At 42.3% G+C, this 123,757-nt stretch overlaps 6 protein-coding genes across 11 annotated transcripts; 4 read left to right on the top strand and 2 right to left on the bottom strand.

Annotated features, from left to right (window-relative positions):
- Positions 1 to 19,970: 19,970 nt before the first annotated feature.
- Positions 19,971 to 40,583, bottom strand: LOC133111458 (endophilin-A3-like). 2 transcript variants are annotated; one of them, XM_061221833.1, is made up of 10 exons: positions 40,393 to 40,583; positions 27,565 to 27,633; positions 27,326 to 27,398; positions 26,873 to 27,016; positions 26,639 to 26,772; positions 25,483 to 25,641; positions 24,589 to 24,692; positions 24,260 to 24,381; positions 23,763 to 23,798; positions 19,971 to 21,929 (listed from the first exon to the last, which is right to left on the bottom strand). In XM_061221833.1, the coding sequence occupies exons 1-10, from the start codon at positions 40,435 to 40,437 to the stop codon at positions 21,724 to 21,726; spliced, it is 1,092 nt and encodes a 363-aa protein (XP_061077817.1). In that variant the 5' UTR covers positions 40,438 to 40,583; the 3' UTR covers positions 19,971 to 21,723. The 2 variants fall into 2 exon arrangements, with proteins under 2 accessions (XP_061077817.1, XP_061077818.1); XM_061221834.1 differs by lacking the exon at positions 23,763 to 23,798.
- Positions 40,584 to 69,607: 29,024 nt separating this feature from the next.
- Positions 69,608 to 83,331, top strand: LOC133111074 (zinc finger protein basonuclin-1-like). The gene is made up of 5 exons (XM_061221233.1): positions 69,608 to 69,728; positions 76,064 to 76,169; positions 76,301 to 76,536; positions 77,702 to 79,479; positions 80,041 to 83,331. The coding sequence occupies exons 1-5, from the start codon at positions 69,720 to 69,722 to the stop codon at positions 80,726 to 80,728; spliced, it is 2,817 nt and encodes a 938-aa protein (XP_061077217.1). The 5' UTR covers positions 69,608 to 69,719; the 3' UTR covers positions 80,729 to 83,331.
- A 3,407-nt stretch (positions 83,332 to 86,738) lies between these two features.
- Positions 86,739 to 93,395, top strand: LOC133111642 (hepatoma-derived growth factor-related protein 3-like). 3 transcript variants are annotated; one of them, XM_061222156.1, is made up of 6 exons: positions 86,739 to 87,145; positions 88,834 to 88,910; positions 89,685 to 89,823; positions 90,453 to 90,608; positions 91,541 to 91,690; positions 92,141 to 93,395. In XM_061222156.1, exons 1-6 carry the CDS (start codon positions 87,062 to 87,064, stop codon positions 92,165 to 92,167), a joined length of 633 nt encoding a protein of 210 aa, XP_061078140.1. In that variant the 5' UTR covers positions 86,739 to 87,061; the 3' UTR covers positions 92,168 to 93,395. The 3 variants fall into 3 exon arrangements, with proteins under 3 accessions (XP_061078140.1, XP_061078142.1, XP_061078141.1); XM_061222158.1 differs by having other exon boundaries at positions 91,541 to 91,678; XM_061222157.1 differs by having other exon boundaries at positions 91,544 to 91,690.
- Positions 93,396 to 94,906: 1,511 nt separating this feature from the next.
- On the top strand, positions 94,907 to 99,732 carry LOC133111375 (BTB/POZ domain-containing protein 1-like). Of its 2 annotated transcripts, none has more exons than XM_061221672.1 (8): positions 94,907 to 95,482; positions 95,835 to 95,991; positions 97,062 to 97,167; positions 97,380 to 97,577; positions 97,952 to 98,081; positions 98,217 to 98,304; positions 98,426 to 98,572; positions 98,843 to 99,732. In XM_061221672.1, the coding sequence occupies exons 1-8, from the start codon at positions 95,079 to 95,081 to the stop codon at positions 98,999 to 99,001; spliced, it is 1,389 nt and encodes a 462-aa protein (XP_061077656.1). In that variant the 5' UTR covers positions 94,907 to 95,078; the 3' UTR covers positions 99,002 to 99,732. The 2 variants fall into 2 exon arrangements, with proteins under 2 accessions (XP_061077656.1, XP_061077655.1); XM_061221671.1 differs by having other exon boundaries at positions 97,889 to 98,081; positions 98,843 to 99,731.
- A 16-nt stretch (positions 99,733 to 99,748) lies between these two features.
- On the bottom strand, positions 99,749 to 115,647 carry glsl (glutaminase like). Of its 2 annotated transcripts, none has more exons than XM_061221669.1 (21): positions 115,507 to 115,647; positions 114,476 to 114,576; positions 113,014 to 113,081; positions 111,890 to 111,983; positions 110,015 to 110,147; positions 109,695 to 109,761; positions 109,120 to 109,232; positions 108,705 to 108,834; positions 108,109 to 108,176; positions 106,367 to 106,530; positions 105,913 to 105,971; positions 105,776 to 105,820; positions 105,475 to 105,533; positions 105,326 to 105,392; positions 105,093 to 105,143; positions 104,697 to 104,873; positions 104,382 to 104,513; positions 104,160 to 104,252; positions 103,720 to 103,781; positions 102,953 to 103,093; positions 99,749 to 100,324 (listed from the first exon to the last, which is right to left on the bottom strand). In XM_061221669.1, exons 1-21 carry the CDS (start codon positions 115,554 to 115,556, stop codon positions 100,237 to 100,239), a joined length of 1,962 nt encoding a protein of 653 aa, XP_061077653.1. In that variant the 5' UTR covers positions 115,557 to 115,647; the 3' UTR covers positions 99,749 to 100,236. The 2 variants fall into 2 exon arrangements, with proteins under 2 accessions (XP_061077653.1, XP_061077652.1); XM_061221668.1 differs by having other exon boundaries at positions 108,109 to 108,179.
- Positions 115,648 to 116,536: 889 nt separating this feature from the next.
- On the top strand, positions 116,537 to 120,645 carry c15h15orf40 (chromosome 15 C15orf40 homolog). The gene is made up of 4 exons (XM_061222140.1): positions 116,537 to 116,845; positions 117,084 to 117,204; positions 117,394 to 117,521; positions 117,949 to 120,645. Exons 1-4 carry the CDS (start codon positions 116,825 to 116,827, stop codon positions 118,039 to 118,041), a joined length of 363 nt encoding a protein of 120 aa, XP_061078124.1. The 5' UTR covers positions 116,537 to 116,824; the 3' UTR covers positions 118,042 to 120,645.
- The last annotated feature ends 3,112 nt before the right edge of the window (positions 120,646 to 123,757 follow it).

The following is a 123,757-nucleotide window of genomic DNA, read 5'->3' on the forward strand; positions in this document are numbered from 1 at the left end:
ACCACGTCAAAGCCTGATAAAACTTCTGATTCAAGAATTCAAATGATACAATTACACTGAGAGTACGGGGCATATTACAGCACATTCTAAAATATGCACAGGTGTGACATTACCATGTGTCATGTTATACATATATACAAAGCTCAGATACTGTTCAAAAACATACAGTACACATACTATTTTAAGACATTCAGCTTCTGTAGCCCATGTGCCCCAGTGTACTGGATGGAGTCGTGTGTGATGTAAACCTAGCAGAACAAGATGTTCACTGAACAAAGTGATGATAAAAAAACAGTGAAAGGCACAGAGTGTCCCACGGAGCTGGGAGTGTAACAGTTTCAGCAGCATCCCACTTGCCAAACTAAAAAGCACAGAACGTGACTGGTCATGGCTGGCATGCCCTGTGCCAGGCGGGCAGATGGGCTGAGACTGCACGTTCAGACTCCCCGATCCAAACGGGTCCAGATTTAAGGCCTTCTGTTCATCTGGCATATCACAGCTTTGATTCTCTCCACCCTCCACCGAAACAATACACATACATGCCCTCTGCCTCTCAATCATCTACACTTTTCACCCCAGAAAACAATACACATACATGCCCTCTGCCTCTCAACTACCTACACTGCTCACCCACCCCTATAAGCAGCCACCCTCATTCAAAATGTCTTCCCATTACTTTACTGCAGCCTTCATGTTGTCCATTTATACAGTCTGACACGTCTACCAAAGCAACAGAGGTGATATAACCACAGCACAGTATCAGGGCTTCTCCCAGGGACTAAACCTGCTGCCTGCTGCACCATTTCAATGTTAAGAATAACTTATCCATGCAGACAACAGCAGCCAAAGGGCATAGAGAGCCATGATGGTTCCATGTCCTCAGCCTCCCCCCTCCCCCTGCCCCTGCCCACCCAGTCCCAGGTAAGATGTTGTATGCACAACTTCAGATCATGCCATGGATAAGCTGCCCACCAGTCTGCCGTCTTTTTAAATGTCAGAGACTCAGAAGATGAGTGCAAGCATTGCTCAGCATGTTATTTTAAAGAAAAGGTAAAATGCTTCAGCTAAACACTCTGCAATGGGTTTACATAGTAGAAATGGCAAACTAATTTTACAAAATCCTTGTCCTTTGCACTTTAGTATGCTACAGTATTGTGAACATCAATTACAACACTGACAGGCTTGGTGCAATTAATGAGCTTCAACAACAGCAAGACTCTCAGATTTACATTATGCAACAGAGATCCACACGCAGCTAACAATTAGCTAAGGCATGCAGACAAATATGGGTCTGAATAAACAGGGGTGGCATTAATCAAAATGACACACCTGCACTCATTCAGACATCTTCACATAATTCAGGCCAGCACTGAAACATTCCAGGCTTTCACACACACTGAAGAAATTACCGGAAAGGGCAGACTGTGTCTGACATGGCGAGCAGTGTCTGACAGGGAACAGACCACCACCCAGAGCATTCCAGACGCACACAGGCAGGGGTCAGGGGGGGTCAGGAGTCTGACACTCTACACGGGTCAGTCAAAAACATGAGGCTTTAAAACTATTATCACTGCCAGTGTCAAAAGACCTCTGCTGTCTGGCGACATCGCTTCAGACCGCAGTGACCCCTCCACCAGCACAACTGCCAGCTGTTGCCGGCAGTTTAATGTAAAAAGTAAACATGGTACTCGGTACTTCCAGTCACCGGTACATTGACATTCATTGAAGAAGTCGAGTGCCATCTTTGGGTCGCATCAAAAGTAGTTCAAAAGTCTGCCAAAACTGGAGCAGATGCTGTCCACAGACATAAGCATCTGTGATCCATTTAGAACCAGACAGGCCTAAGACAGGTGGGAAATTGGGCTATCTTATTACAATGCTTCATAGACAATTCTAGATAATACCAGGCTTTTCTGCAAAGAGATTCCATTGTCTATGAAGAGGTGATGTCGCATGGCTAATGGGAAGAAGTCAGGGAGCCTCCATTATGTAGCTCTCCTGAATACATACCCAAGAAATATGAAAAACTACAATATACATTTCCTTTTCACACTTCTGTAAAGAATTGCATCAGCCTATTGTTATGTGAACTTTACCGCCTGGTTTAGTCAACAAGGAGCTCTGTATTTTTGGACCCATGACAAAATAAGGCAGCCAGTCAGGCAGAAGTTAATCACCAGCCGGAAGTCAATCAGAACCTTATAGCGAGTCTGCATTTAAACCTGGAATCCTGATCTTTGAGCCAGTCTGAGTTTGAGCCTGGATCCCACTTGTTTCTGTGCAGGCAGTTTTTACTGTGAATACTGAATAGATCAGTGGACCAGTCTGGCTGCATTATTAATGCACTTCAGAGGAACTCAGGTCCTTTCACCTCCCAGCAAACAAAAATGAATCTAAATGAATAAAAAATAAAGTGTTGTTTATGTAGGAGTATTTTAACACAGCCCAATTACTAATATTTGGCATCTGAGGTAGTCAGATTAAGGAGCATTACGTTTTTCTGCATAAAGAGGGGAGCTTCAGACAGGCGGTTAGAAGCACTATGCTGGGCCCTGTAAAATGCACATTCATTCCACTCTCACATCACCTGTATTAAAACTTCACCAGGCCTTGAATATTACTTCTCCTTCCTCAACATCAGTTTTCTTTTTCTCCCAAATGTGCCAAATGACAAAATGGCATAATCATCGAATGCTTATAAGCAAAAAGAACAGTGCTTTGCAGAAAACACTTATATAAGGTGGTGATACTGTTGAGCTTCTTTCATCATCATACATACACTGAGCACATCGTTCTTGGACAAGAAAGGGTACTGGGTCCCTAGCTCCCACGATCCTGACTAACCAACTATAAAAAATAAGTTACTTATCATTTACTGGTGATTATGTAATACTAATAATTTGACTGATCTTAGTCAGATAGATATTGGTAAAACATGGACTATAAGGTGGTAAGGGAAGTAATGACTGGGCTGGGTCTCCAGATATTTTACTGAGCAATCTTGTCAGTAGGTGAGAGAAAACAAAAAATCTCTTGAGAATGTAATCTCTTTATGTTCATAAACAAATCCGAACACATGTACATGTTTACATGCACACATGTGAAGTACACGTCCAAACAGAAATATAAATACACCTGCACCCACACTTGCACACAAACATGCTCACCCGGTTTAAGGACAGATAACTTCAGACTCCCCTCAAATACCCCAACCTCTGCTGTGTGTGCAGCCAGGAAATATTCACTTTGCCTCAGGATAAGACAGGCATTGTTTGGATCGGAGAAATCCCACAATTCCGTGAAATAGGATTACAACAAAAATTTTAACACCACTACACAGTACCAACGGTAGCATCCTGCTGTTCAACATATGAGAAACCGGCATGGCCAGTGGACATTTACACTCATGTACCCGTATCCAACATCTAGGGTGTGTCCTAATTCACTCCAACAAGAGACAACCTCTGGACAACCCGTAGGACCAAGACCCCTTTCTACTTCAAAAAATTGTGGGGGTAGATTAAACTGTATGGGATGACCAAGCAAAAGGTTTATAAATCCCAATTTCAAGGTCCCATTCTACACCCCCTGAGAGAATTTGGGACAGTTATGAACATGATGGATAAGGTAGTAGGCTAATTTAAGATATTGTGGGCTCGGAAAGAGACCCTGGCGTCTGAGAAAAATGTAATTATACAAATAGTTCTCAAGATCTTTGCTGGAGATAATATGCTGATAAAATTACTAGACCAAATACTGAGATGTCCAAGTTAATAGTATGAGGTCACGTATCTGAAATATCACGCAGGATGAAAGGACGAAACTACCAGGGCGTGCAGCACTGTGGTTAGCTATGCTCATCCTCGGTTTACACAACCAATAACATTACAACCGCCCGCCATCTTTAAATAAGACACACAATCACCATCCCAATAAAACAGATCCCACTTCATATAAAAAAAAATCAGCTTTGTTCCAAGCAGACCAGACAGCCATTCCCACCCATCATGTAAAATAAATCAAGCCATTGTACAGATGCCGCTTTGCCTTTTTATTAGGAGTTCCACAAGGACATCTGCCCTCTCTTTATAGAAGAGACTGAGGGGCAGGATTAATGTGATGAAATATTGCTCTGAAGGTGAAACTGAAGTTTTATTTGACAGAAGAAAGATCAATGAACGCAATAGGGCAGTGCCAATGGTTACAAGTTACAGCATGCCAGCTGGAAAACCAGCGGCACGCAGGAATTTCTACTATCCCTCTTTGGAAATAAAATGTTTTTTTCAAGATATTACAAAGGAGACAATACAACAATCTTACTGTAGGACAAACAGGATTATGAGGATGATTGAGAATTTAAAAAAATAACAAATATGGGGTTGCCGTCTTATTCTTTGAATGCACTTTCAACAAAATTCAATCAGCATCTTTACATAACATTAATTCCCCCCAGGTTTTTCCCCAAAGCAAACACATTTTGGAAAGCTAATTAAAAAATAAATAAATAAATAAAAACACCAACACTTGAATTTAACAGCAAGTGAAACATAAGGACAATTTTTGATTCAATCCCGGCCTTTGAATGACAAGGAGCGAAGAATACTCACACTTTCCCCAAAGCACAGATACAGCTGGCCATGACACTAGTTACATAAGGAACATTTTTTTCTGTTGGCGAATTTGGCAGCTGCTACTCCTCACAGTTACAGATCTGGATTGTTTTACAACGCTGGCACTATGAACGGCTGTAACAGCCCTGAACAAGTTACCATGCCTGCAGACGGCTCAGAAGAGTGTTTGCTTGTACCATTGTTTTGTTGTTTATTCACAACTTCAGTTAGAGAAGTGGCATTATGACACTTTATGAAAGCAGTAAGTGTAGAGAAGAGGAAAAACTATAATGAATAATGTAAGTCACAGCAAACATAAAAAATAAAATAAATGTTCACTTGTATCATCATGGAAAGGATTTAAGGGAAGGAGTGAATCTCTAATAACAATTAACGACAGTTATGAGTAGGTAAAAAAAAGTCACTTGTAGCCTTTACAGAGAGATAGGTTTATTGATTTATGCCGTTCAGCATGTGTAGCGTGAAATGTTTCCTGCACATTTAAGGCCCTTGAGGTAAGAGTTCAACAGGATGCATTATTGTAACAGGAGACTGAAACACAGGAAACCACAGGATGAATGCACTTAAAAGAACATTCCTTTTATCTACCTTTTTATGGATGCATCGCATGGCTATAAAACGCATTATATGAACACCACGATGTCATGTAGTGTCAAGTCAGTGACTGCAGTACCTGGAGGAGCCAGCAGAGGCCCTCAGTGCAGTGATGCCCCCACACTTTGGAATGAATCCTGTTTTTTCGTCTCTACCATTCAATTGCTCTAAAATTCAACATACACATTGGTGGTTAAGGTACATGACTGGGACCCGCATGGTCAGTGGTTCAATCCCCGGTGTAGCCACAATAACATACACAGCACAGCCGTTGGGCCCTTGAGCAAGGCCCTTAACCCTGCATTGCTCTAGGGGAGGATTGTTGATTAGACTGATTAGACTGCTTAAACAGTTGATTAGACTGCTTAGTCTAATCAACTGTCCATTGCTCTGGATAAGAGCGTCTGCCAAATTCCAGTATGTAATGTAACATTGGAACTTTTCAAGTGATTATTTCCACCAAGGCAATCCTGACTATGCCAGTATGGACTGTAGCCAGTATTCTGAAGGCTTTACTAATTGGAATAAAAAGATTTTTCAATCTGGCTGCATCTTCCCCACTAAATTTGAAATGAATGTACCAGAATGTTGTACTGCATAGACTTCTCCCTACACGACAATATTGTCACTGAGCACATATGGCCCCAATTGGGTTTTGTAACAGGTTTACATCACTGTCTGTTTTTAGTAGGTTCTGACACAGCGTGGTTTTCTGGCTGGGGGACATTCAACTTTCCTTTTGCTGGGATATATTCTTGATGGAATACAGAACATAGAGCACATTTTCAGCATGTTCTGATCTGGCCAGATCAAAAAACTTGTCCGTGAAAACAAATTCACAGTGCAAGGCCCCAGGGCTGTCTTTCCACCTCATTACACCCCTTCTGTCCCTCTTTCTCATGCTCTCCACAACCTCCACTTTATCTCTGCTGGTTCAGCAACCTGCCATTTATAAAACATTTGCCAGGACACGCTTAGATCCCACCAACACACAAAGCTTTGATGCTTATAGTGAAGCAGCCACAAAGGTGATGTTTGACACTGGGGTTGGCTAAAGTGTGTATTTACAGGTCTGAGGGATTCAGTTACGTGATGCACCCTATATGATGGATGTTTCCCTGGGGGGGTAATGCGGTCAGTCTGGGCCAGCTGTGTAGAGTCAAAAAACAGCAGCAACTATCATAGAAAATGCGGTTAGTGTGTCACTGTGAGCCTCACTGGAATGGTATGACCAGCTGTGCTCTTTGAACAGTGGTTCAGTTATACAGTGAGGCCTTTTGAGCCTTAGAGGCCAGTATCCATTGCATTACCACATATAGGTAAACAGACAGTAGTGGCCCCTACCCAAACTCTACCTCACTGACCCTGTAAGCCCATAAAACTAGACCACAACGAGACTGACCCCAGTTCAGCTACACAGAAACTGGCCTCAGTTCAGCTGGAACGGACCCTTAGGAACTAGAAGACATACAGACCTCAGCTAGGCTGAAACCATATAAATTGGCGAAGTGAACTCTTAACAATAGAGATTGAACTGGGTCAGTGAACGGCACAGAGTTGAAGAATGAGAGAAAAATGGAGACAGAGGGAAAGTATGAGGGAAAGTATAGAGAGACAAGGGTGAAGGTGAAGGAGGAAGAAACAGAGAGAGTGAGAGTGAGAGAGGCAGATAGAGACAGAACAGGGGTTGATTGAATAGCACGGACCTGCAGCTGCTGCAGTACAGGAGGAGTGGATAATTTCATCATGTCATCAGGCATGAAGGGGTTAAAACAGTGTGTCATCCAGAGGTCAGAGAGGAGGTGGCTCTCAGTCATGTTTGTTTATATATATTTGAATCATAGACACGCAGACACACACACACACACACACACACACACACACACACACGTGCACACACTTGCACACGCAGAGACACAGACACACACAGCCACTATGCAGTATACGAAGCTATGGAAAAGGGATCACATGAAGAGAGACCAAATCCATCCACCCGGTTCTCCCTCTTCCCCACATCCATCTCACAGAAGAACAGCGCATTGTCAAGGACTGTATTACTGGGAAGTGGTGGTTTCAAATGTAGGTCACATGAGAGGGAGTGATGGGTACAGGAGGAAAATAAGCCCATGGTGTTCCTCTCAGGTCCATAAATTGCGGGGGGATTTAAAGAGGCCTGTGTGCATGAGCTGCTGGCTTCCTTTGGCTGCATGTGTAATGGCAGTAGAGCTGCACACTGGAGTAAAGTGTGTCAAGGGTGGCTGGGTACAGATGAGTCATGCCCACATTCCCTGGCTCTGAAAGAACACGACGGCTTCCATGGCTTTGGACAAACAGAACACTTAAAACAGAAAATGCATGCTGTGTTTCAGAGGAGAAAAAAAGCAATCATTTGGTCCCCAGCATTTGCCAGAGACGGACCGCCGCAACAAAGAGCAAAATACAAAATGTTTTCATAAACAGCAGTGTAGTATAATAGTTAAAGAACAGGGCTTGTAGCCTATATGCTTGCAGGTTCAAATCCAAAGTGGGACAATGCTTTGTTTCCTTCAGCAAGGTACATAACCTGCATTGCATTAGTGTATATCCATCTATATAAATGGATACTACTGTATGTAAACAATGCAAAAAGCTGTGTAACTCATTCTGGATAATTATCTGTAATTTACAGTAAAACTCCCTGCATTCAATGAGTACTGTTCACAGTACAGCTTAACATTCTAATTCAACAGCACATTTTAGTCTCTGGTTCTCATTGTGGAAAATGTGATGTTGCCCAACTTAACTTAACCCAGGAAACAAACTATTGGCAAAAACGAGTGCATAGACATGTCCAGTCTTTCAGTAAATATGTCTCAATAACACAGCACGACAGGACTAATTTCTTGCTGTCTGGCATATCTGAAGCAAAACCAGCTGAGCCTGCTGATAATATAAACTCTGTTCCAGAACCTGTGGAAGATTATATGAATTAAGCTTGCATGATTCAACAGAAGCAAACCGAACACCATTATGTGATGCGTCCTACACCTGCACACAAACCTGCATCCTCTCACACACATATATGCACATACACACTCACGCACACACAAACCTGCACACTCTGTCTCTCTCATTAGTGTGCACACACACAACACCTACAGCAGAGAGGGATTCAGAGACCCTACAGGCCATAGTTTTCTCTTTTCCAGTTAGAAATGGAGGATAGAAGTTAAATTGCAGTGCCGAGCCTGGCTAGTCTGCAGTCCTCACACACATCACATTTCTCCAGCGTGTTTCATATTTAATAGAATAAATGAGAACTCTGGATCTCTTTTCCAGCTGAATACCCAATGACAACCTGCCTGCTCCATGCACCACAATGAAGCTGTCCCAGCTAGCACCTCCAAACTGTAATTACGGAAATATTCTCTCCTTGCCACAATACAGACTTCAGGCTAATTGGACCATTTGTGACTAGTTATACTGTATGCATTCATATGCATATGTTCACAGCCATGCATACCACATTGTGCAACACATTTCACTGTCATACAGAATATTTTCATATTCATAACAGAACAAGTTACAATTTCAGAGGAGGGCTAGATGCTGTTCCTAATTATGAAAGTGCTGTCTGAAGAATCTTTGCAAGTGTTTATAGTCAATTCTGCTGGAGGATTATTAATATGGATTGCATTACTACAGTGCATGATAGTTACAATTCCTTGTATGATGGGAACAATGCCCCACTTGCAATGAATGGCTTTGGAAATGAGAACTGAGGCTTTTGTACACTGTAATGTAGCAGTAAATAAACAAGCGTATGGTTATTGTTAGTGATATGAATGATGATGGTATGACACAGGCCCTGTCAGGCACCCTTCATCATGTGTAGAACAGAGAGGCCGGGACATGTCCTTCTCAGCCCCGTGTGAAGAGTTCATTATCGTCTGAGTCTATCACGGCCATCAACACTGTGCCGACATTGGGTGGATCTGCATTCACTTCCCCATTTCATGGATCAGTTGCTCCCACCTGCCGAGTGTCATACAGGCAAACCCATGTTCCCTCTGTGCTGACCATGTCACGTCGGCTCCTAATTTGTGGGGGTTTGGGATGGGTTTGACAGGGACACAGGCGTGATCCATGAGCCCTCATCGTCTCTCATTGTGAGTGACTCAACTCAGGCCGGTAGTTACCCAGTGCTGTCATGTGACTTCTGGCTCCCAGAGCTGGAGTGATTTCACCACTGACTGGTAGAAAGAATACAGGAAGATACAGCGTTTCCCACACACCCCGTAGGTACAGTACATCTCCAGACTGTCCTGCTGTGGAGATGCTGACAGCCCAAAGTGAATTATACAGCAGAGCACTCAGGCACTCCCCTAAAGGAACATCCTTATTCACTTCTCTCACCTACACTTCATTGTTTCTAATAAGCATCAGAAACAGGTCAATACAATGGTGAATAATTAATAATGATCTCATGAAATGAGTATGACTCACTATCAGCTGCAACGTTCAACGAAGAGTTTCATCACGTTACTTCCATGATAACAGATCGGGAACTGTTACACAAACAGTCTGGATCACTGCTTTTAACAGTTTGTATCCTGAAGGTGTTTGCAAATCAAATTGACTTTCTCCACAAAAAGGATGATAATCAGTGGCAACTTAAACACTGACACATAATAACTTTTATAAGTGGCAGCTTAATACAGATGTTTTGATACTTCTAAATTATCTATCACCTGATTTTATATACACACAGTGAGCACTTTATTAGGTATTTATAATAAACATTCCATGTTCACATTGTGCTTATTGTGCTATATTGCGAACAAACATAATAGGCGGTAACAATATTATCAAATTAAAGACTAGGGTGAATAAATAGGCTCCTAATTTGTGAAAGTGTGGACACATGGCCACTTGGTGAACAATGAATAATTGAAAGACAAAGTAAATTATTTACAGCTTGTTAAAACTGGGTGTGCAACCACGTTTGGAACAAAAACCAGCACTGAGGTTGGGATCCATTGGGTTAGGGGTCTGTGTTTCATCTCTCTCTAGTCTGCTGGTCCATCAGGCACCCGTGGTCTGCATGTAAAAGCCTCACATAAAAGGTCCTCCTCCAATTCTACTCTGTGCAAGCTCAACCATAGTCTGCAATGTGAAAAGAAGCAGGCTAGTGTCACCATGTGTTTTGGAGGAGAACTGCACATCTATACTCTCAGAGTTCATGCATGTACACAGCGGTGGAGGCAGGTAGTTGGGCATGTACACAGCGGTGGAGGCAGGTAGTTGGGCATGTACACAGTGGTGGATGCAGGTAGTTGGGCATGTACACAGTGGTGGTGGCAGGTAGTTGGGCATGTACACAGCGGTGGATGCAGGTAGTTGGGCATGTACACAGTGGTGGTGGCAGGTAGTTGGGCATGTACACGGCGGTGGATGCAGGTAGTTGGGCATGTACACAGTGGTGGTGGCAGGTAGTTGGGCATGTACATGGGGGTGGCAGATAGTTGGCCATTCAAAATTAGGGTGGGAATTGATGTTCAGCCCGACATTGGGTGCCAGTTTTTTTAATTAAAATAACAGACTCATCAGTACAGAGGTCTACTTTACAGAATGGACTATTTTTATATGAACATGCACACACAGCAGCTTTTAGTAAGAGGGGTTATAATGAAGATAGAATGATATATAGAGTATGATTAAACATATGCAAGCAGCTCATAAACCACAGATGCATGTGTGAATTTATGACAAAGATAGCATAAATTTACTCTGAAAGTGTTTCAGTTTACAGCGGTAAAGCAAATGCAAATAGTGATTACCAGCTGTGCATCGGAGGAAGCGTATTTCATTGTGACTCTCATACCAGCAGCCATCTTCTGTATTAGGAGAAGTCACTTTAATCTGAGTGTTGGTTTAATCCAGTTAATACCCTGTTAATATCATTTCCCATATTCAGTTCAAATTAATACATGCGTATCTGCACACAAACCTGTCCATCTCTCTCTGAAATGTGTGCTCATTTTCTGTAAAGTCCCTGAAAGGCTTGTGCCACCTGTTAAAGGTCTATGAACGCTTGTCTAGGTCTTAGGCTGCTTGTTCACCTCGACAAATCAAGTCAGTGGAACAACCAGGCACATGTTGGGGTTCTTCAAGTGGTTCTTCCCATAAGAGCACCAATCACGACTGGGCCAATACCGACCGCATTTCAGCTGGCATGCTCTGGTCCAGCTCATCACCCCACCTACTGCTGCCCCATAATCAATCCCGAAGATCGTAGGTGAGTGGGATCAGCAGTGGGATCGGCAACTGGCTGCATAGGCCATTCTGGCTCCAGTCACAATCAGGGTTCGCAAACTATCACAAACATTAAAACGTTTTTGGTACAAAAGTGTATTTTTGGTACACGTTTGACAGTGATGTTACTTAATATTTCAGTCAGGTGGTCATGCTCGTTTGGAGTTCTCACATTGTCACACTGGCTCAGAGCTGCATTAGCAGGTCGTCTGCAGGCCTCGCCACTGAGAGTGTGTGAAAGGACAGAACAGAACTTCCTGAGCAATGAAAAAGCAATCAGTGAAAATAAAAACTGGGCAGCACTGAACAAAGACAATTAGAGCATTATTCAGGTTCTCCTCCCTCACTTAATCTTACTCGCACAACTTTTTTGAAAAAGTCCTTGGCCAATATTCACTTAACATATTGAAAAAAAGGATATTAATCATAAGTCTCCATAAGGTCTGCTGGCAGGACTGGATCTGAGGGGTGGGGGGGTGGGGGGGGGGGGGGGCTCGTGGTCTCAGCCTGTCGAAGCTAACACAATTTCTCCAGCATGCAGCAGCTGTGTGAGTCGGGAGCTACTGGTGAGCGACTGTCCCCTCAACAGCCTGCAGCAATGAGCTGGAGATGATATCAACACATCACAGCATTCCAAACAAACCTGAAGGTATCAACAACACTGGCCTCAGTGATCCTAATGCCCTTCTCTGATGCATGGGAGAGTACATCTCCTACAGATGCAATGATAAAATTAGCTTCTTAATCAGCTTTAACAAACTCAGCACTATTAAGAACCCCAACATAAGTGCTCCAAATCAATAACACTGCCCCAGCATTCATATCCCAAAAAGGTTGGTGGAGATTTATGAAAGGTGAATAATCATGAGCTCACTTATTGATCGCTGCCTGTGTATAGTTTACAGGGTGGTGTTATAACAGGCATTTCCACTTACTGTATATTGCACACATAAATACCAGATTGGCACACAAGGGGCTTCCCAGCTGAGGTTGGGGAAAACCATAATTATATGCTGCTTCCAAAGAATCCTCAGCATTGTTGACAAATCTCTTTTTCTTTTTCAAAAATTGCACAAAATTGTTCACCAGGGGGCGCTATGCCCATATTCTCCACCAATGTTGATGCAGGGCTGGGGGTGACCACTGCGTCATGTGGTGAACGGACAGAAACATAAAATTGGTAGTTAATTGGCTAATTGGCTTTTATTTTTCCAGGAACCAAACAAACAAAACCCTAAGTCGAAAGTCAAACTCAAAACAATAGCTCAAGAAGACAGTCTATTCATCAAAAGAAATCCCAGGGCTCCATCTGCCAGCAGTTTCTCAAGCAAAGGCCTCGCTCTAAGGCCTTATAGGCAGCCCACTGATTAGGCCAATGGGAGGCAGCTCAGCCAATTGGCCTAAGCGTCAGCTGCCTGGGTGTAGGCCCAACGCTGTCCACCACCATCCCAACTACCACTGCAGAATCCCTCCCCCTATTTCGACGCAGACTCAAAACCCAACTTTTCAAACTCTACCTTAGTCCTCCCTCCTGATTTCCCCCGCCCCTCCTTTCTGATATCCCTATCCTTGTCTAACCCCCCACCCCCCCCCCCAAAAAAAAAACTTATGATGCCTATATGTTTAGAACAGCATTCCATGTGTAGTTTCCTAGTTCTGAATGTGATGCTTTGACTTTTGGTAGAACCTATGCACTTGTAAGTCGCTTTGGATTAAAAGCGTCTGCCAAATGACAAAAATGTAAATGTAAAAACTCCCTTCCTGGCACCACAAAGTGTAACAAATGGAATTACATGACACTATCAGCTCTAACCTATACCCAAAAGAAAAGCCACAATGTTCTCAAACTGAATCTCACACCCCCTTATGATGCGAGAACAGGCCTGAGCTTTAGCAGAAAGCCCTGCAGAAAGCCACATTAATAATCAAGTGACAAACACAGTCTTAGCATTGAGCACTGCCAGCCAGATGGAGGCAGAACCTCTCATGAGAGGTTCAGCATGGCTTTGTGCAGGAGGTGCTTTTTTTCTTCGTTTAGAGCAGTGGAAAAGAGCCAGTAACAACAAGAGAAGAGAGCTAATGTAGTGATCAGTCACTTCAGAAATCCCAGAGGTCAGAGGTCAAAGCTGAACTTAGTCCTCCCCAGAGGGGCTGACCTCAGAGAAGACATGGAGGGCTACCCTGTGCCTGACCTTACAGTATGGTCCCACTGTTCTTTTCTTTTTTTTTTTCATTAACAAAAACATTAGCATTAGCAACATAAGTGGAAGAACACTAATACAATGAACTAGCCAGAATGGATAATACAATGAATACAATCAAATCAAATGCAAAGAAATAATGGCAATAAAGGAGAGCACCTTACATTGATATAGCAGGATATGATGGTCTCACTATTCTGATTTACACATGGTCTTGACCATACATTCAGTAGAGGGTGAGAGTTGAGGTACTGATTAACACTGAAGGTGTGCAGTCTGTTTTTCTCTCATTCCCTCTCACAGACATATCAGAGCTGTAAAGCACAGGTGAACACTTAAACCCATTTAGAACATGCAGCACAGAGCACTGTTGCTGCTACACCGACATTCAACTTCATTACAGCACTGACAGGTGCACTCACACCAGCCAAGACCTTCAGTGTGACCCCGCACCCTTCCTGAAAAACATCTCACTCCCCATTAAAGACAGGGCAAGCCCCCAGCTTACTCTGTTTTCGCCAACAACAGCCTCATTCAGTCTTACGCGTAGTAAAACTTGAATTCCTAATTTCAGAGGCCACAATAATGGTTTCCTGGAAAAACATTACCACCTGGGTGATGATGACAGCCAACGCAGCTACTGTACCATGTGATCACATGATGTGCTTGTGTCAGTCACATGACCATGCTTCTGGTTGGTTGTCATATCAACATCTAAGATAATAGCAATGTTTTTTTCCCCATCAAGAAATTATGAAAGAACTGACATTTTGAGGTTCACTAACTATTCTACGCTATGTGAAAGCATCATTAGACGATGCTTTCAACTACACACATAATATAACAACTGAACAACAGGCCGCATGGCAAAGATTGCCATCATGTTAAAACATATTCGATAATTACCATGGTTTATCGGCCAGCACTAATAGACTGTTATTTTTCTTGTTTTGGGTCTTTATGACAGTTATGAAAATAGTAGGGTGTGTTTTTATTGCCTTTAGCTCTAAGATGAGGCAATGTCCTCAAAAACACTTCTTGCAAAAACACATGTGTGGAACAGTAACTCGAACATGTGCACTCAGCCCAAGTTGATCTATAAGCCTTAAATCTTTGTAACCAAATGTGAGACAAATGCATGGCCATTGTGTAGTTTTGCCAAACAGGCACTCTCCAGCTCATAACATGCATCTTTAATTTCCTTTAGTCATTTTGTGATTCTATGGTTAGACATTTTTCCCAGCACAGCCATTAAACATCACAGAAATATCACATAGAACACATTCATAACACAGATATATGCTGTATCATTGGTTTCACTCATCTGTGGTTCTCATAGAAATGTGTAGCAAAGACAAGGAAAAATATATTTCAGATTCCAAACCATTTAACCAATTTGCAGCCAAGCAGCCAGGTGTGGTGAGTTACTGTATAAACATCCATTATAATGCGATATATATTTTTATTGCACTCACTTGTCTCATCCCATGTGTTTTAGTGAGGGGCAGTATCCTTCAGTCCAGCTTACAGGTCCAGCTTCTGTTTCTCTGTCACTGAAGGGAAACAGAGTGCTGGAATGGAGCCGTCATTATTGGATTTCTGTAGGCAATGGAGGGAATGTGACAAGTTAAAATTTCAATACATCAAAAAGCCATTTTTAAGAAGAGGGGATTTGGTTACAATTTAACTTATTATATTTCATCCAATTCTGTAGATGATGGTTCAAATGCTAAGTTAGAATTGCTATCATATCAAAAATCCATTCACTCATTCAACATGGTTTTTAAAGTTCTTTTTCATTATTATTAATTTGCTTTTCAATGACATTATTAAGAATTCATTACATTTTCTTCAGTGATGAAATCTAAGATGCCAGCATTATTACTAAATATTTAAGCAAATACATTTGTAAGATTTCAACCTCAAGTGTTTTACAAACCTGCACACAATCTCAAATCACAGTGCACTACACTAAGGTGTCACTAGTCACAACTTAGTCCTACTTAGCAATTAATCAATTACTTTAGAATATCAAATAATTAACTGATCATTGGTAACATGTTACATATTGAACAACCTGGTCGTAGCCTAGGAAGGCTCCAGTTCTTGTTTTCAACAGACACTTTATTTACTGATCAGGAAATGTTGGGCCTGTATTTAACAAAATGTAAAAGATTTATATGAGCAATACCACCAACGTATACCATTGATTTTTCTCAATAGAATACTATGAACACAAATGTTCAGTCTTCAAATATAATATACACTGTAGTATAGGGAATATAAAAAAAGGAGAAATGGTTAAGGCATAAGGCATCCCTGCATTCACTGCACAATCTTACTGAATTTGGCATGAACACATGAAAGAATATCCCATGGAAAATGGTCATGATAAGCCACAGAATGCCTTTGCCTTTAGGTCAGGGATGCAAAACTCCGGGTCTTTAGGGTTGATCTGCGGGCTGTTTTTTGTTCCAACCAATTACCTTAATTTATTTTTCTGACAGCTCTGGGAATGATGTTGGTTCACTCCTGTACTTGAGCACAGTAAAATCCTGAGGACACATTTGCAGTCTGCAGCTGTAGCTGGTGCATATACAAATGTCTGATCGAGACATTATTTAGCTAACTAAATAATTAAGAGCAGAAGATAGCACAATATCCTGGAGCGGATCGGCCCTTGCTGTGCACCCTTGCTTTAGGCGTCCATCCTACCCCACCAGTAGGCAATTCTAGACCTGGAGGGTCGGTATTCAGGTTTTTCGTTTCCACGAATTACCCTGGCCAAATGAGCAGTATACATAAATTGGCTGTATACACTGACACTGGCTCGTAAATCAGATCACAGTAAAATGTTTCATACAGGGACACAGGAACAATCCTAGTCTGTCATTCATGCGCTTATCAACACACGTAGCTAAAAAGTGTATGTCTGGTGTAAGTCTGAATGAGAGCAACTAATAATGAAAACATGACAAATGCACATATGCCATAAGAAAAACATTGAAGGCAAAAACATAAAACGAAAGAAATAGTTTCTGAAATGTATGTTAATCCACCCCAGACACAGTATAAACCCGCTTGAGTGATGTGGGAAGCAGCCATGAACAGCACAGCAGATTGCGTTCATTTCCAGCACTGGGCCCATATGCACAGACTGCCCCACAGCGGTCCTCCTGGATCCTCAGACACCATAGACACAGAGCAGGGGGAGGCTCAAGGTTCACCGAGTTTATTCAACATTCGGCGTCTGCATTCGTTTAATACCCACCTACAGGACATAAATCTAAAAAGCCGGATCGATCAGGACAGGCCGGACACGCGGACAGGGGCTGCCTGCGCTGGAAACTTCAGAAATCCGCGGCGGGCAGGTTCAGGAGCAGGCAGGCTGGAGGTGTGGGATCCCAGCGCAGGCGTCGAGTAAGGAGAGTCAGGTGAGGTGAGCTGCTTGCATCACAGACGGGATTTTATTGGCGAGCGGCAGAATCAGTCACGCTCGTGCGCTGAATACCAATGCGGTCTGTGAAAGCCCCACATTCCTACAGTACGTTCATCTCCTGCTAACAGCCAGACCTGAACTCACCCTGGCCATACATACAGCTAAGGCTTCCTGCTATCTCCAATCAGCCAGACACTTTATAATCGCGGTGCATTCAGATCCACCAGACAGACGGGTCACGTGTTCACTCTGCATACTGATGAAGGCTTTACAGGTGAATGGCACCCAAAATATAGAGTTTGGTCAGCATGTTCAGGGGAAAAAAACAACACAAAAAGGACTGAACAATGTCGGTTGGCAAGGTCAATGAGTGTAAACCGCAGACTCTCCCATCTGCAGAACTCCTGGGAAGGCAAGTTGGAGTTATCATGGTATGTGAAAGAGCATGGCTTGAATCACAGCACATCCAGTTTGTTGGACCCATCTCACATCAATGTAAACCTGGTCAGGCTCCTATTACCTTCAGTTACAGGTGAGGGAAGTGAGGCTCTGTGAAACGCACTACTGCAGGCTTGTGTCCTCCACACCGACATGGTCCCCATGCGGTTACAGCAGCAGCCTGGATACTATATGTCTGTTTCAGTGAAACACATTCTCCTGCCTATCTGTGCTCTGTATGTGCGGTAGTGTGAACGCTCTCCATCTGAATTATCCTGAATCGCACACGAGCAGGTGTATAACACCCAGCGAGTGTGTGTGTTTCTATGTGTGTGTGTATGTGAGTGTGAGTGTGTGTGTGTGTGTGGTCCTACAGGTACTGTACTTTAAATGAGCGGTCAAGCTCTAATCCACTGCGCCTCTCTTAAATCCCCTCACTTAGACTGATCTTTAATAAACTCCCATCAGGCTCAGAGTGAAGTTATCTATGCAAGAACATGACCTACCAATTACCTAATGTCACTTTCTTTTCCAAGAAGCTGTAAGAAAGTTATAATAGACTCAGCTACTTTCAAAAACACCTCAGATATTTAATCATCTACCCCATAGGCCCCTCCCCCCCATCCCCCACCCTCCCAAATACCTCCAGCCTCCCCTGAGGCACACGGCGCAGAGAAACCCAGTAGATATGGGCTATTCTAAAGGGTTTATACATCCAGTCCAGTGATCAACATGACAAAGCCATGCTAAAAACTAGGTCCCCCTGCCCTCCCTCCTTCACTCCCACGTCCCTAAAGCTACACCCCCCGCCCCCCCCCCCCCCCCCCTCCCCCCTCCTGCCCCACTCGCAGTCTTTGCTGAGGCAGCAGCGAGACGCTGTCTTGGGGCTGAGTAAATGAAATACTGTTCCAGGCCTCGTGCAGACCTGATTTGAACTCGGCTGAAAATGAAATATAATCTTGATGCAAATTTACTTGGTTTAGGACTTCACATCATTACAGGCTACTATTATCAATCTGCGTGAAAACGACAGACGGCTTTGATTTATGAGTCCATAACAGAGTCCATCAAATTTTTATGACGTTTTCCGCACGAGCGGTCAGCCAGACAGCTCTGTTGACGTAGCAGCCAAAGTGTCTGAAAACTCTTTGTGAATTCTGACATATCCAATTATTGAGTTGAGCACAGCCACTGATCTGAGAACAGGAGTATCACAGACTACAGGTAGTGGGGGCAAACCAGGTGTGTGCATTCTTATGAGGTTCTATTTTCCCATAACGATCCTGGATTTAAAGGCATTTACAAAGAAAACTCCATTACAAAACGGATTCTATGAACACAGCAGTGAGGGATTTCATGTTCAATGAAACTCTGAAACTACAGATCAATAATGATAAGATGGAGCATAATAAAGCTTCACTGACGATCTATAATATTTTTTTATTGAACATTTTTACCATCTACACCATTTCATATAATAGGACAATTTCATTCACCGTTTCCCAATTCAGAATGAAATGGCCCTATACACTCAATAAGCACTACATGAGCTATTTATTAGACTTATTTTTTAGACTTATTAAATCTTCTGCTACATACACTATCCACTTTTTAAGTTTGAAGTGTTGTCTGTTCAGAGATGCTGTTCTGCATACTATTGTTGTACTGCGTGGTTATTTGCGTTGCTGTCATATGCAGAACTGCAGCAGGACGTTTTCAGTTTTTTGCACCATTCTCTGCAAAGATTGTTGTGCGTGAAAATCCCAGGAGATCAGCGGTTTCTGAGATATTCAAACCACCCTGTCTGGCAAAAAGAATAATTCAATGGTCAAAGTCACAAGATCACATTTCTTCCCCATTCTGAAATTTGGTCTGAACAACAGCTGAACCTCTTCACCACATCTGCATGCTTTATGCATTTAGTTGCTGCCACATGATTGGCTGATTAAATATTTGCATTAACAAGCTGGTGTACAGGTCTACTGAATACATTGCTCACTGAGTGTACGTGGCAGAGGAATCAAAGCTAGGAGCATGGTGCCATCTGGTGGACACATTATTAACAGCAAGCTTCCAAGGGTTTGGCAAGGAGCCCCTTGGCTCTTGTTCATTTAATGTTGTTTACTGTCCATTAGAGTATTTGTTACATAATTCAATTGGCATGTATATTAGATTAACCAATAACTGATAATTTGTCCATCAGGTCTTCACTTCTTGTACTAGCTGTCTCTCGGGATAATATTTTCCCTGCATCAACCTCAGATCTTTGAACTGGTGTTTGCACTGATCAGTTGCAAACACCTGGTGCATGGTGACAGATTTTGGAGTGTGAAAGACATGGTTAACACCACACATGAAAGAGAGAGAGTATGCTCAGCATTGTCCTGTCATTTATTTACTCAATATAGGTATTCATATACTCAGTTACAACATCTATAAAACAGTTTTATATATTGTACTTTTTCCAATCAGATCTGTAGGAGGGAACATAAACACATTATAACAGCAGACTGAGCAGTACTGGAGTACAAAGACAAAAATATGTTTGGTGTGTCTCAGTGATCACAGATATACACGTGTAAAGTTTGGATTCCTGCTGATTCTTCCTCTGTTCTCCTACCAACATACAGCAACAAGTTCTGCTGTAGCTTCTGTGGTTTCATCAGCAATCAGCAGGGAGTCTGGCTCTTGGCTAACTGCTCTTTGAGAACACAAGTCACCAAGGTAATATTTCAGAAATACTACACATCACATAAAATTATACATTGGAACTGGCACCCCACCTGTATTGAGCACATTCATTGACATTTCTATTTATATTCTATTGAGTCTTCCAATTGTTATTAAATTGTCTTATCGGATAAAAAGGTCTGTGCTTTCTCAATAATACCGTTAGAAACATTACACCCTGATATAATATCCTGATCATTTTCACTCACAGAATGAAGTCTAAAATAAGTAAAGCCATCATAAAATTGTACTTTCTTTAAAGATTTAGATCTATACAATAGCTCCATTCATTAAAATACTATTGACCTTTTTCACCTTGTTTATCTTTGCTGATGAGCTGTTTTTGCTTGGTCAAGCAATAGCAGGAGTCCGTGTACAGATGTAACTTATGCAAGTGCCCATTCTCCCTTCCTCACACAAAACAACACAGTTTAAAGATAGAGACAGCAAAATCCTAACACAATAAAATGTAACTTACATATTGGTAAAGCATAAATAATCGAGGCGTTTACATCAAGGCAACTGTATATAACGTTAAGAGCTGCAGTTCCCATCAGTGGTCTTTCCTGGTGCTTTCAAAAGACAGTACAGTACATTCATTCAGTTCAGTCAGAAAGAGGAGGTATTGTTTATCCATTAAACACAATGGAGCGCAAAGACATCACAGCAAGGCAGAATGTCTTCACTAAGCACAGGAGGCAGCAAGCTACACTTCATTAGAGTCAGCCCACTATACTGGGATACTGATACACTGCAGGCTATTCTTACCCAATGCAGTACATCTACCAGGTACAGCCCATTCCACACTGATACATTTAGTAAGCGGCTGACTGCTGACGGCTTTTCCCCCTAAAGCACAGGAAAGCAAAGCGTGACTTTTTGGGAAGGACGTGCGATCCACCGGAGTGAATTCTAAAGCTTTAGTGAAATAATATGGCACCAGAAAGCACTTGAAAGAGGAATGTGATAAGGTCGGTAACAGCGAGGCTGTAAAAAGTCACAATGTTTTTTGCAGCAATGTAAACAGAGGTGACTCACTCAGAACAGATTCACACAGTGAACACATTGAGAGGAGAGGCACAGAAGATTCAGAATCACACTCAGTACTTCCACAGGTGAAAATAATTTTAAGTTTAAGTTTCTGAAACCCTTAATACCACAGCGGGCAAGTCTTCAGCCTTTCCGCTTCGACGATACCATCCCTTCCCCATTTTAATGCAAGGACACATTTTCCGACAATGAGATCTCAAACGATTACACTTAAGGTGTCCAAGAAGTACCTGTCGAGTTGCAGGTAGTACGCAAATGTCTTGATGTCTTGCTGTAGGGTGTGCGGGCTTGTGTGTGTGCACGTGTGTATGTGTACACGTGTGTGTGTCTCACTCTCCACAGTGGCTCACTGGGGCAGAGGTACGATCACTTCCACGTAGCTGATGGGGAAGAAGCCGGACTCCCCGTTGATCATGCCCTCGTACCAGTTGTCATCCATCTTGTTGGTGAGGATGATTATATCCCCCTCCTTGAAGCCCAGCTCCCCCTCGTTCTCGGCCTCGAAAGTGTAGAGTGATCGGCAGCAGGGCTGGTCCATCTGCACCTCCGGACCTGCAGAGAAACAGCAGAGGGGTCAAAGATGCAGGCCACAACTTAGACACAGCTGTACCCCTCCAGGGGTAAAGAAGAGCTTCCCCACCAGATTACATTTCAATTAAGAATGAAAATAATGCGTAATAAAATGGATTGCATGCTGGAAATCAGGGAGCTGCTGACAGTCATTACACAATACATGCTCACGTTCATTGATTATAGGCCTTTATCTAGGCCTGAGACTGGTCAACAACCAACACTTGGGCAATGCACAGCTCCAGAAACATTAGAACAGGTGCCGTATGGATTGTGAAGTTTGTGAAAATGAATTCCTACAGTAGGAATAGTATACAGTACAGTAAAGCTCTCAGATGGCCTGAATATTCTCTGTGGCGGGTTGTGTGTTGCATAACACATTGCCAAAAGGCATGAAATAAATCAGGACACACTACAGGACATTAGAACGCATGATGGAGAACTGCATGTTCTACTGATTCTGAAATACACCAGCAGCATTTATTTGGACAAATCACCTTCACATTGAAATACATTTTTCAAAAACTCGCTGTGCATTAAACGGAAACAGAAACAAATTAGCACTACATTACACAATTCAGACCATTTTAATCAACTCGCACACAAGCAGGTCCTTTTCCTCTGAGGTAAATCTGTCTTTTTGAAGTCTTGCTAAATCCAATGTTATATTAGCAATCCGCCAATGGGCAAATGCATGAGGTTTTAAAAGGAATGGAAAATTACAGGGATTGGTTTATCAGATGATCCACACCTATTAATTAAATAAGCCACTAAGTTGAACATTGCGCCTTACTTTGCCCTCAAACTATTAAAAATACAATTAGCAAGAATTTGCTTAAAATGCTTCACCTCATAACACTACTTTTCTAGTGATTATGTCAAAAATGGCCAAATGACGATTTAATACATACTAATACTATACAATACTAATAATTCAAAAATCCAAAATCGTTTGACATAGATATATGAAACTTGGTATTTGCTAGTTATGTCAAGACTGGAACCCAAAGGTTCTAGCCCAATCCAACCACATGGTGGTGCTGCAGAGATCCAAATATGAAACAATATTTTCAAATTCACAACAAATCAGTTCCCTTGCAGAGACTTCAAACTTACTACATTGACAAAATCCCTCATGAGGAACATAGATAACATCTTGAATTGGCCACCATTTTGTATTATATTTACTTATCAATTACTTTCCTCAGTTCTTCATTCAGCACTTTTTTGAGTCTTATGAAACTTGGTATTTTACTAGAGGGTGGCAAGCAACAATACAGTCAAACTAGGTGCCAAATGGCCTCTTCATATCATTATAAAAGTCACTTGAAAGTGCACTTATTAAACAGTCATTAAACACTGATGAGTCATGTATTAAACTCCAGCACTGTTTGATGAAGAAATATTCAAAAATGGCATCAGACCTGGAATGGTCCGCAAATCGGAGTTGGAACATATGCATGTAAAATCGGTGTCCACCATCATAATCACACAGTTTGTAAACTCTTGCTGATGCTTCTTGGACCTTGGAAACGGCAGAAAATTCTATAGCAGTCAGAATGGCACAAAAATGGCTTACCGTGAAATGTAAATATGTAATACATTGTCTGAGAATGAATTACCCTTCTCAGGTGGAAGGCATATTTTGCAAATCAGTGAAGGAAAGCCATGGATAAAACCCCGCCCTCATTCAGTCACACTACGTAGTGTCAGCATTAAGCAGAAACCTAATTCTACAATTGATTAATTGATTTAATAGAATCCGAAGTGCCAGTCCAAGCTGTGAAATGGATGTGTTAATGCTGAGGTACCCACCTTTCCCATTTACAGAGCTGTGGATGATCAGGGCATCTGTAATGAGTGATGGACACATTAACATCACACCAAGTAAACACAAAACAAGAAACACAAAAAGAGGAGGGTGATCCATGGTAATCTTATGTGTGGCCTGAGGGGACCTGTAGATTTGAGAGACGGTGTGTGACTGTAGCTGTAGATTTGAGAGACGGTGTGTGTGGCTGTACCTGTAGATTTGAGAGACGGTGTGTGACTGTAGCTGTAGATTTCAGAGACGGTGTGTGACTGTAGCTGTAGATTTCAGAGACGGTGTGTGACTGTAGTTGTAGATTTGAAAGACTGTGAGTGACTGTACCTGTAGATTTCAGAGATGGCGTGTGACTGTAGCTGTAGATTTCAGAGACGGTGTGTGACTGTAGTTGTAGATTTGAAAGACTGTGAGTGACTGTACCTGTAGATTTCAGAGATGGCGTGTGACTGTAGCTGTAGATTTGAAAGATGGTGTGTGACTGTACCTGTAGATTTGAGAGATGGTGTGTGTGTCCCATTGTGTTGCGAGGTATCGATGGCCTCCAAGCTGCTCATTATAGACTTGGGTCTGAACTCTCTCTTTGGCCTGGTGCTCGCTGCGGTTATCCTGCAAGGAGCAGAGGTACAACACAACAAGGACATGAGAACTGTGCATCAGCAATCTACTTACTGTGTTCACATGTTCGGTGTGTATGCATGGATGTTCATGCAGTGTGTACATATGTTGATGTGCAGTGTTTGCTTGTGTGTGTTTATCTGCATGCAGATTCATGTACACATCTATGTATTAGTGTAGTGAGTGCTTTGCGGGTACCGGTTATGCAATTTGCTGTTCAGATCTTCCAGTACTTCCAGGGACTGCCGGTGGAACACCAGAGCGGCGTCTATCAATGCACCCAACTGGCTCACCTGTTCCACCTGCACGACCAATCAAACCAGAGCCAGCGATGTTACAACTGCACAACTGCAACCTGGTATCAGGAGGCCAGCTGAAGCACCTTAAGCTGTCTTTAAGGGATAAATCTCTCTATGTACCCTATATACTGGACATAGGGATATTACACTTTAAATATATAGGTATTTTAAATGATACATAGTTATAATGTATGCTTAAATTCTACAAATCATGTACAATTCTACCTTTGATAAGACACAGACTTCAAGATATTCAAGATAAAGATATAAAGGATAAATAGGGATGTAATTTCTTCATGGATTATCTGATATGGATGTAGATACCCCCAAATTAAAGGTGACAGTCTGCACTTTAACCTCATTTTTCATTGTTTCATTTCAAATCCAATGCGCTGGAGTACAGAGCCAAAAGAACAGAAATTGAACCACTGTCCAAATACTTATGGAGTGCACTGTATGAATGTACACAGCATCTTCATCTTGAAAGACATGTTTCTTCAATTTTATCCAGGATTATTTATAATTTACTTTGTACCTAACTGAAATATTTACAAAAGTATCACAGCTCCAGTATCTTGCACAGGTATAATGGCAGTGCTCCACCTAGGAATCAGGTCCGTAGCCAACCCCACATTAATAATAATACTAATACCAATAAATACTAATACTAATAATGATTCCTTCCATTTATATAGCGTTTTTTCTCAGACTGAAAGTGCTTTACAGTGATGAGGGAAACTCTACTCAACCAGTACTAATGCGTACAGAAGGTCCCACGACTCACTCTACTCACATCGCTCTCTAAGAAGTTGAACATGCTTCTCTCGGCCAGCTCCTTGCTTTCCTCAAACTTCTCCACAGCCTGTCGGATCTCCTCCTCTGGAACCCGGCCCTGCCGCCTCTTCTTGTAGTCGCAGTCCAGCCTGCGGCCCTCCAGCTTCTTCAGGTGGTGCTGAGGAGCCACAGACACACAGATACAGGCCGATCGACCCCGGGTGCCATCATCTTTCCTCACTATTCTCCTATTACAGGACCAATTTCCTACCAAGAATTGGTAGCTTGTCTGCTTGTCTCTCCTCTAAGTATCATCATTTACTGTCCAGGGAAAGCAAGTTCTATCGACAGTCCCTTAGTGATATTGCATTAAATCAGTCTCTAGTTGGGGGGTTTTAACCAAGTCTGTCTTTGTTGCTTATATAACTGAAGTGGATGAACTCGAATGAACTACTTGCATTGTATTTTCTCCCAAGCGGCTGTGGGTAAGAGTGCCTGCTAAATGAATGCAATATATTGCCCACAAAAATACATATCACTCCTCTGTAGCTCCATTCAGCATTCACTGCCCAGAAAGCCATTGATCTGCGGGGCACAGAAATGATCGATGCGATGAAAAGAGAAGTGTGACAGCGCTCTGCGTCGCTGAGGTCAGGTAAACGGCTGACGCTGGTGTTAACTGCGCTTTTCCCCCTCTGGTTCCACTGAAAGGCCTCGTATATCAGAGCCGGTCAGGCCTGCAGGTCCTCAGGCTCTGTGTTTAATGAACTGGGGAGCGGAGAGCAGCCTGCAGGCAAACAGCTCAAGTGTGCTTACAGCAATAGAATAAAGCTCCGGCGGTAATCGTCTAATTGAATTTGTATTCATATTCAACCCACAGTGCGCAAGCTAATTCTGAGAGACAGACATTATGTAAATTACACAATGAGAAAATTCCACTGCCAGAACATTCAATACACTCACTCTAATGCGATTTTGCTCTGATTTTGGGGCGTCTACCAGGCGCTGTGCTCTGATTTTGGGTGTCTCTACCAGGCTTTGTGCTTTGATTTTGAGGTGTCTCTAACAGGCTCTGTGCTCTGTTTTTGGGGTGTCTCTACCAGGCTTTGTGCTCTGATTTTGGGGTGTCTCTACCAGGCTCTATATTCTGATTTTGGGGTGTATATTTGTCTCACCCCGATCTCCTTCAGGTCCTTCTCCTGCAGGGTCTGCAGAGGGTCGATGAAATTGTGTTTCACACTGATGTCCAGCGAGTCTTTCACATCTGCCATCTGCTTCATGGCCTCGCCGATGTCGGCCAGAGCGCCCCCTGCAGGAGCACAGATTACACGCCCTGCTGGGCCTGCCCAAACCGTCCAACACACGGGCAGCCCTGCCAAGAGCAGCCTTCCACCCCACTCCCAGCTCACCGAACGCAGAGTCGTCCCCCAGCTCACGGCCGTAGCGCAGCATGCAGTCTCCCAGGAGTCCCTCGGGCTGGGGGTAGCCCGTGGTCTTCACCTGCCCTCGGAGCTTACACACCGTACTGAGCATGCCCAGTCTGGCCCTGGACGCTGCCAGCCAATCACAGACAGAGCACAGAGCCATTAACGGCAGGAGAAAAATGGAGAGAGAAATCAGGCCAGTGTCAAACAGCAGGTTGCAGCCAAAATGAGCTTACTTACTGCACGGATCGACAAGGCATGAATTAAATATGATCTTAATGCTCTGCGGCAATTAAAGGCCATATAGTGTATTACAAAGACAGCTTTAAAAAAAACACTCAAAAAGTAACTAATGACAGAAATTATAGTGTTATTAAAAGTGTAAAAGCAAAAAGATCAATGTGTGTATAGCATAAAAGCGTAAGATTGATGACCTACCTGGGTTTGGCTGAAGGTACTCCGTTGTTTTGGACAACAGTTCAATAACAGATTTGTTGGTGACGTCTATTTTCTAGAAAAAAAGGTCAAGTTAATATGTGCATACAAACACAATTATCATCAACACTGGCACAAAACAGAGGAACAGATATCTACCAAGAGGGTCAATGGAAAGAGAGGTTTCTCAGTACCTGGCCTCATCCCATTCCTAAACCCCTAAAAACCCCCACCCTCCTTACCCTCTCCATCTCCTGGAAGTCCTCATCAAGCTTCGTCCCCTCAGCACCACTGATCTTCTCACTCAATAGCTGTACAGACAGACGGACAGGCACAGGCAGACAGACGGAGAGAGGGTCAGGATTGGGACAAATTCGAAGCAGTGAAACTCTGAGGGAAACGTGAAGGCCTGCTCTCCAGTTCGACAGAGACTCATTAGCGGTCTGCCACCCTGTCCGTGCATTACTGCGATTTCACGCCACAGGCAGCCGGCTAGGCCCTCCATCAGCACTCCGTCAGCACTTAAACAGCTCTGTGGGCCACTCCTGAATTTTCAATGCAGCACATTAGTGTGGAAACCACCCCCACCCTCTCACACAGTGACCATTTTCATTTTCGTCTTAAAAGGCACCAAGGAAAAGTATGACAGATGTAATAAACCGAGGCGGAGATTGGTTCAAAATGCAGTTGTGAAGGGCTCTTTTCTGAACCCATTCAGATTTACAATCACACTGCCATTTGTCTGCACCACTCTGGTATCGTACTGATATATAGGCTTCCCCTCTCAGCTTTATACAACACACTGGTGTAGAGTGGGGCCCAAAAGTTTGGCCACCCCTGGTTTAAATGTCTGTGACAATGAATATGTATGGGAGTTAAACATTAAACGAGCTAAACATAAGACATTTCTGCAATTTTCATTTTTTACTGTTTATAAATTATTAAAAAAGGAAAAAAATGCAAAAGTTTGGAAACCCTTTTGGATTATTCTTTATTACTTTTTAAAAAGATGATTACTAAGGCCCAGACCCAGGTTATTTACTTGTTAGGGCTTCAGACTTTTTATTCTGAAGTAACTACATGCCTTCTAAAGTATCCAAATACAGTGGCTGTTCTGCCTGGGTTCCTCTAAACAGCTGTCCAAGGATGTCAGAATGAAGATGGTTAATTTCCACCAAGAACGAGAAGGCTACAAAAACTCTCACAATGTGTCAAACTGCCTATTTACTGTCAGAAACATTGTTAGAAAATGGAAGATAAATGGAACAGTTGAAGTCAAGGCAAGGTCTGGAAAACCAAGAAAGATTTCAGACAGAATGGCCTGAGACCTGGTGAGAAATGCTCAGAAGAACCCACACATCACTGCGAAACAGCTGCAAAAAAGAGTAGCAAACACAGATCTAGCTGTTCACAGGACAACAACACAACATACTTTAAACAACAAAGACTTACATGGCAGAGTTGCCAGGAAGAACAACCTCAACTCAAAATGAAGCGTCTTTTGTTACACAAGTCTGAAGCCTTTTGGAACAACGTGCTTTGGACTGACAAAAGCGAAATGTAACTTTTTGGCCACCAAAAAAGAAGGTATGTTTGGAGAAAAAATGGTGAAGCTTTGAAATCCATTATGCTTTGGGGTTGTATGGCAGCTGGAGGCAAATACTGTGCGAGTGAAAGGGTGCCCAAATTTTTGCACACTACTCTACAGCAATAGCAGAATGCTACATGCACCACATCATACTCACAACAGTATCACATGGCTACATACAATACATTGCTGCACTAAGATTCACCACACTGCTATACACACCACACCAGTATAATCTGAATACAATGCAATCGCTGTTAAATGATGTGATGTTTTCAATGTGTTGCCTTACTAAAACAAGAGCAGCCAAGGAGTCTGATTCAGAGTAATGTGACCAAACTGCCAATTCTAACAGGGCCTGACACTGGACCAAATGAGCATTAATGCTCTGGCTCTCCCCCATCCAATGCAATCCAGCAACATTCATTGCTTGAACGCGTGATTTTATGTTTTCCAGAACGATCCAATTAGATTAGCATTCCAATGAATTGTGAAATGTACTGACATTAGTTTATTAGCATACAAGCATACAGTTTCCTTTAAACAAACAGATATTTCTATCCATACAGAGTCTGAAAACCCTCTCTCTGCAATCTCTCTGTAGTTACCCAACCCAGTTGCCACCTTATCCGTTTCCAAACACTCAATAAAGACACATGGCTACACACACACACATACAGATACATTGAGTGCAGTTTGCAGGTAACACCATGTAGTGTAAGGAGGTTAAATATTTCACATAGAACAGGAGACCATTCTTTTGCAGGGGTAAGAAGATTAAGAATATGAATGCGTCATAGTAAAAATAAATAAGGAAATAAGGCTTCCGGCAGTGCCAGCTGGGTCAATCACAAATGGGTCAGTGTGATACAGCTGTGCTTTCACTGGAAATAAAGATGTGGGCCAGAGACACAAGGGTCACAGAGAAAACCATCTGAAGGAAATGTTTCTAGAACTAAAACCACCTGGACGCTATGCAGCTCTAGAAGAAAAGCCAACTGGAGGCACTGTGGCTAAGAGAAAACCAATGTGGAGAACATGTGTGTCTTAGAGATACACAGAGAAACTAAGATGAAGGCGTGTGGCTAGATAAGTAACACTTGAGTTCAAGTTTAACTAGAAACCACCTGGAGGATACATGGTAAATGGAGAACGTGGTGAACGGGCTGACGTGGTTGCCAGAGCAGTTAACCAACTTCACTTCCATTCTTCAGAAACCTGGCCCTTTTCAGCTCATATAACTGCCTTGGCCACTGTGCCACAAAGAAGGGGTGTGGGTTGCCAGGGGACGGCCAATGACGGTTGACTGCAGTACAACATTCACTTGGCTCCTAATGGCATTTCGATTGGTTTACTGAATCTTTATTCCAACTCTAAACGGCATTTATGGGGAAATCCCCCTGTGGACCGAACTCTCACTTTTGTTTTTTTCTGTGGAGAAAGAGCAAAACTATTTCAGTGTAATGGAGCTCTAGAGCAGCTAATAAAAACAACAAACGATACATCTCACTTAAGAGCGAATGAGGCTGTGGGTCTGTCCACACGTGATGCAGCCCAACACAGCCCCTTCATCGCCATAGTGACAGGAGCTTCCTGGAAAGACGGCCTTGGGTTTGCCCTTAGAATGGCACAGCAGCATTTTACATAACAGTCCCATTAATTCACATCAGTCAAAGGAACACGGAGACCGAGCAGGCAGGACTGTGTGGCCTATGATACGCTCTTCAGTTACCTTCATTAAGACAAAGAGAGGCTCCGTGTTCCGGCTGACTCAGGCAGGAAACATGATCATCACCAGGACAGGCTGGGCCCTAGCGCTCGCTAGTTTCAGTCTGGGCTCCACTGGTAGCTAAACAACACTGGGGAGGAGGGCTGCCTAGCTCTCCACCAGGCACCTAAAGGACACCAGTCATTGTTAGTTTCATCTCTCCTCTGATCAACATATGTTCTTCTGCACTGAGCTGTGTGGACTGTGGTGTATAAAGCAGACACCAGCTTGCAATTGAGGGCATTAGAAGAAATCTTAAGCTGCAGAACTCTGTGCATCACCTGTCCCCCTAAAACAAGCCCGTATACACGGTCTTAAGAGCTGGGATTAAAGCCGGCTCTGCTTATTTCCTGGTTCCTGCAGGAGGAGTGCGCATTCATCAGAGACGTGCCCCACAATGCAACCAGGCAATCAACCTCCCCCAGCCCACTAAGCCAAACCTACAGCAACCTCACTACAAACACAGAGCTTAATGAGAAACTCAAAAACCCACTGCTGGGGCTCAGCAACTCAGGGCTTCAGAATCCAATCTGTCTCGCACCAGCCAATCAGGAGCAAACAGAATCAGCCAGGTCATGGAGGCAGCCTGCCGTCCCTGTCTACAAATGTAAAGCTGACAGAACATGCTCACCCGAACAAAATAGTCACCCCAACGTTTTTGTTTATTTTGTTTATTGGATATTAATGAGTTAAATAATTAGTACAAGTACACAGCGCGCCAGGAAAACCCTTTTTCGAAACAAACAAACAAAAAAAAAGCTGTCAGGCAACCGTTGTGCGTTGCTAAGTAACCTGCTCAGAATCCATAGTGTCTGAAATCTTTTCACCACTGAATCCCTATCCATGTAGATTTCCCTATGTAGTGTATAGGGAGGGAGTACATACATAGCCTGGAAGTCTGTAGTGCTTCACCAGCAGGACGTCTCAGGACACTATATCTACACTACTGTCAGCCTCCTGCACTATTAATGGCAGGACCAAGGCTCACACCTTTGATAAAGGCTGTCCTCATTTTACAATAGCAGGGGGGTGAAAGGGGGTCAGGTTTGACCAGAATATATCACTGTGGCATTCAGTCCGGTGAAGAATCAGATGCCATGTCTCAGCCACACTTACTGGAGAGAGCACGCTCTTCTCCACAGCTATGGAGCTGAGACCCAGAGCACATGCAGAGAGAGAGAGTCTCTTTTGAAGTTTGTTTACCTGTCGGTGTACAGACGACCGAGAAGGAAATGCCACTGAAAAGCAGAGCTGGGCAGCTGAGGGCAGTGAGCTGAAAAGCTGTCGCAGTGTTTTGCTTTCTGTCATTGTTGCTTTAATGTGTTGTGTTAGTTTGTTATTTTGGCCTGGAACCCATGAAGGGGAAGGGTGAAGACTATTTGTTGTTTGTTTTTGTGTGGGTGCTCGCTCGCTCTCTCCCTCCCTCCCTCCGGGTGGCGGACTACGGCACAAACCATGAGCTGCTCCCCCCCCTCCCTGGGGTGTCGCGTGGCGTGTGACAATTACGTAATCGATGTCACAGCAATGTGAGAAGCATGCATCTCATATTTCACCCACCTGATGCCTAGCGATATTACGGAACATTACAGCCACAAACAATCACGCAGCATCTCACGCTGACGTTTAACTGGGGGACCAGGGAACAGTGTCATGCCTGTTGTCCTGTCTTCACGGGCCACTCTTTCACCATGCACAAGTTACTGTTTCCTCCAAACTCCCCAGTGCAAAATCAACAGAATGGTGTGCCAGAAGGGATGTGTAGCCATTTTAGCCAAAGTAATATGTGAGCTTTGCTGAATTTTACACGAGTACACTCCTCTTTAATGTCCACCCACATGTCTGGGGACACAGTTAGCAAAGTCTGGCAGTGTTGCTCATATTCCTCTGGTGGATGAACGCTTACATTCTGTCTGGACAGTGTCTCCGAAATGAATATAATGTACTCTGAATGTCCGGGCTCACTCACAAAATCAACAGAACAAACACTGTTAATGACAGAACAAAGTCTGCAGTGTAACTACAGCACTGACATAATTAGCTGGGATTTATGAAACCACACCGATATGAATTTTACTGCATTTCATTTCACACTCTGGTATAGCACGGCCAGTGCCCAGTGCAGCTGGCAGCCCTGCAAGCTGGCCTGTGATTGGCCCTATCGTTACCACTGGAGGGAGGGCTGCCTTAGAGGGACTCCTCCAGCTGATCAGGTGTATGCAGGCTGCTGGTGCATGGAGCACATTTCTCAATAACAACAGAATACATCCTCTTTGTGTAGCAACTTTAAAGCACAGAGCACACGGTGATTTCCAGGAGAAAAAGGTTAGAAATTGCATTGCAAGGGATACAATAAAACATAGAAAAACAGCAAGTAAAATTGGAATATAAAAAATAGCAACATCAAAAACACAAATAAGTAAATCAAGGACAGTAAAATTTAAACATAATATAAAATAAACAGTAAAAGGAAATTAGAAAACGGCAGCATTGAAGCCCAGCGATAATAAAGGGGGAGCATTTTAAAAGATTGATATAAAATAGCCATCAGTCATTATGGAAGGCAATTTTATAAAAATAGGTTTTTAGGCAAGATGTAAAAACAGGGACAGTTTCAGTAGACCTGGTAATGTATGGAAGGCTGTTCCAGAGCCTGGGCCCATTAGAGCAAAGGCTCCATCACCTCTGGATGTTAGCCTAACTCAGGGACCGCCAACAGCCCAAGGCTGGCATGCCTGAGAGGCTTCTGAAGACAGAGTGGGTTAAAAGTTCAGATATAATCAGGTCCCAAGCCACGTCAAACCTTGCATGTAATTCATAAAACTTTTTAAAGTATTCTAAAGACAACATGCAACCAGTGCAGATAAGCCAACATTTGGGTGATGTGGGAACACATGTATTCTTGGTCAATAGTCTGGCTGCAGAATTTTGCGCAATTCAATTTTTACTAAATCTGAAGCTCAGCTACAGCACGTAACCAGCAGGTAACCAAAGTATTATAATAATCGAGAAAATAAACACATATGGTTCTGTATTGCTAAGAAAAGAATACACTGATTTCTTTCTTTTTATTATATATTCCTATGCTGATAAAAGCAGGACTGAACCTTGACTGTTTTTTGTATGCTGCTCAGTTTAAATTGCAGTACAAAATTCTTATGTACAAATAAAGAATAACTTGGAAACTAACTATTTTTAGCACAATCAAGGCCAGCTCTTTTAAACACAAGCTGAACAAGCCAAGAGGCCATCTTAAAATAGTCTGGAACAGATCCAGAAGAGAGAGCTATTGAGAAGAGTGCAAATTGGTGCCAATAGCCACCATAACCTTTCTCAGAGGTTTTGTGGGAATGATGGCAAAGGACTGGAGGACATGGTCACATAAGCATGCAGGGAAATAAAATAAAATTACTAAACAAATTAGGACAAGGGTATGGAAGGTCCACTGCAGGAGGAGTGGTGTTAGCTATGGTAAATCTTATTGCCAAAGGATAGAAACATTTCACAATAAACCGCAAATGAGGTAGCAGCAGTAAGGGAACCAGGGTTTACAAGCCAATCTACGGTTTTAAATAAAGAGTTGTGCGGGTTAGCAGAGCAACTGGATAATTTATGCACTTTTATGGTTACAAATATCAACAGTAATCCAAGGAGGTGCTTTGACAGTAGACAAACTGAAAGTAGCAAGAAGGGAAATTGTTCAGCCATATGTCCATTAAGAACACAAAAATGCCCAGTTCAGTGACCGTGCAGCTCAGTTAAACAGAGGCTGCTCCCACGTTCTACAGCAGAAGCTAGTGCAAATCGATGTTGCGCTTCCTTCACCACAACCCCACACTGTCCGCCCTCTCTTTCACACAAGACTAAGAGATGACACCTGAGAGCCATGTCTGTACTCCCTGAACAGAGGCTGGATGGTCTGACTTTACACGGCAAGAGCAGAGAAAGGCACTGGGATTAGATTTCTGAAGATCAGCATGCAGTGTTAAAAATATTCATTCGCAGGAAAGGCCGTAACTCCCAAATGTCAAAGCCTTTCAGAAAACGACACACTCTCACGACATCAGTACAGCAGTGCACTACAACTGAAACAGACCCAACTGCCTTACAAAGGCTTAGAGCCTGTTTCTGATAACTGATGAATGCAATTTCTTGAAATATTTATACTGCAGAGAAACGAGAACATATGTAGCCTCGAAACAAAAGTGAGAAGACAAAGACTGTTATTCACCGGAGCTCACGGTGTTGTGGGTGTAGCCCCTCCTGTATGTAGGGCCGCATCCATACAGCATCTCAGGAGCGCAGCAGCACCATGGACAGCACTGGCAACTCTGACATCACAGCTGCAGGATCTGACCTCACTCACAGGACTGCAGCAGCACCATGGAGTGCACAGGCTAATCTGACATCACAGCTGCCGGATATGACCTCACTGACAGGACTGCAGCAGCACCATGGACACCACAGGCTGATCTGGGGCCCCTGCAGCAGCGACAGTTTACAGCTCCCATGCTGGCCAGGGCCATCAACTCCCTCTAAAACCACACTTCCCCAAATTCTGCAACCTGCAAAAACTACACAGCACACTACATCATAACTGCTGGAGGCAGTTAATAAAGCACCATAAAAATTGCCTCAATATCCCTGAATCGCCTCTTTTGACCCACATCCATTCTCTAACCTTTAATTTTGGATTCCGGGCTAGACTTCATTTTAAGGGTGTAATTTATATAAAAGGCAGATGTGACACTTTTCCAAGATAATTGGCAAAAAGAATCAGCACTTTAAAGCACTTTTACTTTCATTATTTTATTTTACCAGACTACATTAGGCCTACATTACATTTTATTTAGCAGACGCTTTTGTCCAAAGCTGTGCACATGAAGGCCATACAACAAACAAACGAACAGGTCAGATAAGGTAAAATTCATATATGATTGGTTACAAGGCTATGGACATATGTCCAGTACACAAGATAGAAAGGCCAAGTCTGTAACTACCATACTAAGACAACCACAACTTGAGGAACTACAGTACCGAGACAAATACTGATTCAAAAGTCCTAGATTAAGGTATAAAATACAAGGTATAAAATACAAGGGGCTAAGAGACAGGTAATAAACAACACAGGGACAGTAGATTAGGGGACTCCCACAAAGGAGTTAAGTACAGTGTAAAGAGATGTATCTTCAGACTGCGGTGGAAAATGGCAGCGACTGAGCCGTTCTTATGGGGAGGTCGTTCCACCACTGGGGAGCTAGCCATTCACGCGTCTGGCAGGATGAGCAAGTCGGTCTGTGGTAGCAGAGCGGAGTGGTCGAGCTGGTGTGTAGGGCTGAATTATGTCCTGTAGGGTGGGGCCGTCTTGTTGACTGCAGCAAGCACTTTCAGAACTCTGAGAGTCAGGACTTTGAATCTGAGCCCAGCAGCGACTGGGAGTCAGTGGAGTGACTGTAGCAGGAGCGGGACGTGTGAGAACTTCAGAAGGCTGAAGACGAGTCGGGCCGCAGTGTTCTGGGCTGTAGTGGCTGGGTGGAGTACGTTGGCAGACTTGCAAGTATTGAGTTGCAGTAATGTACTCAGGAGATTACCATAGCCTGGACGAGTAGCTGTGTGAAGCATGAGGTCAGGTAAGGTCAAATCTTCCTGATGTTATATATATGGAACCTGCAGGACTGTGATGTTGCTGCAACTTGCTCTTTGGAGTCCAGCTCGTCGTCCAGGACCACCCGCAGATTAGAGGATTAAAGATACTAAATTAGAGGATTTCCAACATTCCAGATTACTGCTCTGATTCTACTACTGCAGTGCCTCTCCTTAAGGCCCATATCCCATGGAGCCAGTGGCTTGTCCCTTGTGCGGTGACTAAGTTCTCCATCAGGAGGCACTTGTTAATGTTGTGAAGAGTGCCCTTTTGCTGCAAGGGATTCTTCCCTTTAAAGAGTATTCTTAGTTCTGCTTGGATTTGGGATAACTGCACCAAGTAATACCTGTTTTTACTTCAGTCTACGTTCCAGATTTGGGAGAGTTCCAGGTTTTATCCAGCCAACTCCATAATCCTGCTTCATGATACAGGCCCCTGCCCTGCCCAGCAGATATTTAAATTTTTGACAAGAGAAGACAAGCGACCCCATGGTGTAAATGGGGGAGGACAGAAAGGAATTTAGATTGTACCTTTTTCAGTCTGGCGGAGAATACACATTCCCCAATAACTCCTCATGTCACTGTGCTTTCACACAAAGGATATTTTAGTAAGTCACAAGGTATCGCAGCTCAGAACGAGCTGTGCCATCTCACCCAAGTAATACTGGCTGTTTACTTGCTTCAGCGTCAAGCATTTGGTCATTTTATTGTTCAGGCTACACATACCCTCACAGCATTTGAGGCACGGTCTGTCTGTCAGGCAACCTCTTCAGAGAGAAGGCCTCAGCACAGGTCCATGCCTGTCCTCCAAGGACACTGCCACAGGTCAATGTGAGGTCATCATGAGCTTGTTCACCACGCTGACCTGTTTCCACCCTCCTCATTAGCTACCCCATTGCGATGGTGCAGACGCAGTGGTGTAGAACAGCCCGTGAGATTCACGGGGATCCAAGAAACGTGATGTGTGCGTCAGACTGGGGACAGGAGAGAGAGCAGATAAAAGCACCTGGCTCATTTCATCAACCAAATGCCTTCATTCTCCATCACTTCCATAACAAACTGGCTGAGTGGAACATGGGACAATGCAGAAAATAATAATAAAATGTGTGCATTTTTGTGCTACAAAACACAATATATACCTCCTGTAACTCATAACTGTCTGCTTGTGCCTGTATGTGTACACAGGAATTTAATCTACACAAACTCTTCACCTCGCCCTTGACCCCCTTAGGCCAAATGAAAACAGATGGAAGACTCCCTCCCTGGCCTGTCCCCAGAACACAGAGCCAAAAGCCCTGCACGGACTCCCTGATGGGAACACACTGCAGGAAGTTTCCAATTGCACTCTATAATTGATCTGCTTAGAAGACGCCCTTATGAGCGGAGGCTAGCACGGCTCACGTTTTTACATGCGATTCACACATCTTATTCAGCACTGAAACCACTCGCGCTTAAATGTCCCGGTCAAGGGCAGAAAATGTAGAGCCACACTTGGAATTCAAACCTGCAACCTTCCCATTACCTGTGAAGTGTCCGCAGGTTATGACCTGGCAGAGAGTCAATGCCTCATGCATGGTTAATACTGTGACACTGCATCTGGGAGAATGTTCCCAGAATCCCTTGTAAGTTAGCCGAACATCTTTCTCTCTCTCTCAGCTGAGCCGTTCCCGTCCATTTTGATTGGCTGAAACAGGATCCCTGCAGGAAAATAGCAAGGCAGGGCCTGCTCACTCTGTGCAGACACACAATCTGCACTGTCCAGGTCTAAGGGCAGCTCTAATTAAGCCAAGTGGACTGCAGCCATTTGTACTGAATTACACAAGCAGCCTTCCGAGTATTTATTAGCTCCCAATGGCATGTGGGGAGTGTGTTTATCCTGGAGGAAGAAATTCCTGGCTCATTTCACATCGTTTCCCCCAATGCATAACAGACAACGATCAAAACAACAACGTCCAAGCATTGCATCTGGACTAAATTCTCAGAGTTGCAGATGTAGTTTCATGAGTCAACAACAGCGTTTCCTCCATCACGAGTAAAGCCCTGTGATTTCTGAGCACTGAGACCCAAACAAATACGACACAGGTTTTGAGAAGTGCCTTTATCTCATAGCTATCGTCTATTTACACAACTGGATATTTACAGATGCAAATCAGGTTGAGTACATTACTCATATTTGAGTGGTGTACTTAGCTAGCATTGCACCAGGAATTCAAACCAATAATCTCCTGGAAGTTATGACCTTTTAGCTAGTACTCTGGACTGACACACTTGATGAGAGTGATGATTAATGGGTTTAATTATACCTCATAGCAGAAATCAGAACACAGCACCGCAGAACTGAGGAAGGGGATTCATACAGGACTGAGAGTTAAAATGCTCACCATTAGACCGTAATGGCACTTATGTATAGATATCGTTACTTGTATAGGTATTGTTGTTTTTATTGGCTGTTGTTGTATTCTAGCTGCCAACAGTGGTATGCTAGTTTGAAAGCTGATTGTACTCTTCAAGGGTTCTGAATTTCTGTATGTTTACACTAGGACTCGGAACTGTACTGTCCTCTCAGGTCTACTTTTGCACTTGTTCTTGTGATTGATTTGCACTTTGTTGTACGTCACTCTGGATAAGAGCGTCTGCTAAATGCCATGTAATGTAATGTAATGTAATGTGCAAAAAATCTGATCATTTAATGTACATATCCAAGTCAGAACTCTCTTCTCAATGCAGCGATGTGCCCCATGGTCAGAAACAACACTCTGACAGATCTGTTGACTGACTGAGATTGACAGTAAATATTTGACCATAGCATCAACCAGAGATTGAGACATTTCATCAGTAGGGACCGGTACTACCAGCCTCACTGTCGCTATGCAGTGGTGACTCCTATGGTTTGAGCAAATTCTATGCTTTTAGTGTCCGGTGTTTTCTAAGTTTCTCTCCATGCGTTGTGACCACAATACCCTTCCTGGAGTTCTTGGAACTACAATGACGCAATCACTTATAGTTGCACGTTCCCCAAAGAACATCAGCTTTGTTTTTACCATCTCGTGCAACAGTTTAATGCCCCGTCTTGAAAACTTTAGAACATAACGATCTGCTGTCACGACAGCAGAAGTAGAATCCAGAAAACAAACATGGTACTGGCATAAAAATAAAACGTCTGACAAATAAAAACGGGCATTTAAATAGGCAGTCGTCGGCGAACACGAACCTTACTCCAGCCTGTAAAGCATTGGACAGAAAGAATAGCCTACATTACAGTGTTCCACGGCATTTGTTTTCCCAAGGCCTTACGATACTAGCTCGCTAGTCAGATGTTCGACGGACCAGCAGATGTTATTGCTGGATTTAACCGTTTGTTTCCCCTTAGATAAAATAAAACTAGGATGGACATGAAAACCTACTAACAACAGGTTGTGCAACCATATCGTTCTGCTTCTGTTTTTCCAGCTCATCTCAACGAAAAAATGTTTGTATTGATCGCGCAAAACAGATTATGACAATGACGCTCATCATTATATATCCACACGCAGCTATTGTAGCGTAATATGGCTAGCTTATGCATCTGGTTCTGATAATAAAAAGTTATTTGGCCAGCTAGCTGCACATGTATGCATTTCTTTGACATGGTACTAAGCGATCATTTATGCATTTGCATAGTTAGATATTTAGCAACTATTTCGTGCCACGAGCTTACTCAATTTGTTGCAGTTTCACTGACAATGACTTATTGAATATGAAATGCACGAAAAAAACGTGCATTTCATATTCAACTAGCATATTACGTTACCTAGCAAACTTGCTTCACCAGCTTTAGTTCGTTAATAAACACGTTCTATATAGGTACTGACGTAGCTGAATAACTATTTGCTATCTATCAAACTATTTCTAACCATTGCAGGTTATAACATATTTACAAAACAGCATGCAAAATACCTGGAACAACAGCTGTGATGTCGCTTATGTTTTCATGTATTGTTATCTCCCCATACATCAGTAAATAAACCCAATACAAAATATTAACTTTAACACCAACTGTTGTGGAAAAGGGGTCCATTGTGGCGTATTGCTTACCTGGCTGGCTTTGTGAAATTGCTTCTTTAGTCCGGCTACCGACATCCTTCATACGTGATATCACACTACAAATGTAGAATTATTGGCAGCAGAGAGTATAGCTAGATGGCATAAAAGAAAATTTGAAGCTTGAATAAATTCCGCTATTCACAAACCGCTCTTTCCAACCTGGTTACTCCCGTCGACACTGCCATCACAGGCTCGTGTAAAAGAGTGCATTCCAAGATACAGAGCTACGTCATTATTTTGCCTACCCGATTGGTCGAAATGTTTATGCATATTTATGAGAACTCATGAGAGACCACAACGACTGGAATCCATAGAGGAGGAATCACACATACTACAAGCTGTTGCTGAACATGAAATTAAAGGTCAATAAACACTATCAATGAAAAATTCTTAAATTACATGTTAGTGAATATCTATGTATCTGACCAAACGAAATAAATAATTGGCCGTAATAGGATAGTTGCTCATAAGTCCACTTCACCTTTAGTGTAAGTATAAAATTATCAAGGATTCTACACTGGTGCAACATAAACAAAGACACATTGATAGATATTTAGGCTATCTGAGGCTACAGAGAGGAGCAGTAACAGCACATAAAGCTCCCAGATATGCTTTTACAGCTTGTGTGTTTGCCAGGACCTGATGAAGTGCCCACTAATGAGCTTCATGACAGCTTTCAGAAACTATTATTTTCTACGCAACCATTCAAATAAATGAGCTAATTGAACATTCTTTGACATCTCAGATTAACTTTTTAATGCTCACTCTACTCCCTTCAATATCACATTCCTTATAAATGTCAAAGATCATTTCAAGGAATGGCTTTTTTCCTCGAATAGTGAGTCATGCCTTTTGCTTGACTGGAAAATAATGTGTTTTACATAATAGACATATTATGATTTGTGCCAGTTAAAGCAAAAAATTTTCTCACCCTTTCAGATGTGAGTGGAATTGTACTTTGTGTCAGCTACATGTGATGTTACACCACCTGTTAATCATTGAAAATGTGTTGCCAAGCACCCGAGGTTGGTTTCCTCCATACACTGTAGCTGTGTAACTGCTACTGTCCTGAAGGTTCGCACCAAACAGTTATTCCAAACAGCTCTATGCACCAATGCATAGGGCTCTCTCCTATAGCGGTCAACATTTCCATCAAGGATACAAGTATAGTCCTCAGCTGCAGCTAATTAATTCATAAAACATGAAAACTAACGAAAGACTGGGAATTGTGTCAAAATTAGATAAATGGAAAAGAACAGATATCCGTATGGAATTTTGAGCGGTGATGAACAAGTTGTCTGTGTCTTTTGCTCTATGCCTGTATAGTACTGTAAATGCTTTGACTTTGTTTTGGAGACATTTAGTGTCCCCAAGTTGCAATTAAGATTTGTTGATCTCCAAATGTGGCCCTTGAATTGCCCTTGCCTCCTAAACTATCTGCCTCACTTTGCCTGAAGGCCGTATGCACTTCCATCCAGCACCAGCTAAGTTTTCCACTTTCCTAGTGGATTCAAACTTCTTCAAATTGTTGATATAATAGTGGAAAGTGGTATGTATGTTCTGGAATTTATTTGTGTGAAACCACCATGTGAAGGCCAGTAACACTTTGGTTTATTTCTTCTGAGTGTTCTTTGCCATTCCCCGTGGTGATGGAGGACACATTAATTTTACATTTGGGTTATCTATTTTTTATTCCCCAATGAAACAGGAAGCCATGCAAGGTCACAGTACTGTTCACTACGTTTGAGATTATATATTTTATAAGTACCATGTTAATGCAGATTTATTTTTGTTGGAAATATCTTTCTTGAAATAAAATGCATTACATGTGAAACAAAATCTGTTCCCTGAGCAATTGTATTGATTTAAAATGACATGATTAATCATTTTTGCTCATACCTCATTACTTGTATTGTTTATTTCTTACAAACCTGTCTGCTCACTTGTCTCAAGAGTGTGAATAATTTTGGAAGGTACTGTATATACAGTGTAACAACTTAAATAATTACACAAATAATTGTGAAATTGTGCACAAAAATAGAAAGAGTTAAAATAATTTGCAGAAGTCATACCCAGGATGCTTTTCTTAAAAAAGCGTTTTATAAAGTTTCAAAATATCCATTTCAGACAGATTTGTTCTGCTCTTCATTTCAGACTTTTTGCAGACCAATGGTATAAAACAGACAACTTGTTTGATGTTTGTTTGTTGACTGATGAAAGACTTATTTATTTTAACATTATTGACTGGGTGAAAGTTACAGAGAGACTTGTATTCTCCAATAAAATCTGTTATATGGTAGTGTGAAATGCTGAGTAAATATATGACAAAAATATAAGCCTTTGTTCAGGAAAGACAAATGATTTCTGAGCTCTCTCAAAAACTGACTCATAAGTCATAAATACATATAAATAATACTACTTCAATCATAACACAGTAGATACTACTGTGTTATGATTAAAATAGGGCCTTTTTTTATGGAAACAGAACTGAAATTCTGTAGATTAAAACTTTAACCTGCGGAAGCTCCTTCACAATAATTACATTCAAATTTGTATAAAGAGAATGACTACAAAGTTAAAATTCTGTGATTTACACATTCATGAATATGATAAGGCATTGTGAACAGCTGCATAGATACAGCGTCTGTAACATAATATATAAAAAGTAGCATTGCATAAACAGTACAAAATGAACACTATCACACATTAGTGTCAGTGTTGAGCCCAAGAAAAAAAGTTCAAAACACTGCACGACAAACCTTAGCCAGCAGATGGCAGTAAAACCTATAAAATTGGCAATCAGACATTCCCTTTAACACACGTATTACAAGTAAAAAAAGGACCTACCACAAAGGTACTTGTGCAGGTCACAGCCTGGTGCTCAGGATGGGTGTTGTTTTTATGGCCTGAACCACTAGAGGGCAGATGTTGACTAGTGCTGCATGAACGCTGGATGACCCTTAAGATGTGGAAACATGGCACAGTCCAATCATATTATGCCAAACAGGAATATGAAGTGAAAATTCCAGAGGTTAGCTGTAAATGGTTTACAATCAACAATCAATAAGTCTACAGCCTGGTCCATCTGTCCTTTTTCAGCAGTATAACAGGTCATAGCTCCATGGGATGTTATAGGGATGTAATCGTTTATTTTTAGTATTAAACATAGAATAATTGGCGCAACCTGTATTTTGTGGACCAAAATAAAAAAAGTGTTTCATCTCAAGACTCGTTAAAGGGAAAGGAAACCCCTAACCCACATTTAAGTAAAGGACATTTCTCCAACCACGCAGAAAGGCCTACAGGTCCATGCAGTGGTTATGATACAGGTTAGTGAGTGTTTGCACTTACCTATTTTGTACATGGGGAAAACCACTACTAGTACTAGTAGATACACTTCTGCCCAATATCTCCAGAGATCTACATTACCCACATTTCTACAGTATTGCTAGGCAATCGAGTGAGTGATAGTGTTTATTGTTTTTCTACAGCCAATTCCAGACTTCAGTGCTTCAGTCATGCCTTATCAGCACCTGAAGCCACAATTTCTGCCCTCATAATCCCATTGGTCCTCCATAGGCCTTGGTTTAACTATATCGTTTAAGGCCTGAGTTCCCATAGGTCAAAATGCAGATGTTGGTAAGCATTTCCAATGACATTAGACTCTCTGAGACCCGACAGTGGCTTTAGGTTTTAGGCCCAAGCTCAAGCTTTTGGCTACCACTGGCTGTCCTGACTGTGGAGCAGCAATCATCTCATAACATGGAGTAGACGCTCAGTCATTAATCATGCCCGCATATCCCTTGGCAACAGCTGAGCTAAGAAACCCTCAAAGAGATGTGCAGGGTCTGATATAAGCTCCAGCCTAAAGTTGTCAGCCCCACAGCTGCACCAGCGCCACATCCACAGCCTGGAAACTTAACGCCTCACTGGTCACATGGCAGGTGTCCGCTCCCCCTACTCAGAGGTGCTGCTGTTCTAAACTCAACATGACGCTGACAATCTTCCACACTCGCAGAAAGAGCGGTTTGGCAATTTGGGTTGGCTGGTTGTGTGATAGCACATCTGGGAAATCCCTCATGGCTGCTCGTGGGCAACTAGCGGGAACTGTATGCTGTCTGGCTGGGACAGGGTAGATGGAATCAGGTTTGGGGCTGGTTAGCAAAGAGCTATTGTGTCCTGACATTCATGGCTGTCAGCATGATGTGAAACATGGCCCTCAGACCTCCAGGACTGACCGTACCGTATATCAGGACATGGATCAAGGGCAGAAAACTTTTAAAAAGCTTGTAGTTTCAGTTTCCTCTGAAACTACAGCAGGGGGGAAAGCCTGCTCTGTTACCATTAATATAGTTTAGAGAAAGCAGCAGTAACCTAACTCCTTGACCAAGTTTCTGTTCAAAGGCACATGGCCTTGAAAAGGACTCCCCGTGTAATAAATAATTAAAGGTTTAACTGAGAACATCTCTCACCTGAATGTCTTCAGTGACTCTCCTGGATATTTTAATAATGGCAGTCAAGTTAAAGTCCTCACTTGAATTCAGAATCATGGTTTGCCTTTCATTTTTTTCTTTTTTTCAGTCCCTATCAATGCAGCTGACAATTCAAAAACATGAATGGCATCACACTTCTTTGTGTCCTTGTCAATCAGCAGAACAGTGTGTCTTTTCCCAGTGGCACAGTGGGAGGTTGTAGGAGGGTTACAGTATAGAGTGATTATGGAGAGGGTGTGGGTTGGTTACGTGGAGGATACAGTGAGCTTGAGGGGATGTTGTGGGGAGGTTGTGGGAGGGTTATAGAGTGATAATGGGGAGGGTGTGGGTTGGTTAAGTGGAGGATGCAGTGAGGTTGAGGGGACGTTGTGGGGAGGTTGTGGGAGGGTTATAGAGTGATAATGGGGCAGGTGTGGGTTGGTTATGAGGGTGATGTAGTAAGGTTGAGGGGATATTATGGGAGGGCATTGTGGAAAAGTTGTGGAGAGGATCTTGTGGGGAGTTGTGAAGAGGTTGTGGAGAGGTTGTAAGATAGTTGTGGAGGGGTTGTGGAGAGGCTAGGAAGGAGCTATGGGGAGACATATTAATGACATATCATCCTTAACAATTATTCTTCACATTTTTTACATCACAAATACCCCAGTGATGCATTATTTAGCACACAGATCAGTTACAATTTCCATACAGACCCTCTGTCATAAAGCTCTGGGATTCATCAGAGCCTCAGAAGAGACTACACCTTCGAACCCTGGGCCATAAATAAACCATGACCGTGCACCGCGGTGGTGGTACGGCAGGACGGGGGCAGGGCCCGGGTCAGTCGCCAAAGCGAGCGGTCATGTGACCGGCACGCAGGTGCTCGCCCCGTAGCGCAGCGCATCACACGTCACCGGGCTGATTGGCACTAATTGGCGGATTGCGCTAAGAAGCCCGGCTTCACTGTGAGGCGGGGGAGGGGGAGGGGGGAAGGAGGAGGTGGGGGAGGAGGTGGCGGCAGAGAAAGCATCTCCCTGGAGCAGCCTGTCAGGGTTTTATCTGCTGGGGCTGGCTCTAACTCTCTCTGACCTTGAGGCTCCTGCCGTCATCCCGGGATCAAACAGAAGGCAGAAACACACGGAGAGCTCAGCGCACTCCCTCTCCGCGGTCGCCTCGTCCCTCCTTCCCTCCACTCCTCTGTTCCCCTTCTCTCCCTTCTTCTGACGGCTCCATCTGACAGGGCCTCGTTCCTGCGGGGCCCCTGAGAGGAGGAGAGGAACCGGTGACTGCAGAACCTCGCCACTCCAGCCTAATGACTGATGGACAATCAGGGGTTCATTTCTGCTCTTCAACGCGGATGAAATTTTCCTGCATTTTTGCTTGATCTGAAATCTCTGCCGTGGCTTTGCTGTACATGCTTTCATAATCTATCTGTTATGGATACACCTCAGATATACTAATGGACTTTAATAACTGTGTATGGAGGGCATTTACAAAGCAGCAAATGTACAGTATACTGTTGGTAAGGGTACGTACTTGCAATGCACGTTCAGTATCATCATCTGTCTCAGATCAACTCACGAGCTCCCCATTAAAGCACATTCTACCCGTGTGTGGGCAAGTTGTGTTTATGGGCCAGGCCAGCCTTCCCTATGGCATGAGAAAAACATAAATGCCCCACTATTATGACACTCAGGGCGTAGTGCTGGAGGGGGCATTTTTGAGATGGGACATTAAACCAACAGTTAAAGATGTAACAATCCCACAAAGAGCAGGGGACTTCCCAGTGTCCTGGGCTATTTTTCCAATATTCCTCTCTACCTGGTCATCTAATCATCCCTCAGATTAACTGACTCAGTACAACTCCCCCACTCCTCTCCACCTGATGTGCTGATGTGTGATGGTGCTTCTGACACTACAGAGCCATCATACATCACACATGTCATTCAGGTTGATGAAAGGTAAATATGCCCCTGGCCTGACTGGAAATTAGATAAGCCCTCAAAATGAGAGGGACCTGTGGCTCTGGGGATGTGTTCAGGAATGTGAGTTCAGCCATGCTTAAAACACAAGGGTGCAGAGAGGTTGGTCTTCAGTTGACAGTATGCTCAACACTTCAAAAAAAACAACACCCGAAATAACAGCGTCATAAATGCATCTTGACCATGCATGGAAACCCTCCAATCAGAAGCTAAAGTCAATAATTGAGGTTAAAAGTTGGAGTGAACACGTGAGTCCACTTCCAGGGACAAGGTAAGGGGGCAGTATACGGCAGTCAGGTTGGATTACTGTGATGGCATCTCACAGAGCAGGGGCAGGTCTACAGACCATGCAATATGGCTCATCCTTTCAAATTCTCATTTACATCACTGACCTGGGCAAGAGGAATGCGTCAATCAAAACATACAAGCATTTCTTATGAAAAAAAGGGAAAAAAGTGCATAACAGTATTTTGCTTTAAGTAAAACAAGGGGGGAAAATTATGACAGTTTTCAGTTCCAGTTTTATATCAAATTTCAATGTTGCCAAATGAGCCTCATGCAGCAATAGAAGGTCTTTACTAGGGGGCAATTATCATTATACCAATTATTATTTTATTTCCCAGTCCTTAATTTTCCCAGACACCATGACTTTCCATGTGTTTAGCTCAATTCAATACACATCTACAGTATATACAGTATATATGTTTTGGGAGTGCTCTTTGCAAAGAAATTGCACAGGAATCATTTCCCTTGAAGATGCATTTCTAATTACAAGTTTTGATTTGAAGCATTTAAAATAGCTTATTCCTGAAAACTGCACAAATTCAGTCTCAAAAATGTTAACATTTAGCTTGATTTTCTTCTCTCATTTAAAGATTTATTTTTTATGCCAGTCTTTAGATAGACAGACCAGGCACCCCAGAGTAAATGGTAGACTGCCGTAGGCAGAATTATGGATGTCAAGTGCAGTTGGTATGTCCAATTAATCCCACACCCTGTGTTTTTTACTTTCTTACCAAATAAATTTTTTATATAAGCAGGCTAAGCAGACCAGGCTTAGAAGTAGTTTCACTAATAGATTATGTTTACCAGTTGTGCCGTTTTGACTTGGTGCATTACTGGATTGTGGCTACAGACAGACCTTACTCTCCTGGTTTTCCCTAGAAAGGAATAAAGAAAACCTAGAGGTCTGGGGAAGGCTCAGTGCATACGGAAGACCTGATCTCACAAGTGAGAAAAACAGATGGTTGAGTCTGACGGGCGATGATTAAACGTGTGGAACAGACTTGACCTCAGAAAATGTCTGACCAGAGAGACCACGGCAAACTCTGACCTCTGACCCCTCCTCTTCCTCTGTAGTGCAGTACATTTCTGCAACCTGAAAGAGGACTGTATAGTAAGGCCCCACTACCTTATCTTCAAAGCATGCCTGACTGAACTGTTAAACTCACAACATCTAGCAATGCGTGCCGAGCATCATTTCACGCTGCCTTATCTCACTTGGTCTCTGTAGCAGTTGAACCACAAATAATCAAATTCACAATTAATTCAGCCTAGGGCTCATTATAACAGAACATGTTACCAAAATAGTTGAGTAGAATTCATTGATAGGCAGCAGGACACAGTGCTTCATTAGTAGCTTTAGTGCCCATCAGAACCAGCAGCACCACCTAGTGGTGGCTGAAAGTAAGAGCACCACTGATATTATCGACCTTAAGGGCACATGAAGAGAAAAGCAGAAGGAACACCCGCGGGTGCGCTAAACCTCTGTGTGTAACAGACCCTGATCAGGCAAAAGCACCACGCCTGATAGGCCGAATCCCAGGACTGCTACACAATTCTGTTTGAAATCCTCAGCCTCAGTAGCCTGAGGGCAGAGCCTTCAGAGAACACGGTGTTATTAATACAAACATGTCAAACTACACGCTGAAACTCAGAACAGAGGTGCCAAGATGTCAAGGTGTCAAGCCTGTGAAATATAAATTCAGCTTTAATATTCCTAAGCACTATACAAAACATGCTTTAATGCAAAAGAGTGAGCGCCTGATCTGTGCGGATGCTGAATATTTCAAGACGGAGTTTCAGCAAGTCTAAGACCAAAAGGATTCTTTAATACCCTCCTGCACCAAGCTGCCCTGGCCGGCTCATCTCACCCCTAAAGAAACAAAGTCCCGCTCAAAGAAGCTACAACTCAGCTCAAGAATGAAGGACATTTATTAAAGAAAATAATCATTTCAACAAAATACATTTCTTGGGACCATCTGTTTTGTTCAGTGCTTTAGCCTCAGTTAACATGAAATCCTAATTGAATTTTTTTTTTATGAATTCATATTTTCCAACAGTCATATTGTTGTATGGGAAGAAAAATGTTTAATTAATTTGGATGTGAACCATATCTTATTCCAACATACTCAAACTTTGTAATCCTCTATGGAAGAATTATAATTGGACAGATACAAAAAAGTTCATTTCTAGGGACTGATGAATGTATCCTTCTTTGCTGCATCAGACCAGTAGCAACATTGACTAGCAAATACACAAATACTGTATGTACACAACATAAATATGTGGTAGATAAAATATACTGCCTCCATATTCTCTGCCTCATCTCTTTTACCATATGTACTGTAGGAGCTTGTATTATTTCGGTCTTACTAGATTGCTTCTTAAGCTCACAGCAAAATGTGATATACTGTAAAAAAGACACAACAGGGGTATGGTTCTTTCTTTATATGTGGAGATATGTCCAGGCGGATTTTATTCTTGTTCCAATACATACAATTATTATTGTTTATAAATAAGCCTTCTGTGCCTTCTTTGTGATATTGCATTTTTCTATTCCTGAGAATAACACTGATGTTCTTCACTTCTCAAAATCACTCGGGATAAGACCATCAGCTAAGTATGTAGCCTAGTTCTGCAGTTATGGTAGGAATCTGCGTGCAATAAAATGCTCAGTTTTAAATTAGGTCCCTATTGGGCTCAGATGTACTCTGTTAGAGTTTAATTAACACTGGAAATTTTACTGTGTACTTAACTGAACTTACGGTTATCCCTAGAGTGAATAGACATTCGGATTGTTCAGCTGAAAATTGGCCCAACGCAGAGCTGGCACTGAAGGCTTGGCTGACAGAGACAATGCCTTAAATCAGCCAAACAGAGTTTCAGGATAATACTTAATACTGTATTTTGACAATGTAGATGACGGGTTGAAGTTATAAACATTAACATTACCATACAAGTTGTGCCGTTTTGTTTGATGAGTAAAGTGTTTGACAATGACACCTCCCGTAATAATCCCGTAATTACTTGCTACTTATTATTAAAAGAAGCTCCAGTTGAACTACCAAGGGACCCAAGCGTATCACCATATGATGGTATTCTATTTGCATTCAGATTTGCGACCCCTGGTGTTCACAAAACATGAATTCCTTATTCCAAACATCCATAGCCATTATCACTAAATAATAGAAAGATTCTCAACGTAATGCAAACAGCTGAAGCAAAACCCATTTGTGGTGTGCAGACAGTAGTGTTACTCCTGCCTAATCAAGCAACATTAACTCCCCTGGTGTGTCAGACACCTGCAGGCTGCTCTAGCTGCATTGTGGTGCAGTCCCCCAGTGCAGAGCTTGTACAGTTACCTGGTGAGCTGCAGTGTGGTGTAGCAACTGGCTGACCTGTAGTAACAGGTTCCAGAGCTGATGCACTGCAGTGATGAGCCTTCAGTTATCACTTGGCATCACAAACTGAAAAAGAAAAAATAAGGAAATGAAAAGTTAAGAACGGTCTGCAAATACAGTCGTAGTTGTTACACTACTTACAAAGTGATGTTTGAGGCCCAAATGTTATCACAATGTGCAGAAGTCACATCAAAATATTTGGATCCAGAATGGACATTCTAAGGGTAAGGTATTTCATAGACGCCCGTTCATGTAAACAATGGCGAAGTGACTGGCGCAGTGCTAGCCTTTGATCTGAGGGCTTCTCCTTTGATGTGAGGAATGTATTGCCCCCGTGGGTTCCAGGCACTGTGTTGAAATGACCCTCCACAGCACCAGGGATGCGCCAATTAAACCTGCAGCAGCACCACAGCCCAGTGAGATAACAGCATCTGCTTCTTTCCCTTGCTGAGGGGAGCGAGCAAAAGCAGCCCTTTTCTAAACACACTTTTAACAGCTACACGCTGCATTTATAGAGGTACAAATGGTGTTTTGGTTTACACTGACTGTAGAAGCCCAGCCTGCATGGAATTGTGGATGCTGCTGAGATGAACTTCAGGGGCTGAATACCTCCTACCTCAAGGACTCTTACAGTACAGCTGACGGCTGCATGGTACCATCAGTATGGTGGAGAATAACTCACTCTAATTGACTCTAAAAGTGAGTGCACTCGTAGAGGGAGAGGAATGCTTTAATGGGACTGTGTGGGATGACACACATGTGCATGGTGAATATCAACGGAGCAGGCTTTGAAGTGGGAGGGTGCGTGTGAGTGGGCGGGGGGGGTGGAGGTTAGCGTATGACTGGGGGAGCAGATAAGGAGTGGAAGACAGTACACAGGTTCCCCTCAAGCATAAATGGATGTGAGAGAGAGTGTGTGTGTGTGTGTGACAGAGAAAGAGAGAGAGAGAGAGAGAGAGAGAGAGAGAGAGAGAGAGAGAGAGAGAGAGAGAGAGAAAGAGAGAGAGGGAGAGAGAGAGTGTGTGTGTGTGTGTGTGTGTGTTTTCTGGTGTGTATGTAAGTGTCTGCTTGCTCCTAGGGGAAGAACTGCAGTGCAGAATGTTTTTTTTCTTTGACCAGAGCCACATGACTGACTTTTGACCCCTGACCTTCAGACTCCCTCCACAGGCCCACCTTCAAAAACAGCTGTGCACAGAGAGGCCCAGCTCTCAGGAGAAAAGAAGGGAAACCAGAGCCAAAATGGCTGCTGAGCTGAAAACTGAAAAAAATGCTTTAACTTTATACCCAGGCTTCAAGACAGGATTATCATGACATTTATTTGTAATCAGACCCCTTTAGTATGGACTTGCTGCATTAAATAACATACACATAACACTTCACATGAAGAATACAAAATATTATTTGTACAAATCTCATGTTTTGTTTTTATTTAACATTAATTTGATAATGAGATCAGATCTGAGCTGTTATTGCATTCTGATGAGCATTGACTTCTGAGGTCCTTCAGGTTGGTTCATGGAACCCTTCACGAGCCAGTGACCACACCCTTTTCATTGGGGGGAAAGGGATTACTTTTCTGCCTAAGGCACAGAACTTCTGGAGCTCAGACTCCTGCAGAGCTGGATAATTAACAATATATTTATTTTTATGAGTCATCTTTATTTCCAATGGACCCCACAACATTCACAAGGCAGATATGATAACAATAAGATTTTTTTTTTAATGATTGTTAAAGTAGCATTAGTTGTAGCATGACTAGCAACAGTAGTATAAGTAGTAGCAATAGTAATATAAGTGGTGGTAGTAGTATAAGTAGTGGTAGTCAGCAATGTAGTACTAGAGAAATTCTTGCCGTTGTCATCGTAATAGTAATGAAAAGCTTTTTAGTATGTATAAAGGACAAATGAACGCCCACAGTCTAGTCCTCTGTGACTGCAATCAGCTGTCTGGACATCAAAACAAAAACAATGAAGTTCAGATTTCACCATGTCCATGTTCTCTGCATTACTCCTATTGATTTTCCACAGCTGGATAGGGGGACCCTGAGCGAGTGAGTGTGTGTGTGTGAGAGAGAGAGAGAGAGAGAGAGAGAGAGAGAGGTGGAGGAGGACAAGGGTGAGGAGGGGGAGAGAGGCCAATGAGGGCACACCCCACAGGCCCTCGGCCCACTATCCTCATAAATCTCCGCCCTTCTATTTGGCATGAGAGCAGGCGGGACAGTTACCGCCAGGCACAGTCTTACTCAGACCCATCTCCACAGCTCTGCCCCATCTATAATTCACTCCTCCCGCTCTCCTCCTTCTCTCCCTCCATCACCTGCTGCTTCTCCTCCTCCCTGGATGTGGAGAGAGGGTTTCTGGCATGGTCTCCAGCCGTGTGCGCATTGCAGCTCTGTGACCCGTCCCTGACCGCTTTGTGTGGGTGAGCCCATTCTGCGAATTCACCTGGCACCATTCCCCAATGTTTACAGAGGAAGAGTGTTTTAACTGAGATGTAGCCACTCGACTGCGCACAGTACATTGATCACACTGTGTTTTGGCAAAAGAGAAGCTACTCATAAAAATCACATTCCTGCTCATAAAGAGCACTGCAAATCACTTTTTTAAGACTTTCACTTTTAGGAGCCCATAATTTGACAGTGTATGTGGGGTTGTGCGTGCATATCTGGGAACGTGTGGGCATGGGAACCTGCGTGTGTGTATGTGCGTGTGTATGTGCATGCATGTGTGTGTATATGCATGTGTGTATGTGTGTGTGTATATGCATGCATGTGTGTTTGTGCGTGTATATGTGTGTGTATGTGCGTGTGTGTGTGTATATGCATGTGTGTGTGTATGCTTGTGAATGTGTGTGTGTGAGTGTGTGTGTGTGTGTGTGTGTGTGTGTGTGTGTGTGTAAGTGTGTGTGTGTGTGTGTGTGTGTGTGTGTGTGAGTGTGTGTGTGTGTATGTGCATGTATGTTGAGGTCCCTGCAGAAACACATTTTCCTGCTCGTTGGAGATTCTGGCTGCACCTGTTTCTGTGCAGAGCTGAGGGTGAGGGTATCTCACTGGGCTGCAGTACAGCACCGTGCCTGTAGAGGGCAGGAGCCCAGCGTGTGGTGGCGGGTCAGAGACAGCCGTCCCCAGTGCCCAGCCTGCCAGGTGACACAGCATTCCCTTCAATCCTCAGCACCCCCGGGAAAGGCCCCGGGGCCCAGCGGGAGGGCAGCTCGGCCAGCGGCCCGGGATTTACGAGACCGAGAGGGAGACAGGGAGTTACCGCCGCCCTCTCAGGATATGCCTTCCTGATGGCTGTCGCACAGGTATGCAGAGGGGCCTCCGCACAATTTATTACCTGAGGATGACAAGACAGGGGCAGTCTGAGGTGAACCTCCGCTGATTTACACCTTTTCCCCATTGCTTTGCATGAACAGCAATCTGAATGAGAAGTCACACTGAATGTAATTATGGTGCAGTCACACATTCCCAGAACTGGACAAACAGCACATTTATTTAACTCCCATAATGCGTGCTTCCGGGCCTGATGTGTCACACTTTGTAAGGGAAAGCCATAATGTGGCCAAGGTCTGATATGTCACATTTTGTAAGGTACAATGTGGCCTTCCGTAAATCCCATCAGGTGAATTTGCACCCCACCTACAATGTAACACAAATAACTTTCTCTGACATGTCAAGCTATTCTGTTTCGTTAAACGTATTTCATTTTGTGACATCCATTAAATGTAGGTGTCTTCGGATGTTCTTCAAATGAATTGTAATTTTGGCGAATGTAATTCGGTTCTGGGGGTTGTGCTATCTCTCTTGAAGAAGGAACGAAGGAGAGGGGATCTGCCGCAGAGATCCATCTTCTGAGGGCAGGGGGGAAACTTTCTTTAAAAAGTTTCTTTACAGTTTGGAAAATCTTTTTTTCTTTCATCCAGAGACACATGCTGTGCGTTGAGAAGTTGCACCCCCAGAGTGTGATGCTGTTCTCTAATGGGGGCCTTCGGCCACCACGTCACTGCTCAAATGTCACAGATAAAAGAAGCTGACAGGGTTCCCTGGGTTACAGCCTGGGCATTTCCCCAGTGTCTGCTCTGACTGGCCTGGATACAAACAGTATTTCCCCATTCCTAGTGCTAGCATAATCCCCAACACCCTCTCCAGGGGTCATTAAGGGCGCTGGTCAGATTGGTAAGAGATCTTGCACATAATTTCATGTCCAGGAACATTTGAGCTCCAGAAGGAGCATATGGGCTAGGGGGTATCAGCAGTGCTAATGTCCACTGGCCCAATTCTTCTGTGTCTAAAACCCACATACTTCCATGTTTCAAAGTGTGCTCCCAAGTTGGCACTCGAGTCATTTCTTGGGAGTTCTCTGGAGCAGGGAAGTACTGTAGCACAGAAGGTTTTGTTCAGTAGCAGGACTTTGCGGCAACAACCTCTAACCTTAAACCATTGCCATAACTAGCAGAGAAATTCTGATAACATAATAAACCTGAGAGAAATAGCATTAGGTCACTAACTAGCATTGTGCTGTAGAAGTAGTTAGCAACAATGGAAACATTTTCCCTCAACCATTTTCTCGATAGGAATGATGGGATTTTTGCTGGAGCATGCATTGATTGATGCATACTTGAGAACCTGAATAAACTGAGTATAAATCCGGGTTATCGAAGCTCCATACTACCATTCTTTGGTTTGGACTGGAAAGATGGAAGTATGTGGTCAGGGACAGAGCTAATGAAAGCTTCAAACACAGATTTCCTGCTTGTTGAGTAGATATTCAGCTTGGTGTGTCCATCTGTAGTGTGAACCAATCATTCGCCATGTCTGAACAAATGTATTGCAACTGCCGCACACCTTTCCCTCTTTCTGCCAAAGAGTGAACTCCTCGTAATGGTCCTTGATACACAATTTGAAGATAATTACCCATTAATTGCACCAGACATTTAGACACTGTTTGTTTTGTGGAAGCATTTGTGTAAAGAGGGTATTGTGACAGGCTGAAAATATTGCACCAAGTGTAAGATGGGTTTGATGAATCCTACTTCACATGAAGTTTGAAAGGTTGACTTTTAATGGACAGGTTGCGCTCTCTTTGTGATTATCATTTATAAATGGGCTTTGGATGTGAGCCCATCTATAAATAATAGATGTCAGGATATTGTAAGTGAAAATGAGTGCATGTGTTTGTGTGTCTGTGTGTGTGTGGGATGGGGGGGTGGGGAGATTGGATTAGAGATAAAAGTTGGAATGGCCCAACCAACAATGTTTTTCCTTGACTGTAGATTGATGCAGTAATGAGAAGAATCAATAAGGGAAAATGGAAACGAAAATGTTTAAATGTGTGTAACCTTTTATTCCAGGGATATGGTAGCAATAAGATTTGGTATTTCATTTCAATTAATTTGCTTTTGTCAATTGACCTAATCAGTTGAATCTTAATTTGAAATTTATTTTATCATCTATTTTACTTATTGTCTAAAGTTTCAGTACAATCCAAAATGATTTGCAAAAGGTTTTAGTCATTTTATAAAAAAAAGAGCTGGCATATTTTCCTCTACAGTCTTTGTACCTTATGGCACCCCTGTGTTGTTTAGCCGGTTGGAAAAACAGCTCAGGACTCAGGAGGGAATATTTTAGCATGGGAAAGACATTAGAGTGGATTGTGCTGGTGGAGGTTTGGAGACCGCACATCTGGTGCTGACTGTGAGCAAAGCCTGTAGCAGCTCCCCGTCTCGTTATCTGCAACTACAATTGAACTGTTGCTATGGTGATTTATGCTCACCTAATTTCATGGAATAACAATGCCAAAACTCTGGCATAAATACCACACAGTGTAAGAAAGTTTGATAGATTATAATAATGGTCCAGTGTGTCTGGGGAGGAAGGTGTCACTCTCCACCAGGCTCAGGGAGAGGAAACATTTTACTGAGAGACATCTCAGGTTACCCCAAAAGCACAACAAAACATTTTCTTATTGCTTTTACTCGTTTCAAGTTGAAGCTTGACAACAAGTATAACCTGCCTATTAACCCTCCTATTATGTTTGGGGTCAATTTGACCCCACTCAGAGTTTGACATCTCTTGAAAACCAGTTAACTCCTTTTTTTGTATTAATACTGTATGATTTTTCAGATTTTCTAATTTGGTGGGATTAAATTGTAAAAAGGCAACAAACATCATGCTATGCAAAGTCCTGTTCCAACTCGGCATACACATGTGTTGCACAGTGTTATTTCGACCCTCTGTAACTGTATAAAATGTAAGAAAATATACAGATTTCTTTTTAATGATTCTGGTGGCACTTTCTCATACAGGTGCCCAACTTTCACACACTGTTGCGTAGGCTCTAAAATGAGATGTTTCTCACTGATTATTCATATTTATGGATAAAAGGCCAGTAATTTGGGAGACAATAAGAAGGCGACACACTACTTGTCAAAATTCTTCTATTACAATATTGTTGCGTTTATTTCAACTGTTTGGCTCAATTTGACCCCGAATGTAAAACTGGTTGTAAAATCTTTACAAATTAGGAGGGTTAAATAAAATATACAGATAAAAAGCCTATATCTGATTTATCCACCCATTCTAAAAACAGCGCTGCTGGAAGAAGGTCTGAGTGGACCAGGATATCAAACTCAAATGATGGAGAGCCACAGAGCATCAGTGGTGCTGGTTTGTGGTTGATTTCAAGTACTTATAGTGTTTAAGGATGTCATGGATTGATTAAAAGACTCACACTTGTTGTGTCCAATGCCTAAATGAGCTATTTGAATTTGCTATTCATGAATTAAACCCAACTGTCAAAAACTGCTTCCTACAACATAGCCATAGCTCTGCTTACACCTACATCACTGTTAATTACAGAATTCATTACTAAATTAGCAGAATGTTCGGTGAAACCACTGTACCACTGTATGAGGACTCATGTTAACATTTGCGCACTGGACTCTTTAAGGTGTGTTTGTTTATTACAATTCTGCCAGTCCTTGAAGAATTCCCATCTTGCCTCAGAGAGGGCTGCCCTTGGAACCCCTGAAGCATTAATATAGGAACAGCAATACCAGTGGCATCACAGGCAGTCAGATCCAGTCTATTGATTTTCAGCAAGGGGTATTCTCCCATGACTGAGAATGCTCTGAGAATTTGGAGAGAGAGCTAGTCAGCCATACATCTTCAGTAATAACCCCACGCTGAGCCCTTGAATTAAAAAAGAAAGTTATCTTTCAGGAAACATACTTTTTCATTTTTTTCATTAAACAATACATAAAAAATACATAAAAAGATAAAGAAAGATAATCTTTGCTTTACCATATCTACCATTCTCAGCTCACAGAAAACTCTTAAGGACATGTGTTACTGCATATTTACTGCCAAACACTGCTTTAATAAGACAGGGCATCAGTTCTAAACACAGCTTCCAACTCTTTGCAAAGAAAGCAAGTGGCAGTAATATGTTTGCACCACAAGTTTGCCAACATTCACATTCAAAGGACAATGCATTCGGAGCTTAGCAGCTCATAACTGGTAGTCTAATTTTGCAATGCTGTGAGTAATTTTCTTATGAAAATCCAGACAGTGTAGGAGTTGAAAAGTGGATATCATTTGTTCTGTGGTTCTGATTCAGCTTTGCATTGGCTCCCCAGAGTTTTGCACCTTGTCATGTGCATTTGATTAGTCTGTGGGTGTCTCTGCTTTAAGGCGGCAACAAGAAAGCACTTAGCCAGCCAGGAGAATCACATCAAATTTGTTCATACAGTATAGAGCATTTTCTAAACATTTTCCATTTTTTGTCACAAAACACTTGACAATGGACCCTGTAATAATCCCCCACAAGCGCAAGAGGAAGGAAAAACTGTCTATGAGAGACAGATAGAAAGACACTTTGGGAGGAACCAGACAAACCTTGGGTTTCAGGAAGTGAAAAACTTTATAAAAGACACTGCTCAAACTACGTAAACCACTATGTATAACATCTTTATTTATGGGAGTCTAGACAGACTGCATCAGAAAGTGACTTTGTCGAAAAGGAACTTTGTCCTCAGCCATTTTGGGGAGGTTATCCTCCATCAGCCCCCATCTCTCAGGAAAACCCATGCACCGGGTTCGTTCAGACAGGCAGGTGAGGTTTCAGGATTTTAGTTTTAATATTAAGAGATTTGTTGGTTCCAATCACATTATCACTCCATTATCCTGAACAGCCTGGCTTTCCGTAATTGCATTTCCACAACCTGCCAGTTAGAACATGTCAGAGCTTCTTGCATTTCCACAGTCACCTCAAAGCTTTGGCAGGTCTTCAGCAATTCTTCTCAAACCCTCACCTTTGACCTTTCTAATCCCCACAACCCTCATTTTGCTCCATTGGGGTAAAGAGGTATGGTCATGGTCAAGGGCAGGGTTCTCTCAGGCAGCTTGTTATCAAAATATAGAACTCAGTTGTCATATTTCAAAGGAAGCATGATGTCAACATCAAGGAGACATTCTGTGGGATTTTCAAGGAAGCCATTAGAACCAATGGCACAAAGAAGGAATGAGGTGGTTAGATTTAGAGAGCAATATTTTCTGGGAATTCGCCCAGGGTTGACACTCCTACTAGTGCCATAATATGTTTATACCCACAATTAAGGTCCCAGTGCATTGCAACTTTTTTTCACCTTTGAAGGATTTTACAATCCGATTACGGATTGACCCAGAGGACAGAGTGCCCCCTACTGGCCCAGCAACAAAAGTAACATCAACAGCTTGTTTTCCCAGGTGGTTACCTATCCAAGTTCTACCCAAGCCATGTTCAATTTCACTTATCAGTTGATGAAAGCCACACCTCAGCAGCATGGCAATGTATTTCAACAGTAACAGCTTTAGTAGCCTCACCTCTCTCCCTCAAAGAGCTCACTCCCTGAAAAATGTGGAAAGTTACTTTACCAGAAATGTGGCACCACTTTTTGATTGTAAAAGTCAAGATGATACTGTGCCATAAGCAGTGGCAGTTCATTTATGACCACATGTGGTCTTTACTTCACAGGGCATATACCTGTTATTTGTAGAAAGAGGCTCCTAACAATTACTGTTTCATTTGCTACTGGAACATGTTAATGTTCTCTTATCAGATACTCCTGTTGCCTTTGCAGTAGATGTCAATTGGCAGTAAAATACTCTCCAAAATGAATACATACTGTATATTTGAAACTGCCATGTATTGTTTCAAAGAAAAACTTGCCAGCAACTTTGTTAGGTATCTAGCACTGAGAATCTAGCACTGAGTATCTGCCAGATCATTCATTCCCTGTCATTCATTTCACCCTCCCTTGTCTCCCACTTCACACACCTGATTGTTATTCCCTGACGTTATCTGTGTATTTAAACCCGACTGCTTGTCTTACTCGTTGCCAGATTGTCATGTGCTATTGTCATAATCTCCAGCATTTATTTCCCGTATTTCGACCCATTTTGTTTTTCGACTTCTGTTTTTGGATTTTCCTTCTGTTCTGATTTGACCCGCTGCTGTTGGACTCCCTTTGGGTTACCGGTTTCTGATTTTGGTTTTTGCTTCTGTTTATCCACCCATTTGGACTGCCTGTTTTGTTTTCGACCCTCTGCCTGTGACCACAACCATTTTTGGGATATTCTTTGTACCCGGTTGCCTGTATATCGAACCATTGCCTGGACTATTGATTACAAACTGCCTATTCCTTAACCTTCCTGTTTGCTGGTTATTGACCCCTGCCTGTATGAAAGTTAAAGTCTTCAACTTTATCTCCTGTGGTCTTGCTATTGGGTTCATTGTTCTGAAGCCTGACATCATCGTTTAGATATGCATATTGAAGAATTAGGCCATGTCCTGTAAGTTGTAACACTATTGAGAAAAAGAGGTATAATATATGGTCAATTACCCTGCAGAAAAAACAGCTAGGTTTTGAAACAGCTGGTCGCTAGTTGACCAGTTCAGACCAGCTCCCAGCCTGACATGGTAGACCAGCTCAAGCTATGTTTTGAAACAGCTGGTAGTTCAGACCAGCTCAGACAAGCTACCAGCATTAGTTGGCTGACCAGCTTAATGACCAGCTTGGCCATGCAGGTTGACCAGCTCATACCCAGTTAGACCAGCTTATGCCAAGCTTGACCTGCTTAAATGTCAAGCTGGTTAAGCTGGCATAGCTGGACTTCACAGCAGGGTAAACGTTTGTTCAGAATGATGCTATTTGACCAGGCACATTTTAATTGTCTATTTTTGTGCGTTGTTCTGTCAATGCTATGCTAAGACCGTCTACATCCTTTATTTATTTTTCTAGCCAGCTTAAAATGCACTTTGGCTTTTTGAGAAGGTTCTACCTTATAACAAAGACTGGGGAAATGGTTTTGTCTGCGCAGGGACTGGCCGTAACTTGCACTGCAGTGACACGCACACGCCATGCTGAAGGATCAGATGGACGGGTTGGGGGCTATGCTTGAGAGACTTCTGGCATGTGCCGGTGCCTGCATTCTTCACCCTTGACTGGAAGCATATGCTTCACACAATCGAGACAGTGTGAGCGTGTGTGTCCCGGGCACTGCTCCCCGCCACATCTGGCAGTCCCCCCCTCTCAGGTGAATCATCCCCCCTACAGGAGGGTGGCTCACAGGGACATCTGTGGAGTAGCAGGAAGTGTCTGAATCTAAAGAGACAGTCTGTCTCGTGTTTTTTTTCCCTTTCTCAACATAATCTGAACTCACCACAGTACTACAATATGATGTCAGCCACATGGTTAAATAGCCCATGTTAAAAGAAACATTTATTTAGTTTTTTTTATAAAACTTGTGTTTATGACAGGGATTTCCCAGTTACAGTGTTCACTCAAAACCCCACATGGTGTTCTTGTGTCTCCAGTTTTGTTTGAGACCGATCAAGATTATCCTGAAATGGAAAATCTTGAGTTACGTAGCATGTCAATGATCATTAAATATGTAAATATAACACAGAATGTTATTTGTTAATTATACATAGGATAGAACAGGGGACGACGCTCCTGTTAGGAACAGTGTCAATTTACTGCTACATTAGGACTACTTGGAGCAAAAAGCCCCCTAGTGGGAAAATGGTTATAATTGCTATCTGATTTACAGACTTTCTTTTTTATATTTGAAATATTGAATCAACTACATGAATGCAATTTACAAGTTTCTTAGCAATGTTTTTATTTCAGGGTGCCTAATTAGCTGGCTAATTGCTATCTAGCATTCAAAGCTAGCTTGTTAGGGACAGTATAATGAACAATAAATACTATATTCACTTAACTATAAACATTTATGTAATTGAGTATCTTTAGGGCTGTATCCACTAGAAAATCTAACTAAATACATCATATATTTTGGACCAAGATACCTGGGGGGGTTTTGCCCGTAATTTGAGAGGGCTTTTTTCCCAAAAGGGTAAATGTGACATTTTCACCTTTTTTTCCCCTCTTTCTTTGAAAACAAATTATTTATTCTCTGTCAAAATCCAAAATTCAATAAAGAGACATTCAATAAATGTGTTAGATTTGGCACACTCTATTTGTGAGGAAAAAGGTTCTGGGGGCATAGGAAGCCATATACTGTACAGTGTGGTGCCTTCAATGTTAAGCAGAGGGGAATGCTGAGTCACAACTCGCATGCTAATTAGCTTCTTTTTTTTTTATGTCCAAATGGAAAACTATGAGCTCACAGAGATTTGGTCGATAATGGAACATATTTGGTTTTAATAAAACTCTGCTTTATGAGTATGCCTTTGTGTCATCGCTCGCCGCTGTGTTGGAACCACGAGAGAGACGCTGATTGTTGCGCATGAGCTGTAACTTTTGAAAGGAATGCTGCTCGTGTCTCACATTTCACCTAAGAGGAAAACTAAAAACATTTTCCCCAGCCAGCGCTTCAACAACCACGTTGCGTGTCAGACTGGAAGCCAACATCGCGCTTGTTCTGTTTAAATATTGAACAGCCGCACGGCGCAACCCTGGGTGAATGAGCCGTCTGGCAGGCTAATGAAGGCAGAACTCGGACTGGAAGCCGGGCCGTCAGATGTGCTGGAGAGGAGCTATGGTTGACAGGGTGTGAGGTTTTTACTTGAACGAGCGGAGCGGGGACCACCCTGTCCTCAGCCACCATGGCCTCCAGGCTTCCTGGCAGAAACAGAGCCTGTGACTCCATTTCCTTGCTCCTCTGGGTCACGAGGGTTTACAGGAGTCTGGAACAATAATCTCTCGCCCTGGATTCGGGACGGAGTGCAGGTTGCACAGAGAGCGAGTTTCACTTTCTGTTACATTCCGTTTTATTTTTATGTTTTCCGTTTATGTTTTATAACACAAATTATGTCGTGCTGATGCGGCAGAACTTGCTGGCCTGCCATGGTCGGCTGGTGTGTTCTGTCGTGAACTGTATTGTATGGATTTAACAAGAAATATGATTGCGTGGTCAGGTATACAGTCTTCAGCATGAGGAGACTATCTACAAGACAATGCTAATAAGCACCCAAGCATACCACAAAACCACATCATACCACGTCAGCCAAGACATGGTAAACTGACCGCAAACGTATTGCTCTGTGGCAATCCTTTTGGACTCAATTTTACTTTATATACTTCTCTATGTATAAAAACCACATGTGTTAATGCTTTATGTTGAATTATAGGCCCCATAGAATGTATATAATAAAAGCAAAGCAGGACACTATCATGTCAGAAGCGGCTCTTCATACGTTCTGCCTGAGGTGACAAGCCAGCGGCCCTCACCTGCACAAAGGTGACAGCTGGCCTGTTCCATTCAGCACTCATCGCAATCCATGCTGGTTCACCACATCACCACCAAATTCCAATGGGAAATGGCCATGACATACTCGAGGTGACTACTAGCAGTTTGTCAGTGTGGTTCAATCACTGTGCTCTAGCCAGTGTGAGTTGATCGGTTGGAGTCACTCAGTGTGGGTTGGTCAATGTGATTCAGTCAGCCTGAGTATGCAAGGTGTGGTCGCAGCTGCTGTGTGCAGTTCCTTCTGGTGGTTCTTCCCAGAACGCCACAGGCATGTCCGCCCCTATAATGACTCCTCCAGCTCTCGCAGTGTCCCGCTGACAGACTCCAGAAGCTTATCTACCTTCCAAGGCTCCTGGGTCACTCGTTTGTCATTGCGACCTCTGACCTCTGCTGGCCAGCACGAAGGCAGGAATGTGGGGGATGTTTACCTTGAGTGAGAATGACGGTGTCCAGGTGTCAATGTTATTATACAGCTGGGGGCTAGGAAAGCTAGCACTCCTGCTCCATGGCAAAAAGGGTCCAATTTTAAAGATAAAAGAAGAAACAAATGTTATTTACAATCGTGGGGGCTTGTATATTACCTTTTACAAAATATGCTGAAATAAGTTTTGTTACTCTCTTCAAACATTTATCCACTTTTCAGAATGATAACACAAAACTAATTTTGACAGAACCTGGATAGGTAATTTGCAAAAAATTGTTCCCAATATGAGACAAATCTTGTTTGTCATTATGTGACATTACTTGTTATAGAATTGATCAAAAACGGGTGCTTTGGCCTCTAAAATAACCACAGACAACCATAAGTACTCAAAAATAAACAAGGAATGCAGAAAGCTACAGCCTTTCAGTTTCCAGTTTGCAAGGACATGAAATTCGATGCAGAGATGGACTTGTCTCTGCATGTAAACCTGATGCATCCTGTCACCAGTATGTACAATTCATTAGAAGGTGAAAGCATGCACACATGTACTCATGGCTGAAGTATATCAGTGACATTACAGTGCCCTAGTGTGCAACCCTTTAGCCAAACAAATGTTCAAATATGTTAATAAAATATGCAGTGGTGTGAAAAAGTGTTTGCCCCCTTCCTGATTTTATTTTTTATTTATTTTTTTGCATGTTTGTCACACTTAAATGTTTCAGATCATCAAACAAATTTAAATATTAGTTAAAGACAACACAAGTAAACACAAAATGCAGTTTTTAAATGAAGGTTTTTATTATTAAGGGAGAAAAAAAATCCAAACCTACATGGCCCTGTGTGAAAAAGTGATTGCCCCCCCTATTAAAACATAACTTAACTGTGGTTTATCAAACCTGAGTTCAATTTCTCTAGCCACACCCAGGCCTGATTACTGCCGAGATCTAAAGAAATTCAGGAACAAATGAGAAAGAAAGTAATTGAGATCTATCAGTCTGGAAAAGGTTATAAAGCCATTTCTAAAGCTTTGGGACTCCAGCGAACCACAGTCAGAGCCATTATCCACAAATGGCGAAAACATGGAACAGTGGTGAACCTTCCCAGGAGTGGCTGGCCTACCAAAATTACCCCAAGAGCGCAGCGACGACTCATCCAAGAGGTCACAAAAGACCCCACAACAACATCCAAAGAACTGCAGGCCTCACTTGCCTCAGTTAAGGTCAGTGTTCATGACTCCACCATAAGAAAGAGACCGGGCAAAAATGGCCTGCATGGCAGAGTTCCAAGACGAAAACCACTGCTGAGCAAAAAGAACATTAAGGCTTGTCTCAATTTTGCCAGAAAACATGATGATCCCCAAGACTTTTGGGAAAATACTCTGTGGTCTGACGAGACAAAAGTTGAACCTTTTGGAAGGTGTGTGTCCCATTACATCTGGCGTAAAAGTAACACCGCATTTCAGAAAAACTGCATTTTGTGTTACTTGTGGCATGTAAAGGTGCATAGAAAGTCTCTAATTGATTTTACTAGCATGAATGTAGTTCTATTACATCACAGGCATTTGGCAGACGCTCTTATCCAGAGCGATATACAAAGTGCATACCCACAGCCAGGGACAAGTGCGCTGAAAGACCCTAGAGGGAAGTACAGTTCCAGTGAGTTTCCCAATTCCATGACCATTATCATGTCTTTGTCTTGTCCATGGAAGAGAACTCCCTGGTCCTGGTCCTAATATGTTTGTTGCCACTTATCTCTATGGACTTCTTGTGAAGAGAGATGGCAACAGCCTAACGACAGAGACAGTAACTCTGAGCCCTTAAAGGTACAATATGTCAGCTTTTTGTGTTAAAACATTATTACGAGACCATTGTAAATCCCTTCCTATCATTGAAAAAGGCTCACTGACATGTTGACTCACCCTCTGCCTGTGTTCATAATTCGGGTTTCAAAATATACAGTTGACGGCCCGACACTCTGTACCAAAACATTATCATTATCTGTACAATAATTCAAGCTCATTGGATGAAAATTGGTTCTAATTGCCACAGCCAATAGCGTTTCAACATCAGTGCATTTACAGAGAAGGGAGAGGGATAAACAGTGTTGTGGTTTGAAGGTGTTTGTCACTGGTATTCCTCTCTTGACCGTTAGAAGTCTGAAATTACCGATTGTACATTGAACTCAGTGGGGTCTGAATCACAAATGCTTAAGCAGTATGATTTCTCTGATGACTTCCCACCGTGCACTTTGGCTGGAACTTTGATAAAGTTGTTCATCCTGTGCCCAAATCCTCTTAAGGGGCCATTATACATTGTTGTTATTCAGAGAGTAATTCGTAAGAGACAAAACAAGTGTCAGATATAAAGGGATATGCCTGTAATGTACCCATTACATGTTGTGAATATAAAAGCATCTCAGAGCCTGATGTGGGATGTGACTAATCAATACCAGACTGCCCTGTGTGGAAGAGAATTAATCTCCCTTGTCTCCACTCCCCTGCGCCCTCATCACCACACAGCCTGCGAGACAGGAAGTGCTGAGTGGGTAACACTGTGATGTCATTCTACGTGCATGCTGGGAAGAAAAGAAGGTCTTGGATTCTACATTTTCTGTGAAATGAACCATGAAGATTTTTTTACGAGCCTTTTTTAAAAGACACTAAGGTATGTTTATTTTAGAAACTTTTCCCGCTAAGGGTACAAAAAGCTGGAGGGTGGTCGGTGACTGTTAGTCACATCAATTAAAGGTTTTGTTTTCAGTCTTTTCCCCCCATGTAATCTGAAAGGGTTTTCAATCACTCTACTGTTCGTGATAAACATTGTAAGCACAGCCTAACTAATGTACTTGAATTTCAAGATTGTAATGATTCTTCAAGGTTTAGGAGCCTCTTTTTCCCTTTATCATTGAGGAGGAATTATGGTAGTTCTGGGGAAATTCACCTCTGTCCAGACACAGCTTATCTGGCATCCAGCTCAGTGACCATATTGTTACTGTTCGGACTTTCTCTGTAATTTACTTTCATACATTTATGGACTTTAGGGCCAGAATTCATGTGACTAATACAGTTCAGGTAAGGTTTACCTGCCAGCAAAATTCAACCACATGTGAGTGAGCAATGACAGAGAAGCTCAGGAGTCTCGTGGTTGCCAGTTTGGAGACACCATCATGATTATACAGGAGGCATCATTCCAAAGTATTGCTGAAATTTCAGTAACCTGCGCAGAGCATTTAGGAACTAGATTAGGAAGCATTTCCTCAGCCGAGCCCTGACTTAATATGAGCTACAGGTTTACACATAGCCCTGAGGCAGATAACACAGCGCAGGGCTGTGGCCGCAAGGAACATGTGTGAAAACAGCCATTTTACAACAGCATCGGCGTAATCCAGTTAGTCCATGCAGGGTCATTCCCCTCACACTCTCACATGAGTTTCACAACATTTTGGCTACATGCCTTGAGGCTTATCTTCTGGTACATGGTTGGTATGTTTTCTGAGCTCAGCTTGATAAAAACATGAACTAAAAACATGGAAATGAACCTTTGATGCCCTGTATTGTCCTTTCTACTCCTATATGGAAGGGTTTAATATTCTGTCCTGTCAAATGATTTCATAAACAAACAACCCTGCATGGTCACTACATGTGAATTCTAGATATTTAGTCAAATATTGTATGATAGTTCATTTATGTGTATTTAAAGCTTAAACCTGGTCACTTTCACATTGAGAAAACAGCTTTGGGTGAGTTCTTTTACCACTTCTACCTAATTATGGATGTCCTGGAGTCAGACAAAACATACCTGTTAAAACTTGCTAGATTTTGAAACCACACCTAAGGGTTTGCATCAGAACTAAAGTGTTTTTGTTCAAGCCGCAGTTGCACCCTTTTTCAAAGTCATACTCTGAGGACATGTTCCCATTAGCTGTAGATTTCAGAGCTTCCTGCTCAGCACCTTAATCCCGCCCTTAACCCTTTCACCCCCAGAGAGCCCATGTTGAGCCCAGTTACTCCCATCTTATTGCCTCTCATCTGGGAGAAGAAGGCAGAGGCACTAGGCTTCTCAGTTTAAAGTCTCCAATCAGAAGACAATTTAGCAGCTCTATTATTTTCTTTTTTATCTTTTTTATTTTCTTCAAAAAGCAGAGAAATCCTAGAAATATTAAATGTGTGTGCTTGTTTCTGTCTGCCCATCTGTCGATGTATAAAGATTTCTAGTTGTTTAAAAATCAACCACTGCACCTGTCAGAGTCTGTACACCACTGCATATAAACTAAAACTAAACTAAAAAGTAAGAACATTATATTTGTTTTAGAAATAATATATTTCTGGCCACACTGAGTAAAGGGGTGGGTAGCAGACAATTATCTGTAGTCAGTGGGCAGTACCAGTAGTCCGCAGTGAATGGGTTTCAACCAGTTACCATGTGTGGTTCAGTCCTCTGGCATAATTACAATACAACTGCACTTTTGTGTTGTTGGGAAATATCTGGCTGCACATTTCAGCAGATTTACTAGTCTGTGTACCGTTACAAATATATAGTAATTGATGGAAAACTAAAAATAACATTATTTTTTGATGGCAGACAGTTATAAGGGGGTCATTCTGCTGTTTCCTGTTACAATATCTGTCATTATAAATATGTTATTACTATATTTATAAGCTACTATTATGGTATTTAGATGAGGAAATGTCAGTGTTACATCAGATCTAAAGACTATATACTGTAGCTTCACATTTCAAGTTCAATATCTGTCCTAGTCATGAAAACAAACAACTATCCCTTTCTTAGAAAATTACCTTGCTGATATTGTTTGTTCAGCTTTAAAGATTTAGCAGAACAAATATCCATCTATCCATCCTGGTCAGGGTCATGGCATGTACTGGACAAGAGATAGAAATATCAATCCAGTGCAGGGAAATAACAAATATCTATAAAACAGGAAGGACAAATCTCACAATCTGATTGGTTATAATAGCAGTGATAAAAAAAACGATATACAACTGTTATAATGACTGTTTATGAATATTTCTAAAATTCACTCAACAATTCACTGCCTCTACTAAAAAAATAACGCAACAATTCTTATTAAGGTTTTTAAGAAAGTGCTACAAGCCTTATCACTGACAGACTAACTCAGATTAATCCTTTTCAACCCCAAAAGCAGTCACATCTAGTATCTACTGACGCAACTGGTAAAACGGAATATACCGACAGCAGGGGTGTTAAAAAGCACATTCACATACACCTGCACAGACACACATCGCACACAGAGCCACAGACGTCTCCACACTTGTATGCAGAAAGTCACATACATACGTTAGACACATACATACACACACACACAGGCACAAAGCTACACATGCAAAATCAAATAACGCACACAGCCCAGTGTTGGCTGCGTACAGTGAGGTGTCACATTAAGTAGCCCAGGCTCGGTCCAGAGAGCATTGAGAAGAACGCCTGTAGCCTGTGTGATTCCTGTTGATGAAATCTCTGTGAAAGATGAGTGTCCTGCCCTCCCCCAGCCAGCTGTGAGAGGGCTGCCCTGTTGGGGAGAGGAGGGGGGGGGGGGGGGGGCAGACCAGGCCAGGGCTTGCAGGGAGAAGCAGCCCCTGAGGTGAGATGCGACTCTGGAGAAAACACCGGGACTGTGGGAGGATCCGATTCCACTCCCCTGTGCCCAGTTTCAACACAGTGCACATCTTGAGTAGTTTAGATCCCAGACCACAGCGAAAAGGGAAGGAGGGGGTGGTGTGTGTCACACAGCGAGAGAGAGAGAGAGAGAGAGAGAGAGAGAGAGAGAGAGAGAGAGAGAGAGAGAGAGAGAGAGAGAGAGAGAGAGAGAGAGAGAGCGTGTGACACTGGGAGAGTGGAGAGAGCCGGTGCGCGATGGCATTTCTGGCATAATACTTGTACAGACAGGAGAGCTGAAGCTTGAGGCATTTCTTTTGTAGGACTCTCTCGGAATGGCAAGCTGCGCTGTTACCCTGGAAACATCGATTTAAAGAGAATGTCTGAGGTAAAGAAAAATTGGCATTTGAAATGATCATTTATTATTAACGTTATCAATTTCGATAATGTTGTCACAAGTTACCGTACCGTGGAGCGTCTCGTGTGTTTAAACGGGCGTAAAGCTTTCTCATTTGGGAGGTACGCGCAGAACAAGCTGGGGAAGTCGGTGCAGCACACGTTTGCCTTTGAGTACTGTGAATAGTCTACTTTAGTTCAAAAACTTTAGCACTGGAATACATCCACTCCCGTCCACGTACCGACACAAGCCTATTTATTGACTTTGTCAGCCTCGCTGTTAAATTTGCCAAGAGTTTTAGTAGGTGATCACGCGACGTTCATCCAGAGATTTTTTATTGTAGCTAATCATTTCATTAATAATTTTTGTTCTTTATCTACAGTGTTCTGCTTTTCGGTGCGCAAATCTAGCGCAGGAAGGTCTCGCGTAGTGTTTCATTTGGTCCAGGGACTGTTGATAAGTAATTTTAAGAGCGCGCCGAAGTTTCTTAGTTCGCAATCTTTAGATGAATACCCACGGCTGGTAGCGTATTCATTACAAGGCTATCCATGATGGTACTCTGCAGGTCTAGGATTCCTGTTGTGGTAGTAGAACTATATTACTTCCAGTGTTTCATGCTTACATTAAAATACAGGTGGTGCTAAGAGGCAAGGGGTTGCCTAGCGTGGGTGGTATTTTGTCCGACAAAAATACGCAACTGTTTAGTTAAGTTGGCGACTACTGTTGTGTAGGTATCTATAATATGCATTTCACTTTGTTCAGGGATACTGGCGGCAGATATCTGGCACAGTAGGAGAGATACTGTTACCAAGAGTGACAAAAATGTTTTGACTCAGCAATCATTTTTGTTCCAGGAATTGCGTGTGTGCTACAGTAAATGGCAAGTGATTTTGTTTTACCTTTCGACTTATGAACTAGTTCCCCTGCAGGTTTAAGCAGAATAGTTTCGACAATGCATTGAGGTACATTTGGAGCTTCCGGCTGTTTAAGATATATTTCAGAGGATATGGTGAATATAATAGTGTTTGGCACAACGCTCTGAGATCAAAAATCAGATGCAACATTCTAACTTGTTCTTCCAAATTTATTGCTTCCGTTTTGGCTGCCACTGACCATGTTGAAGTGGAAGCTGATTAAAATGGTCACCTTTTTTAAAGGTACAGGTAAAGTGCTGTCACTACTGTTTTAAGTTTGAGTGAAAAGAGGAATACATGCTTGTAATTTTGATTAGAATAACCAATTTTCTGGACCTTTGTTTGCACTGTAAACTCAGAGACAGAGAATGGCTACGGGTTTGGATTTTTATTTTCTCATGTTACATTTTGTGAGGCTCACCTTGAGGTGTCTTTGAAGGCTGTCAGAGGCAATTTTTCTTTTTATCACAAGTGATTTCACTTCAGCTAATTCTGTTCTCACATTTAATTGTCCAGAAATTCACTTTGGTCATAACCCCTGTCAGTCTCCCAGCTTTAGAAATGCATGAATTTGAAGTAATTTTTCCCTGTGATGGAACAATGAATCAAAATATGCATTAAGGACAACTTAGAAAGGACGTGACTGTACTGTGGGCAATGGCAGAAGGGTAGTGTGCAGACCCAAATTCTTATCCTGCTAAATTATTCAGGTAATCCAACCTGGCAATCTTTTCTTGTAAGGCTACTTGGTTTATCTGAACATTTATAAACATGTAATGTTTTATGCCAGGAAATGATGGAAATACAATCCATACATTTCACCAGCTTTGCCAGAGGGTATTGGTTAGGGCACTTCTCTTTTGCGTTCCTTGGTTGGCCAGGTTGTTTCTTTGAACAGTTTGCAGGGGCAGGGCAGTAGAGTGAAGTCCGTACCACATTCCAGTTAGACCGCGGTTGTCTTCTTCAGCTGTGGCGTGAATTTCAAAAGCAGTGTGGGAAAAGGTTGTTATCGATTCCGGCTCCACCCGAGTTTGTTCCGTAGAGTAGCCTCGTGGTTTTTCTGCGTATTCTTGCCCGTGGTGAAGTGAGGCTGAAACAGCACTTAGACTGGAGCCTGAGTCTGTATCACTAACCTACCACTCACTGCTAATTAGCCACACTGGCTGTTCGCAGGATTTATGGTGTGTCCGTTGTATGAAGATGTGTCTGATTTGTTAAGGAAAAGTGCATCTGCTGTGTCTTTTCAGAGAGTTATGTTTTCCTCTTCTCTTCTTTTTGAGATTCTTTTATTAACACAATAAAACATGCACGTTTTATCACCTGTCACCCAGGAAATTATGTTTCCTTGGTCTATGTAATTACAACGACTGTAGCGTTACTCTGTCAGTCAGTGAAGATATAAACTCCTTCATGTCTCGTTTTGAAAGGGACACACATTCTTATAGCCCACACTCAATTAGAATTAAATTCTAAAATAATAAGCCTGCTTTTTCCAGTCTATGCCTGCAGTCTACTGATCAGGTCTAGTCCATACTCTTGCTCTCTGTCTGTGAGAAGCTGCTCATAGCAATAATTCTTGCAGCAGTACCACCATCACCAGGTCCTTTAAAATGGCAGCCCTGTTCCGTGTTTTTAGTGCTGCTGTTTGCAGTTTGTTATTATATGTCCCTCGGTCTCTCCGGGTTTCCTGGAGTGATGGGTGTTTGCTGGGTTGGGCAGAATCTAAGGCGGCACCCTGACACCACACACTCCACACCAGCTGTCAGGAAGTTCAGTCAGATCGGAGAGTGTACATATTTTTTGGGTTGTTTCAGGTTGTTTCAGGTTGTTTCAGGTTGCTGGAAAACACTACTGTGTAGATGAGATGCTGCAGTTCCTCACTAAAAGAAAGGGACAGACAGACAAACAGACAGCCAGAGAGAGAAAGAACACCTCGACAGTCTCCACACATCTGTATGCCATTTTCCAAGCAGTGGAGTGGCTATGAGTGATAGCAATAACAGTAAAAAAAATCTTCCTCGCCACATTCTCTGCATTATAATGAGTGGATGGAGGATGACTGCCTGTTAAACTCATTACTCACTCTCTCAGCATAAACATTCAGACTGCAGTGCCCTAAAATTATTCACACCTTCCATAAAAGATTGGCAAAGGAGGCTGTATAAACAATACAGGCAATTGGCTATTTTGCATGCTAAAACAATGGGAAAATCAGAATACCATAAAAGAATACTCAGTAGATTTAGCCTTGCAAAGAGAGTTCTGAAAACAGGGGTGTGAATGATTATGACACCTATTTTCTGAGAAACATATTACTGTTTTATTACTAATTGTTTTAGTGTAAATTAATATAATTTCCCCTGTTCCAATTTTATTGAGCATATAACATGTTGTTCGTTTTATACATCCTCATGCTTTTTAAGGAGCCAATAATTTTTTGAAGGTACTCTAATATGCAGACTTACATATATACATGTATGTGTATATATTGTGTATAGTATATGAGTGGTCTAGTGGTCTTATGCAGAGGCCATTGAAAGTGTGTCCTCACAATGAAAGTGTGTTGTTTTTAGATGCAGTGGGAGGCTCTAAATGAGCTATAGGAATGGGCACTTGGCACTGATTTGCTGATGGAAGCCATTAAGTTAATGGTACTCAATGCAATTTGCTTTGTGACAAATGGGTACTGAGTTACCACTGGTGGTACTCATTGAGGCTAAGTATCAGCCTCCTTATACATACATCCGCTCATCCTAGCACCTTATTATACCCTCTGCGCTAATCCGCACACCCCAATACCTAAAAACACCTACACTGATTCATAAACTGCCTCCAAACAGGGCATCTCAGTGCATTTTCAGGTGTTGCTTAAAATGGTCTGAACTTTTAACCTGGCTTGCTGACATTAAATAATTGAAGTAATTCAAACAAAAACCAGCTGACAAGAACAAGATATATGGGGAAAGCCAACTAGCCTAACAGATATAGTATATTCTGTTATAGATCTGTTACTGGAGAGGGGTTTTTCTGGGGAGTTATATCCTACAACAATGCACATAAGAGAATATGCGTATAGATTTTTACATTGATTTACATTTTTTAATCATCAGCAGACATTCTCATCCAAAGCAACTTGCAAGGCTTACATTCTTTACACATGACCCATTTATACTGTATAGCTGGTTATTTACTGAATCAGTTCAGGTTAAGTATTTTGCTGAAGCATGCCACATCTACTGTGGGATTGAAATACTGTGGGATTTATAATCTTAAAGAAGCCCAGTTCTCCATCTCTATGGTTTTACAATTGGTCTGTAAACACTGCATTATGTCATTTCCTGCCATATTATGTCTTGGAAACTGTAGACTAAAATGAATTATATAAGGTTATACAAGACCTCATTTTTCAAGAAATACTCACAGTACCGCAATCTCATACCTATATCTAATTCATATCAAAGCAAAACCTGGAGTCCCCAAGTGAAATACTTGGTTTTCAGTCATGCAGATGAGATGTCCCTTGAAACGACTCGTCACAGGAAGTGACAAAGAAAGAAAAGACAAAACAGCACAAGATTCCTTCACATTGTTGCCCAGGAGCATGAAGTGAATAGCTAATTGAGCTAAGCTCCAGCCGGCGGTGAGCAGTGGCGATTGCACCTCTCCGTTTCCGTCCAAACTGACGGAGACGCAGATTGAACCCAACAGCTGAGGAGCTGCATGTGTGTAATGGGATTCCATTAATTGGGCTGTGCTCATTGTTGGCTTCATGATGACAGGATTTGGAGGCAGTAAGCTGCTTGGCTTTTTTCACCTCTCTTTATTCTTCTAAATGAAAATCAGGTGGTTTGAGCAGGAAGGTCGGTGTTACAGTATTTCTGCTAATTAAACTCAAGCAGCGGTCAGAGGTCACATCTGATTAGCAGAGTGAGAGGCCTCGCTTTGTTCACCTCATCAGGATCGCTCCAGGAGCCCTCAAGCTTTCTGCCATTGCGCACCACATTGAACATGCAATATTGATAACCTGGAACAGGCGTAAGTGTGTACATACAAGTAATTACGAACATAGTGTTTATCTTCTCCCTTTAAAGTGTCTTGTAATCCAATCTTAAATAATGTATTTAGTCTCTTTTCCTAAATCAGGGTTAGTCTCAGTGTTTTTCTGACAGTAGAATTAAAGTGATTTATGGAATTTGTTTATGGTCCTAATGGTTGTTAAGGAAGGTGACATGCAGATAAAATTATCCACTGGGGCATTGTGTTGTATCCTAACACAAGGGTTTATATCTGGAATTACTGTACGAAATCCATAAAAGAGCCTGTATGACATATACAATAGGCTACATATCCAGTGACAGAAGACCACCATCTCAAAAAAAACAGACACCCCCCCCCCACCCCCAGATATGCTTTTCACTCCAATGATGCACTTGGAGGTAAAACTCTGACCCACACAGAACAGAGGAAGCCTAAGCGTATCTACTGCTGCTATAGTTGCTGGGCAATGAAAAGTTTCTTCTGGCCGCTCGCTGGTCTTCTCCGCAGACAGGAAGCGCAGGAAGGCCGTGAAACAGACGTTAAATCAAAGCACTTCTCAGCAGCGATAAGCCCCATTAGGTGAACAAAATCTCTATGACTCCCGACCGATAAGTGCCCGAGGCATTGATTTGTGTAGAAGGCAGTGCTGGAACAGGTGAGTGCGAGACGTGAGAGTCAGACCGAGCTCACAGTGGAGACGCACCATACGAGCTGCCCAGGGCCGGCCCACAGAGATTTACTGTCAGCGCTACGCCATGCTCAATCACTTCAGTGAACACAACCACCTCAGTTTACCAGAGATGAAGACACGTATTTACCATGCAGAGGCTCAACATTATCAATCATAGCAATCATTTCTCTTCAATTGACTTGATCGGTCCAAAAACTCAGTGTTAACGTACTGATAACACTGATAAACGTACTGGAAGATTTTAAATACTAGTGCTTGCAGCAGCATTATTTATGCATTTTCTCTTTGGGTGTGAAGATACACAGCTAAGAGAGAAGTGCACCATAGGCTTACATCTGTACTGGCTGGTTTACCAGATCAGAGGAGGAAATGGTGAAAAAGAATGACAAGGCTGCTCCCACTCCCTCTACATTTCCACCAAGGAAGAGCATTCCAGACACTTCCCATGTGTGTGGTATTGGATTTCAGACCATTACTGCCATTTACAAAAAACACGCTGTAATTCTAGTTGTGTAAATTGAAACCTTCTGGAAATTGCCCTTTCACTTCCATTAGAACTTCAGCCATGTAAATAGGGATTTTCTGCTTGCTTTGTCTAATTCCACATGTATCAACAGTTATTGATTTTTTGATTGTTTCTGCTCCAGCAGCGTTATTCATGACCGTGTCGTGTCTCTGTACAGCAGGCTATATGCTGCACCCTGGTGAGCTGCTCCTGTGAGAGTTTTAAACCTGGGAAGCTGAGACGACGACAGTGCGAGCACTGCAAACACGGATGGGTAGCACACGGTACGAGGAGCGCTTCCACCAGCAAACTGACACTTCCACCGGCACCTTACCTGCTTTATTCCCACATGCCAACTATCTGTCCGTTAACACTGTATGTTTGTTCTGTGGGTGTGTGTGTTCCCGTTCGGCAGCTCTAAGTAAGCTGAAGGTTCAGCACCTGTACCAGGGGGGCCAGGTGGAGATAGTGCACTCCAGCGTGGTGTTTGACATCTGCAGCCTGATGTTGTACGGCACACAGGCCGTCCCGGTGAGGCTGAAGATCCTGCTGGACCGGCTCTTCAGCGTGCTTAAGCAGGAGGAGGTGGTCCAGATCCTCAATGCCCTCGACTGGACACTGCAGGACTACATCCGAGGATACGTCCTGCAGGTGAGCGCTGCGAAACTGCCCACATACACCACCGTTATGAAATATTAACTCTTATTTATGGGAAACGTTCCCATAACTTCCTCTTATAGTAGAATTTTTTATGTTCGGTGAGTGTCAGAGAGATAAAACGCAAACGCAAAACCTCTTTTGTAAAGACAAGACTTCAGCGAAGACCGGCACTGAGCCGCCCACATGGTAGGAGCTATTAGAAGAGCATGAAATATTCAGGTTGTTGCGTTTAATTCATGTGAGCCGCTCTAATATGGAATGTAAAATGGAAATTCTGGACAGGCCGTCAAATGAATGCCACACAATGAAATATTTATCACAACCACTGCATGGAAATGCTACTTGACTTTCAAAGACTTGTAGCACTCGTGCGTAATTAGGGTTGGATTGTGGGGGACGCCTGGGCAATCAATGCAGGATCATCTCTCCCTCCCTCTGTGAGTGGAAGTCCACACGCAGTGGAAAAAAACCCACATGATTTATATGAGGAAGAATTAAGATGGAGATCAAACGCCGCGGAGCCTCGTCTTCTTCTCCTCCGTGCTCGTGAGCGGCATGAGAATCTCAGGGCCATTCCCCGCTGCGTGAACACTTTACCATCTCTCACTTTAACACAAATGAGGCTGGATGTTACTTAATGTCAGTTCTTTGACTATGGCCTTGTTTTAATATTAGTCCTGCAGAATGGCCCTATTACATTCATTTTACTGTTACATGCCCATTACATTCATTGCTGCATTGAGTTTTTACAATGATGTGTAGCTTCAACTTTTGAATTTGTCTTTTGAATTTATATTTATGCTTAGCTTATCAAACCTAATTGTATGCACTGTGTCGTACTGCATGTTGCTGTATAACATATCAAGACCTCATAATTATAAGGTTATAATTGACAAACTGTCTAACTGACAAAAATAAGTAGGTGTCATAAATACATTGTTTATAGATCACTAAATATGTGTGTGAAGTTTTACACAAAAATACAGTTTGAAAAAATGCATCTAAAAGGCAAAAAAATGTTTTAAAGGTATCTGCTTTGTGCCCATTCACTTTGGCATCTTTGAAGATCAATATCTTAAAATGACTCCGATAGAACCTCCATGGTCACAATATGCTAAATGAATGAATATCATTGTGTATGTCCTTGCGTTGGCAGGACGTCACTGGCAGGGTTCTGGACCGCTGGGTGATTATGACCCTGGAGGAAGAGATGGCAGCCCTGCAGCAGTTCCTGCGCTTTGGGGAGACCAAGTCGATCGTGGAGCTGATGGCCGTGCAGGACAAGGAGAGCCAGGCGGTGCTGGTGCCCAGCAGCAGGACCAGCTCTGGCATCCGGGCGTTCATCGAGAGCAGCGGCCAGCACGGCATCGAGCCCCCGCTCGGCCCTCCAGCCTCCAGCAGCATCCACCACTTTGAGAACCTCATCAGCAGCATGGCCTTCCTGCTGCCCTTCCAGTACCTGAGCTCGCTCCCCGCCCCCCTGCTGGGCTCCACGCCTGGGTCATTCCTGCCCGGCGCCCACACCCCCATCCCCACACTCTCTGCCGAGACCGGCCTGGTGGGCTCGAGCTCCACCACGTTTGACTCGGACGCGGAGAAGAGCACCAAAGTCCTGGGTGCCGCTACGCCCAAAATGGAGGCCGAGGATATCCCTGCCAGCGACGCGTACTCGGACGCCCCCTCCACGCCCTCCATGACCTCCGACTTCATGCAGACGTCCCCCGAGGGGAAGCACCACCCGTCAGAGCAGGGCGGGGCCCCCGGGGGAGGGGCAGGAGCGGGCCTGAAGAAGGGCCGGGTCTTCTGCAGCGCCTGTGAGAAGACGTTCTACGACAAGGGCACGCTGAAGATCCACTACAACGCCGTGCACCTGAAGATCAAGCACCGCTGCACCGTGCAGGGCTGCAACATGGTGTTCAGCTCCCTGCGCAGCCGAAACCGGCACAGCGCCAACCCCAACCCCCGGCTGCACCTGCCCATGAACCGCGGCGGGCGCGAGCGGGAGGCGCCCCCGGCCCCCTACAGCGAGGGCGAGGAGGAGAGCCCGGAGAGCCAGGAGGCCCAGGAGAGCCGGCCCGTCTCCAGCTACGTGGTGAGCAGCTCGGACTGCAGGCTGCAGAGCGCCTTCCCCACGACCGGCCACAACGGCGTCCTCTTCCCCAACCTGAAGACGGTGCAGCCCGTCCTGCCCTTCTACCGCAGCCTGGTCACGCCCGCCGAGCTGGCCCACACGCCCGGGGCGCCGCCCTCCCTGCCCCTCATCTCCTCCTCCTCCGTGCCGGCCCACAGCGGCCTGAGGACCGTCGACCCCGGCTCCGATCCCGTCTCCGACCCCGTGCCCAAGAAGAAGTCCCGCAAGTCCAGCATGCCGGTGAAGATCGAGACGGAGGCGGTGGAGCCGGCTGTGGAGAGCCTGTCGGGTCTCTCGCCCTCGCCCGCGCTGGGGCCTGCGGAGCAGCCGGACAGCAGCGGGGCTGCGTGTGAGAAGCCGGAGCCCTGCTACCAGGACTGCACTGAGCTGCGCGGCCACCAGGACCCGGGGCCCAGGACCCAGCAGGCACAGGAGGGGGGCGTGATCACCAGCACGTCTCCCCAGGACCTCAGATTAATCGAGCACCACAGCCTGGTCAGCGACGGTGCTGTCCCTCCCCTGGAGAACGGAGCACAGCCCTGCGAAACAGACGCCCGGGGGCAGGACTACAGCACTGCCAACGGTGGCCTGTTCAGGAGACTGACATTCAGGGGCTCCCCCAAAACCGGTGACAGAGACGACCCCTCCCCTAACATACAGCCCCCGTCTGTTCACTCTGATGGAGGGGAGATCTTGCCCCACCCTCACAGCAATAGGACCCATTACTGTAGCCCCCACGAGGTACAGGGAAGCACTGGGGCCGGGTGCAACACTACATTTCCCATCAGCAGGAGCAGAGACAGGTGAGACACCACGGGAGGGTTGCACCAGATTTTCTTACGTTTGGATCCATGAACTACAGGAACCAATATGGCATCCTGTGCACCACACCACTCAAATTTCCCCATAGGCTAGAAATGGAGAAACGTGTGCCTTTTTCTACAAAATTAAGAGATTTGAGTTATACTCATAACATTGGCAAACACAAGATTTTATATTCTACAATATATTGAAATCCTCATTATTCCTGGTCAACGGCTTGTATAAATATTTAGTTTATATGTAGGGCTACGTTCTAATGTTGTGTGGTGAAACATGATTCATTTTAGTAGTGAATAAGTTATTGTACATTACATTACATTAATGGCATTTTAGCGACAGGCCCAAGCTCTGGGCTCAGCCAGTGAGGTACAGCCATGGCTTCCGCTAGCACAGGTAGCGCCTCGCCCTTAGCCAGCGCATGTCCTGCCATGCCTCCAGCCAGTGTACGTAGAATATGCTGGAGAAGAGAGCTTTGCTCTTTGTAATGTAACGAATGTGAGACTTGATGAAGGAACAGTAAATGTTAATCTTGTGTCTACTAGGTATAGCGCAAGCTTCAGCGGACACCCCTGTGGGGCCTCGGACAGCGTCGGCCCCGTCCCCACCGTCTGCAGTGACACGCCCGCAGGCCTTCCTCAGGCCCTGCCCCTGACTCAGCAGTCTGTGATCTTTAAAGGACACCACAGAATGGGTCTGGTGCACCCACTGAGCACAGAGCAGGACAGCATGGCGGGGCCTGCAGTGGAGGAGGAGGAAGAGGAGGAGGACCAGGAGGCAGTGCTGGATCTGAGTGCCACGTCCGCCAGCCAATCAGAGCGCCACGCGCGGCCGCCCTGGGACTCGGACGGCGACAGCGAAGCGGGCGGGGCCGGGGAGGACAGCAACGACAGCCAGGAGGGGGCGGACCTGCCGCTGAGGGAAGGGCTCAGCCCAAACCTGGGCGACAGCCCCGGGACCCGGCCGGGTGACGCGCCCATCACCTGCCCCGCCTGCCACAAGGCCTACAGCAACAAGAGCACCTTCAGAGCACACTACAAAACCGTGCACCTCAGACTGCTCCACAAGTGCAAAGTACCCGGGTGCAGCACCTCCTTCTCCTCCGTGAGGAGCAGGAACCGGCACAGCCAGAACCCCAACCTGCACCGCAACCTGAGCGCGACCACGACCGCAGCGCACCGCTCGCCACAGCGAGAGCAGCCCTCCCACAGTGTGCAGGGCTTACTTGCATGAAACGCACGCCGTTAAAGGCAGGACCCGCCTCACTTACACACAGGAAATAAATGATTTAACTGCATGAACCGCATTAACTATATGGACCAAACTGCACATATCACATGTGCTACAGTCATCCATGCGACAGGTTATGTCTATTAGGGGCTCTTCCCCGAAGTGTTTCACTCAATGGGACATGAGACAAGGTTTAATCCCTTTAAAGGAAGTACAGTTATGATGCCTGGCAAACCGATTTACATTTGGCTGCATTTTCAAGTAATTATCAAAATGAAACCAAGTTATGGGTGCAGGAATTCAGTGAAACATGGAAATTTGACAAAAAAACTGAAAATTCTACTTTTTTCTGTCAGTTTTCCAGCATGGTTATGGAGCATTCAGTTATTCTTGAAAGAGACTGCAAGGAATACTCAGGCCTGGTTTCTTTTATCAATGTACTTCTAACTTTGGAAATTTGTATGGGAGAAAAAACAAGGATTTTATCCATAAATGTAATTTGCATGCGTTATAAACCTATCCTTTAACGATTCACATCTGAACATGTGATACCAGCACCCCGTCCTCTCCCTCATCCTCATATCTGCATACATGATGGTCAGAAGATTGAATAACCTTTCTGGTGTAGATCCAACACTATACCATATCACACCACAATACATTAGAGGCATGTTCTTCACTGTTTGACCTGCATTTCAAACATCAGAAGCTTCTAGAACAGTAGTCCTGTAACTGATGTCCCCTGGCTGAGTGAGCTATAGCTAGATATTCTCTCTTGTATCCATCCCCTTATGGTAATGGAATGTGTACATTGGAAATATGTGAAATTATAGAAAATATATTTCACTTAAGTACAATATATTGCAATAGCACTCATACAGTCAAGTGAGCACTTTATTAGGTATTTCAGACTTATTTGTATTCTGCTGCTGGAGCCTATTCACTTAGAGGGTTGACACATTGTGTTTTCAGAGATGCTGTTCTGCATATCACGGTTGTAATGTGTGCTTATTTGCATTACTGTCACTTTCCTGTCAGCTTTGACCAGTCTGGCCCTTCTCCTCTGACCTCTCATTATCAGCGTGTTTCTGCCTGCAGAACTGCTGCTCACTGGATGTTTTTTTGTTTTTCGTGCCATTTGCACCATTCTCTGCAATTGTGCGTGAAAATCCCAGGAGACATTTCTGAGGTACTGACATTCTACATTCAAAGTCACTTAGATCATATTCTGACATTTGGTCTGAAAAACGCCTGAACCTCATGACCACGTCTGAATCCTTTTATGCATTTAGTTGCTGCCACATCATTGGCTGATTAAATATTTGCATTAACAAGCTGGTGTACCTAATGAAGTGGCCACTGAGTGTACATTTGCTAATGTATTGTAATTTGTTACAATATATTGATCATGATTATTGCAAAATATTTTCAAATATATTCCATTTCCATTAGAATATTGCTTCTACTTTTTGATTTTGCCATTTTGGAAGGTTACATTTGACCAAAGATGTGTCTTTTCTGAGATGTGTAAAAGACATTCTCATTAGAGGTAAGGAGTATTCTACTTTTGCTGTTTGCAATGCCACTGAAAACCATGTTGTGGCAAATGTCAGTGTTTGGACTTGGATCTGTTCCAGCAATGAACTGTAAATTAATTTAAAGAATTATATTTTTTTCTATGTTTTTTTATAAACAAGTAAATATGAGAATTATAGATGTTAGCATGCTTAATGTTTCAAGCACTAAATATGTTTTTCCTTAGTAAATGAATAACAAAGATTTAGTGTTTTACAAAGAGTTCAATCTGTGCTACAATACCCTGTATTGACTGTTGTTGGAATCCAAACCTAACATGGTGGTCTACAATTGTGATATCCATGTCAGAGTGGATGCTACTGTATTAACATGCTACTATACAAAGGTTTAACACTGATCATAACAACAGTCATTGAAAATCTATAGCCACAACATATCTACAGTTGTAATATGCTGTATACAGTGTTGAATGGTGTGCAGGAATTGCATACAGTCACATAATTATTATAGTATCTATGTGACTTTCAACATACTGAAGAGGGAATTCCATCACTCACCAGTCTACGAGTCAGATCAAGTTTCCATGCCTCAATTTCCCAAGCATTACTCTGCAGGACAAGACTGTCACATTATTTATGTGATGTCTGCATACTAATGTTGAATTTGGTACCCGAATGACCTGCAGTACATACTGTGCATTTAGTGTACATTTTGTGACCAGAATAATGTATAACCTGAAAGAAACCAAAAACTCTTCTACATCTACAAGCTCTCAGTTTCAAGCGATAAATTATTTTGCTCTAGCTCTTGGTGGTTTCACTTTTTTTCCTATACTCGGCAATGTTAACATGCCTGACTTGAATAAATGTACAGGGATAAACAAACATTATTTTGTTCAATAAGGTTTTGGAAAGAGCAAAAAATAAGATAAGCATTTTGATTCATGAATAACATTCATTCCATTTAAATAAACTAATCCTCTGCATGGATTCACTTGGTTTCAAACTCAATTCCATTTTAGAATCATCCTTTGCAAAAAATGTTTTATATGCACAAAATATGTTTAAAAGATTCACATGAATTGATGCAAAAAATAAATTAAAGTTTTCTGAAAAAACAGGTATGTCACAACTCTGTGTTTGTTATGGATTTGTCATTTGAACTCTTGACATTTCCTACAAAAAAATAAAATAAAATCCACTTGACATTTGACACAAAACATGAATACAAACATGATTTCTAAAATAACCACATAAAAGCACATTCCAGCAACGGCCAGCAGCAAGCCAATTTAATTTGAACAGCCTAAACGTGCTAATAAAGGATTAATGCCCTGAAGGCAAGCATAACCTCTGGCCCTGCTGGTCCGCAGTTCAAAAGGGTTTATTTACAAGTGTGTGTTTTTACAGTGGAACTTTTGGTTGAATAGTTGACCTCGGGCTACAATCTAAAGACCACGGGCACTGTATAACCCATGTTTTTGCACTGCAAATAAATTAAATACTCAAAATTTCAAGGCAACTTCTTGTACAACGTGGATGCACACATTCACACGTGCTTGCATGGGAAGATGTTTTCTGCTGTGAACTGTTTGAGAAGCTTTCATTTCAGATCTGACCATGCAGGCACTGAATGAGCAGCCCAGTATATTTAAACTGTTTGTGAAGGAGCTGGGCATGTACTAAGAGCAGGGGCAATCATGGGTGGGCTAGATGATCCTGCCTTGTTTTCTTCCTCTCAGACCAGTAATGTTTTCCCTGGAACTGGCCGGCATTCTGATCAGATGGAAACTGATAAAGCACCACACTGACAAGTCCCATGCCGGAGACACTAGAACCGCTTAGTGCCATCCTACTCAGAAAGCTCTACAGATGAAAGCTTTACATAACTCGACTGGTAAAAAATCACCCACCATTATCATATACATTTGCATAGGGACACTTTTCAACACTTGAAAACTCTACCCAAAAAGCAAATCCCAATAAGTGACCATAAGTGTTAATTTAGCATTTGTGGAAAGTAGAAAGCCTACCTTGCTAAATCGCATGGATTTTAATTTAGTTACTTCCGTGCAAGGTATGCATTTCAAAGCAGGGTGGTGCGCAATTGTGCAATAGCCTCACGCTAAATACGTTTGCATTTTAACAAAAATATACAAGAGTCCCATGGCCCATGTTGCTTTGATGTCACCTGGAGGACTGAATGTTTTCATGGATTTGCTGTGTTAGGCACTGATAACGGATCAACAGTCATCCAGTCAGTTCTGTGTAGGAGCACGCAGAGAAGAGAAAGCATTGTGAGAGGTGCACCCTGGGGGATGGGTGGGCAGCGTACAACATATGGAGAGGGCTGCGAGCGCACGGAAATAACCCAAAATTATTTAAACTGTAACAATGGGGCAATGCGCACTGCACTCACATTCACATAATTAGCTCATTCCAACAGCACGGAAGAGAAAGACACCTTTTAATGTATATCTATTATGAGCATCCATACAATATTCTATAGCACTGAAGTGAAAACCCACACGTTGTGGGTGTGCTTCATTAACAATTGAGAGCATGTTATTTTGTAGAGTGACTTAATGCATTATCATTTTAGAAAGTATAATTAAATACGGTTAGAAACTTACAGAAGCAAGTACACATGAATAATTCCATGGCTGGACTTGACCCTGTAACAGAAGTTCAGTATCTATTACTGTGTTGGTAGACCATGTATATATTAATTCTTAATAGATCTGCATGCCTTATAATGCCAAAATAATTTTCATATGATTATGAATACAAATACTAACAAACAACTAACAAAGATATTTGCACTGTACTTGCTTCACAGAATCCTTACGGAACAGTTAGCCTGAGCACCACCTGCAGGAATCTAAATGAAGTGAGCGCAATCCGAAGACATGCTCAGTATTGAGCTATAGCTCCACCTTGTGACAAAAGATGATGTTGCAATTGACCTGGCGCCATCTAAGAAATCAATTCCAGATCATAAATTCGGGATCACTGACTTAAATCAGGGATGTCAGAATCCAGTACAGGAAGGCCACAGTATCTTCTGGTTTTTGACGTGTTTCAGTGATTCATACAAGTCGTTTGTTGGCTAAATAATCCATACCCATTCAAGGCCTAAGTTGACTGTTAAATGAAACCAATATAAAGGAAACCACAAATATCTGCGGAGACTGTTTCACCCCCATGGCTAAAGCTGAATTACATAATTATAAACGTTCAATAACTGCCACTTTTGGTTTAAATTTTAATTAATAAATATGGCATGTATGTTCAAATAATACATCTCAAATAATGTATTTTTCAAATGAAGTCTATCTTAATCAGGCCTTCATAAAAAGTAGTAAAAGTTGTGACAATGCATATCAGTCTCCAAAAACACTACATCACAGAATGCTTTATAAAGAAATAGCGCTGTAGTCAACTTGTAAATGGTTTATAAGATGTTTTTGAAGATACCCTATAACCTAGGAAATCATTAATTGACGCACGATGACACTGTAAAAGCAACTGCACTCCAAGAGGTAAATATTTAGGCTAATATTGCGTCATTTAATATTGTTTTATTTTTAACAGTATCCGCTCTTAATGCAAAAGAAAATGCAGTAGGAAATAATAAATTGCTATAATAAAAAACATCTTCAATTAATGGCGAGAGAAACGTAATACCAGCTTACATGCGTTTGGGACAATTTATTTTAAGCACAACTTGTAATACGTAGGACAAGCGAGTTTAGCGAGGTTGGGGAAGCATTGCGACCGAATTTACGAAATTTCAGGCGCCTTACTAAGACATTTCTCGTTTGCAGTATATAATCTGCAGCATTGCACTTTAGCATGAAGAAGAATGTTTTAGAAATACATATAATTAATATTAAATATTGAATTATTAGCATTTATACAATAAAAATATGTGTATAGGTGAAACAGGAATTTAGGGGTGGACTTTTTTTTATAACCGCAACAACACAAATTACTTATTAGTATTATTATTGCATCTGCAGCCCAGCTACTAAATGTAAGTAGCAACGCACTGTATGCAATTATAAGCTACCACAGTAGAGTGGCCTATATCTATGCGAATGAGATGCAGTCAGTACATGTTTCTTGTGTGAATTATTTTAAGATAAAACTTTAATGTATGTTTGTTCACATCTTAGTCATTGGTTTCTTGGCTTTTCCGTTTATAACTTTCCCTTTACAATCCTTTTTATTCATGATTTATTTAGCATAGGTTACTTTAATCTACATATCGTAATTTACAAGGCCTAACAGGAAGAAGTTGTAAAATTAAAAAATGCAATGTTTACTGCAAGGTTAAAAAAAACATAATAAAATGTATAAGCTATTTAATAAATGCAGGCGTCACTATAGAGTCCGAATCAAATGTTAAAGCTTCTCTGGCCACAACACTTATTCCGAAAAGAATCCATATTTTTTTTCGGTGTTCGGCAGCCGTTCCGTGTTTCAAAAGAGCCAGCAGAGAGCTGAGGACCGCGTTGTCGCTCACGCTCTGTGGCAAAACATCAAAGTCTAGGAGGACCACGATTTCAGATTTGCTCGGCGACTGGATTGTTATTTCACACCGCTTTGGACGATTCCGGGAATTTAGGTGTTTTATACAAAATAAAGGAATACAAGAGGCCTTCTGTAAATTAATTAATTTATATCCAGAAGAGAAAGCAGCTGTCTTCCTATCAAAACATAGTCGTTCATTTCCTGAAACGGGGCTGGTTGTTAGGAAACGCGTAAATAACAGCGAAATATCTAGTCTAAATTGATCATGGCTCGTCCCCGACCACGGGAGTACAAATCTGGGGATTTGGTTTTCGCAAAAATGAAAGGATACCCACACTGGCCAGCAAGGGTGAGTAGGCTATGTGATGTAGCCGGGCCGTGGAGAAGGGAGGCGGGGTTGCCGGAGACAATGCAACCGGCAGAGGACGGTGGATGCCGTTGTGCTTGCAGATCTTAAATCTTTTTCCGCAGAAGACCGAGCGTTATTGAGCATTGACCTTCAACAGGCCATTAGTATTTTACGCTAGTAACCTATATAATTCAGAAGGTTCAATACACGTTACACTCAAATTATACATGAGAGAGAATTGACTCGCCAGCTAGGTTGCTATCTTGTAACCAGTCTCCTAGCCATATCGATTGTGTTTGTGCAATGGAAGTAAATGACACGATGGTGTTTCCTTAGGCTACTTAACTTCTCTCCATCTTACATGCTTTTTTGTGAAGCAGAGACTGGAACGTGACAAGACCACGCTTTAAGTCAGCCGTGTTTAAAAGGAGGCAAGTGGACAGATGTTTTCCAGCTGTAAACTATTTTAAAAAGAAGAGCAATGCGCAGGCTTGTTGTCGTAATTAGATTGAACGTTCCTTGTTTCGCGAGTGCCAAAAAGCCATAGCAGCGTGGGCTACAGTTCACGGGGTGGCCAGACCTCCGTAAGAACAATGTCACAGTGGCCTACGTGGGTACAGTATATTAACTTTCCCGAATTTGTTAGGCGGGGTTGATAATTAAGCCTGACTACTGAAGCGAATCGGCGTTTGGTTTTTGTCAATGGAAAATCCAAATGTTCTTGCCAAGCTACCATACACGGAAGGGAGTGTTACAAACGCGGTCACTTGATGTCAGTAACTGTCACGTAACTGTTTACCAGCAGAGAACGAGGTTATTACAAAGCTATTAAAACTGAACAAACCCACATTATTGAAATGACCAGTTCTACAATTGTAACAATGTACTGTTGATAAGAGAAACGATGTTTAACATTACCATTCGAATTGCAATAAAAATAGATTCTCAGTTGTCTTGAGTGTGGTTGATTTAAACGTCAGTAGCTACTCGTAACCATGGAAACTGTTGCATTCGGGTCATTCCGGGTTAAATTCAATAGGATTTTGGTGTATAAACGTCATTAGCTACATATCGTTTTGATTGTGCTTTATCACTTCCGGTTTTTATCGATTTACAGAACGTTTGAAGTAAATATTTTGAATGTACAGTAGAGACTGACTTGTACTATGACTGAAGGTATACATGGTTTGGCTATTGTTATATATTGTTAATATAATGAACGCCTGACCTTAATGTCGTTTTTTTATTTTTATGGTTTTTATTTGAACCCTTTAAGGTGTGAGGTCACAAATATGTGATTTGAAATCAGTGTTTAACTGGAAATGGATTCATTCTTATTTGATTGTAAACCCAGTTCTAGCCCTAGAGAGCCCACAACTAGTCTCTGTACAAGAGGCCATTCTATGGGTGATCAGATTGATCTACTATATCCCTAATCAGCTGCTTTCTTTTCCAACCAGTGGAACAATGTATCTTTTCCACATCAGTGTGTTTATTGGAATTCCGATTTCACCAGGGTGTCCTCTTTCCTCCAATAGAGGAAGTTTGCCCACATCCAGAAGCGTACTTTACCCAAACCATTGGCTGTGTTTCAGCAACTACACAATATATTACACCTGCTGTGAATTATAATTGTGACCGATTGCTCATATTTTAATTATGTCCGTTTTATTTTATTTGGTTTGCAGATCGACGAACTCCCAGAAGGAGCTGTCAAGCCACCTGCAAATAAATACCCAATCTTCTTCTTTGGCACTCATGAAACGTATGATTATGCATTTTTATATTGCATTATCAGAGATAATATAAATAATTAATATTCTGTCTTGGCATATCAGTGATGAGTAAAAGGCTGCCAGTAGACAGTTTCTCACAGGGAAGCATTTGGCTTCTGAATACTTGAGAAGTAGTAAGTATTCAAATGGCATAGTGGCACAGAAAGGGTCCAACAAGAGGTTGATGGGAGATGATTAGTCCAGGGCGTGATGTTGTGGAATACAGGTGCATCACAATACTCAAATACATGTATCCTCCTTTCCTCCACTCATCTCCTCCCTCCATACTTCCAGATAGGAGAATAAGATGAGTGAAGGGAAGGAGGATACGTATTTTTGATTACTGGGACGCACCCCTCATTTAACAAACACTATACTACACCTCCCACCACTGAAAACATTGACTGGCCCTGTCTACTGACCAACAATTATACTACTACCGATTAAAGAACTGTAATGTGTTTTAATAATGTTTTAATTTCTTAATCTCCTTTTGACCTCTTGTTTATCTTAATGGGCTTTAACTTTAGGTGTCAGCCAACTCTGACAGCCAGCATGGGCCTGCATTCACAGTGTGATTTTTGTCAGAGTCTGTAAATCTTTGGATAATCCAACAGGACACACGTAACAGTTTCACTTCATGCATGTGCGAGGCAGAATCAGAGCTGAGAAATCACACTAACGAGAGGCACGGTGAAGCTTTGTGCTGAAATACCACTGCATGGCTTTGACTCTACCTATTTTGCCATTTTTACATATCACAGAGCATTCTTGGGGCCGAAAGATCTGCTTCCATACAAGGACTACAAGGATAAATTTGGCAAATCCAACAAAAGGAAAGGCTTTAATGAGGGCCTGTGGGAAATTGAGAATAATCCCGGTGTTAAATTCACTGGCTACCAGGTGAGTTACACTCCGTGCTCTTGTCACATTGGAATACAGAGGGATGTGTGGAGAATTAATAGAACATGTTTCTGGAACATTAATTGATAAAATAAGCACAGATAATTTTTAGAGAAGTAGAGATCAAATAAAGACAAGACTGTGATGTAAATTATAATGTTATTCTGTAATTGAGTGGGTATCTTGAGCTTGGTAAGTGGTCATGTGATAACAAGAATGCAGAGGTTGATAATGAAGATCCAATAAGAAGGCAGCACTTGCAGTGGTGTGGTGATTCTCACCAAGAGCTATAACTATAACCATAACTATATTGATAACGATGTGAGCACCCGCACTGCTGAAGGATAGCATTCTGTAAATAGTATCTGGGCTATGTCATCTGCCATTTCACACGTCACGACGGTTGGATTTTGCTAGCTTGTTTATCGTTCATGCAGCTGGAAAAAAATCACTCTGAAAGTGATCCCTATGATATCGTTTGTCACCGTCGTTGTCGTTATAGTTGCGATGTGGACTCCACCAGTCCAGTTCAGTTACAACGATTTTTAAAATGACAAATGTATAGTTATCGTTGTATTATTACTTGGTGTGGATGGGCCTTTGGCCTCCTGACCCTGTGCTCTGTGAAGGCCATCCAGCAGCAGAGCTCCTCGGAAACGGAAGGCGAGGGGGGAAACACCGCAGACGGAAGCAGCGAGGAGGGCGAGGAGGGCGAAGAGGGCGAGCCCATAGAGACCAAGGGGGACAAGGCTGGGTCCAAACGGAAAAAGACTGGCTCTTCAAAGGTACGGATGTGAAGAACTCCAAAATGCTCTGAAAGACACGTGGTGGGGACACGTGGGAGTCACAGAGCTGAAGATTACTGTACAGTCTCTGTTTATCTCCATCTCTTCATTTTACCCCATTCATATTATTAGTGCTATGTGTGTATGTTTGAGACCGAGAGAGAGATAGAAGAACTGTGCTAATTTGTCGTGCCTGTGAATTCTAAAAACTGATATTGCATATAATTTACAGTTAAGAAGGTTCAATCTACAGGACATGTGCCCATTGAGAGGTGCTTAAGCCTTGTAAGCCCTGTAATTACAGACATATTTTTATAAATACTTAATCCCTCAATAACAACAGAGAGAGGACAGAAAGGTTCTGAGTTGACCCACACACCACCCCCCCTCTAAAAAATAAAAAAATAAAACCCTGGTGCAGCACTTCTCCAGTCTTTCCTTAGCAACCACTGTTGCCTAGCAACTGCAGTGCCTGGTAAGCACCCATTTCCTAGAGAGTAGTATATGGAATATACAGTATTTGCTTATAAGTAAGGACTGATGTGAGGTCACACTTCTATGTAATTTGGGATTGAATAGGTTCATCTAAGTCACAAAACGTTGTGGATTGTAAAATGTTGCCCTGTCTTATTTTTCACTGATGATTACCTGAATTTAAAGTTTTTAAAAATGCAATCTCAGATGTGTATTATTAAAAACAAAAACAAAGGTTCAGTGTTCAGACTGGATTCTGTACAGTGAGAACTAATAGTCTTCACATTCGCTGCATGCAAAAAAAACAAAAAAAACTGATACACCAAATCTAGTCACACAGCATAAATATGCAAGGTTTTTACTTTGGAGAGAGGGATATCATTCACCCTTAAGGCTTGCTGAACATTCAGATATCAGCAATGCTTCAAAGGACATTGATCTCAGCGCGTTTCTCCCAGAAGGCCTCCAAGCTGTCGAGGAAGGGCTCGGGTGAGGAAGACGAGAAGGACGGACAGGAGGAAGATCATAAGAGTGGCTCGGAGGCCGGAGATGCGGAGAATGAGAAGGACGTGCAGAATGCCTCAGAAAACAAGAAAGCAAGTCAAGGGGTAACTTAATACAGCCAGCTAACTGTCACAATGGGCAACGCCTGCATAACACTGTGAATGTGTGCCCAGTTCTGTTTCAGCTCTGTTCAGAAAGTACTCAGTTACCAGCAATATATCTTAACCCCTAAGGAAAACCATACAGCTGGCTTCATAGAATGGTAGTCATAAATCATTCAATGGACATGGTACCATGGCAGACCTTCTGCAAGCGGTGCTTAAACGGTGTTTAAGACATGTATTTCTTATCTGAAGGGCAACTGGCAATATTTATGTGAGGCATTTTTGTCCAATAGCTGTAAAATTAAAGACAATATTCTGATTTCTGCAGAATGTTTTTTCCTGTATAATCTTATATCGTGTTTTGTATACCATTCAGCGTATAAAAAGATCTGCCATGGTGCAGTCTCTGTTTTTAATGTAAATAACATTCATTATTATATTCTCTTTCAGACCCAGTTACTCAGAGAAGAACGCTAGCCTTTCTTGAGGAAGCGGCTTTAAGGGAAGTCATTAAATTGTGACTGTCAAGTGTTATTGGAAATGTGACATTTTCATTACTTTCCTATGGTCTGGTTTCAAACACCCATCCCTACAAAACAGGGCTCTCAGCTTGCATCTCAACTTAAAAAAATATTTTTTTCCTACCATGACACGAAAACATTCCTTATTCGACTGTGTGGTCAATTCCAATGAGTGACCAAAGCAAACCAAACAGATCAGCATATGAACACAGCTACTTTGTCCAGCTTGTACTATTTCTTCATTTTTCACTGATTTTCTCTCACATAGTCTGTAGTATCCGTAGAGCAGCATTCACGTCATTACTTGTATATTGTTGCATAAAACTGCATTATTATACAATGGTAAAAGAAAATGGACTACCTGTTGGAATATTTGTCTGTAGAAAGCTCATTCTGCGCTACATCACTGTTTTATGTAATCTGAAGAAAACTGAATGGAAAAAGTAGAATAAATGTATGAAGTATTGTGCACAAAGGGTTACAATTTGTAACTCGGTAATATATACATATATATTTTATTTTGCCGTAGAATATAGTATCACTAGTATTCTTCTAAACCTCTAGACGACTGCTCATCTTTTTACGGAAAAGTAAAATATTACCTGTCTGTGTGTCTTTGGAATGGGTTATGTTTTTAGGGCTTTTTAAATGGCATGCATGACCACTGTACATACGTTTTGCGAGACACGAGAGGTCACCAACGTTCCTTTGGAGTTTCCGGGCAACCCGCAGTTTAACGTTTGCACTACTGCCACAGGTCAGGGGCACCACTGTGCTTTGCAGTCTGGTGAAGCACCTCATGATGACGTGAGAACTCCATTTTGCAACACGTCTGTGTTTCTGTAATAGCTGGGGGAAAACCTGCATCTCAGTGCTCACAATTCCTCTTCCAAAAGTAAGGCATTCCATTAGCATTATACAAGTTGCCTTTTGCTTTGCAATTATTATTTTATGTCAATACAAAGAATATATTCTATTTATTTTTTTGATGCTAAGTAGAAATGCTGCGGGGAGATATAACCCGATTTTTCCTGAGTTTTGATTTGACATTTTTATTTTTGTTTATGCTTGTGATTGGACATGTTTTTACATTTTCCAGGATTGTAGTTATATGTGTAAAGGGGTTTTTGCCATTTATGGAGAAAAAAAAAGATTTTACACAATAAAATCATTGGAATGCAGAATGTATCATTGTGTTTTTGGTAGAAATCCCTGACTTGGTAAGAGCAGAGACATTGTGGGCATTGTCCCTCTGTAGAGTGGTGACCATTTTCTTGTTTGTTCCAAGTGTACAGTTCAGCAACTGGAAAAGATAAACGAGGCCGTCAACACACTTTACTGGATGCCATGCAGGGCTCAGATTATTTTTAGCTGGGCTATCTGACATTTACAACTTGGGCTCATCTTATGTTTGTCTCTACCAAGCAGTCATCTCACAACATGATATACTGTGCTTTTGTTTTCATTTAACATTGTGTTTGATCTCCTGTGATCAATGTAGAAGCTATGAATGGTTGTGATGCATAACTAATGGCTAGTAAGCACTTAATAAGCAACAGTTTTACCATAAGGTTTCGGGCAGGTATAGGCCACTCTATGTTTATTTGACCTTGTATATTGTCCCGTTGTCCAGATAGCAAAATGCAACTCATTATAGACATTAAAGCAAATGTCCTGAGATACAGACAGGCATTTAGGGGGTATTTACTGGGGCCGGGGCTACACTGCAGGTCTGGCAAAAGGCCATGGCCTGAACAGAAGGTCATATGCTCAATGTAAATGTAATATTTAACTGCAGTCACGACTAAAAAAGTGTCCCAACATTGGCAATCATTGAAAACACTACAGTGAGCAGCTTACTTGCTGAAGGTGAGAATGAAACTGCAGCCACCTACTGTGCACATCAGTATATAAAGCAGGGCCCTGTTGCATGGCAAGGAAGTACTAGTGACATCACAGTCTCTGACAGGCGTGAACCTACATCAGCATCCTCTTTACAATTGCACAACTCCCCAGTGAGGAAATTCCATTTCCTTTCTTAGGAGGAAAAGAGCAAGCATACCAGAGTCAATAGGTTACTTCACAGCAACAGGGCCATATCAGATAATAATCCATGCTTCCTTGTGAGGCTCAAGCAGTGTCATTTTTTCCTACTGATAGGATTCTGTAAGATGCCATCGTACCAGTGTAACAACGTTTAGATGAATTTAACCTCCTAAGACCTGGCGTACACATGCGTGGACTCCACATTTTGGGCTCTACAACCATAATACTTAATTCTTAAGACCGAGAGTCCACATACGTGGACATCATTTTTCTCAAAAACTACATCAAAAGATCAAAAGATGATGCTTAGTTTTTATACTTATCAGGTCCCAATAAGCCCAAATAGCAAAGAGAAATTAAAAATGCATACCAAAAAAGAGTGCGGGTCTTAGGAGGTTAAAGAAAGAAATTGGCCGTTTATTTTGACAATATGTATGGAACATCTTATGTCACTAATATTTATTTTTTCTTTTTCAATCTAACTCGGTTTCTGCTGAAGTTTCCGGTAAGTCAATTGGGTAAAAAAACAAATGCTGTCATGCCAGAATAACCTTGAACCTGAGGGTACGGAGGGACCTGTATCCGTCAATAAAGAACATTAAATACCGCCCCCAGTGGCCAACATTACTAGTTTAGTCGTCTGAGAAAGAGGAGCGGAAGAGTATTCCACCTGACGTCATGAATGTGCATCGTAAACAGAGGCCATGACATAGAAAAGCTGTCTCCGTTGCAGAAAAATGTTTCAGGGCTATCGTTTTAGCAATATATATCGTTGATACTACGCGATAGCAACATAAGCTCATATTGACCTATACTGCAATATGGCAACTGGTGGCGGAGCAGCATCGAATCTGGAAGGACAAGCCTCGAACTATGCGCACTCTGGAGCGGGAAGAAACGCCGCAGCGCTTCCGAATGGAGCCGCGGCCGCTGCGCCAATTTCCCCATCGGCAGTAGGCCTCCACCGGGAACCCATGTACAACTGGCAAGCAACGAAAAACTCAGTCAAAGAGAGGTTCGCCTTTCTTTTTAATAACGAGCTGCTGAGCGATGTGAAGTTTGTGGTGGGCAAGGGCAGACAAGCACAGAGGATCCCGGCGCATAAATTTGTGCTAGCAGCAGGTAGCGCTGTATTTGACGCCATGTTCAATGGGGGCATGGCGACTACTTCAGCCGAAATAGAGCTTCCGGACGTGGAGCCAGCCGCATTCCTGGCGTTGCTCAGGTAAGGCCGTGGAAAAGAAAATGCCAAGCTGTATATAGTTGGCTAACAATGCTGTAAACAAAAGGTTGTGACACAATTGTTGCAGTTGTCGGTGGCCAACGTTAGCTAGATTGTCGGATTCAGATTTAATTTAATTTAGTAATCAGTTATCAACAGCGTGCTAACTGCACGTAGGCATCTGACGTTAAAAATAAGCTCTTAAACGCAATTTACTTAATGTTAACTTAAGTTACTTGCCGAATTTATATTAACTGTAAAGTACGCCTGTATCGTTTTCGACTGTGTCGTCCAATGCTTTCTGTCTAAGAATTTAATTGCGTGTAAGTTAATGTTCTCTCTTGACTGCTTGAAGGTTTCTGTATTCTGACGAAGTCCATATTGGTCCAGAGACTGTCATGACCACACTCTATACGGCAAAAAAATACGCGGTTCCAGCGTTGGAAGCACAGTGTGTAGAATTTTTGACCAAACACCTCAGAGCTGACAACGCTTTCATGCTACTAACACAGGTAAGGTTACGATACGAAGCATCCAAATTATGTAAGCATAGTTCATTTTAGCGGCAAAACGACATAGGATGGGCTACTCACCGGAATTGTAACTGTGTAATTGTAAGTTTCCAATTGCACTCAAAAACTACCCTGTCTGTAAAAGCCTGTAGAAATACTCGGGTGGCTTTTTAATCTTATTGCAAACTAGTCACTACCGAAATATATATATAATTGTGCCCATGGGCAGAAGCTCAACCTGCTATTGTAACATAAAATCTTTTTATTATTAGTACACTAATGTGGATTGGGGAGGTTTCTGAATTCCACTTGTTTTTACATCCCACAAGGCAGTCATAATTTGGCATTCCTGACCCGGTTTCTATGGGCCTTTCTATTCCTGTTTATACTCGGCACTTGATTGACTAATTAACAGAGCTTATTGGCGACCTCACCTGGTTTCAGACTGCTGATCTGAATTCCAAACAGAGCCCTCTGGACTCACAGACTTTAATGCCTCATTTCCCAAGACCAGTGAAACCATGAGTGTACAAGGGCTTGAGGAGTACATAAAGCAGGTGTCTGCCACCCTGGTGCTGTAGAGCCAAGTTTTTGTTTTCACTTAACTCAGCAAGTAATTCTAATAATTGGGTGAAATTGGAAGAAGCAGCCAAGTTGTTATTCGGAGCATTTGGAGTGCTTTGCAAATGTTGTTACACCAAGCATCAACACCAGGCTGATGTCAATATCTTTACTGTAATTTAAGTTACTTGAATTGAATTTTGGGCAATTCCCTTAGTCTAAGTTTGCAGTGATGCATACTTACCAAGAGGACAGCTTGAGGGTGTGAAATGACCTTGCAAGAGTACTTGCAAAATGATTTATTATTGATGAAGTGTGAGCAGAGTGTTGCTTTTCTCAAACTGTCCATATTCTGTCTACCCCGGCAGCCCCCCGAGAAATCCTTGTAAATTGCTGTGAAAGGTCCTTGAAAAGTCCTTGAATTTTGCCATAGGAATAGAATGGAACCTTTCTGTATTTTCTGACAGAAGGGGGACCCTTTCTAATCTGATTTAATTTGTTTTTTCAAGGCTAGGTTGTTTGATGAACCTCAGCTCGCCAGCCTCTGTCTGGACACTATCGATAAAAGCACAGGAGACGCAATAAATGCAGAAGGCTTCACGGACATTGATATAGGTATGAGACTCCTTTAAGTGCTAAGTGTTCTTTTTCTTAATGTGTCCGTAATATGCTGTGTGAATATTCTACTTTCATGGTGACTGCTAATAAGTTGACTAGTCAGCCTCCTCCATTTGTAAGCATGTATAAGGAAAGTGGTGCGCTCGCTCTTCATCTGCGTTTGTGTTGCTCATGGCGTTTGTGTTGCTCATGGCGTTTGTGTTGTGCAGACACCCTGTGCGCCGTGCTGGAGCGGGACACGCTGGGCATTCGGGAGAGCCGTCTGTTTGGCGCAGTGGTGCGCTGGGCGGATGCGGAGTGCTACAGGCAGCAGCTGCCTCTCACCTCTGAGAACAAACAGAAAGTTCTGGGCAAAGCACTCTCACTCATCCGCTTCCCACTCATGACCGTCGAAGAGTTTGCGGCAGGTAAATATCCCTCTTACAAAAACAGAATTTATAAAGAAACAAAATCTACATATTTCTGTTCACCTTTGTATAGATATCATATGCATAGCTAAGTATTAATGCATAACATGCTTTTATTTTTTTCTACTGAACAAATTATATTATATAAGTCCATTATGACCAGATCATTTCTAAATACAATGCTGTATTTGTGCATAAACTGTACATATAGTTCTACTGTCATACTAATGAATTTGGAAAGTGCTGTTTCTGTTTGTCATTTTGTTTCTGAAAGCACCGAAACCAGTTTGATATTCTCTCTCATGCAACAGGGCCTGCCCAGTCTGGGATTTTGTTCGATCGGGAGGTGGTAAATATGTTTTTACACTTTACAGTAAACCCCAAACCCCGCGTAGACTACATTGACAGGCCCAGGTGTTGTCTCAGGGGGAAGGAGTGCAGCATTAATAGGTTCCAGCAGGTTGAAAGTCGCTGGGGATACAGTGGCACCAGTGACAGAATTAGGTGAGTTTAGGCAGCTTTAACAATTGTATATGCCTCACCTCTTTTATATGTTAAGTTACATTAAGTTACATATTTTACATGTTACCTTTAATGACAAAGTTACATAGTTAATTGTTTCTTATCGCTCTCCGACAGGTTCAATGTAAATAGGCGAATATCAATAGTGGGGCTTGGACTATATGGTTCTATTCATGGGCCCACAGATTACCAGGTCAACATACAGGTGAGATTCATATGCAGTGCTTCTCTCTGCACAAGCAGTCATCTGTGCTATTGCTCCAGATGGTTAGATTATGATTTATATTGTCCTTGTTTAAATGGCAATGTGTTCTTTGTCCATATAGATCATTGAGAGTGACAAGGGCCTAACTCTTGGGCAGAATGATACGGGGTTCAGTTGTGACGGAACTGCAAACACTTTCAGAGTGATGTTCAAGGAGCCTATCGAAATCATAGCAAACGTCAGCTACACGGCTTGCGCAACACTCAAGGTGAGATTGGCTTCTGAGTAGCAGAAGCACTGTAGTAGCACTGTGGTCAGAAATATACAAATATTGGTGTTCGTTCATGGTGGTCAAATATACATTTTTACTTCTGTAGTAACTTTTTGAACGATTTGTACACACACTGTACATTTCCTTTTTTGTGCAAAAATATGCATATATTTCATCCAAATATCTAACAGTGTAAATCTTAAAGGTGTCTAACGTTTAACATTTAACACACTCATACTAAGTACACTGACTTATTTCCCCCCACAGGGTCCAGATTCCCATTATGGAACAAAAGGACTAAAGAAAGTGAGCCACGAATCAGCGACAGGGACCAAGACTACCTTCTTTTTCTTCAGTTCTCCAGGGAATAACAACGGCACATCGATAGAGGATGGACAGATTCCAGAAATCATCTTCTACTCGTAAAAACGCCATCGACTGGCGCCCCGCTGTATGTACACTGTAGAGGAAAAGCCTGCTTCATGTACAGGCACTGCTGAGAAGATCTCAACTCTTGTGTGTGGAGCTGGGCTTTCACAGCACACTGCCATTCATGTGTGTTCCACACAGCTTGCTCTCAACTGGAACAGTCCAGGAACAGGTCAGGGATAATGGACCTGTGACTATCACAGCAACATTTATCATCTTTGTCAAACAGGGTCTGAAGGTCGTAGGGATTGGGGCTCATGGAGCTTTGTCTTGTGTGTATATAGCATCAGAACCAGAATGGTTTTTTCTTTTCTTTAAATGTGGAGTGATTTATCCTCAATGTTGGCCGTGACGTTGCAGGAATCATATCATCATCATGCTGAACTTTGGCATTCTTTTTTTTTTGTACGTCACATTTGGCTGGAATAAAACACTAAAGTGTTTGGAGGCTTCTGAAGGCTTTGAAAGCACTTCTACCGAAATGTTAAATGTTTGCAGGCTTAAAAAGATGTGTAAATAAGGCCAGTCATTGTAGCATAAGGAAGCCTGAGTGTCACTCACTGACAAAAGGATATACAATATATGATACACGTGCAATCACACCCACACACACACACACACACGCAATCACACACACACACACACACACACACTCTCTCTCTCTCAAGCCTTGACAATAAAATGTTGAAAAACAATTATTTGCAGTTACTGACTTTAAATGCATTGAAATTATGTTCAGGACCATTTACTTCTCAAAGCAAACTCACAGTACTGCTTGGGTTAATCACAGATATGTTTGACACAACATCTATAAATGTTCTTTAGGGTTACATTAAGACACATAATGCTATTAGCTAGTAGTCAAGTTTGTGACAAAAATATAAGTTCTGAAATTAAATGACCATTTCCTCCAGTATGGACTGAACACAGTATGGCCAAAGACCATGGGATTGGAGGTAAGTGAACTTGCAGGCCAGATGAGGTTTCTAATAAATTCAGATAAGTAGAAAAGGGGGGGCTGAAATGGTAGTTCTATACCAGGGGTGTCAAACCCAAATCCTGGAAGGCTGCAGTATCTGCTGGTTCTTGCTGGTTTTTGAGGCCTTAAGTGGCTGATGATTGAAGGGAAACTACAAACACCTGCAGCCCTCCAGGACTGGAGTTTGACACCCCTGTTGTATAGGAATGGTGCGTTGTGGGTGTTGGGAGGTCCAGCAGGTTCACCCTGCGGCTCACGGGTGTTCCCTGTACTTCTGCAGAAGCTGGACCGTCTGAACGTGGTTACTCCTCTCTGCCTCTTGCAGAGCTGAGTTTCCCCACCTGCCCAAAGATTCACATTGTTTTTATGAACAACATTGTGTGAACAGGCACAATTCAATTAACAAATGGGTTAAAATATTAACATTAACATAAACATTTATAATTTATTGTAAAGATATCATTTCTACCCTTATAATTTAGAACAAGGATAGCTACCAATTAATCGGTAAAAGATTACAGGGTCTTAATTGAGGCATCTATTTGCCCAACTATTCTTCAGAATGGGCACTTTGATTACAAGTATGCAGAGGAAAATGTAAGGAAGGTTTTACGGCAATAATACATTTTGTGTCCAAATTCATCAACACATGGTTCTCTCACATTTGTAACCACCTCCAAAGTTCCTGCCCATGTAGTTTTTAATATGCCTTTATTAGTGTGATTGCGAAGCAACACACTACTGTTATCTGAAAGTTTTATTATTATTATTATTATTATTATTATTATTATTATTAGTATTATTATTATTATTATTATTCCACCAAGTATTTGTCAGCCTACTCCTCCCAGAGTTTGAGATAACGATACCAAACCAAGTGGAAAATATCCCAAACGGTGTGCTTTTTCATTGGTTTTCAATATCCCTAATAATTTCAGATACTTAAGGTTTTCCAGAAAAAGAGTCCCATAGGAATGAATGACGGGTTTCAAGAGTGGTGACAGTTGTAATTTAGATTTTTTGACACGTTTTTTTAAACTGCCATTACTCCCTCATTTTTTATAGTACATACAGACATCAAAATGTTCAGTGTTTCATACTGTTTCTCATATTGTTTCTTCTCAATCTTTTGGGTAGTACTTTTTGAATTATGAACATTTGTTTGAGAACAGCTTTCTTCTCATTCTAGTCTTACTCTAACAGACATTCTGCAGTTTAGCCAATCCACATTATTAATGCAAATTAGCTGTGTCCTCATGGAAGCCTGTGCTGTTTGCTTGGTTGTTTTCAGTGGCATTCACAAAATTTTCTTTTCACATACAGTGCATCCGGAAAGTATTCACAGCGCTTCACTTTTTCCACATTTTGTTATGTTACAGCCTTATTCCAAAATTGATTAAATTCATTTTTTCCCTCCAAATTGTACACACAATACCCCATAATGACAACGTGAAAAAAGTTTTTTTGGAGATTTTTGCATATTTATTAAAAATAAAAAACTAAGAATTCACATGTACATAAATATTCACAGCCTTTGCCATGAAGCTCAAAATTGAGCTCAGGTGCATCCTGTTTCCACTGATCAACCTTGAGATGTTTCTACAGCTTAATTGGAGTCCACCTGTGGTAAATTCAGTTGATTGGACATGATTTGGAAAGGCACACACCTGTCTATATAAGGTCCCACAGTTGACACTGCATGTCGGAGCACAAACCAAGCATGAAGTCAAAGGAATTGTCTGTAGACCTCCGAGACAGGATTGTCTCGAGACACAAATCTGGGGAAGGGTACAGAAAAATTTCTGCTGCTTTGAAGGTCCCAATGAGCACAGTGGCCTCCATCATCCATAAGTTAGGAACCACCAGGAAGCTGGCCGCCGTCTAAACTGAGCAATCAGGGGAGAAGGGCCTTAGTCAGGGAGGTGACCAAGAACCCGATGGTCACTCTGTCAGAGCTCCAGCGTTCCTCTGTGGAGAGAGGAGAACCTTCCAGAAGAACAACCATCTCTGCAGCAATCCACCAATCAGGCCTGTATGGTAGAGTGGCCAGACGGAAGCCATTCCTGAGTAAAAGGCACATGGCAGCCCATCTGGAGTTTGCCAAAAGGCACCTGAAGGACTCTCAGACCATGAGAAACAAAATTCTCTGGTCTGATGAGACAAAGATTGAACTCTTTGGCGTGAATGCCAGGCGTTATGTTTGGAGGAAACCAGGCACCGCTCATCACCTGGCCAATACCAGTGAAGCATGGTGGTGGCAGCATCATGCTGTGGGGATGTTTTTCAGCGGCAGGAACTGGGAGACTAGTCAGGATTGAGGGAAAGATGAATGCAGCAATGTACAGAGACATCCTGGATGAAAACCTGCTCCAGAGCGCTCTTGACCTCAGACTGGGGCGACGGTTCATCTTTCAGCAGGACAACGACCCTAAGCACACAGCCAAGACAACTTTGTGAATGTCCTTGAGTGGCCCAGCCAGAGCCCAGACTTGAATCCGATTGAACATCTGAAAATGGCTGTGCACCGACGCTCCCCATCCAACCTGATGGAGCTTGAGAGGTGCTGCAAAGAGGAATGGGAGAAACTGCCCAAAGATAGGTGTGCCAAGCTTGTGGCATCATATTCAAAAGGACTTGAGGCTGTAATTGCTGCCAAAGGTGCATCAACAAAGTATTGAGCAAAGGCTGTGAATACTTATGTACATTTCTTAGTTTTTTATTTTTAATAAATTTGCAAAAATTTCAAAAATGTTGTCATTATGGGGTGTTGTGTGTAGAATTTTGAGGAAAAAAATGAATTTATTCCATTTTGGAATAAGGTTGTAACATAACAAAATGTGGGAAAAGTGAAGCGCTGTGAATACTTTCCGGATGCACTGTACGTGTGGTGTGTATAGTCTCTAACCCCATTACGGTTTCTGGTCATACCATGCAGAAACACTGCAGATTCACATGACTGGGTTCCGTACCTGTCATTGGCTAAGGGATTTGCCCCTGCATTTTCGATCAGGAACTTGATGACCTCCGCATGGCCCTCCGAAGCAGCAACATGTAGGGCTGATCTTCCGTCATAGTCCACCGCATTCAGGTCAGCTCCAGACAGGAAGTATCTGTGTAATCAAAGTACCACAACTAAATCCCACAATGCATTGCTGTTCACAGTCCCAGTCCAGAAAAACATGCTGTGCGTTCTGGGTTTGTTCCAGTTAGTTTTTTATGGATTGATTGAGTTAGTTAATCAGTCATTATCAGACAGACAAATACTTGTAATACAATACTACATTTGTTGGAAATGTATTTGTTATATAAGCATAAAGATCATTCTGATTCCCATTACAAATGGTTATTATTATCTCGAATTTCATTAATGCAGGCCAAATTACAAATCATTGATTTACAAACGAATTACCTTTAATGCGTTCTACATCTACTAGCTATTCTACTGGTATAAGAAAGAAGATAAAAACTGATTAAAAAAAATAACAATAATACATGAAAATATCTTTCAACGCAAATCTAACAGTTATGTACAGTAAATTTAGCAAGATGCACAAACGGAAAATGGCTGAAATTATGCATTTTTTCGTCAAACAATATCCAGAGATGCACGTAAAACTGGAATGGTAAGACAAAAATTACACAACTGAATGTGAGTTGCCAAGATTATAGGCACATGGCTAGCATTACTAAATAATATTATCAGCATGTATGAGCACATGTCGATAGGAAATCTAACCTGCGTAAGGACTGTACATCCCCTCTGTAGGCTGCCAGTAAGACATTCATTATCTGATAACCCTGTAGAACAGAGCCAGACACAGCGATAAATATTAGGACAACATATTTTACCCAATATAATTCAGAAATTAGGAAATACTATACAATCAGTGACCACTTTGTTAGGTAGACCTTTACACCAGCTTGTTAATGCAAATATTTAATCAGTCAATCATGTGGCAACAATTAAATGCATACAAACATGCAAAAAAAGAATAAATAAAAAAAAGTCCAATAAAGTGCATATGACGTGTAGAATGTACAGTATGTACAGGATATATGCAAATATGTTTATAAGCAGGCATTCATCAATACAGTACATAAACACATATACAGATGAATGTAACCCATTGTATGTATCCTAGTGTTCTTCCAAATGAGTGGTGGGGCAGCTCTGACCTCAGACTCAGCCTTCCACTGTCTGTAGGCCACCACCTGGCGGAACGGGGTTCTCACATCAAAGCTGTGTAGCTGGAATGTCAACACCAGTTCCTTAAACACAAACACAAAAAAAACCCAACAAAAGAGTTTGTATGAAAGCAATGTCCAAATGAATGGCTCATCTCTCTCTCTCACATCCATACATCTAGATTCAGTGTGAAAGACTGTGTCTGTCAGCACCTCACAGAAGTGCACAGACTTCCAGGAGTTTCCAAATGCATCAAGCTCCGGTGACCAGCACATCAGGCCCAAGACCCCGGGAACAACCATCAGCAAGCCGCCTGATTGGCTGGACATGGCTGGTACAGAGGTCTGCGAAACCAAGTGCAAACGAATCCTTAGAATTATTATTATTTTGCCATCTAAGCAAAGTAAACAGCCAGCAAAGTAAACAAGAAGAATTTATGCAAAAGCGATTAATTTAAACTCATTCCTGCACTCCTCTCACATTTATCTAGTCTGTTCCTCTGTAAAAAGTAGTAGTCAATAGTTCACCTTGAAATGGAATATTCTGGAGTAGTCTTTCATTCCTGCAACTTGCATCATGGACAGCATGTTCCGGGTAGATGAAGGACACAGAACCTGATCACCTGACAGTGGGCAAACCCCCCCATTGGCTAAGGTGGCAGCTATGGCAGCCCCAGATTCACATGTGACCTCTGTGGAAGAACACTGACAAAGTTCCACCAAGTTTAAGATGCCACAATGGGATTTTTACATAATGAATGAATATATGAATTCTTTACTGACAACACTATGTCAGGACACCAAGGAGTGTACCTTACCAACAGACCAAGAAAACAATATATTCTAGTATACACATTTCACAGATACAAATTTCAGTATGTGTCTCTGTGGTTAGAATATATTTCTATATGATTACATATTTACCTGCAGCAGTAAATCCAATGTAGTGTTGATGTCTACAGACTCAGGGAAACACTGAAAAGAAGAATTATTAAAAAGTATAAAGTTAGTTTTTGCAAAACCCATTAGCAACTTCTTGTAAAAAATAAAAACAAAATGAAAAATTAAATGACGTCTCAAAAATGTAGCTCCCCATGTTACCTTCAGTTTCTCAAGGCCGCTAAACAAATAATGAACAGATGTTTTATTGAACGTACCTTCTTTTCTTGAAGGTAGAAAGAAAGCGCATGAAGTGCGACGCTGTCTCTTCTCAGGGCCTGGTAGCTGAAAACAGACACATCTTCAGACACGTCACAAAGACAACATCTTAGGTTATTTTAGTCATCTCAGTCAGTGTAAAATCTACCTTGTGCAGTTCAAGTTTGCATGCTCTTTGTTGCACAGCTTTCTGAAAACATTCAGAACCTGCAAAAAAGGACACGAAATCTCAACATTTCTTAGCCAATACTGGAAAAAACAACTGTATGCCATAAGTATAATGCACAGATTGGTGGTTCTAGTTGGGTAATGAGTATATAATTGGTGGTTTTTGCCGTGGCGTGAGGATATGACTTGTTACTGTGGCATGGTTGTCAGGATATGATTGGTGGCATTGGCAGGGTTATGAGGCTGTTTGCTTGTTGTCTGTCCTTTGGAATGAGACTTACAGACTCATATTTTTCATCCTCCTCTGCTCCCAGCCGGGCTGCTAACTGCCAACAGTGGAAAAAAACAGATTGTTCAGTAACAGCGGTCACATCTTCCCACCAATAACAGCTGAATAGCTCTGATAGGAGTGTCATACCTGCAGTAACGATGCAGTGATGATGGCTCCTGTCTGTGTGAGTGGACTGTGGGGAACGCCTGAGAGGAAACAGAAGTGTATCAGTGATAAAGTAACTCAGACTGCACTTAGTGAAACTACTGGCTAAGACTACGTGAAGCTGGCTATCACAACGCCTTTCTGAAGAGCATAACAGCCTTTCTAACATGACCTAATGCTATGAAACCAAATGCAATCACATAATACATAATTACATGTAAGCAGTTATTCTCAAATGCAATGTGACACAATGTCAGTGCATAAGGTCAACTTGTAATAAGGTCAAATGCTTGTAAATTATTTGTAAAGGTTTCCTGCTATGTTAATGAAGGTAGTTAGGCTTTCTCTGGGACATGTTGAATGGAGAGTAGGTGTGATCTCTGAAATAAAAAAATAACCACATCTGTGTATTAATGTATTGTTCTTGTGTCGTTACCTTGTTTGGTGAGGGTAAAAGCCGACTCGTACTTAGAGAACTCCTCCACGCCAACATATCTGTGTACATAGTCAGGCCCAAGCTGGTCCACTGCGATTCCATAAATGAGAGGCCAGGAGATCTCTCCCAGAACACAGGGATCTGCGCAGTCTCCCACAGACAGCCTGGGACCACACAGTCAAACACAGAATGAGATCAGACCACACAGCCAAACAGAATGAGACTCAGACCACACAGTCAAACACAGAATGAGATCAGACCACACAGTCAAACACGGAATGAGATCAGACCACACAGTCAAACACGGAATGAGACTCAGACCATACAGTCAAACATGGAATGAGACTCAGACCACACAGCCAAACAGAATGAGATCAGACCACACAGTCAAACACAGAATGAGATCAGACCACACAGTCAAACACGGAATGAGATCAGACCACACAGTCAAACACGGAATGAGACTCAAACCACACAGTCAAACATGGAATGAGACTCAGACCACACAGTCAAACATGGAATGAGACTCAGACCACACAGTCAAACATGGAATGAGACTCAGACCACACAGCCAAACAGAATGAGATGCAGACCACACAGTCAAACACAGACTGAGATCAGACCACACAGTCAAACACGGAATGAGATCAGACCACACAGTCAAACATGGAATGAGACTCAGACCACACAGTCAAACACGGAATGAGACTCAGACCACACAGTCAAACACAGACTGAGATCAGACCACACAGTCAAACACGGAATGAGACTCAGACCATACAGTCAAACATGGAATGAGACTCAGACCACACAGCCAAACAGAATGAGATCAGACCACACAGTCAAACACAGAATGAGATCAGACCACACAGTCAAACACGGAATGAGATCAGACCACACAGTCAAACACGGAATGAGACTCAAACCACACAGTCAAACATGGAATGAGACTCAGACCACACAGTCAAACATGGAATGAGACTCAGACCACACAGTCAAACATGGAATGAGACTCAGACCACACAGCCAAACAGAATGAGATGCAGACCACACAGTCAAACACAGACTGAGATCAGACCACACAGTCAAACACGGAATGAGATCAGACCACACAGTCAAACATGGAATGAGACTCAGACCACACAGTCAAACACGGAATGAGACTCAGACCACACAGTCAAACACAGACTGAGATCAGACCACACAGTCAAACACGGAATGAGATCAGACCACATAGTCAAACATGGAATGAGACTCAGACCACACAGTCAATCACAGAATGAGACTCAAATTTTAGTTGCATAATTAGACTTAAGATCTTTTTTTTCTCTCAAATATAATATATTAGCTTTAGAGTTCAAATTTTCAATGGAAAATTTCATTCCATTGACAAACTTCAGATGAGATTTACTTGACAAGTGAAAATTGTCTTAGTGCATTGGCAAATCTTGAAATGAGTCATGCTGTATTAAATCCCCCTTGGTAAAATTTTCATCTTAAAAATATGAAGTTTCAATATAAGACTAATACTTGCTATTTTTTGTTTTTTGCAGTGTTCAGTTCTTTCAAGATAACTCACTCAGTCCCACACAGAATGTAGCTGTTAATATAGTCCACATGTTCACTGGCTGTGGAAGTATTGGAGACTCTGGGAGTGAAAGTGTGAGTATTGAAATGGGTGAGTGCTGAAAAGGTAAATTGTGGTTTTCCTCTCTGGCTGCAAGTGGCACACAGCACAGTACCTCTGGCCATCGACAGTGCAGATGGATACTCCCCACTTTCCACTGTCTCCATTCACTGGGGCCTGCTCCTGCTACACCAAACATGGAAAACACTGTTCAGTGAGTCAATCCAGTTTAAACACTATTCAGTGAGTCAATCCAGTTTAAACACTATTCAGTGAGTCAATCCAGTTTAAATATTGTTCTCTGAGCCAAGCCAAGTCACTGATCTGAGTCAAACCAGGTGAAACACAATTCAGTGAGTATCAAGTCAGCTTAAACACTGTCTTTTCTGAAGAAAATGCTTTAAAAAAGAAACTTCTTGCAAATAAGAAACACTGTCATGGTTTTCTGTCTTAAGACCAATTAAACCTCAAGATTAATTTGCGTGCCATCTGTCTATTTGGCCTTCATTTTTATCCTGGCTCATAATTGCTGCACACGCTAGGGAATTAAGACACACATTTGGTCAGTTAATTGCAAATTTGAAGGTTTTTGAAGTCTTTAAAAATAACTCAGGACTTCTCATTCACTGTGTCACGCATGTATTATTCACTTTGAAATCACTGTGTGATTGTGTGTGTTTTCAGCTAAACTCTAGCAGCCCTGATACACACCTTGACAGGCGCAAGTTGTTTGCTCTTCAGAAAAAGCTTCTGAGTTTCTTCAGAGAAGGTAGAAAAATCCGGAATGACGAACCTCCCTTGCAGTGCTTTCAGGATGAAAGACACTACACCTGTCACACACCTGTGGTCAAACCAGCAGCCTGTCACCATCACATCATACCACTGAGCAGCCCATCCTCTCCCAATCACATATTTTTTATATTTTTGTTGAAATCAATGTTCTTCTCTGCATCTGCATTATCAATGATAAGGTCAACTCTCCCACTCCTCTGACGTTAATTTATATGTCACCTCCTATCTTCCTATCTTTACTGAGGTAAAAAGAAAATATTTTAGACATTATCATGTAAAATTACAATTTTTAATGGATTTTAAAGATTTTAAATGACAGAACAGATGCACAGACCTGTGGAATGTGTTCCTGTCCACAGTTCCATCAGCTTCCAGAAGTTTCTTCATGAGTAAGTGGCAGTCCTTAATCCTGGAGTCGGACCGAACTATCCCAGAGTTCCACACTGCCTACAACAGAGGGAGGTCATTAAATATGCAAATCAGGGCTGCCAGGTTTAGTTTTTTCAGTCAAACTGGTGAAATTGTCTCGTCACTAATTTTGCACTGGCTTGTTCGATTGCACAATCTCATCAAAATCACATCTCAACAGAACAAACACATTTTAGTTTTTGTTTTAGTGAAACTGACAAGACAAACTCAATCATGAGCAGAAACCTTTTTGTATTTCCTTTCTGAATAATTTGTTGCAGGATACCAGCTGGCATCTTTATTTGTTTTGATTTTTCCTATGATGGGCCTTCAGGATTTTGGCTTTTTTTTGGCTGTATAAAATTATGATTTTGGCTTCTTCAGCAAACACAATCTATGCTTATGTCTATCAACACTCCATCTGATCATGTCAAAATATGGGTTGGTTACATGACTATACAAAATAAAATAAGAAGCAAAATATGAAATATTTCACTGTACCTCAAAAAACTGGGTCATGTTGACTTTTCCCTCTGAAGCAAAACTCTCAAAGAGAACATCAGCCGCCCTTTACAAATACAGCGTCAGTCATCATTAACAAAGTCATGAAAGTCTACACTTTTTATATTTTCATCTAATGGATCAATGCAGAGATTTATTTTTAGTCTTATTTTTAGATATAATTTATTTTTACTTTAGAGGCAAATGAGTTTATCCCAGCAAACCATGCATTTTACAGTTGTAGGCACTGCTCGTGAAATAAGACTACTTTTCCCAGAGTGCAGATTCCCTTTCCTCCCACGGTTGCTTGGGGGACTCACAGTTTCCGTTTGCCGTGGCCTTGCTGGGGGTCCAGTCTGCTGACGCTGTGCCAGAAGGGGTTGGCATTGCGAACCTGCTCTCCGTTTGGACCTGCAGCTCTCTGACTCCCATTACTGGCCAACGATGGAGAACCTGCCACATAAGAACAGGATCTCACGCAGCAGACTCTCGGTTGCAGTTCGCTGCAGTTGCACACCGGGGACCGGGGTTCGATTCTTGGTCCTGCCAAAAAGCCAAGTTTGGCCGGCTCACGTGGAGCAGCAATAATTGGCTCCCTGCTCCAGAGGGAGGGACTTGGCAGGGTTAGTAGATCGCCACACAAAAACAAGCACCGCGGGCGCCTCGGAATCACGGTTACAACTTGGTAGGCGAGACGGCTTGAAGAAGGCGTGTCACTCTCCCGTTGGCCGCCGAGGGACGGGGTGTGGGCGGTGTATCTAATACTAGCTTTAATTGAATCAGACGGGGTCCAATTGGCTACCAAATTTAATTAAATTTAATTAAATTTAATAAATTAAATTTTTAAAAAGAACAGGATCTCAGCCTTCGGCTCACAGAATAAAGGTTGTAAGACAATACATTCAGGAAAATACACATTATGTTGTAGCTTTCCCAGAAACATGTAATACTTAAGAGACAATTAATTCAATTCATTAAAATGTAATTTGCATAGCGCTTTTTACAGGAGGCTGTCACAAAGACTCCCCAATGGGAAGGAACCTGGCTATGGAGGAAGAGCCCATCCTCAGCTTGGCAAGGTGTAAATAAAGGTGTAGTAACAAATGTAGTAACAAATCTATTCTAATTGTATTCTACAGTAATTCAAAGGGGTTGAACTGGTTACAGCAGAAAGCTAGCTGGAAAAGTATAGGAGGTCCAAATGTTGAAAATATAGTGAGCTATAATTAACATCAGTGTGTACACCAGTAGACCACAAAGCAGAGCATACAGTATGTCACATAACTCATATTCTGTAAGAGAACATAAATGTAGTCATTTAAATCATTTTGACTCCTAAGAATGCCTAAATACCAAAAGTCTTCATATCATAAGAAATCTTCATATCTGTGATGGCTACACATTACATTATTGGCACTTGGCAGGCGCTCTTATCCAGAGCGACGTAGAGTTGATTAGACTAAGCAGGAGACAATCCTCCCCTGGAGCAGGGTTAAGGGCCTTGCTCAAGGGCCCAACGGCTGTGTGTATCTTATTGTGGTTACAATCGATCTTGGGTGTCCCAGTCATTTACCTTAACCACTAGCCTTAACGCTACAGGCCACCCCATTCTACTGGTACAGGCCAAATAAGCTGTAAGTGAAACATACTTCAATATATTGTAAATATGCTGAAGATCGAATATAATATGTATTTATAAACCATATACTGTACATTGTAATATATGTATGTATTGTGAAGCATTGCAATATCTTTATATTTTATTTACATTTATTTCCAGTGTATTCTATTTCTCCCACATTGCTCATAGGTGACAGCGTCACGTACTTCATCATTACTTGTTTCATTGTGCCCTTTTGAACAAACTTCATGCTGCTAAGTTTATGTTTTGGGAGTTTTTAAACAAATTTACCAAACAAACATTGGTGCTGTCACTGATCAGTTAAAGATGTAGAAGGGAGTACGGATTTCTGACAGGTTGTCACAGCCGCTGACTGTTTGACTTCAAAAGTGAATGCGGAGCATCACACCCAGTTATTTCCACAGTGAGGCAGCCATCCAAGCAACAGGAACAAACGCCTATTTGAAGAATTTATAGCACAACTGTCCAGAGAGACGCGGTAAGGCAATCTGTATGTTGCTGCCGCTAGCTTTGTGTGGCAGTCCAAGTTTTCCTTCTGGTACGCCGAACGTACCTGTTGATCCTGGAGTGACGAAGTTGACAGGTTTCTGTGACTGGAATGCATTTCGCGGTGTGGGAGGTGGGGCTGTCACTTCTGCAGCCGTCTCCTAAGGACACCAGAGCGCCACAGCAGTGTCAAGCTGAAAAAGTCTGTGAAAGGTTTCTCTGACTGACACAATGGAACCAGAATAACTTTAACAGCTGTAGTTTTATATTAACGCTGTGCCTGCTTTAAATAAAATATAGGCTATATAGATATATCAATATCACGATCCTGCAAAAATTGTCCAGAACTACAGGTTCCACGGTGTTATCGCAGGCACTTGCAGTAAACAGAAAATGCTTAATGCTGGAGCTTTTATTAGTAAGACGCAAATGACAGTGAGAAAGCTGTGTTAGGCTGCGGAGCCATGTTTTCTTTGATCTTAAAGTAATCCCGGGTTCTGCCTGTGGAAATAAAGCGTAATTGTTACCTTCACAAAGAACATGCAGGTGAGCGTGCGGTGGGCAGGCCGACAGCAGCCGCAGACCCACAGCGGCCGCGCTTATTACAGCTTTAACGGGGACGGCTGCAGGCATGTCTGTACGGGCATGCTGGGATCAGTCCCAATAGCTACAGCAGACGAGGCGCTCGCTGCTCCAGACCTTCTCCATTCTGACTTCCTTTCATGCTCAAAGACTCATTTTCACTTTTTTAAAACTCCTCCATGCCCGCAGCCCTTCCACCCTCTTTTACAAAGCTCTCTCAGGTAAGTCTGTAATTCACAGAGTGCCTTCACTCCAAAGGGGCTGTAAGGCCTTCAAAAATCCCCCAGGGGCACAGATTAAAAACACTGGAGACTCATGAGAGAGGCCTACAGCGGAGAGAATTCCCCTTTTACAGGGCTCTTGTTGCAGTGAGGGAGGTGCGTTTCAGTTCACTCTGGTCCAGCACCATGTGTGTATAGGCATATAGGGGGGCATGAGTATGTGTGTACGCATGCATGTGTTCATGTGCGTTTGACCCGGTGTAAGTGTGTGCTTTATTTTTGTACGAATGTGTGACGCTCTACATGCAGTGTGTGTATCAGTGTGCATGTGTGGTTACACATGTGCGTGCGAGCGTTACGGTGTGCGCGTGTTAGTGCGTGCCTATACCTGGCTCTCAGCCCGCCTCACTGGAGTAGAATCCGCATCCTGACGCGTGTCTGTCAACTCTCCATTTTCTGAAACACACAGAGGACTCCATTATGCAGCACCCCAGGGGAATGATCACAGCTCAGCAGCTGAGAGAGTTCTTCCTGACCACAGTTAACATTTCTCTGTCTATCTTGTTTCTTGTTTTTTGCCTCATTGTTGTCTAGCGCTGCAAAAGCACAGTTGGGGAAAATCCCACAAAATGCCACTCCCTGAAAAGAAGGGTAAAACGTCAGTAGAAACCACTGCAAGCCATTCCATGGCTTTATTTTTATTTTTAACCTTCACTCTCCAAAGCTTAGCAGTGCAAACTTTGGAAGTACTCATTAAGTCTCGGCTCAAATGGCAAAAGCAACTGTGTTTCTCTCCCAAACAATACAGACTGCCACTTTCCAATTCTGCTGCCACAGGGGGTACAAAAGCCAAACAAGCAATCCACTCAGCTGAAATACACTTAAGGTAATAACTCTGTTTATCTTGTGGCCAAATAAGCTGCATCATTAAAACTTCAGGAAAAAAAGCATAATTCACAAATTTCAAATGTAATAAAATAAAAAGTGTGGCTCATGCTAAGCTAACCCCTCAAACCACGATGTGTTGGAGACTTTGAATACTTGGTTTTGTTGGCAGACTTGGTACAGCACAGACCTCTCTGGTTCATTTCATTATCAAGGTGGCCCTTTTATATTGGAACATTCCAGACTAAAGAACGCAGACAGTATTTCCTCCGAAGCTGTGTGGGGTGGGAGGGGGTTGGTAAGGGTATGTTTCAGTTACATATCAGGCGGTGTGCATAGGAAAATGATGACAGACATGAGCATTCTGCATGCATTTCCACACACAAGCGAAGTGTTCATTTCTGCTGATCCTGTGCTCAAAGAACAGACACCACATCCAACAGCCTGAGGCTGAATTTGGACCTGACCACACCCACATCCGCTTTAAAGTCTCACAGCCTGGGAACAGAACCCAAACGTTTAATTATCCTGCCTGATGGAGAATCACAGACCGCTCTGCTCTCCCTAATATAACCCGTTTGAACTGCACCCCAGAGCCCCGACCCTGGTCCACCCAAAAATCAGCCAGGAAAGCTGCAGTGGCTCCTAAACTTTCTGATTCCATGACTCATGACCAATTTAACAAGCAAATACATCTTCTGTAACTCAACCGTAATTAAAATATAAATTGACATACCTGTACATACCTGATCATTTGTAACGAATCCTAGAATTAAGTGAAGATAACTGCATGTTCACTGTAACTACTACAGTGCAGTGCTTAATGTGAACCTCAATGAAAAGTGTATCTACAGCAAATTCATTATTTTCAATAATTCCTCCCACAATCTAACAGTCAGAACTGACTTGCAGCTTGGGAAATGGAAGTGAAGATTATGGGATCCACACAAATATTACTGACGCACCTCGAATATCATCCTCTTTATTCGGCTCCAGCAGTTTGTTACCGTCCAAGCCTCCATACCGTTTCCTCCATTTGCGTCGAAGGGAGGGGGTTCTCTGGAAGCTAACAGGAGAGGAACCTCAGGTGCAGCAACATTTACGCCCGCGGTGTTTAAAAGCAGCAGCTCCCCAACATTCTGAGGCATCGTCTCAGCTAATTAACAAATACAATCACTCATTAGGTATTTATTAGACTTATTTTTTTAGACCTCTACTGCTGTAGCCTATCCACTTGGAGTTATGATGCGTTGTGTGTTCAGAGATGCTGTTCTGCCTACCACTGATGTAATGTGTGGTTAAGATTTTTCCTAATAAAGTGCTCAGTGAGTGTATATTTTCTGTGACGCTTATCAATACACTATATTCCATACTTGAATATATGTTCAAATATGGAACATAGTCAATTAATTAACACATATGCATGCAATTCTGTAGACACTATAGAACACTCCATCTGTCACATATGGTGTATTCAACAGGTACAGTGTAATTTTGAATGGAGTGAATACAAATACAAAGTGTGATATATGTATAGTAATTAAGTGCACAAGAAGCTATTATGTCATATGTAATTTGCAACCCATCTCAACCATTCCCACTGTTATAAAGAACACCATTGCAGGATTCCTCTGTGTCCACGGCAACAAGTCTCATCTCGAGTATTATCTTTGCGTGTCTGCGTGTGCGGGTATATTTATGACTGTCAGCAACAATTATGGTATGACTATCACCATTAGTGTGACTGCAGCCTGTCGCACCTGGACAGCAGGTAGTGTTAGTGTTGTATTACCCTCTGCATATATATGAAAGCCCATGATTTAACCATTTCAAGTATTGTAACAAGCAAACAACAAAGTATCTGGAGTAGAAACAAAACTATATTAAAAAACTATACAAAAACTATATGAAAAATGTAGTTTTGTTAAACCCCCCATATACACATTTCTTATTGCATAAGAAATTGTTACAGTCTAAGGAGTTAGATCCATCTTACCAGAGGTAAGGGTTCTCCTCACTGTGGTCCTGGCTTGTGCTCTTTTCCATTGAGAGAGCTCAGGTTTGTACTCTTTCCGTGGGTTTTTAGGTTTGATGATCACACTCTCTCCGCTTCCTTCTCTTCCCTTCTCTGGTGCTATCTGGCCGTTTCCAGTGCGAGTGAAAAAGCAAGGATGCCTATCATATCCAGCATGCACTCATGCATACGGAGTGAAGCTTTGGAATTTGCCTTGTGAAAACTCCAGGGTAAAGGAGAATGTGTTTGTCAGGTTCTGCCTGCAGCTTGCTGTGCAGAGGGGGGGGGGGAGTGATGTGGGAGGAGCCTGAGAATCTGGGCGTGGGATGCCTTTATGACACATCAGGGAATGCTGTGCCACTCAAACACCAAAGCACTGCTCTTCTGGGCAAGGTACCCATTGTCAGGTTTTAACATTTTTAAACAAAGAGAAAAGGGGGAGTGGAAGGGGTGGTGAGAAGAAAGAGAGAAATACATGTTTTGCAACACAATTGTCCTGCAAATAAAGCTATTTGAATTAAATATGTACTGCACATAATAGTCTGCACAGTAAATAAAGGCAAAATCAGACAATTTGAGTCTAATGACAGGAAAGACCTTTATGTTGTGTAGTGGCATTAGCCTCAACAAGGCGAAAAACATTACACAAAGCTGTGAAAACGACATACATATCCAGACACATTTTCAGTGTTACAATGTTGCATTAACGCTGATGAAACCATAGAATTGCTGTTCAAGATTATGCTTGCTGGCCCTGTGCATAAAACCAGCAGTTTGTAAGGGTAGCAGTTCAATATACAATTAAAAATGCATTCCAGTTGCTCATGGAATCTGTAGACGTTTTTATTTGCTCAGACTTCCATTTGTTCGGAGTTTCTTTCACTTTCACAATGTACAGACTGAGTAGACAGATTCAAGCTGGCTCTACAAAAGTGGAGTAGCGAATCTTACAAAGTTCGACTGTCTTTGCTCAGTCTTGGTGTATCGTTCTACGCATGCGTACATAAGCCTTCACATGCGACGCGACAAAAAATACACTAGGTGCAATTTTCACATGAATTTAAGTGTGTGCACTGTGCAGCGCGTTTATTAGATCATGCCGTTTTTGGCCATGAATACAATAATGTTTAGCCTCCAGAGAGTTTCATTACATGTGCTATTCTGACAGTTACACATACGGGAACGCCTTCATCCTCAGTCTCTCCTGACCTTAAGCCGGGTGCACCCCTGGTCTAAGCTAGGGGGATCTTCCATCTCTTCCGGGGAACTTTTCATAAGAAGAAAATCTGGGAGGTACACTATGCCAAAAAAAGACAAAAAGGTACGGGCACACGTACTGGATCATTGTGTAGTTCTATATCTATATAAATAATAAAACCCCTTGCTGTCTGTCGGATTCCAGCATCCAGTAGGTAACTGAGTTGCCCAAGCTAGCTAGCTAACTTAGCTAGCTGCACAAACGCACTGAAATGAATGGCTATTCTGAGATATCATTATCGTAGCTAGATACACATTACAGCATCTGACTAAGCTATTGGTTCGTTCTGTTAATATTTTAGGGTAAGAATACACAGAAGCAACCGGAGCCGGCTAGCCTGGGGCCAGTTACACGAGACAAAAGTGGGCTGATCTGCATCGCAATACACGCCAACCCGGGATCCAAACAGAATGCCATTACAGGTGAGCTTCAAAATGAAAACCCAATTAACAAAAAATAAAAGAGGAGTTGTACACTGTTAAACATGTAGAATTGTCCTGTCAGCTAAAATAGATTTTCCTCTCAGCATTAGGGTTGACGTAAGCTGAATATTGAAGTTATGTTATTTGTAGTTCCTTACATTTTGTCATTTACACTCTCGGTCTACTCAGATGTATCTGTACAGGCGGTTGGCGTCGCTATAGCTGCGCCGCCAACCGACGGGGAGGCGAACGCCGAACTTGTGTGGTATTTATCTAAAGTGCTGGAGCTGAAGAAGAGTGAGATCACTTTGGACAAGGTATGTAAACACTCCATTTGATCACTTGAACTGAAATCACGGCTCTCGTGAGGCGGGAACGTCTGATTTTACATCTTCCCTTTACCTCGGAGTCAGGTGTGACAGTGGCCAACCAGTAGCACAAATTGTTCAGTTAATTCCCCGGGGAAAAAAGAAAACCAGGGCAGGATTTGATGGCCAGATGATCACCGACATGGACCAGACTGCATTCTCTTGCTATAGTACAAAACAAAGCCATGTACTTACTCGGTTGTCAACCATGGAGACATGTCTTAAGCACTGTGTTGTCTAACCTCTTAAGTTATTGAAATCCCAAATCAGATATCCAGTACCGGACAAAGATTCTGCTTGTGGATGTGACTGGTTTCAGATGGCTGAACTTCTTCCTCTTTGATATATGTTGTGTTCCCGATTCCTTTTTACACAGGGTTCCAGATCAAGAATGAAACTGCTCAAAGTGTCAGGATCAATAACGCCAGAGGAAGTTCTTGAAAGGCTGAAAAGAGCTGCAGCTGAATGAGATGACAGAGGAGGTCCTTGCGGAATTTCCTGGACTGCTTTCGTGATGAGGATGCACGTGAGCTCCACTGCACCAGGGACATCAGAACTCGACACCAAAGGGTCGTGGATAGCAGTTAGCCACCATTCATTTGGGTATGGTGGCATTACAGCTTACAGCTTGCTTCATTCGGGTGATTGCGCCTTCACTGCATATGCTGACATCAATACATTTAGTTTTCTGATATGTATTGTATGTTTCCTGCTATTTCCTTGTTAAGTTACAAAAAATGTTTTTTTAAATATATATAAAAAATAAAATGTACGTAAACGTATACATATAATGGTGAATGTCTTGACTCTTCACCATGTATTTAAGTTGACAGCTAAAGCCAATGTTTACGTCACCTGGGACCTTCCACATTCTGCACTCAAGGTTGTGGAGCACATTAGAATTTTGCAGAAGGCTGGTTACAATTATGACTTTTCCAAGCGTTGTATTTATGTTGTGATCCATTATTGGTCTTGCCTGAACCTGCTCTGCACTTGAGCGAGTCAGGACGCGTCATCCCTCCTACAAATAGTATTTACTATTGCATTTATAATAAAGATTGCCACAGAAGGCATGTGCACTTTTAGCAGATACAATATTTTAAGTAATACAGGAGCAGTGCTGTTTTTTTACTTCAGAACAAAGGAGTTTTATTAAGAGTGCTCTGCTAGTTTTTGTTTGCAACACAGATACAAGAAGGTGACTTTATTAAGATTTGTTCTTGAGAGGAGGACAAATTACTTTACAGCACACCAACTGTCATCCACAATCAATAACAGAGTACTGGACAATTTTATCTTCAAAGATCACAGGCTTTAATATAGGCTGTAGGTTGTGGTTTTTACATTGTTATGTTCCTCAGACTGAGTATGTTCAGGAAGAGATGGGGAATCTTGTCTGTATTCCCTCCTGAAATATTCAGAAATTAAGAGTTTATTGAAGTGTGTGAGCTGGCCTTTCTTCTCGGTACTGGAGTCTGTTTTATGGCTCCCATTAAAGGGCCAAATCCTATAGTTAACATTGTAAAAAATGTTCTTGTATTCATAAACTGAACATAATTATAAACTGAAAATATTCATTCTTGCAGACTATTTTTAATTAGCATTCAGGTACATGAAAGTGCTGCTTGCTTTACTGAACATACTGTCATTTTAATGTCACACTGTAGTAAAGGTAAATACACGAGGAAAATGTTGGCCCATAAGGAGGAGGTTGTTCCTGTTATCTGGGGCCCAAATCATTAACAGAAAAACTCACAGTGCAATTATCTTGTAGAGGTTAATACATTTATCAGTGTGACTGCTCAAATAGGCATGCACTATAGCATCAGCTAATACTATCAAACACATAAAAATATTTTAACACATTAATATTGAACACAAGTTGTTTCAAGAGTTATATATGAATTTGAATAATTTGTTTCTTTATGTGCAGGATAGTTCTTGATTGGAGAGGTCTGAACTCTGTTTCCATAATGTTGCACTAGGGGACACCAGAGAGGTTCTGACTGCTGGGTTGGGTATATGTACAGACAGGTAACCGTCCTATAATGGTGTCTGTGTATACATGGGACTGGCATGAGGGAGGAGTTCCCAAACTCAGACCAATGGAGTAGTCCCAAACAACTCTCATCTTAACTCCATCTCATCTGAACAGCAAACCCTTAGCAAGCATGAGGGTGTGGGACGTGAAGCACAAACATGCCCTGATTAAAATAATTGATCATAATGCATTCTTTTATAATGACATCGTCATTAACGTGACTTATTAATCAAGCTTAATTCAGCAACATCCTGTTTTCTGTTGAGAGAATCCATAGCTTGTAAGCAGAGAGAGCAGAGCTAATGCTGCTGTGTGCATGCAATGACAGGACTGCTTGACCTTTTGGCCCCAATCAGTTTATGCCCCAGAAGATCACATATTCGTTCTGAGAAATAGCGAAAGAACATTAGAGGTGAGGCCAGTGAACAGACAACAAGCACAGTAATCGTTTCTGTCTGGCATATACATATACCACTCTTCATTTCCAATCTCTCCAGCGGGTCACACATTGAGAGTACGTGAGCATAAAGCTGAAAATGGTCTGAGAAGAGGCCCAGAGCAGAGATTAGCGTAACGGGTTTCTGCAGCGATGCGGTGAGGTGTTTGGAAACCTGGCAGGAGGGTGGGATGAGGGGAGGTGATCACGTGGAGAGTCAGGGACGTTTGTTGAGTTCACAGAGAGGGTAACGTTCACACACTCCTCACTAAAACTAGCTTTGGGCTGCTGAAGACGTCTTTGTTCCTAAGTCACAGATGAAGTCTTGTGTTGTGCGTTTCTACACACACACACACACACACACACACACACACACACACACACAGGAGGTGACTGCAAGGGGAGTAAAACCTGATTTGTGAGTTAGGTTACCATGATTCTCAGAATTCTGCCGTTTCACTTTTCAACCTGATTGGCTTATTCTGTTCCCCTGTATGTGTGTTCTTGTACACCTAATCTTGTTAAATGTTTAGTAACAAGGCTAATTTTAAATAAATAAATAAATAAATAAAATAAAATAAAGTTTTTGTGCTCAACCTGGGGCTGAGAATGTTCAATTCCCACCCTAATTTATAATTTAAAACACACTGCCTGCAAATGCCGCAAACCTCACTGGCCATTTGGGTGAATATAGACACTAGCTGCTTTCTTCACATTGCAGGCTACAGCTCAGCTGGAATATACAGCACTGTGCAGAAGTCTTAGGCACCCTAGACTTTATTTTATATATATGTGTGTTAAAGAACACATTTGAGATTTCCAAATATTCATTTTCCAAAAGATTTAATTTTACAGAGACATTTGTGTATTTAATTTTTAAAAGTAACATATTACTGTAAGCAGTTGACTATTTTTTACATAAAAACTTGATCAAGGCTGTCTGAGATCAGAAGCAAGGTCTGCTGAAGAACTGTGGCAAGTTCTCCAACATGCTTGGAACAACCTCCCTGCTGATTGTCTTATAGAACTGCAGGACAGCATTGGCTATCTCAGAGAAGTGATGCAGTTTTAACGGGGTGGTCACAAAAAATATTGATTTGATTCAGTTTTTAACTATTCTGCCAAATTACTAAAATGTAGTGTAAAATGTATAGTACGTTTATTTAGGACCTTTCATTGCATTATTTTTGAAAGAATCTTATCTGTACAGAATGTTATACAGGTGCCTAAGACCTTTTCACAGTACTGTACGCTTAACTGACTGGCGATGGATCAGCTGAATGCATCACCTTATGGAGGTACCGGCCACAGTTGGCATTGGCAAGGTGGCAAGGAGACATGGGGTTTATCCCTGCACCAGAGTGCACTGCCTTACCCGAATGAGACATCTAGCAGCCCTTGTAACAAATGTTAGTGATTTATGCCAACTGAGAATACATTCTGCTTTTTAAGTTGATTACACTTAAGAATGATTGTCCTGATTTTGAGTGTTGGGAGAAATTGGAGATCTGAGTCCCTGGCATGCTGTGCAGGTTATTAGACTGTGTGCTTCAGGAGCTGGGGCAGTGATTGGCTCTGTGCACTCAGAGCAGAGAGTGTCTTATGTGAAAGGAAAATCACATCAGGGAACACGTCTCATTATAAAGAACAACTGATCACATCAGCTACTCTGCTGCATCTATAAAGATCCCACCTTCAGAGTTTTAACTCAATGTGTCATTCATTCTCCTGATACATCCCCTCTAAAAAACTGAAATACATAAGCCCAAATTCTAGTACCTAACATTTCATGGACACCATATACAGTGATTTGTACTGGACATTATATGGATACATCATCCTGGACCATGGACAAAATCTTTTCTGCCATATTTCTCCACTACCATTCAATAAAATACTGCACCTCAGAAATGGATACCCACCCCAAGCCAATCCCAGAGATGAAAGGAGAGAAAGAGCTTTGATCTCTAACAAACCAGTGAGCCTGTAGTTACCTGTAGTTCCTGGACAGGTCACAATTCTCAATACAGGTCCCATCTGCCAACAGCGATACCACCCGCTGCTTTTAATCCCATGTGGGGGTGGTCAGTACTTGGGAGATCTGTGAAAACTAAGTTGCTATTGTAAGGACAATCTGGACCCTATAAAAAAGCAACAGCACAATGCAATTAAAACACAGACCTGGCTTACTGTGGTAATTAAAGATTGCATGGCATTTTTCAAAAGAGTAAACCCTGACGTCCTGGTCAAATTCCTATGAACATATCTGTCTAGATCTGGCCACTTAATCAACCCCTTCATTCGACGGCTACACAATCCCTAGCATTCCTTACCCACCACTTTGATTCCCCAGGTCCTCATTGCAAAATACAAGTTCTCAGTTGGCCTACCTGGTTAAATAAAGGTAAAATAAAGAAAAACAATCACCACATACAGATTCTCTTTTCCACTGCACCAAACCTTTATAGACACATTTTGCACAGCATGACATAAAACTATTCTGAGTGGAATATGAGAGAATTACCCAGCATGCACTGCATTTAAGCCTCTGTAGGTGATGCAACACCTTTGACACATGATCACAGACCAGGAGAAAATGATACACAAGAAATGGCCGGTAGCTGTGAGGTGAATATGTCCTTAATCCAAAACTGTTCTCTCTCCTCCCACACACACTCAACCTTCCTCTGTGAAGCAGACTATATAAATCACAGCCAACTGATATTTATTTAACAGCAACAGTCAAATCCATGACTAGAACCTTCCTTGATTTTTACAGCTACCTTTAATCTCTGGTAAAGATAATAGCAGAATAAATACATTTAAAGCTTTTTTTTATTTTAAAAAGGAGGTCATTTGAATTTGGAGGTAGTGGGCTCACGAATGAAATTCAAATCTGACTCCAGTGCTCATTGCCGATGGAGTGAATGAAATGTAAATGTAACTCCAGCAGTAAGACACAGCAGTGCCACAAAATCTGAGCAGCAGTGCACTCACTGCAGCACACTCTCATCGTGGAGAAAGTGAGTTTCACCTGTACAGATGACTGCAGCAACTCTGCTGCTATACAATCAGGCTCTGGTGATATAGCAGGCCAACCTTCAGGTCTAAATTCCCACTGGGAATGCCTGAGACCTGGAGACTCACCATAGAGCCCCATTCTGAACCAAATTCCCTCAATTTCCTGTACATATTGGCAGGGCTTCAGGGTGCACAACAGGGACCAATAATGGCCTTACACCATCCACAGGGCTTGACCTCCAACATTCCCCCATTGTCTCCTTGCCAGACGAGCTCCTCTTGTACAATCTGCAAAATGTTTCCTTGGATGACCCCACTGAGGGCATGTTAACCGACTCCTCTGTGCACGACAGACTGTATCACACCAGCAGTCTCAATACACAGCAGGACCTCACAGGCATGAGGTCTTCTGCTCAGATACTCAATTATTAATAAAGCGTTAAGAGCAAGTGATTAAATATGATTAAAATCAAAACACAAACATTTTCAAATATTTTGCATGATTACGCATTTGAGCAGCCTGAAGGTTGACAAAGGATGGGGTTCCTTGGGTGCGTGTAGGTGCTACGCAAAGTACATTGACACTACAAAGACAGTTTTTATCTCTGTGGTGAATATTAACACGGGTGCATGTTAAATATTAATGAAGTGAGATCTAACTTGCTGTTCGTACTGTTAAATGTCTCA

This window comes from Conger conger, chromosome 15 (genome assembly GCF_963514075.1).
Source record: "Conger conger chromosome 15, fConCon1.1, whole genome shotgun sequence".
Classification (NCBI taxonomy): Eukaryota; Metazoa; Chordata; class Actinopteri; order Anguilliformes; family Congridae; genus Conger; species Conger conger.

Excerpts from the sequence above, each read along its gene's own strand:
- LOC133111458 (XM_061221833.1), bottom strand. The coding sequence starts at position 40,437 with ATGTCGGTAGCCGGACTAAAGAAGCAATTTCACAAAGCCAGCCAG. Across the intron at positions 25,642-26,638 it reads AGGACCTGAAGGAGATCGGG|CACCACCTGAAGAAGCTGGA; the intron begins GTGAGACAAATA and ends GTGGCTCCTCAG. Across the intron at positions 24,693-25,482 it reads TCAACTTCTTAGAGAGCGAT|GTGGAACAGGTGAGCCAGTT; the intron begins GTGAGTAGAGTG and ends TTGGTCGTGCAG.
- LOC133111375 (XM_061221671.1), top strand. The coding sequence starts at position 95,079 with ATGGCAACTGGTGGCGGAGCAGCATCGAATCTGGAAGGACAAGCCTCG. Across the intron at positions 95,483-95,834 it reads GCATTCCTGGCGTTGCTCAG|GTTTCTGTATTCTGACGAAG; the intron begins GTAAGGCCGTGG and ends GACTGCTTGAAG. Across the intron at positions 95,992-97,061 it reads CTTTCATGCTACTAACACAG|GCTAGGTTGTTTGATGAACC; the intron begins GTAAGGTTACGA and ends TGTTTTTTCAAG.
- LOC133111074 (XM_061221233.1), top strand. Across the intron at positions 76,170-76,300 it reads ACACGGATGGGTAGCACACG|CTCTAAGTAAGCTGAAGGTT; the intron begins GTACGAGGAGCG and ends CCCGTTCGGCAG. Across the intron at positions 76,537-77,701 it reads TCCGAGGATACGTCCTGCAG|GACGTCACTGGCAGGGTTCT; the intron begins GTGAGCGCTGCG and ends TTGCGTTGGCAG.
- c15h15orf40 (XM_061222140.1), top strand. The coding sequence starts at position 116,825 with ATGCCAAAAAAAGACAAAAAG. Across the intron at positions 117,205-117,393 it reads CAAACAGAATGCCATTACAG|ATGTATCTGTACAGGCGGTT; the intron begins GTGAGCTTCAAA and ends CGGTCTACTCAG. Across the intron at positions 117,522-117,948 it reads GTGAGATCACTTTGGACAAG|GGTTCCAGATCAAGAATGAA; the intron begins GTATGTAAACAC and ends CTTTTTACACAG.
- glsl (XM_061221668.1), bottom strand. The coding sequence starts at position 115,556 with ATGGAAAAGAGCACAAGCCAGGACCACAGTGAGGAGAACCCTTACCTC. Across the intron at positions 110,148-111,889 it reads CGTCACTCCAGGATCAACAG|GTTCTCCATCGTTGGCCAGT; the intron begins GTACGTTCGGCG and ends CTTATGTGGCAG. Across the intron at positions 105,821-105,912 it reads TCACTGCATCGTTACTGCAG|TTAGCAGCCCGGCTGGGAGC; the intron begins GTATGACACTCC and ends CACTGTTGGCAG.
- LOC133111642 (XM_061222156.1), top strand. The coding sequence starts at position 87,062 with ATGGCTCGTCCCCGACCACGGGAGTACAAATCTGGGGATTTGGTTTTC. Across the intron at positions 90,609-91,540 it reads AAAAGACTGGCTCTTCAAAG|AAGGCCTCCAAGCTGTCGAG; the intron begins GTACGGATGTGA and ends CGTTTCTCCCAG. Across the intron at positions 91,691-92,140 it reads ACAAGAAAGCAAGTCAAGGG|ACCCAGTTACTCAGAGAAGA; the intron begins GTAACTTAATAC and ends ATTCTCTTTCAG.